General features: G+C 43.1%; 7 protein-coding genes across 7 annotated transcripts; 2 read left to right on the top strand and 5 right to left on the bottom strand.

The window, feature by feature from the left end:
* Positions 1–5,530: 5,530 nt before the first annotated feature.
* Positions 5,531–11,189, bottom strand: scpp9 (secretory calcium-binding phosphoprotein 9). The gene is made up of 9 exons (XM_084319169.1): positions 11,149–11,189; positions 10,955–11,007; positions 10,314–10,328; positions 9,979–10,176; positions 8,298–8,396; positions 7,983–8,042; positions 7,428–7,478; positions 6,883–6,942; positions 5,531–6,206 (listed from the first exon to the last, which is right to left on the bottom strand). Exons 2-9 carry the CDS (start codon positions 10,997–10,999, stop codon positions 6,147–6,149), a joined length of 588 nt encoding a protein of 195 aa, XP_084175295.1. The 5' UTR covers positions 11,000–11,007; positions 11,149–11,189; the 3' UTR covers positions 5,531–6,146.
* A 26,533-nt stretch (positions 11,190–37,722) lies between these two features.
* On the bottom strand, positions 37,723–72,990 carry sparcl1 (SPARC-like 1). The gene is given in 13 exon segments (XM_084318225.1): positions 37,723–38,361; positions 42,079–42,227; positions 42,831–42,979; positions 43,547–43,581; positions 43,584–43,679; positions 44,578–44,698; positions 45,319–45,440; positions 46,216–46,324; positions 48,294–49,024; positions 49,121–49,454; positions 49,999–50,064; positions 50,205–50,263; positions 72,907–72,990. Coding segments are annotated over 12 exon segments (1,998 nt in total). The 5' UTR covers positions 50,262–50,263; positions 72,907–72,990; the 3' UTR covers positions 37,723–38,332.
* LOC311232385 (uncharacterized protein) lies at positions 61,596–65,138 on the bottom strand (the record flags this gene model as incomplete). Its single annotated transcript, XM_084319168.1, has 4 exons — positions 61,596–62,327; positions 62,568–62,741; positions 63,880–63,996; positions 64,727–65,138. 4 exons carry the CDS (start codon positions 65,136–65,138, stop codon positions 61,756–61,758), a joined length of 1,275 nt encoding a protein of 424 aa, XP_084175294.1. The 3' UTR covers positions 61,596–61,755.
* On the top strand, positions 69,787–74,279 carry scpp1 (secretory calcium-binding phosphoprotein 1). The gene is made up of 9 exons (XM_084319167.1): positions 69,787–69,935; positions 70,212–70,267; positions 71,047–71,094; positions 71,443–71,499; positions 71,640–71,663; positions 71,797–71,841; positions 72,207–72,245; positions 72,979–73,038; positions 73,501–74,279. Exons 2-9 carry the CDS (start codon positions 70,214–70,216, stop codon positions 73,930–73,932), a joined length of 759 nt encoding a protein of 252 aa, XP_084175293.1. The 5' UTR covers positions 69,787–69,935; positions 70,212–70,213; the 3' UTR covers positions 73,933–74,279.
* A 12,280-nt stretch (positions 74,280–86,559) lies between these two features.
* Positions 86,560–91,183, bottom strand: aptx (aprataxin). The gene is made up of 7 exons (XM_084319162.1): positions 91,031–91,183; positions 90,826–90,872; positions 90,148–90,417; positions 89,017–89,076; positions 88,616–88,842; positions 87,172–87,275; positions 86,560–87,080 (listed from the first exon to the last, which is right to left on the bottom strand). The coding sequence occupies exons 1-7, from the start codon at positions 91,158–91,160 to the stop codon at positions 86,926–86,928; spliced, it is 993 nt and encodes a 330-aa protein (XP_084175288.1). The 5' UTR covers positions 91,161–91,183; the 3' UTR covers positions 86,560–86,925.
* A 6,611-nt stretch (positions 91,184–97,794) lies between these two features.
* dnaja1 (DnaJ heat shock protein family (Hsp40) member A1) lies at positions 97,795–116,003 on the top strand. The gene is made up of 9 exons (XM_084319160.1): positions 97,795–97,910; positions 105,368–105,522; positions 106,398–106,596; positions 107,046–107,150; positions 107,452–107,679; positions 109,231–109,345; positions 110,123–110,238; positions 112,349–112,449; positions 115,653–116,003. The coding sequence occupies exons 2-9, from the start codon at positions 105,391–105,393 to the stop codon at positions 115,884–115,886; spliced, it is 1,230 nt and encodes a 409-aa protein (XP_084175286.1). The 5' UTR covers positions 97,795–97,910; positions 105,368–105,390; the 3' UTR covers positions 115,887–116,003.
* Positions 116,004–121,471: 5,468 nt separating this feature from the next.
* On the bottom strand, positions 121,472–142,848 carry LOC311231596 (WD40 repeat-containing protein SMU1-like; the record flags this gene model as incomplete). The annotated part of the gene is made up of 12 exons (XM_084318224.1): positions 121,472–121,570; positions 124,485–124,637; positions 125,054–125,215; positions 125,364–125,490; positions 129,198–129,325; positions 131,394–131,510; positions 134,257–134,376; positions 139,156–139,278; positions 139,732–139,848; positions 140,024–140,176; positions 140,398–140,608; positions 142,823–142,848. 12 exons carry the CDS (start codon positions 142,846–142,848, stop codon positions 121,472–121,474), a joined length of 1,536 nt encoding a protein of 511 aa, XP_084174350.1.
* Positions 142,849–144,179: the final 1,331 nt, after the last annotated feature.

Genomic DNA, 144,179 nt, shown 5'->3' with positions numbered 1-144,179 from the left:
TTCATACTAACACAATTGGCAGTGTTAGGGGTGGGAAAGCCGGTGGGTGGGGATTGGACGTTGTGGACAGCGACTCCTACAGTTCGGTTGGTGCGCCTGTACAGCAGAATCAGGAAGTATCGGGGGCAGCATGAGCCTCCCACGCGTTACTCCTCGCCGCTGAGAGATCACGCTGTTCAGGTGAAAAGATGCGACAGCTGCCTCCTCGTGTACCGGAGGGGACACGTGATGCAAGGCTTGGTCCTCACTGCAGCCGACCAGTGGGAGGCATAGTCTAGCAACGTTCAAGACAGGGGAGGGGAGAATTGAAGGGAGAATTGGCGAGACGAAATTGGGATGGGAGAAAAATAGAAAAATAAGGAGAAAAAGTGGATAAAAAAAAAAGAAAACATGGCAAACATTGATGAAGATTATGTACTTTCACAGATGTAATCAGAGTCAGCATAACTGAACTACATACCACTTTAACATAACCTTTAGAGGTCAATGGATCGAGGGTTGAATGCATTTAATATCAAATACTTCTCTACTTTTACTTAAGTTGAATTTTGAGTGGAGGAATTTTACCAAAGTACTATTTGATCTAGGTATTTATACCTTTACCTTTACTTAAGTAAAGGGACTTTGTACTTCATCCACCACTGATGCCATATTGCTAATACCGGTGTACATGGTACTAAATGTGTACCAGTATAGAGAGTTTCAAGTTTCAAATTTGTTTATTAAATATCACAATAAAATACACATACTTTATGGTGAAATGCTTGGTTCTGTGTGCTTCATACAGTAAAAAAAAAGTAAGTAAGTAAGTAAGTAAAAAGTAAGTAAAAAACAAAAAAACAAAAAAAAAGTGGAATATACAATATACATACAATATACAATCTAAAGTAGTAAAAATGTGTAAACAGTGCAGAAAATGAGGTACAAATATTTGAGGTAAGGTGCTATTGCAAATGAGGTATGAATGTAGTACAAATATCTTTAATAATAGATAAATATAATGTAGTGTTAAAGTGTCTAAAGTGAGTGTTAATGTGAGTGTTTGTTTAAAAGTGAGTGTGTGCATGTGGATGTGTGTGCAATAAGATGAGATGCATAGTCTATGTTATTTGGGGTGCTGTCCCTGTGGACTATATGTGAAGTCCAGTTGGATTTTCACTGTGTGTGTCTGTCGCAGGGGGGCAATGGAACTGACTACCCAGGGCCCCAAGCTGGCGGCGGGCACTCAGAGGATCTGGACTAAAGGATTTTTAAAGGTTTTTACTCAAAGGTGTGAATGAATCGTGACTGGGAAGGGGAGGGGGGACCAGGGACGCATCATGTACACAGGGCAAGGAATTTCTTGCTCCGCCCCTGGTCTGTCATACTATCAAACTGTCATTTGTTGATTAATCTTTGTACCATTGTCACCTAGACAAATTCCTTTGACTTGACTCTTGTCAAGTTTGACATTTTTTAATTCAAATAAATATCCACCAGATGGCAGCAGAGATCAATTCTGGATACTTCTTTGGATTACATTTTTTATATATATATTTGTTTATTGGATTTTCAGCATAACCAACATTTACAAATTAGATGCACTTGAAAAGGTATACAATAGGAACACAGAACAGAATATCAAAGATAACAAACGTCAAAACAAGATGAAAAGCAAACACATTTATTTTTTTTTTAAAGAAAGAAAAAAAGTTAATACATTGATTCACAGGTCAACCAACTCTGGTATCGATTTAAGATGTCGTACTCATACCAGGTCTCTTACATTGGCAGGATGCATCGAGGAGAAAAAAGGGGAGGAAGAAGTAAAAAATTTACAACAGATATATGTAGATAAATATCATTCTGGGACTACGGGGAGATGAAGCCTCTCAACATAAGAAAAGAAGGGAGACCACATGGGTTTGCTGGGGACTGATTACATCGCAGACAATTAGGTTTCACATCCTTGTAAATTCTGGACAATTCTGGACAATCTCAAAACCGCTCTCAAAGAGCACCTACGGGAGGCTGCAATTCGAAACTGGACACCGTAAATGTCAATATCAATCAATAAGAATATTTATTGAATCAAGGCAGAATATAGTCCGATGGGCAAATAGAATGGTCATAATACAGTCCGAGGTCCAAAACACAAAACAGGCTCTCGTACAGTACAAAACTCCATAAACAAACAATCTCTCAACTCAACTCTATCTGTCCTAGTGTGCGTGTGGGAGATCTAATGGTGCACAGGTGTGTTCTATCAGTACTAATCAGCTGCCTAATTGCTTCCACTCCTCCCGTGGCAGTAGTATCGCCCGTCCTTCACATATCCATGAGACGGGGGTGATATCTACCACAATACATACATACAAGCACACATCATGTTAAATAATGAATTGCAAGGAGAAGGAAAATCTAAATTAAAGATAATAATAATCATTTACAGCTAAGAGAAGCATGAACAGTCCATACATGCATGTCTTCAATTAAGGACACAAGTTTGTCCAGTTTGACCTTTGTGGGGCATAACAACTAAAAGCACTTTCTCCTGCCTTGGTGTTCACTTGAGGAACGAGAGCTTCTGAATGAGTATGTTGTTCCATGACCCTATAAGTCACCCTATAAGCATGTAGAGAACATCCCCATAATCAAGGAACGAAAAAAACAGATGACTGTACAATAAGTTTTCTTCTAGCAGTGGAAAAACCTGATTTGTTTTTGAAGAGAAAACCAATCTGACCTCTCAACTTTGTGATGAGGTGCTCAACATGCATTCATAAGGATAGACTGCTATCCAGCCAAAAGCCCAGGTATTTATAGGAGTCAACCATTTCAATCCGCTTGTGGAGATGGCAGTAGCGGCTCCTACTATCGCAGCCTGGTGGGTCGCAGCCGGGGGTTCACGTTAGGTCGAGTTTAAAATGTAATGCTCTGAGATGCTCTGGAGCAATCTCTCTCTCTGTCTCTCGGATCAATCCAATAAAATAATTAACACATGTATATCATTTTAAACCACCATTCATTATGCATCAGCAGCAGCTAAATTAATGTTATAGTTCACAACACAGCAGCGTGTTTTGCATCGCTAGCCTATTATCGTCTCAGCAAGCACAGTCAATAATTTCCGTAGCAGCATTTCTTGGGGACAGCTGTGTAGCGAGAGCGAGAGAGAGAGAGCGAGAGAGACTTACTGTTTAGTTGAAACGTCCAGGGCAGGAGGGCTTGATAAAGTGTATAATCCACTGTTGATGTATATCCAGACCACTGTCAGGGGCGGACCTAGCCCATTTGGCGCCCTAGGCGAGATTCACCACTTTTTTTCTTTTTTTTGTAATTTTTTTTTTTTTTTTGCTTTTTTCTTCATAGTTCTCTAACGTTAGTCTTTCTTTCCTCAACGTTCAATTCTATAAACACTTGACCGATACCCATCAATGCACAGCGCTCTAGCATGTTCTGACTGTGAACACCTAAAGCTGAGGCTCAGACCGACCGACCGTTTTAGATTTTTGGCTCATTTTCCCTTATGTTAGAATTTTTTTATGTAAAAATAATGGTTGCAGATATAGAGGGGGGCGCCAAAACTGCACAAAAAAAATAAAAAAAATAAAAAAAAATAAAAAAAAATAAAAAAAATAAAAATATAAGATTTTTTTTTTTTTTTTTTTTTTGGCGCCCCCCTCTGGGTGGCGCTCTAGGCGACCGCCTATATCGCCTGTAGGAAGGTCCGCCCCTGACCACTGTCCACTGTCCAGACTGCATCCGCCATATAGCTTGTTAGCCAAGTGTTAGCTGTTAGTGTTAGCACCACACAACACAAGCACAAGTACTTGATTTCTTTGCCCATTTCTGCGTCTAACAGCCTGCAAACTACCTGGCGTTCTATCGCCCTGCTCTAAGACAATCTCTAACCTTAACCAACTTTGAAAGAGTGCCTAAGCTTAACCGTCGAAAGAACTTGCCGTCACGCCCTAAGACAAATAGCTGCATATCACAACAACACACAACTATCTACCACCAACCTAGAAATCTAGAATTGGAACATAGAAAGTGGCATGGGCCAATCAGAGAGCGTCTCCGCGAAATGCGGCTACGGGAAAAAAAACGGACGTCGGCCAATCAGAGAGCGTCTCCGCGAAATGCGGCTACGGAAATTCTTGACGCTGCTATGGATGTTTGCCTAGACCGCTTCAAATCGCGCCCGGTTTCCAACATAATACATCATATTTCAACGCACAGCGCGTTACGCACTGATTGGCTGCGACGGATACAGCGATGACGCACTCAGAGCGTTATTGCGTCTAGCCCGGGCGAGAAATACGGCTAGGAGCCGCTAGGAGAAATGCGGCTATGCTCACTTCCTGTTCAGGAAAACGATATATATTTTTTTATATATTAACGTTATATTGTGCATTGGAAACACAAACATACTTAAAATGAGTAAATATTATTCATTTTAAACATGTTTATATTATTTATAGGGCTATAAAACAAAAAACAAAAAAATAAAATGTCTTGTTCTTCTCTATTTTAACCAGGGTTCACCAGGGGGGTCGGCGCCCTAGCGCCCCTAGTGGCGAGCCGCCACTGGGAGATGGGCTGTAAGGAGCATAGTTGCCTGTAGATTATCGACAAGGAACCCTTTAGAGTGGAAAGAGGGGTAAGAAATTTAAAAAAAAATCAAATTGTGTTTCACCAGGAAGGGTGGGGAACCGGGCATCTAAGCTGCAGACATAACTCTGGAAAAACCTAAAAAATATTATTTCTGGAGAGACCGAACTTAACTGATAATTGTTCAAACGTAGCAACGGTACTATTAATATAGAGATCTTTAAATCTTCTAATACCAAGACTAGTCCATGTTGAGAAAACAGCATCAATCATAGATGGGGGGAAAAGCCGGATTTGAGGCCACTGGAGCAGCAAAAGAGGTTGTCTGAAAGCCAGAGTGGCATCTAAATTGGTTCCAGATCTTCATCGTTGATTTGACGTACATTTTTTGTAAAAGAGACAGAAGGGCCTAAAATAGAGGCGTGGGCAAGAGAGGATAGTGACGCCGCTATAGACGAGGCGGCCTCCATCTCCAGCCAAACTGGAGGTGAAGACATCTCTCCACACCGCAACCAGTACTGAACAGTAAGAAGCATTTTGTATAAAAGTATTCTGTACTTCTGTATGACAACTATTAAAGAAACTTGAAACTTGAACTTGAAACTTGAACAGTCCTAAAATGAGTAGAACCTGAAATCTGGTAGCGCGAGACCTCTGGGATTCCATTTTTAGACATTATGATTTATGAAGTACAATATGAAGAATTGAACAAAATGACAAATGCACCATTAAATAATTGATACCCACTCTAATGTAATGAGGTTTACTTGTCATGAAAGTAAACCTTTGATTACCAAAATGTAACATATCTTTGAAATATTGAGCTTGGAATATTAGGAAAAATGTGTTTTATCATTTTTAAATTAATGTCTTCATATGTTACTATAAACACAAACAGGAAATAAATAAAAATCAACAAACAACTCAAGAGTAGAATGCATGTATTTTTTATTGAAAGCCAAGGATCACTTCCACATAATGTAAGTAAGATCTAAACTACTGTATGAGGCTTCTATAGCTTTTACAACCATTTAATTGTTTTTACTTTAGGGATATTTCACTTTAGTAGTAAAGTCATCTACAAGTAAGCTAGCAACCAATTTGTTGTAGGTTTGGGTGTATCTTTGCCTTGCATGAAATTATCAGGGAGTGGTTACATACTGCCTCGGTGGAAGAAAGATTCTAAACACTTTTTGAGAAGTTGACAGATGGTCAAACTACACGTCCTCAAGTGAAAGGCAACATTAGCTCCAAAAACAGGTACCCTTGATTCGGATAAATATATCACACAGGATAATATTGCTAATATTAATAGTACGATATGTAGACTTTGGAAGTGAATGAGGAGCCAGACACCTGGGAGGAATGGTGTTGTTGACAGCGGAAGGCAGGGACAGCAGTGGTAGCTTACTGGTAGATGACTTTAGATAGAAGTAAGACTGCTCATTTTTGACAAGTTCTACAAAAGGTAATATCCTTAAATGTCACATCATTTCGGTAGCCATGGTGATATAGAGCAAAATGCTATCCAGATCAAATTAATTGAGGTCATTTCAAGGGGCACTCTTCTTACAGGGAGTCGTAGTAGATGGTGTCTCAGTTGGAACCGGAATCTGAAAGAGTGGAGAAGACAGAATGTTCATAGAGAAATCCATCCATCCATCCATCCATCCATCAGTTAATTTGCATGAACACGTTTCGAAATTATGCCACAATAATGTGGAACGCCCTACTCACAACCGTAAAATAATGTGAATCCCTACCCACCTTCAAAACCGCCCTCAAAGAGCACCTACGGGAGGCTGCAATTAGAAACTGGCCCCCGTAAATGTCCAAAGAAAAAACATCCCCGCCCACCCAACCCCCTCCTAATGTACAGTTTCTTCCCCCTCGAATGTATATATTTTCTTTTAGGATTTCTGTCTCTTAAACATTACTGTATATTTGTATATCTTGTATGTCATAAATGTCTGGATGTAACAGTACTGTATATCTGTATATCTTGTATGTCATAAATGTCTGGATGTAACAGTACTGTATATCTGTATATCTTGTATGTCATAAATGTCTGGATGTAACAGTACTGTATATATCTGTATGTTGTGTATGTCATAAATGTCATGAATTGAAAATGGGGGACCCTGATGTAAACAAGACAAAAATATTTCTCTGGTCTGCATCCCCTTAACAATTGTGTGTATTGAGCCATACTGTATTGTACCCATTCTGCAATCTGTTAATTCAAATTTAAATCAATCAATCAATCAATCAATGTTAGATATGACATACCTGAGTGTCGACGGCGGTCTGTACAGAGTTAGCTTGTCTTGAAGATGGTCTGGCATGACGCTAGGGGGAAAAAAGAACAATGATTAGTGTGGCAATTCCAGGTGTAGAGATTGCAGAATAAAACAACACACAGGCCAGTTGTGGTTCCAAAATCCAAAAAGAATAGTTTGCTTTATTTTAAAGCAAACACCAACACTCTACTTGCTGTCCTCATGTATCTAACTTACTTAAATTCTGTCTGCCGGGCGGCTTCTCCGCTTTACCGGTTTGTCTCCTCTCCCCTGATATGAGAGTGTGTCCCCTGCCCCCTATTTCCTCACTTTCCTCAAAACGTGCATCCCGTTATGATTGGCTAGCTGGTCTTGATGGCCTACTAGCTGCAGGTGCGCCTGGAAGTGGAAGCCCAAATATGGGTAGATCCATTGTGCCATCACATAACGGCCTTCAATCACCAAGCCCAGTGGTGGCTTGGGGTTGCCACATTAGCCAGTGTGGTTTTCACAAGCACATACATACTGTAATTTTTTTTCTTTACTGTAATGTACCTTGAATCGAAGAGGAGCAGGTTGCTGCTGCAGGGCCCCACTTAGAAGTCCCTGTTCAAGGAAATAAAAGTAATGGAGTGAGAATAATACGCTTAAAATCTGAGCCGGTTTCCATGTGGAAAGAGTGAATGCTGACATTGTGTTAGTAAGGGAGAATGACTCTCCAGAGTCAGACAAGAAGATGGATACCAATTTCCTCTCTGTGCCTTCAGTAGAAAGCTATCCAGGTGCAAGCTAATATAAAACTCTGCAAGAGGTGTTTTTGGCCAACAGCTAGGCTAAGCTAGGCTAGGCTAGCTTGCAGCCGAATAGCTTTCGACCGAACGCACATAGAGGACATTGGCGTCTATCTTCTTGTATGACTCTGGAGAAGACGGTGAGCGCATTTCCCGTAATGTTGGCGTGTTCCTTTAACACAAATCAAAAAGTGTTCCCATCACATTCCTGTTATTATCTCATTATTTTTTAAAGGAAGGATTAAACAAAACAAAGTATTTTCAAGCTCACCATCCTCCTTGTTAGATTTGATTTGAAAGATTTTAAAATGGACCGTACCATGACCTGCTGTTGGGCGGGGTTCACTCCGCCCATCTGAGGGATTCCCATGAAAGGAAACTGGTAATAAAAGAATTGTAAATAAAAATCCATTATAACATGCGCGTGTGTGTGTGTGTGTGTGTGTGTGTGTGTGTGTGTGTGTGTGTGTGTGTGTGTGTGTGTGTGTGTGTGTGTGTGTGTGTGTGTGTGTGTGTGTGTGTGTGTGTGTGTGTGTGTGTGTGTGTGTGTGTGTGTGTGTGTGTGTGTGTGCATGCGCGTGTGTGTGTGTGTGCGCGTGTGTGTGTGTTGTAAACATTTGGATGTCATACTAACCCCAGGGAATTGCTGTGGTGGCCCCATGTTAGGGACTCCAAAGGGCGCAGCAGGAAAGGCTTGGGGCTGCATAGCATACGCACCCATGCCGGGAACGACCTTAGCCAGGGAAGTAGAATACAGTGTGATTCTTTATATCATACCAAATGTCTCCAATGACAGCACTACCCGAAAATGTGAAACCTTGGACAACCCTGGGGCGACAGCGACTCGGGAGGTAGAGCGGAAGGTAATCGGAAGGTTCCCGGTTCGATTCCCGCTCCTCCTAGGCTACTTTCCACGAACGTGCATTGTTGCCATATGGCAACAATTGACCAATTTATCACGTTTAAGTAATAATTCATGCAATAGACGGTTAAAGGGAAAATCCACCCTAGAATATAATTCAGCCATGTCATGTCTATAATACTGTACAGCTCAAGATGAACGAGTCTCTCCTTAAGCTGAACATAACCGAGACACAAGACTCTAGTGATGATGTCATCAAGAGATAATCCTGGAGCTGCTCCGTAGACCGTGAATGGTGGAGCACCTCGCAGAACGACCTAGTCTCTCTGGCTCTGGCCAGGGTGTGAACGGTGGCTGTATAAGCCGGGGGCCGGCCAGGTTTGACCAGGTTCTAAATACAACGGACACAGCATGGCTAAACTCTGGCCAATGGAGACAAGGAAACAGATCACGGCGATTTTCCTGGGATACAGGTACATTTTCTGATTCAGAGCTGTAAGCCCTACATTTACTGTAAAGCTGCAGTAGGAAACTTTGGAGAAATTAGCGAGTGTGAGTTTACCTGCCCAGCAGAAATAGAGCAAGTGCTGCCTCTCTTTTCAAGCCCATGCACGCGCAACAAGGGTTTTACACAGACTCCCAGAGCCGCCAGCAGCTTTAAGCTAAATTTAAAAAGAAAATTATTCATCTTAAAGCTGCTGGCGCCTCTAGGAGTCTGTGGAAAACCTTTGTTGCACGTGCATGGGCTTGAAAAGAGATGCAGCGCTTGCTCTATTTCTGCTGGGCAGGTAAACTCACTCTTGCTCATTTCTCAAAGTTTGCCTACTGCAGCTTTAAATAAAAGTCCTTTGGATGTATTAGCTCAAACCAAAACTATAATGAGCCCACAAAGTCGATCACTAATGTCAATGGATAATTTCCACGTTGACTTAATTGTCCAATAATAATAATACACATGTCCATTCTGTTTTAGGGTGTATTTTCCCTTTAAATGCCGCAAAAACACTCATAGTAGTCATAGTAGTCTAAACGTTAGAGAAAGGGGCTTGTGTGTGTGTGTGTGTGTGTGCGTGTGCGTGTGCGTGTGCGTGTGTGTGTGTGTGTGTGTGTGTGTGTGTGTGTGTGTGTGTGTGTGCGTGCGCGTGTGTGTGTGCGTGCGCGTGTGTGTGTGTTGTAAACACACACAAGGGCTGAGGGAGGGTCTCTTTCCCTTCCCTCAACAACTACCAACGAGGTGCAATGATGGAACTATCTTAAACCCTGCCCTCTTTTCTTGATCCTCCAATCACAACAGTTGAAAAGATGGCAGGGTTTAAAATAGTTCCATTGCACCTTGTTGTTAGTTGTGATTGGAGGATAAAGAAAAGAGCGCAGGGCTTGAGATAGGATAGGTATTATGCCACATAATATAGATGACATGATGTAATTTTATTTCATGTTTTGATAGACTGACCTGAGCGAACTGGGGCTGTCCCATGAAGCCGCCGACCATGGGTGGGTTCATACCTCCAGCCATCATTCCTCCACCCATCATTCCTCCACCCATCATGCCAGGGTTCCCTCGGACCATCATACCTCCATTCATACCTGGCATTACACCTCCGTTCATACCTGGCATCATACCTCCGTTCATACCTGCCATTCTCAGTTTCTGTTTAGAAAGGAAGAGAGTCCTGTATTCACCATGGAGCAGTTTGATAAAAACTAATAAAAACTAATTTTGCTCTAAGAAGCCATGGTTTGATCATTTGGTATAAAAAAATATATTCAAGGATGAATGTTTCTTACCTTGGCCCCAGCGACCTAAATTCAAACAAGAATTGACAATAATGAGTTCCACTTCCAATAACAATTGAACCCTTGCACTGAAGAACCACATACGTCCATTTTGACATTTATTTGGACAGCCTGTGTATTTGCATTTTGCAGTTCATCATCAAAATGTGATATATCACCAGAAAGTACTCAGCCTCTACTGTCTTTAACTATGAATGAACACAACATTCTAACTAACCATCTTTAGATAATAAAGTTTGAAAACATTGTTCCTCTGGAAACATAAAACAGACGTATATGGTCCTTTGTCTGTGGTACTAAATTTAGTTTGTGTAAGCATTAACATTTGAGGTGTGTGTGTGTGTGTGTGTGTGTGTGTGTGTGTGTGTGTGTGTGTGTGTGTGTGTGTGTGTGTGTGTGTGTGTGTGTGTGTGTGTGTGTGTGTGTGTGTGTGTGTGTGTGTGTGTGTGTGTGTGTGTGTGTGTGTGTGTGTGTGTGTGTGTGTGTGTGTGTGTGTGTGTGTGTGTGTGTGTGTGTGTGTGTGTGTGTGTGTGTGTGTGTGTGTGTGTGTGTGTGTGTGTGTGTGTGTGTGTGTGTGTGTGTGTGTGTGTGTGTTTGTGTGTGTGTGTGTGTGTCTAAGCACCGATACTCACATAAAAGATGGTGGCCACAAAAGCTGAAAGGAGCAGGAGCTTCATCTTGCCGTCTGAAATGTAAAATTAAATAAAATCATGATTTTGACCAGTGGTCTATTTGATTTGCAGCAAAATGTCACTATTTACCAAATATCTGTCTTCCTTCATAAATCACAGTGGTGTGTTGTTTCTGTAAATTGTGAATCACATACCTTTGATATGATCGTGTTCTTTCTTTCTCCAAATGCTATTCGCCAAGTAGAACTAGTAGCTTTCTGAAATCAGAACACCTTTTATTGGCCCTAGAGATTATCAGGAGCCAATTAGAAAAGAGAACCCAAATATAAGTCCACACAAACATTCCATACATGCCACCTGTCTGTCATGGCGATGTTATATCTTCATTCCCGAAGAGGCTCAAATAATGAAAAGACTTTGTGCTCGCTGTCTTGAATGACTATATCCTTCATAGCATTATTCTTATTCCTGAGTGACCACAAACAATAACAAAAGATTTAGTGACTTGGGTTTTTCCAACCATACATGACTAAAATATGAGTGCGGCAAAGCCTAATTGCTGGGGTCTATAGTCTATCCATTGTGTTGGTCAGATGAGCAAACGAGTGACCATCTTGTAAAAATTATTATAAAATAAGTTAGAAAACATGAAAGGACAGGAGACCTTCTGATACAGTGTACAGAGTAGCATGTTGGCTATATTTTATCACTATAGACGGTTTCAACTTGACAACAAATACATACATAAACATACTAAATGGACTACATTTCGTTCAATATCAGCTATTGATATTAGCAAACAGGACTTCCTAAAATCGGCATTTCTGCCAACCCCTACCTTAATCCTGAATGAATGAATTTTGAATGAATGAATGAATGAATGAATGAATGAATGAATGAATGAATGAATGAATGAATGAATTAATGAAAACTTTATTTAACAGATTGCAGAATGGGTACAATACAGTACGGCTCAATACACACAATTGTTAAGGGTATGCAGACCAGAGAAAGACGTTTGTCTTGTTTACATCAGGGTCCCTAACCTTAAAGGAACATGCCAACATTATGGGAAATGCACTTAACATCCTCTCCAGAGTCAGACAATAAGATAGATACCAATTCCCTCTCTGTGCGTTCAGTAGAAAGCTATTCCGGCTGAATGCTAGCTAGCTTAGTACCAATGAATGGAAGTGGATACGGACCAGCTAGCCTAGCTGTTGGCCAAAAACACCTCTCCCGGAGTTTTAAGCTAGGCTAGTGGTCAGTATCCGCTTCCATTCATTTGTGCTAAGCTAAACCAACTTGCAGCCGGATAGCTTTCAGCACATAAGTGTGGGACATTTATATCAATATTTTTGTCTGACTCTGGAGAAGATGGTAAGCACAGTGTGTTCCTTTCAAGAGATTTGGATAAACACATTATACATGTTAGAAAATAGTTGCTGAAAACATGTAAAAAGACTGTGAACTACATTATTTTAATACTGAACTGTGAACGGTTTTGGACTGTGAACTACAGTACAGTATGTAGAGCACTGAACTATGAACTACAGTATATAGTACTGAACTATGAACTACAGTATGTAGTACTGAACTGTGAACTACAGTATGTAGTACTGAACTATGAACTACAGTATGTAGTACTGAACTATGAACTACAGTATGTAGTACTGAACTGTGAACAGTTTAGACTGTGAACTACAGTATGTAGTACTGAACTGTGAACAGTTTTAGACTGTGAACTACAGTATGTAGTACTGAACTGTGAACAGTTTTAGACTGTGAACTACAGTATGTAGTACTGAACTGTGAACAGTTTAGACTGTGAACTACAGTATGTAGTACTGAACTGTGAACAGTTTAGACTGTGAACGAAAGGTTATCCTATAACCTAGTTATATGAATACTGGCTGAGCGTCTCGCTCTTCGCCATATTGAGATATATCTTTATCTCCAGCACATACTGTGCTTCATTAACAAAACAATGCACCCATGCACCTGACCAGGCCCCGCCCCAGTGTCCTCCTATAAGACACCGGACATGGTCACACTCCCCCTTCCTCGGGAAAAAGTTTCCATCATAGAAAACCAACCAAGGGACCTCAGGGCGCTAAGAGCGAGACGCTCAGCCAGTATTCATATAACTAGGTTATAGGATAACCTTTCGTTATATAGCATTACTGGCATCGCGTCTCGCTCTTCGCCATATTGAGATATGGGGCAGAGCAGACGCGTGGCCCGACAAATGTACCCCCTGAGGACCCGCAAGCCCTACCACCAGGGGGGAGGGGAGTCCCGTCCACCCACCCTTCCTAGTGAAGAGGGGGCGGCAGTCAACTCCACCAAAGTGCGAAAAAGAGGGAACCAGAGACCCCTAAAAACGCATGGCACAGGCGGGACCACATGTGACACAGCACCCTGTGGCACACACCCACACACCCCTGCTAACCCACCGACAGGCGGGATGCAGGGGAGGTCCCAGACCTCAGAACCGCCTGGGAGACAGAACCCCCAGTCATGTCCATGAGGTAAAACCTAACGAAGGGACCCGGGGAGGACCAGGAGGCCGCAGCACAGATGTCCTCCACCGAGGCCCCCCCTAACAAGGCGACAGAGGCCGCCACACCACGAGTGGAGTGCACCCTGACACCCCTAGGGGGGGCCAGCCCAGCCAACGTGTAGCAAAGGGCAATGCCCTCGCACAACCAATGTGACAGGCGCTGCTTGGACAGTGCCTTACCAGCGCGAGGGCCACCGTAACAAACAAAGAGCTGATCGGTAGCCCTGAGGTCCCAAGTCCGACTGAGGTAAACCCCCAAATCCCGGACGGGACACGACAGGTGAAGGCTCGCCTCTAACCCACTAGCGTGAGGAGGCAAATGAAACGCCTGAATCACAATATCCCTGGAGCGAAAAGAGCTCCGGATATTCTTTGGCACGAAGACTGGATTAGGCCTCAGAGTCGCACCACTATCGGCACGAATAGACAAGCACTCAGGCCGCACCGAGAGAGCACACAGCACACCCACACGCTTAGTGGAGGTGATGGCCAATAAGAACGCAGTCTTGAAGACAGCTGCCCCAACGACGCCTGCTCAAGAGGCTCAAACGGGGCCTCAGACAACCGGCCGAGGACCAGTTGGAGGTCCCACTCGGAGACAGAGAACGTTCCACCGGCTTGAGATGCAGAGCGCCAAGCAGGAACGTCCCACGAGAGGGTGGCTGAACAACGTTCCACCCCCACACTCGACCATACCCCACTCCCCAGCGTAAGCCACGGTAGAGGACGGAGCGCAGGCGTACCGGATAGCGTCAACCACAGAATAGTCAAGACGCATCCCCACCAGATTCACACTGTCAGCAGCCAAGCCTAGATGCTGCCCCAGAACAGGAAGGCAGAACAGAGTTCCGCGTGCCTGAGAGCGGGCCCGCGGTGACCACGGAACAGGCCACGGCGGGGCCACACAGAGCTGAATCAGGGCCGGGGACCACACAGCTGAGCCCCGGCCCGGCACGACCAGGACCAAGTCCCGCGCTCCCGACGTACCCGCCCCAACAGCTGAGCTATCAGGTGTAAGGGGGGGGGGAAGCGTACAGAATCCCGGACGGCCACGGAATCGGTCCCAGACCTGCCCGACTATGTCTGGACGTAATCCCCACTCGTCAGGGTGAGGACCGCCCCGCGACATCACACCTGCACCCACATTCACCCTGCCGGGGATGTGGAGAGCCCTCAGGCTGCGCAGATGGAGAAACGCCCATAGCCAGAGCTCGACCGAGCGTACTCCTCCCTGTCTGTCGATATACGACGCTGACGTCGTGTTGACCGTCCTGATCAAAACATGCTTGCCCACCACAAGGTGGCCGAGCCGTTTGAGGACCAGAAGGACTGCCTTCAATTCCAACACATTGAATGTAGTGCAGACCGGGCAGCATGGTCTTGCCAGCTGCCCCCTACTGCGTTAGCCCGACACGTCCCCCCCCCCATCCCGTGAGGGAGGCATCGGTGAAGACCGTGATGTGTGACAGCCTGCTGCCCATGGGGACCCCGCTGGTGAGGGCCCTCCCCAGAGGGCGAGGTCCCCCAGTACTGACATGGGAACCTTCAGCCGCTTCCACTTGTCTCTCACCGGGTCCATTTCCATACTGGAAAACCACCTCTGTATCCTCCTCATGAAGAGGAGGCCAAGAGGGACCACAAAGTGAGCAGATGCCATCATACCGAGCAGGCGCATCACGGACAGCGCCGTAACCGTCCTAGGACGGAACTTCCAGAGCGTGCCGAGAACACCCACTCGCCGCCGCTCTGAGAAGGATGCCCATATAGACCTCGAGCTTAGAATAAGCCCAAGTACTCCACCCGTTGACTGGGAAGAGGAGTACTCTACTTCCAGTCTACAGCAAAACCCAGGCTGGTGAGGAATTCCACCACCTGCCTGTTATGAGACCTGGCGATCTACCCTGACCGGCCAAGGACCAGAACATCGTCCAGGGCAGAATACACTTCGTAACCCCCGACGACGCAGAGGCCCCAGTGCTGTCTACACGCACTTGGTGAAGATGCGGGGAGCCAGAGAATAGCCGAACGGCAGCCTCTGGTACACATACGCTAAGCCCTGCAAAGGAGGCGTAGGTAAGCCCTAGGATGGAAGATCGGGATGCGAATACGCATCCTACAGGTCTATGGAGGAGAACCAGGCCCCCACCTGACAGCATTCAACAGGTGGGAGACGGTCAAAATGCTGAACCTTCCATGGGACAGGTCCAGTATGGGTCTGACACCCCCCCCCCCCCCCCCCCCCCGATTTCTCAGGCACCAGAGAATACCAGGAGGAACACCACGCATCGCGTCCTCCTTTGGGACCACGACGATGGCTTGCTTCGCCGACAGAGATTGGATCTCGTCGGCCAGAGCTGTCACTGCTGGTGACCCTGACATTCCTGACAATAAGGTCTGTACCAAACCTGAAAACGGGTGGGGTTGTGTAAACACAAGACCCCGCCTCAGCGTTCTCTCCATTCACCTTGACATATGGCACTGCTGTAGCCTTATGTGATGATAATCCCAAGCACACCCCAGCCGCCACTTGGCGCTGGTCCGCCAGAAACCGTAGATAGGCGGCCCGGTCCCACCCGCTGTGCGTTGCCAACCCTGGACTCGCCAACCGCACAAGCAGGGCGTCTTGTGGAGCTGGGATATCGCACCCCGACACTACCAACGAGGCAATCGCACCCAAGGGGGGACCCCGACAGAAAGGGCCGGGGGAAGCTGACATCACACTGGGTGACAAAAGCTCCCCCACTGAACACCTCGCCAGCATGGATTGCTGAGGAACTGTTCTACAGCTGGACATGCAATGTGTGAGGCCCCCACACTGCCCGATAGGGTGGGTTCCTACACACCGTAGCCCTGCAGTGATATTACTACCACCCAAATCACGCGCGCCTGCCAGACCACTGCCGGTCTTCCGGGAGTGGGAGGCACTAACGTGATACCCGGCCTGGCGAAGGCGAGGTCGGGGGAACCTGCGCTGTTTGCCTCAAGAGGTCTCGAGCCCCCCTGCTGACAACCTTTGTAGTTGACAGACGTAACACCAGGCTCACCAAACACAGACGCAGAACGTGTGGCGTGGGAGCCGCTTGACAGCACAACAGCCTTCTGCTCTGCCGCACCCAGACTATGGAATGCTCTCCCCATCCACCTGAGAGCACCACAATCCGTCGTGGCTTTTAAAAGGGGCCTAAAAACATTTCTTTTTAACAAGGCTTTTGCCTGAATTTTTCTTTTACTTTTATTTGTTACTTCTATTTATTTTATTACTATTTTATTTTATTTTACTTTTATGTTCTTCCATTTCATTGGTTGTTTTATTCATTTTAATTGTTTTATTCATTTAACTTTTTGTCTATATCTCCTGTAGCACTCTGAGATTCTCGCGAATATAAAGTGCGGTACAAATTTAATCTATTATTATTATTATTAACATTCTCACAGACAGACCCAGGCCTACCCAGCAACTGGGTGTCAGCCCCTGTCCCCATGAGAAGCGAAACGTGGGGCCGCTTGCGCTTCATTGAAGGCACGCGGCCCGCAGCCAAAGGAAACAAATCAGAGCCCTTATCCCGCTGGTGTTGGGGGGAGGGAGTGACCGGAAAGCGAGCTAGACACAGCTAGACGGCGACGTTTTTTTTAGCGCATGCTCATCTAATGTAGCCGATCCCTCGGCCGTCAAGGCTGTCGGCCTTGCAGTCACCTGTTTTCGTTGTGTCCAGGGTACCTCAGGCGGGGGAAACATGGCCGCTGGTTGAGGGCCTCGCCACAGCCGCTGGCGAGGCCGCGCCCTCACCTCTGGCTGGGCGGTGTGAGGCGGTGTGGGGCCTAGGTCAAATACCGCCCGCGCTCCTGCGGAAAGAACAAAGTCCCTCTGCGGAGAGGGGAGCCCTGAGGAGGGAAAAAACTTCTTACCCCCTCAAGGGGAGACTGATCCAACCAAGATGTCTGTAAACAAGCGTTGACAGCATCCTAGCCCTCCCTCCGGTTATAGCTTGCGGCTAGGTCAAAGCTAATAACGTCAAAACCTTGCACGATGTTTCGACGTCGGCTGGCCTTCAAGGCCCCGCCACCCGACACCATTTTTGACAGAAAAAACAGCAATTCGAACAATGTTACTAGTCGCTGCTAATTCTATACCGTGGCGGTATAGGCTTAACAGCCCACCAGCCACCTGCCGGGCCGACTCACCTTATGGCGTCGGCCGGGCAGGACACCGTTCCAACATGTCAGAGGCAAAGGACTGATGCCACCTGCTTCACAAGCACGGAGCACCAGTGGTGGTTGCAACAAAAAACTACTACTAGTGAAGCACTGCCTCACTAGTAGGAATGCAGCAACCTCCACTGTGGTGTGCACCCATGAAGGGGTAAATTAATAAATGAACGAAAACTCCACCAACATACTGCAGAATGGGCTAGCCCATACACACAATGTTAAGGGGATGCAGACCAGAGAAACACCAGTCCCACACACAATTCATAGATTCACAAAAAGCACACCAGCCCTAGGCCTCAGCCCATCCACCCATGAAATGGTAAACAAGCCCCCGTCAAAACTCCCAACAGTAGACACCGATTGACCGTCAGCATGAATGGTTAAGAGGAGGGAAGACCTTTTTTAAAAAGACAGCCCTCGGCGGGGAACAAAGGAACAGTGACCCAGCATCGTAGCATTAGCATTAGCCGCACGCTCCAGGATAGCTGGGAAAACATCCAACTCAGAGTCATGACGACAACGTTTACCCAGATATCCTGCCCCTTGCGCCAATACACAACTCGGTTGTCTCACAACGAGCAGTATCACAAATGCCAGCATTGATGCCTGGTGGCGCAGGCCCTACCTGTGCGCGACCTAGCCCAACAGCTAGCCGCCGCGCGACGTCCCTCGATCCGCTGTCAGAAGACGAGGAAACCCCAGGACAGGCCCTATGCGCTGTTAGAATGCGCCGAGAAGATTCCAAGGGCTGGCAAATCTCCGGCGAAAACCCAACATTGTTCAATTTCCTTCTGCATTTCATAACTACTAGTTCATGGTGTGCACTGCAGCGTCCATGATGGAAACAAAAAAGAGGAAGGGGTAGTGTGACCATGTCCGGTGTCTTATAGGAGGACACTGGGGCGGGGCCTGGTCAGGTGCATGGGTGCATTGTTTTGTTAATGAAGCACAGTAGGTGCTGGAGATAAAGATATATCTCAATATGGCGAAGAGCGAGACACGATGCCAGTAATGCTATATAACTACAGTATGTAGTACTGAACTGTGAACAGTTTTAGACCATGAACTACAGTATGTAGTACTGAACTGTGAACAGTTTTAGACCATGAACTACAGTATGTATTACTGAACATCAAACAGTTTTAGACTGTGAACTAGTACTGAACTGTGAACCGTTTTTCACCATTTTTGCGTTCAGGATTTTTTGGGCAGGCCTGCAATCATAACTCTATGACACATAACTCTATGATACAGAGCGCTTCTGGTAGTTGATAGTAGCATACATCAGACGTCAATCACACTGAATTTCAATCGCCATGCCTCTATTCTGGTCACGCCAGGCCCCCGCCAAATGTCTGCGTGCGGGGCTGGTGTGGGGCTTCTCCCTGGGATATCACTGTCAAAATATCTTTGACTCCCATGAGCACGCCCATATTCCCGATCGGTGCAATAATATTCACAGCGGTATATATTGTCATTTGAAACAAGTTACCAATGCATTGTCCCGTGGGATTATGCCCCCCGCAGCGAAATTAATTAGTATCCCCCTCAATCTTTCTACCTCTCTCTCTGTCTGCCAGTCACAGACTGTGGGCAACTGTCACTCAAAGCACTTAACTTGGAATATTGAAGTCGAAATTTTTAGCTTTTGAGTAATTGATCAAAACTACATTTGAAAAAAAAATTACAGATATGTTCCATAGACTCACAGGAATTGTGTAAAGTTGCCCAAATAGTGAAAGGAATAGCAATGCATGTCCCCTTTAAATAAAAACACAGATTTTGTGGTCTAACCTAGTTTGCTAGTTAGTCAATTTGTTTAATAGATTTGGTAGTTTATAGCTAAACGTTTTAGTGATTAAATAGACAAATGAAATGGTACTTGCGCTGAAAGTTAGCTGTCAATCAAACATGATCTGACTGCAATCCTGAGAAAAGAGTGCCAGATGAGCTGTTTTTGTGAATAGTTATTAACGTTTTTAATCATTCATATTTGGCTGGGTGGTTAAAGTGGCAATCCTCATTTTAGTTTATTTTGGCAACCTTATTGGTGATAAGTGGATATTGCTGTTGTAGTTTTGCACTGTATTGACTGTACTTTCCATCTTGAAAATTCTACTACTGAGTTAATCTTCTATTCATTCCAAACAAACTGCTATATTGCTGCAGCTGATGTAAAACACATCACTTCCTGTGTTCTAGGTGATTTCCCCCCCAACAGCCAAGAACATCACATGTAAAAGCATTCATGAACTGGGTATAGGTATCACTATTGGGTTGTATCAGTTGGCGATAGAGAGTGGCAAAATAGATATTTATTTATATGAAAATGTTCGACATTATTACTTTAATTAATTTCTCCTTAACCACGCAGTACATGAGATGCCTGGTTTTTAGTGAATCCCATTAGCAAACATTACTTACGCATTACTTATAGACAGTCAATATGGATTTAGATCGAATCATTCAACGTCACTGGCACTAATGGACCTAGTAGAAGAACTGACAAGCATAATTGATAATAAGAAGTTTGCAATAGGGGTCTTCATAGATCTGAAGAAGGCGTTTTACACTATAAATCATGATATTCTGCTACTAAAATTGGAAAGGTATGGGATCAGAGGAGTAGGGCTCAAATGGTTAAAGAGTTACTTAGAACAAAGACAACAGTTTGTGCAGTTTGGGGAGTACAGGTCCACTCAGTCAAACATAATCTGTGGTGTGCCGCAAGGGTCAATTCTGGGCCCGAAACTATTCATACTGTATATAAATGATATAGGTAATGCGTCTAAAATATTGAAACATTACATTTTTGCTGATGATACAAATGTCTTCTGTGAGGGAGAGAACCTCCAAATGCTTTTAAAGAATGTCGCAGCTGAGCTATCTACAGTAAGCTGAAAGTGTGGTTTGATGCAAATAAATGATCATTAAATATTAAAAAAAAAAATCATGATATTTGGTAAACGTGATATACAATAAAACACACTGGTTGAACTAATGATTGATAGTATTAAACTGGAAAGGTTATTTGAGAATACATTTCTGGGTGTAATATACCACAAACTCAACTGGAAACCTCAAGTCAAATATGTCAGGACTAAATTGTGGAGTGTTGGTGTTTTATGTAATATAAGACACTTTCTAAACCAAAAAACACTGTATACACTGTACTGTACACTCTTCCTACCATTATGAACTACTGTGCGGAGGTGTGGGGTAATACCTACAAAAGCACTCTACAGCCAATATGCACCATGCAAAAAAAAGCAATAAGAATAATCAACAATGTAGGATATTATGAACACACCAATAACTTATTTATAAAGCTACAAACATTGAAATTTATGGACCTAGTTGATTTCAAAACTGCCCTCATTGTATACAAAGCCAGATACAAACTAATCCCAGGCAACATTCAAAAATGGTTCAGAGACAGGGAAGGAGAATATAACTTAAAGGGGAACTCCAACATTTTGGGAAATTAGCTTATTTAACATCTTCCCTGGAGTTAGACAAGAAGATACATACCTTTTTTGTCTCTGTGCGTGCATTTTAGCTTTGGGAATAGACGCTCCGTTAGCATAGCTTAGCTTCATCACTGGAAGTGAGGCAGGACAGTAGCCTTACAGTGCCTTACAGTGTATTGCAAGGTCTGACATTGACCAAATTTGATATGCATGACCTTGGTGGGCTCTAGGTCAACTCCTGAAAAGGGGGTCAATGTCAGACCTTGCAATCAAAAGTTAGGGGGCGCACTGAAATTATGGCAAGGGTTATTAGCCCCCTAACTTTTGATTGCAAAGTCTGACATTGACCCCCCTTTCAGGAGTTGACCTAGAGCCCACCAAGGTCATGCATATCAAGTTTGGTCAATGTCAGACCTTGCAATACACTGTAAGGCACTGTAAGGCTACTGTCCTGCCTCACTTCCAGTGATGAAGCTAAGCTATGCTAACGGAGCGTCTATTCCCAAAGCTAAAATGCACGCACAGAGACAAAAAAGGTATGTATCTTCTTGTCTAACTCCAGGGAAGATGTTAAATAAGCTAATTTCCCAAAATGTTGGAGTTCCCCTTTAAGAGGGAGAGGGAATCTTAAACAACCAATGGTACACACTACGCTGAAAAGCATGTGCATATCTGTGTGTGGAGTGAAGTTGTGGAATAATTTACCTGAATACATCAAACTGAGTAAACATATGGCACAATTTAAAAAGCAGCAAAAAAGAAATTGAGAAATACAGAAATGAGTAATGAGGATAAACAAAGTTATGTTATATTGTGTTATGTAGTGCTGTACTGTATTCACTGCTGTCAAGTGAATCAAGTTTTTTTTCTTTTCATACTATAAGTAAAAGTATATTCTATATTGTAATATACTAAATGATGTTATATCTAGTAAAATTAATGGAAGAACAAATGTAAATGTAAGGGGGTAGGGATCAATAAGCTTAGCTTCCCTCTACTCCTTTTTTGGACATGTCTGCTAACTAAATGCATTGCTCTTGACTTTTTGTTTATAATTCCTTTATTTTAATGTTTTTTTAATGTTTTTTAATTTAAGAAAAAAAAAATACATGTTCAAAAATAAACGTTTTCATTCATTCATTCATTCATTCATTCATTCATTCATTCAAACACTGCAACAGGAAATAAACGTGGGTCAAAGTGGTTCCAACTTGTTTCCCTAGCGATGCAATTCCACTGAAAACCATTTGTACAAGAACAAACCTGTGTGGTCCTCGTTCTGTATCCCACCAGCACATTATCTCTGAGCCATGACATCTTCCCGCTGTGGTCGGACGGGTGTTGTCATGTCATTGAGGTTGTCTGAGAGGCAGACCAGTGCCGCTGAAACAGCAGCCACAGAGGCCTCGGTAAACACCCTGCGGCAGCCTGGGTTTCTAGTGTTAATGATACACTGTCATGTGATTCACACACGGCTTGGAAAATGCAAAGCTGTCGTTCCTGTTTGCACTTTGATGTCGTGACAAAGGACTGACAGCATGTTCTAAATATAAAGTGTTTTGTATGTTTTCCGCCAAGATATTTGATTAGATTGCAGTGTTTTGTAGTTAATTAGGCATTGGTTATCAAACCACCTTAAAGCATATCAAGGACCCCCCAAATTAATATGTAACAAGCTGTGGAACCTGTTTGATATTTGTCCCCGGGACCCCTGTCTGAATAGGTGTTTTAGTTCAGACGTCCATAACGTCCATCAGAATAGTCACTCATTGTGTTAACCTCTATTCAATAGAATATTAGTAAAAATTTATCTACTCCCCATTCTGCTGGGGACCCCCTGGAACCCCTGAAGGACCCCTGGTGGTCCCGGGGCCCCACTTTGAGAACCAATGAATTAGGGAAACAGATAACATGCCATTTGGTGGATGCATTTTTCCATAAGTGCCTTATCCAAAGCCGGCTGAGTGACCCCCAGTGTGAATTAAACCCCTAACCCTGGCAGTATTAGTGTCATGCTCTACTCATTGAGATATAGGACCACAGATCAATATATTGCACTGTGTGTGTATGTGTGTGTGTGTGCGTGTGTGTGTGTGTGTGTGTGTGTGTGTGTGTGTGTGTGTGTGTGTGTGTGTGTGTGTGTGTGTGTGTGTGTGTGTGTGTGTGTGTGTGTGTGTGTGTGTGTGTGTGTGTGTGTGTGTGTGTGTGTGTGTGTGTGTGTGTGTGTGTCAGGACACGGGCTGGTGACCAGAAGGTCACTGGTTCAATTTGTGTGAATTAATAAATGTCTCTCCTCCCTGGACACCCACAGTTGAACTGCCCTTGAGCAAGGCACTTAACCCTCAACTACTCCATTGGTGGTGCTCAGAGGACCATGAATGTGTGTGGTTGTTACACATACAACTTTACTGTAACATGACCTTTAGAGGTCAATGGTTCAAGGGTTGAATGCCTCCCAAGCACTGGAATACACAAACGTCATGTAGAATGCATACTTTTACATTTGATACATTCAATATCAAATACTTCTCTACTTTTACTGACAGTAAGTACAATTTTGAATGGATGGCCTTTACTTTTATAAGTGTACTATTTTATCTGGGTATTTCTTCTTATAAGTAAAGAAACTGTGTACTTCTTCCTTCACTGATGGATGAATGGATGGATGGATGGATGGATGGATGGATGGATGGATGGATGGATGGATGGATGGATGGATGGATGGATGGATGGATGGATGGATGGATGGATGGATGGATGGATGGATGGATGGATGGATGGATGGATGGATGGATGGATGGATGGATGGATGGATGGATGGATGGATGGATGGATGGATGGATAGATGGATAGATAGATAGATCACACCATGGATCACATTATGGCATCTATCACCAGGCCACTCCTGACTTTAGTTTATCCACCAAAATCAGACGTGAAAATAAAGATTTGGCAACAATGGCTACTTTCAATCATTTATTGGTCATAATGTAAAACAATAACATTCTTTCAACCAGGAAAGATACAGCAGGATCAGGATTTATACTTGAATCATGTAATAAAAAAAAAACATTCTCACTCACAATATCTCTTTTAAACAAATAATTTGAGATAATTTTCACTGTGTACTATTCTTCTTCTTCTAATTTATACATTTCTTTCTATATGTTGGTGATGGTGGTGGTCGTCGTGTTGCGATTTTCCTCAATGTCTGTTGTTCGTAAAGGACAATTTTCTGTCCGTGCAAATGTGATCAACACAGACGTTTTCTGAATCTGGCTCGGAGATGTTCCAGTGACACGACATGTCTGCAGCTCTCGTGTGATTCAGTCGAGCTCCTCCTCGGTGTCGTCCTCGATCTCTGTGCCTGTGGATCCCTCCTCTTCTGGTGCTTCTGTGACCGGAAGCTGTGCTCTCCTCCCGCGGTACCTCACTACAGAACGCATCACTCTGGCCTTGCCCCTCACGATGCCTGCGATCCCACCGCCGGCTGCCGGCTGCTGCTGGTTGTTCAGTCCGTTCAGTGGGCTGACCTGCATTTGTCCAGGGATCATCAGGGGAGTCATTGGACCTCCCGCACCTCCCACGCCATTGCCTTGTGGCAACAAGATGTAGAATGGAGGCGACCTGCCATTTGCGAGCTGCAACAACTGCCCCGGTAGTGGTTGCGCCCCATTGGCTTGTCCTATGAGGAACGGCCCGCCCTGTTGGAAAGGTACAAAGGGGACTGGGTTACCAGGAGCCTGGCCGTTGAGAGCACCTGCCGGCTGGATTAATAAAGCCCCACCAGCTGCTAATTGTAGAATCTGTGCTAGTAAGGGTGAGCCGTTCAAATTCACAGCTCCGGGGTTGGCAACGTTACCAGCCATTCCTGCCATCATGTTCACTCCCCCATTGGCAGCGGCCCCCGCCTCCCCACTCCCTGACGACCCCCCCTCAGCCACGAGGGCCAAGGCCTGAAAGATAACACACAGCACGCAAAACATGATGCCACAGTTAGAAGTCGAAGGATGCAGGGCTGCTTCCATACGTGGCTTTTATAGTGAGCTTGCGCTTCCGTGGCCACCAGGGAAGATCCAATCAGAGGGCAGGACAACAACAACGGTCATCGCCTTGACCATGGAGAGAATTTGACGTGCAATTTTGGTTTTCTCACATCCCATAAAGGCCATTATCCAGGATCACCTGGTAAACCCAAACCAGGTATCAGTGGCTGGCTCTCATTAGCGAGCTATATTTGGTGCGGATGTCACCTTTTGGTGTAATGGGGACGCTAATAGTATCACCTTCAATTGGGTTACTCAGACGAAAAGCCAAAGCTCTGTTTCACGTTTTCAGATTAACTGTGTTTTCAAATGCTATTATTCTTGTTTGTATATGTATATGCTGTACATACTAAAGACAGAGGTTGAGTATGTTCAAATGATATATCACATTCATACTCCACCTGATCTGGATTGATTGCAAATACATGGGATGTCAAAAAGTCTAAGTGATATGGTTCTTCATCTGAAGGGTTAATTCATATCATTACATTTAGTCATTTAACTGACACTTTTATCACAAGTTCTGTACAACAAGTCAGCAGGAAGGGTACAACTCTGGCAGCTAAGGGTTTGATTGATTGATTGAAAAGTTTATTAACAGATTGCAGAATGGGTACAGTACAGTACATCTCAATACAATTGTTAAGGGGATGCAGACCAGAGAAAGACTTTCGTCTTGTTTACATCAGGGTCCCCCATTTTCAATTCATCATAACATATATGACATACATGACATACAGATAGACAGTACTGCTACATCTATACATTTATGACATATCAGATTTGCAAATACAGTACTGTTTGTGATACAAAAGTGTCCAGAAAAGGAGTGTATATACATTTGGCGTAGAAACTGTACATTGGAGGAGGTTGGTGGGGTGGGGTTGGGTGGGTTGGGTGAGGGCTGTACATTGGAGGTGGGGAGGGGGGGGGGGGGGGTTGGGTATGGGACACACACACATTTTACACTGTACATTGGAATATTGACAAAGCCTTACTTGGTCATTTACTGTACAACTAGGTTAGGACATTTGTAGGGGCCAGTTTCGAATTGCAGTCTCACGTAGGTGTTTTTTGAGAGTGTTTTTGAAGGTGGGTAGTGATTCACATTCCTTTACAGCTTTAGGCAGGGCGTTCCACATTGATGTGGCATAATTGCGAAACGTGTTTAGTCCCTTGTTTGAGCCGAATCTGGGTTTTACATGATTTGTGGAGCTCCCTCTGGTGTTGTGATCGTGGTATTCACTGACCTTTGGGAAGTATTTTGACATGTACATGGGTACCTTGGTCGCGTAGTGTATCTTGTAGACCAGGCCCATTGCAAGTTGCTGTACTCTGTCGTCTACTCTAAGCCATCCTAGGTTGTCAAAGTGGGCAGGGGTGAGGTGGGTTCTAGGAGTCAGGTCAAGTAGTAGTCTGACTAGCTTGTTTTGAGATGTTTGTAATTTGTTTTTTACTGCCTTTGAGGTGCTTTGGTACCATGAGGTGCAAGCATAGTCGTAGTACCCTTGAATGAGTGCTCCTGCTAGAGTCTTCAGGGTATTCTTGTTTACCAGAGAGGAGATCCGGTACAAGAATCGCGTTCGTTGGTTGACTTTTTTTATTACATTGGATGCCATTTTGTCACAGGAAAGATTAGCCTCTAGGATGGAACCCAGGTAGGTAATTTCATCTTTCCTTGTGATAATATTGTCACCCACTGTAACCGAGAAGCCGTCGGTCTTGCTGAGTTTGTTATTTGAACCGAAGAGAATGGACTCTGTTTTGCCCATGTGTAATGATAGTTTGTTGTCGGCGAGCCATATGCAGATTTTGCCTAGTTCCGAGCTGAGGGCTTTTTCAACCTGTAACTTGTTCTTGTCAGAGACCAGCAGGGCTGAGTCGTCCGCAAACAGGAACAAGTTGCAGTCACAAGCTGACGACATGTCATTTGCATAAATTAGGAATAGTAGCGGTCCTAGTATGCTTCCTTGTGGAACACCACAGCTCACTGTGAGGGGGGGGGATAGGGTACCGTTTACTTCCACCATCTGTTCCCTCCCCTCCAGGTAGGATTGTATCCAGCTCACTGATAAACTATCAAAACCAATTGCTTTTAGCTTGTCAATCAGAATGGTGTGATTGACAGTGTAGGTCTTAACACGTAGTTTAAATGTCCCATATTCTGAAATATAGTCTTGGTGTGGATTTGGCAGTGAGAAATGTTATTTAGGTGTGGGAGAATAGAATATTACTAAGGTGGTCTTTACTGTTTTGGCCAGTGTTGTTACAGTGGTATATACAGCATGTACAATAATGCTGTATATACCGTATACATATATATTTATTACCTACTCTTACTAGTTACGCTGCGTGCGTGCGTGTGCGTGCGTGTGTGCGTGTGTGCGTGTGTGCGTGCGTGCGTGCGTGCGTGCGTGCGTGCGTGCGTGTGTGTGTGTGTGTGTGTGTGTGTGTGTGTGTGTGTGTGTGTGTGTGCGTGCGTGCGTGCGTGCGTGTGTGTGTGTGTGTGTGTGTGTGTGTGTGTGTGTGTGTGTGTGTGTGTGTGTGTGTGTGTGTGTGTGTGTGTGTGTGTGTGTGTGTGTGCGTGTGTGTGTGTCAGGACACGGGCTGGTGACCAGAAGGTCACTGGTTCAATTTGTGTGAATTAATAAATGTCTCTCCTCCCTGGACACCCACAGTTGAACTGCCCTTGAGCAAGGCACTTAACCCTCAACTACTCCATTGGTGGTGCTCAGAGGACCATGAATGTGTGTGGTTGTTACACATACAACTTTACTGTAACATGACCTTTAGAGGTCAATGGTTCAAGGGTTGAATGCCTCCCAAGCACTGGAATACACAAACGTCATGTAGAATGCATACTTTTACATTTGATACATTCAATATCAAATACTTCTCTACTTTTACTGACAGTAAGTACAATTTTGAATGGATGGCCTTTACTTTTATCAGAGTACTATTTTATCTGGGTATCAAATCAAATAAAATTTATTTGTAAGGCCCGACAACACACGTTAATGTCCCCATGGGCCGTACACGTCTTCTTTAAACAAGTCAAGAAGAAACATAACAATAAGTCAAGAACAGAACAAGAACACCATAAGGTCCAACAAATTTAAAATAAATGTCTTCTTATAAGTAAAGAAACTGTGTACTTCTTCCTTCACTGATGGATGGATGGATGGATGGATGGATGGATGGATGGATGGATGGATGGATGGATGGATGGATGGATGGATGGATGGATGGATGGATGGATGGATGGATGGATGGATGGATGGATGGATGGATGGATGGATGGATGGATGGATGGATGGATAGATAGATAGATAGATAGATAGATAGATAGATAGATAGATAGATAGATAGATAGATAGATAGATAGATAGATAGATAGATAGATAGATCACACCATGGATCACATTATGGCATCTATCACCAGGCCACTCCTGACTTTAGTTTATCCACCAAAATCAGACGTGAAAATAAAGATTTGGCAACAATGGCTACTTTCAATCATTTATTGGTCATAATGTAAAACAATAACATTCTTTCAACCAGGAAAGATACAGCAGGATCAGGATTTATACTTGAATCATGTAATAAAAAAAAAACATTCTCACTCACAATATCTCTTTTAAACAAATAATTTGAGATAATTTGCACTGTGTACTATTCTTCTTCTTCTAATTTATACATTTCTTTCTATATGTTGGTGATGGTGGTGGTCGTCGTGTTGCGATTTTCCTCAATGTCTGTTGTTCGTAAAGGACAATTTTCTGTCCGTGCAAATGTGATGAACACAGACGTTTTCTGAATCTGGCTCGGAGATGTTCCAGTGACACGACATGTCTGCAGCTCTTGGTGTGATTCAGTCGAGCTCCTCCTCGGTGTCGTCCTCGATCTCTGTGCCTGTGGATCCCTCCTCTTCTGGTGCTTGTGTGACCGGAAGCTGTGCTCTCCTCCCGCGGTACCTCACTACAGAACGCATCACTCTGGCCTTGCCCCTCACGACGCCTGCGATCCCACCGCCGGCTGCCGGCTGCTGCTGGTTGTTCAGTCCGTTCAGTGGGCTGACCTGCATTTGTCCAGGGATCATCAGGGGAGTCATTGGACCTCCCACACCTCCCACGCCATTGCCTTGTGGCAACAAGATGTAGAATGGAGGCGACCCGCCATTTGCGAGCTGCAACAACTGCCCCGGTAGTGGTTGCGCCCCATTGGCTTGTCCTATGAGGAACGGCCCGCCCTGTTGGAAAGGTACAAAGGGGACTGGGTTACCAGGAGCCTGGCCGTTGAGAGCACTTGCCGGCTGGATTAATAAAGCCCCACCAGCTGCTAATTGTAGAATCTGTGCTAGTAAGGGTGAGCCGTTCAAATTCACAGCTCCGGGGTTGGCAACGTTACCAGCCATTCCTGCCATCATGTTCACTCCCCCATTGGCAGCGGCCCCCGCCTCCCCACTCCCTGACGACCCCCCCTCAGCCACGAGGGCCAAGGCCTGAAAGATAACACACAGCACGCAAAACATGATGCCACAGTTAGAAGTCGAAGGATGCAGGGCTGCTTCCATACGTGGCTTTTATAGTGAGCTTGCACTTCCGTGGCCACCAGGGAGGATCCAATCAGAGGGCAGGACAACAACAACGGTCATCGCCTTGACCATGGAGAGGATTTGACGTGCAATTTTGGTTTTCTCACATCCCATAAAGGCCATTATCCAGGATCACCTGGTAAACCCAAACCAGGTATCAGTGGCTGGCTCTCATTAGCGAGCTATATTGGGTGCGGATGTCACCTTTTGGTGTAATGGGGACGCTAATAGTATCACCTTCAATTGGGTTACTCAGACGAAAAGCCAAAGCTCTGTTTCACGTTTTCAGATTAACTGTGTTTTCAAATGCTATTATTCTTGTTTGTATATGTATATACTGTACATACTAAAGACAGAGGTTGAGTATGTTCAAATGATATATCACATTCATACTCCACCTGATCTGGATTGATTGCAAATACATGGGATGTCAAAAAGTCTAAGTGATATGGTTCTTCATCTGAAGGGTTAATTTCATATCATTACATTTAGTCATTTAACTGACACTTTTATCACAAGTTCTGTACAACAAGTCAGCAGGAAGGGTACAACTCTGGCAGCTAAGGGTTGTCCCATATTCTGAAATATAGTCTTGGTGTGGATTTGGCAGTGAGAAATGTTATTTAGGTGTGGGAGAATAGAATATTACTAAGGTGGTCTTTACTGTTTTGGCCAGTGTTGTTACAGTGGTATATACAGCATGTACAATAATGCTGTATATACCGTATACATATATATTTATTACCTACTCTTACTACTAGTTACGCTGCGTGCGTGCGTGCATGCGTGTGTGTGTGTGTGTGTGTGTGTGTGTGTGTGTGTGTGTGTGTGTGTGTGTGTGTGTGTGTGTGTGTGTGTGTGTGTGTGTGTGTGTGTGTGTGTGTGTGTGTGTGTGTGTGTGTGTGTGTGTGTGTGTGTGTGTGTGTGTGCATGCGCGTGTGTGTGTGTGTGTGTCAGGACACGGGCTGGTGACCAGAAGGTCACTGGTTCAATTTGTGTGAATTAATAAATGTCTCTCCTCCCTGGACACCCACAGTTGAACTGCCCTTGAGCAAGGCACTTAACCCTCAACTACTCCATTGGTGGTGCTCAGAGGACCATGAATGTGTGTGGTTGTTACACATACAACTTTACTGTAACATGACCTTTAGAGGTCAATGGTTCAAGGGTTGAATGCCTCCCAAGCACTGGAATACACAAACGTCATGTAGAATGCATACTTTTACATTTGATACATTCAATATCAAATACTTCTCTACTTTTACTGACAGTAAGTACAATTTTGAATGGATGGCCTTTACTTTTATAAGTGTACTATTTTATCTGGGTATTTCTTCTTATAAGTAAAGAAACTGTGTACTTATTCCTTCACTGATGGATGAATGGATGGATGGATGAATGGATGGATGGATGGATGGATGGATGGATGGATGGATGGATGGATGGATGGATGGATGGATGGATGGATGGATGGATGGATGGATGGATGGATGGATGGATGGATGGATGGATGGATGGATGGATGGATGGATGGATAGATAGATCACACCATGGATCACATTATGGCATCTATCACCAGGCCACTCCTGACTTTAGTTTATCCACCAAAATCAGACGTGAAAATAAAGATTTGGCAACAATGGCTACTTTCAATCATTTATTGGTCATAATGTAAAACAATAACATTCTTTCAACCAGGAAAGATACAGCAGGATCAGGATTTATACTTGAATCATGTAATAAAAAAAAAACATTCTCACTCACAATATCTCTTTTAAACAAATAATTAGAGATAATTTGCACTGTGTACTATTCTTCTTCTTCTAATTTATACATTTCTTTCTATATGTTGGTGATGGTGGTGGTCGTCGTGTTGCGATTTTCCTCAATGTCTGTTGTTCGTAAAGGACAATTTTCTGTCCGTGCAAATGTGATCAACACAGACGTTTTCTGAATCTGGCTCGGAGATGTTCCAGTGACACGACATGTCTGCAGCTCTCGTGTGATTCAGTCAAGCTCCTCCTCGGTGTCGTCCTCGATCTCTGTGCCTGTGGATCCCTCCTCTTCTGGTGCTTCTGTGACCGGAAGCTGTGCTCTCCTCCCGCGGTACCTCACTACAGAACGCATCACTCTGGCCTTGCCCCTCACGACGCCTGCGATCCCACCGCCGGCTGCCGGCTGCTGCTGGTTGTTCAGTCCGTTCAGTGGGCTGACCTGCATTTGTCCAGGGATCATCAGGGGAGTCATTGGACCTCCCACACCTCCCACGCCATTGCCTTGTGGCAACAAGATGTAGAATGGAGGCAACCCGCCATTTGCGAGCTGCAACAACTGCCCCGGTAGTGGTTGCGCCCCATTGGCTTGTCCTATGAGGAACGGCCCGCCCTGTTGGAAAGGTACAAAGGGGACTGGGTTACCAGGAGCCTGGCCGTTGAGAGCACCTGCCGGCTGGATTAATAAAGCCCCACCAGCTGCTAATTGTAGAATCTGTGCTAGTAAGGGTGAGCCGTTCAAATTCACAGCTCCGGGGTTGGCAACGTTACCAGCCATTCCTGCCATCATGTTCACTCCCCCATTGGCAGCGGCCCCCGCCTCCCCACTCCCTGACGACCCCCCCTCAGCCACGAGGGCCAAGGCCTGAAAGATAACACACAGCACGCAAAACATGATGCCACAGTTAGAAGTCGAAGGATGCAGGGCTGCTTCCATACGTGGCTTTTATAGTGAGCTTGCACTTCCGTGGCCACCAGGGAAGATCCAATCAGAGGGCAGGACAACAACAACGGTCATCGCCTTGACCATGGAGAGGATTTGACGTGCAATTTTGGTTTTCTCACATCCCATAAAGGCCATTATCCAGGATCACCTGGTAAACCCAAACCAGGTATCAGGCTCTCATTAGCGAGCTATATTGGGTGCGGATGTCACCTTTTGGTGTAATGGGGACGCTAATAGTATCACCTTCAATTGGGTTACTCAGACGAAAAGCCAAAGCTCTGTTTCACGTTTTCAGATTAACTGTGTTTTCAAATGCTATTATTCTTGTTTGTATATGTATATACTGTACATACTAAAGACAGAGGTTGAGTATGTTCAAATGATATATCACATTCATACTCCACCTGATCTGGATTGATTGCAAATACATGGGATGTCAAAAAGTCTAAGTGATATGGTTCTTCATCTGAAGGGTTAATTTCATATCATTACATTTAGTCATTTAACTGACGCTTTTATCACAAGTTCTGTACAACAAGTCAGCAGGAAGGGTACAACTCTGGCAGCTAAGGGTAGGTCTTAACACATAGTTTAAATGTCCCATATTCTGAAATATAGTCTTGGTGTGGATTTGGCAGTGAGAAATGTTATTTAGGTGTGGGAGAATAGAATATTACTAAGGTGGTCTTTACTGTTTTGGCCAGTGTTGTTACAGTGGTATATACAGCATGTACAATAATGCTGTATATACCGTATACATATATATTTATTACCTACTCTTACTAGTTACGCTGCGTGCGTGCGTGCGTGCGTGCGTGCGTGCGTGTGTGCGTGTGTGTGTGCGTGCGTGCGTGCGCGCGTGCGTGCGTGCGTGCGTGCGTGCGTGCGTGCGTGCGTGCGTGCGTGCGTGCGTGCGTGCGTGCGTGCGTGCGTGTGTGTGTGTGTGTGTGTGTGTGTGTGTGTGTGTGTGTGTGTGTGTGTGTGTGTGTGTGTGTGTGTGTGTGTGTGTGTGTGTGTGTGTGTGTGTGTGTGTGTGTGTGTGTGTGTGTGTGTGTGTGTGTGTGTGTGTGTGTGTGTGTGTGTGTGTGTGTGTGTGTGTGTGTGTGTGTGTGTGTGTGTGTGTGTGTGTGTGTGTGTGTGTGTGTGTGTGTGTGTGTGTGTGTGTGTGTGTGTGTGTGTGTGTGTGTCAGGACACGGGCTGGTGACCAGAAGGTCACTGGTTCAATTTGTGTGAATTAATAAATGTCTCTCCTCCCTGGACACCCACAGTTGAACTGCCCTTGAGCAAGGCACTTAACCCTCAACTACTCCATTGGTGGTGCTCAGAGGACCATGAATGTGTGTGGTTGTTACACATACAACTTTACTGTAACATGACCTTTAGAGGTCAATGGTTCAAGGGTTGAATGCCTCCCAAGCACTGGAATACACAAACGTCATGTAGAATGCATACTTTTACATTTGATACATTCAATATCAAATACTTCTCTACTTTTACTGACAGTAAGTAAAATTTTGAATGGATGGCCTTTACTTTTATCAGAGTACTATTTTATCTGGGTATCAAATCAAATCAAATCAAATTTATTTGTAAGGCCCGACAACACACGTTAATGTCCCCATGGGCCGTACACGTCTTCTTTAAACAAGTCAAGAAGAAACATAACAATAAGTCAAGAACAGAACAAGAACACCATAAGGTCCAACAAATTTAAAATAAATGTCTTCTTATAAGTAAAGTACTGTGTACTTCTTCCTTCACTGATGGATGAATGGATGGATGGATGGATGGATGGATGGATGGATGGATGGATGGATGGATGGATGGATGGATGGATGGATGGATGGATGGATGGATGGATGGATGGATGGATGGATGGATGGATGGATGGATGGATGGATGGATGGATGGATGGATAGATAGATCACACCATGGATCACATTATGGCATCTATCACCAGGCCACTCCTGACTTTAGTTTATCCACCAAAATCAGACGTGAAAATAAAGATTTGGCAACAATGGCTACTTTCAATCATTTATTGGTCATAATGTAAAACAATAACATTCTTTCAACCAGGAAAGATACAGCAGGATCAGGATTTATACTTGAATCATGTAATAAAAAAAAAACATTCTCACTCACAATATCTCTTTTAAACAAATAATTAGAGATAATTTGCACTGTGTACTATTCTTCTTCTTCTAATTTATACATTTCTTTCTATATGTTGGTGATGGTGGTGGTCGTCGTGTTGCGATGTTCCTCAATGTCTGTTGTTCGTAAAGGACAATTTTCTGTCCGTGCAAATGTGATGAACACAGACGTTTTCTGAATCTGGCTCGGAGATGTTCCAGTGACACGACATGTCTGCAGCTCTTGGTGTGATTCAGTCGAGCTCCTCCTCGGTGTCGTCCTCGATCTCTGTGCCTGTGGATCCCTCCTCTTCTGGTGCTTGTGTGACCGGAAGCTGTGCTCTCCTCCCGCGGTACCTCACTACAGAACGCATCACTCTGGCCTTGCCCCTCACGACGCCTGCGATCCCACCGCCGGCTGCCGGCTGCTGCTGGTTGTTCAGTCCGTTCAGTTGGCTGACCTGCATTTGTCCAGGGATCATCAGGGGAGTCATTGGACCTCCCGCACCTCCCACGCCATTGCCTTGTGGCAACAAGATGTAGAATGGAGGCGACCCGCCATTTGCGAGCTGCAACAACTGCCCCGGTAGTGGTTGCGCCCCATTGGCTTGTCCTATGAGGAACGGCCCGCCCTGTTGGAAAGGTACAAAGGGGACTGGGTTACCAGGAGCCTGGCCGCTGAGAGCACCTGCCGGCTGGATTAATAAAGCCCCACCAGCTGCTAATTGTAGAATCTGTGCTAGTAAGGGTGAGCCGTTCAAATTCACAGCTCCGGGGTTGGCAACGTTACCAGCCATTCCTGCCATCATGTTCACTCCCCCATTGGCAGCGGCCCCCGCCTCCCCACTCCCTGACGACCCCCCCTCAGCCACGAGGGCCAAGGCCTGAAAGATAACACACAGCACGCAAAACATGATGCCACAGTTAGAAGTCGAAGGATGCAGGGCTGCTTCCATACGTGGCTTTTATAGTGAGCTTGCGCTTCCGTGGCCACCAGGGAAGATCCAATCAGAGGGCAGGACAACAACAACGGTCATCGCCTTGACCATGGAGAGGATTTGACGTGCAATTTTGGTTTTCTCACATCCCATAAAGGCCATTATCCAGGATCACCTGGTAAACCCAAACCAGGTATCAGTGGCTGGCTCTCATTAGCGAGCTATATTTGGTGCGGATGTCACCTTTTGGTGTAATGGGGACGCTAATAGTATCACCTTCAATTGGGTTACTCAGACGAAAAGCCAAAGCTCTGTTTCACGTTTTCAGATTAACTGTGTTTTCAAATGCTATTATTCTTGTTTGTATATGTATATACTGTACATACTAAAGACAAAGGTTGAGTATGTTCAGGTGATATATCACATTCATACTCCACCTGATCTGGATTGATTGCAAATACATGGGATGTCAAAAAGTCTAAGTGATATGGTTCTTCATCTGAAGGGTTAATTTCATATCATTACATTTAGTCATTTAACTGACGCTTTTATCACAAGTTCTGTACAACAAGTCAGCAGGAAGGGTACAACTCTGGCAGCTAAGGGTAGGTGATATTGTTCATCAAACAGTGTTGAACTTGAGTGCTACAGTATTGAGTGCATAGTAGTATAGACATATCAGCATAGTAGGTAGTAATATAGGCAAGGTAAATTCCTTAGTAGCAAAGTGCATAATAGTAAAATACTTAAATGTTTTATTTAATTTATAAATAAAGGTCACCACAGTAGCCTGCCTGACATGGGTTTTTAAAGGGACATGAACTGAGGAAATGTGTCTCCCCATGGGACCCAGTCACATTACAACATGTTGGTACTCTAATCAAGTGTGGGGGGGGGGGGCACCAGAGACAAGAGCATTTTAGGTCTTAACACATAGTTTAAATGTCCCATATTCTGAAATATAGTCTTGGTGTGGATTTGGCAGTGAGAAATGTTATTTAGGTGTGGGAGAATAGAATATTACTAAGGTGGTCTTTACTGTTTTGGCCAGTGTTGTTACAGTGGTATATACAGCATGTACAATAATGCTGTATATACCGTATACATATATATTTATTACCTACTCTTACTAGTTACGCTGCTGGCCAGTATGACTACTACCATACTGTCTTATACCTATATCACTGTACATAATATTACAACTCTGTACATACATCTGATTAGCACTACACCCTGTAGTACTAATTTATATTATACCTAGTTTAATCACCTGTATATTACTATTGCACTTTACTGTTACATTTGCACTCTGGTTGGATGGCAAACATATTTTCGTTGTATTGTACTTGTGCTGTATAAGACAATACATTTGAATCTAATCTAATCTAATCTTACTTGAACAATTCTAAATTGTCCTGTTTAAAGGGAAGAAAAAACATGTTCCACAGATTCAAGGTAATTGTTTAAAAGATACAAAATATGGGACCTTAAAGGGGAACTATTTTACTATTTCTTTCACTATTTGGGCACTTTTACACAATTCCTGTGGGTCTATGGAACACCTCTGTAATATTTTTTATTTTTTTATTCATTGTTTTGTATTTCTAATCAAGTCCTCAAAAACAGCATTTTTCTACCTCAAGATCTCGAGCCGTTTTGAGCCTGGGCTCCAACCACTGTGTGCAGCTCATCATGTACCTCGCCATTATCATGCAGCGGTGTCTCTCTGACATCACAAATCATCACATTTTCAGATGACTCAGTTCAGTGAGGGTGAATATTGTGAGAGGAGAATTGGAAAAATGCGCCAATATGAGAATTAGAGACATAGATCATATTAATATAAGTTCACATAGCTAGGAAACAATGCTAAACACTCAAAAAGGCCATTTATAAGATAGTTCCCCTTTAAGAAACCCTCAGAAGACACTTATGTCAGACAAAGTCAAAAAGCTTTTATTAGAGCTGTTATTGAAGCAGAACATACAGGAGATTCAACACTTGGCAGATCGGTAAACATAACAATTCTACCAGGCTATGAATCTATTCAATCTATTTAAGCTTTACTTTGAAAGTAATTGAAAATGGCTTCACAGAAAAGCATTCATCCCCTAAATGATTATCATATTTCTATGCCACTCTTTTTACAATAGGTTTTCAAGAATGCCACTTTTTTTCTTTTTTTTTCATTCTACAAATATAATGAGTTTGTGTAAACGTTATCCCCTTTTGGAATGCATTCAGAAAACGGCTTCTGTATAAAACTGTTAATGGCTAAATCACAATGTTTTCTTGTCGTCCGACACAATTACTCTATGAAGCTCTTATCTAAACCACAGGAAATACAAAGATCCAAATGTTCAAGCTTGGTCTGACAACACAAATTACCCCCCTCTTTCTGTTACAAAATAACATGAAGCATAACATTTCTTTCTTTCTTTCTTTCTTTCTTTCTTTCTTTCTTTCTTTCTTTCTTTCTTTCTTTCTTTCTTTCTTTCTTTGATCTATACTTTTCAGGGTGCATTATTATGACACCGTTTGAATGCACATAACTATCTCTCCTTTTCAATCGTTTGTCTTTGTCTGTTCCACCCTTGTTTGGGCAGCAATCCCAGGGCGGCTGCTTGGTAGATGAGGCACACAGAGACGCATCAGTCCCAGTGTGGCTGCTTGGTAGATGAGGTACACAGAGACACACCAGGGCTCAGAATAGCAGGTTGATATCCATGTCCTCTGCCGGGAGAAAGAGAAATAGAGAAACATTTTAGCAGCGGTGGAAGAAGTACACAGTTCCTTTACTTGAGTAAAAGTAGAAATATCCAGATAAAATAGTGCTCAGGTAAAAGTCCTCCATATAAAATGTTTTACAATACAATACAAAAGTATTTTATGTTGAATGAACTTAAGTATCAAAAGTTAAAAGTATGCATTCTGCGTGAAATATCCCAGGGCTTGGAAACGTTCAACCCTCGAACCGTTGACCTCTAAAGTTAATGTAAAGTGGCATGTGGTCCAGTTATGCTGCTCTGATTATGTCCTCTTGAAGTTGGCAGGCTTCAAATGTGAAAATAATTGATAGATTTCTGCCATGTTTTCCATGTTAAATCTTTTTCTTCAAAGTAACTAGTAAACGATGGCTTCAGATAGATGTAATGAAGTAAAAAAGTGCAATATTTCCTTTGAAATGTAGTAGAGTAAAAGTACAAAGGTTCCCCCAAAAATGGAAATACTCAAGTACAAGTACCTTGGAATTGGACTTGGGTACAATACTTGAGTAGAAATACTTACTTTCCACCACTGCATTTTAATGGCAATAGTTGCCATAGTCATTCAAAATTACTAATGGACATTTACACTATTATAATACATGACCATGGTATTAGAGGTTAACTATAGGTTATATTGCAGAAGCCCCCAGCCTGCTATCATCTCAGCTAACAAAATCGAATCCCACGTTATAGCCGGACTGAACCAAGGTAGTCACTGTGTGAGTCACTGTATCGCAGAACAATATCAACAGACCCATTTTCTTATGGACACAAGAAACACATTGCAGAGTAGAATAGTGGATGGTATTTGTTCTTTTAATTTAAATGATCACATTTGATCAACATTAGAAAAAAGCATTGTGTAAATACTGTAGCATTTGGAGACTTTCAAATTGCATTTGCCTTCCTTTTTATTTTACATTATTTTGCCACAAGGTGGCACTGATATCTGGGCTCAGCCTCTGACCTGTTTACTGGCAACACGACAGGCCTTATGGTTGTGGAAGCAGAGAGTGTGCTAAGCCGCTAGTTAGCTACTGTCTGGCGGTTAGGTAACAGCTGTTGTGCACAGTGAATAGTTTCACTAGCCAGACGGACATTCTCATTTTACTACAGTGATGATCACATCACACAGACACAACCCAGTGGCGAATCCTTATGGAAGCCAACGGAAGCCATGCCTCCCTAATATTAAAATATGAATTAATATCAAATATGAAATATGAAAAAAAAAAATATATATATATAGTTTACATTCTTTTTCATCTGTGTTATAATTTTTTTTTTTTTTTTTTTAATGTCTCCCTCTTCTCCTTCTCACTCCCTCTAACACACTGTCAGCCTCACTATGCTCACTGCAGCAGGAGAGGAGGCAGATGGTAGGTCTCTTTCTCCAGGCTTCCAGCATTATAGAGTCCAAATCCGATCCTAGCCAATCAGATTCGAGCTGACTGCCACACCCTAAAAGTTTAAAACGGGGCTGAGAGGAAAACACTCAGCATATTTTCCCCTCTGCACTCTGAACATTGTATTAACCCGTAACTGTTCCCACGGGCCGAATATTGCCCCGATCCTCGCGAGATTAAATCCACGGGGACCTCTCGGCGTGCCGAAGCTTTTCCTAAATCACTTCCATCATCGAAAACGAGGGGAAAAGGTCGGCTCGCGACCCTGAAAATGTCGCGTGATTTTAAAAACGCTGTATTAAGTGAGCCTATTATGGGATCCACGCGAGCTTTCTATCGTGGAAACATCTGGGCGTCCCGCAACTTTTACTGATTCACATGTAGCCCCTAAAATGCTTAGAAAAGGAAAACAGAAAGCGTGGAATAAACTCGCCGTGATTCCGATCCGCGTGAAAATATTCACGGCCATAGAGGAGACCGTGGGACACCTTTTTGCAACCGAATATGTGTCTCGAATTTGCTCCCACGCGGCGCACAAAATCGCGCAAGGAAAAATCGGACCAAAAATTAACCAATGCTCCAGCAGTATTAATGACCCTGATGTAAACAAGACAAACGTCTTTCTCTGGTCTGCATCCCCTTATACAATTGTGTGTATTGAGCCGTACTGTATTGTACCCATTCTGCAATCTGTTAAATAAATAAAAAGAACGTTTGACTGGCCGCCGAGCCATACTGTAGTGTACATGGTGACTGCTTGACTTAAAAAACAAAAAAAAAACAAAAAACAAAAAAAAGATTATTAATAAAAATATTTAATAATTTTTTTTTTAATAATTTTTTTTTGGCTTCCCCTGTTATTTTACCCACGCGACGCCACTGACACAACCCTCTACATTCAAGCTCTATAAGTCTCTCTCTCTCTCTCTCTCTCTCTCTCTCTCTCTCTCTCTCTCTCTCTCTCTCTCTCTCTCTCTCTCTCTCTCTCTCTCTCTATATATTACTTTTGTTTTGTTTGTTTGATCTGTATCTCTTATATCTCTTATTTGTATTTTACATGTATTTATTTTGTTTTGTTTTGTTTTTCATGTCAGCATGATTGCCATTTAAAAAATAAATGTGTCTGAATGATCCTGTAAGGAGCAGCCATATGGCACGAAAATAAAGGCATTCTTTCATTCATTCATTCATCCATGAATTCATCCATGAACGGCTCCTTTCTGCGATATTATGTAAAGGACCAGACATGTTTAATATAGTGTTGTATAAAGCATACCAGGGCATTTGACCAATTACTCATGAAGCCATTTGTGAAATTGTGCATTGCAGCTTGTTATAATTAATAACACTGTTATAACATTTTTATTATATTTGGTCATGATGAGGAAGTTGTAAATGTAAAGAATATTGTCTCTCGGGTTAAAACATTTTCAAGTTCAAGGTCAAAAGTGGTATTTTCTTTGTTAAAATAAATGGTCTACAACTAGGGACTGGGAGACCCATGTTACTGACCAAATACTCTACATCAGTGATGGCCGTCGGAATGTAGAGATATTTAACACTTATTTTAACAAAGAAATACCACTTACAGCACCTTTAAGAAAAGGAAAGGGGACGGCTAGGTGGTGTAGGGGCAAGGCGCTCGCCACCAATGCAGGAGACGCTGGGTTCGAGCCCAGCTCTCGGCATTGCTATCAGCTTGGCTGGTCGTTCATACTAACACAATTGGCAGTATTAGAGGGTGGGAAAGCTGGTGGGTGGGTCCTGGTCGTTGTAAACAGCAACTCCTACAGTTCGGTCGGGGCGCCTGCTCAGCGAGGAAAGGATCTAAGGGGGGTAGTGTGATCCTTCCACACGTTACACCCTCTCAGTGAGAGTCCGCGGTGCCAGGTGAAAAGAAGCGGTTGATTGGCTACACGTGTGTTGGAGGAAGCACGTGGTAGCCTTCACTCTCCCAGACCGACTGTGGGGGGTAAGTGCGCAGCGACCAGGAAGGGGATTGGGAATTGGCATAACGACTAACATTGGGATGGGAGAAAAACGGAGGAAAAAGGAGGGGGAAAAAGATCAATAAAAAATAAAAAATAAAAGGAAAATGAATGAATAATAGTAATATCAATAATCATTTGCAGTCTCTGGCCATCTCTTCCAGCATCATCGCATGATTGGCAAATCAACGGCGGGCGTTCACCCAACCAATCTCTGACGTGTGGTGAAACCCTGCATGCCACACACATCCACACCAAACGTTTCACACACTGCCACTCCTACCGTACCTTGCTTGATGCCAAAGCATTGGGCCCACTCCCTAAAGGAGACCAGTTTGTCCTTGTCGGCGTCACACTCCTGGAAGAAACGGGAGGTGCAGTGCTCCATGGGCACCAGGGGGACTCTGAGTGGGGCCAGCTCTGAATGGGTCAGGAATCTGCAGTGGGACAAGGGGGACATCGGGGGAAATCAGGGAGTTTGACTCTGGAAGTCGAGTCAATAGATCTTATACACAAACAGAAGTTTCATTCCATTCTCGATATTGGATGCAATCCAAAATAGGTTTGATTCAATACAATTATATATATATATTATAACACTGCTCAACTGTGACATTTATTCCCGAAGAATTTAAGAGCATCGTTTGTGAGAGATATTTGAAAATCCCAATCCCTATTTTGAACCTCAGGACACGTGTACATTTTTCAGGTTTGAATGATTGTCAGGAGGAGCATGTTGAAATGGTGCCACTGTGGAAACCTAACACAGAATAACAGAAGAGTAGAGCCTTGAAGCAGCAAGTGTCTTCATCAGAGTCAAAATAATGTGTCCTTGCACCTTATCATCAAAAGACATAACATGATCACACATCTGTGTGTTCCAGTGCCTTCTTTGGGTTAAACATGCAGTTACCCAGACATGCAGTATACCCAGAGACTCTGCGTTACTGTTGTACTGCTGCTGTATAATGACAATACATTTTAATCTAGTCTAATCTAATCTCTAGAAGAATCCCAGAAGAATCTATAGTGAACTGTACCTGTCTGCAGGATGCTGGTCCATCTGGGCAAACTGCCAGTGTACAGGGTAGATGTACATATTGTAGTTCTTTTCGAAGTCCAGGGCGAGGAGCTCGATGGTGTGGTCCCCAGCATGGAGACGCCTCTCGCTCTCGAAGATCTTCCTCACCTGGGTTTCATGATGCCATGATGGAAACATGCGTGGGTGTTTGGCTTTGTTTACATGACATCTTAGGCTTTGCATAATAGTCGTTTATCAAACTATATGTTTCTTTAAATTATAATTGACACTGGTTATAGTGTAGTTACTGATCTTTACACCTGCACTGTATTATAAATTAGCAGACAATGCTCTAATCTGTGTACCCTTATAGCCCTACAATCATGACTTGCGGTTGTAGATATAGGCTATTAACATGGTGATTGGTGACTATACAAAACCATTTACGGTTTATTATTTTACCAATTTCATTTCAATGTTCTTTAACTCTGTTAATCAGTCATTATTGTTTGTCAGTCAATATTTACTATCTAATTATACCACTAACTTCCAGCAAGAAATGTCTCATTTAAGCCCGATCTTAATATGTAAATAAAGTACTTATCGACCACAGGAAAAAGATACATAAAAATAATTATAATATAAATAAAATAATGGATGTTTAAATAACATGTATGGAAGGCTTGTAAGCACAGTTGTATATCCTCCACCTTCACAGTGAGTCTGGTGTCTTACTCTGATGCGCTGCTTGGGAGTCAGGAAACCAGGGACATGGAGTCGTGTTCATACAGCTGCAGGAGGACATTCTTCAGCCAGTCCCTCATCCTGAGAGGAAACTGCACCAGCTCAGTGTCCTGACATGCTATAACTGAGAGAGGGAGAGGGGGGGGGGGGGGGGGGGGGGAGGGGGGGGGGGGGGGAAGGAGAGAGAGAGAGAGGGGGAGAGAAGAGAGAGAGAGAGAGAGAGAGAGAGAAGAGAGAGAAGAGAGAGAGAGAGGAGGGGGGGGGGGGGGGGAGAGAGAGAGGGGAGAGAGAGAGAGAGAGAGAGAGAGAGAGAGAGAGAGGAGAGAGAGAGAGAGAGACAGACAGACAGACGAGACAGACAGAAGAGACAGACAGACAGACAGACAGACAGACAGACAGACAGACAGACAGACAGACAGACAGACAGACAGACAGACAGACAGACAGACAGACAGAATGATAAAGGAGTAGAAAAGGCAGAACATGTTTTTATCCATTATGCATTTTTACTTCCTGTCATGTTAACTCTATGATTTAAATTATCGTCACCAACGCAAGAGACACCGGGTTCGACTCCGGCTGTCGGCGTTGCCTCCGGCTTGGGCCGGTCGTCATACTAGCTCAATTGGCAGAGTTAGCGGGTGGAAGTCGATGGGTGGTCATCTGGACGTTGTGGACAGCGACTCCTACAGGTCGGTTGGGGGACGCCTGCACAGCAGAGACAGGAAATGGCGGGGGCAGTGTGAGCCTCCCACACGTTACACCTTGCCAATGAGAGTCCGCGCTGGCAGGTGAAAAGATGTGACAGGCTGCCTCCTCGTGTATCGGAGGGGACACGTGATGCAAGGCTTCTATCCTCCCTACAACCGGCCAGTGGGGGGCATATGCGAGCAACGTTCAAGACAGGGGAGGGGAGAATTGGCACAGCGGGTAATTGGGATGGGAGAAAAAAATAGAAAAGAGGAGAAAAAGTGGATAAAAAATACCATAATATAACCAGTAACGTGGGATAACTATCTTACATTTGCAAGACCCAGTGTAGTCCAGGTGGAGTCTGTGACCTCTCTTGGTCCCCTCCAGGCTGCATTTGGTGGCAAAGAGTTCACATGACGTGTCGTACGTGTTATTGTCAGTCCCACAAACCTATAAAGATACATTGCAACAATCAAATACAACACAGTAAATGTATATTTATTATCAGGTCGTGGACATGGGGGAGTTATATCATCGGGGATCAGGGGTAACATATTACATGTAATGGGATTACTATCTGATTCTGCAATCGTGACAATTCCTGTAAAAAAAGAAAAGGTGATTATTTGAACCCTTGAAATTAAGGACCATGTATTTGCTGAATCAATTGAAGGGTGAATGTGATACACCGGAAAGTACTCAAGCTTTTGTGTCTTTGACTATGAATGCACATACACCTTTGAATAATAAGTTCTGAAAACTTTGTTTATATGAAAACCTTTTTTTGGCTCAAGGATTTGTTTACTTTTTTACTCACACTCAACAGTGTGTTTGAAGGGGAAATTACATTTAGATTGTGAGATACAGACAATACACACCACACCTTAACATAATCGTATACATTCAGTAATGTTTAATACTGTGTAGATGAGGAGTGAAAGTAACCAGGTTACATCTCCAAATATGATAAATTATGAAGATTCCGTTACAGATTACAATAATCCGTAATTTGAACACATTTTCAAAGTGGCTTTCCTGACCTGGGTAATTTTTAAGTTATTTATACTCACATGATCAAATTTGTTGACACTTGGAGGACATTCTGAGGGCTCTTGACACACACAGGCAGGCTTACTGTCTCCACTGAGTTTACAGGTCTTCCCACGTTTACACCGGAAGTTGTCACAAGCATCTGGACAAAAATAAGACAAGACAAGACATAAAATAAGATAAGATAAGATAAGACAAGACAAGACAAGACAAGACAAGACATAAAATAAGATAAGATAAGATATAAAATAAGATAAGATAAGACAAGACGAGACATAAGATAAGATAAGATAAGACAAGACAAGGCATAAAATAAGATAAGATAAGATAAGACAAGACAAAAAATAAGATAAGATCGGATAGGATAGGATAAGATAAGTTAAGATAAAATAAGATAAGATAGAACTACATTAATCCCTATGAGAAATTGCATAAATACCAACAGTACGACAAGCTATGACCCAAGACCCACAATACCTTTCACACAAGTCTTGAATCCAGCTCTATCTGTTAAGTCATTATATTAACACTTTCACATTATAAAGTTTCTTGCCTCTTTCGTGTCTTTTTCATTACGACTGACCTATATGTTCTGGTAAAAAGGGCATGAGCTTAAATCCACAGCTCCTCTGCCCCTGCATTCCAACACTGTTTGAGTTTATACAGTGCCTAAACTCAACATGATCTCTCTCATTGACTCCTTAAGCCGGCAGAGTTGTGTTTTGGTAGCGACCGCGAAGCGCAGTGACACTATGCATGTGAGAGTTTTAGCCAAAGGATCCCGTCAGCAGATTCCCCCCTGTGAGAATGTCGGGATAGGGTGGAGGTTTGTGATGGTGGTCATAGTGGTGGTGGTGGTGGTGGTGATGGTGATAATGGTGGGTGAAAGGTGGCGCAATTGCTGACTCGATACTAACCGACAGGGGCCTCCGGGCGATGGATGCTTCCCCCCAGAAGGGGCCTGGCACTGGGGTAAAGATCCACGGTGGCTCTGATTTGGACCGGGTTCATGCCTACTAAAGGAGCCTGAGACAGGCCCAGAAAGAGAACATGGAAACAGAAACAGAGTCAGACATCAGTGACATTATCATTAGCGCTTGAGAAAGTTAAAGCATTTTCACTAGGTGGGCTGGACTCAGTAAAAGGCCATTAGTCATACTGTAGGCCTAGGTCTTGTTTTGTTAAGCTTTTGTTTATTTTAGGAGTCAGACCAATCCACTAATCGACAAAATAAAGTCCTCAACATAGACCTTAATGACTATGAAGTGGCAGCCCTAATCTTAAAGGTCCTGTGTCTTATAAATGGCCTTTTCCAGTATTTAGCACTGTTTCCTAGCAATGGGGGTTTATATCAATGGGGTCTGTGTCTCTAATTCTCATTTTGGCTCATCAGTCTAGTCTCGAGTTCACGAGATCCTCCCTCACTCAACTAAGCCATTCTGATTTTACTGTTTTGCTGACGTGAGTAAGGCACTGGTTGTAGTCACCGCCCACAATCAACAATTCGCTCAACAACAGAGCGAGTGGAATTACTTCCTCAAATGGGTTGACGTGCGTGATGCCGACAGACAGCAGAGAACGAGCGAGAGAGAGAGAGAGAGAGAGAGAGAGAGAGAGAGAGAGAGAGAGAGAGAGAGAGAGAGAGAGAGAGAGAGAGAGAGAGAGGGGGACACAACCTCCCGACCGCTCGTGGGAGTGTGTGTAAATGTGTGTGCTCGCGGGGATGGAGCTTCTCCACTCGCATATCACTGTCAAAATATCGTTGCGCACGCTCCCACGTGCACGCCCATATTCCGATCCGTGCAATAATATTCACAGGGGTATATATTGTCATTTGAAACAAGTTACCAATGCATTGTCCCGTGGGATTATGCCCCCCGCTGCGAAATTAATTAGTATCCCCGTCATTTATCTCTCTATATCTCTCTCGGTCTGCCAGTGCAGACTGTGGTTGACTGTCACTCAAATCGCTTATGGGCGGAGCCCAGCCCAAAACAGCTTGAAATCTTGAAATGGAAACATTTTGCTTTAGAGTACTTGATTAAAAATATAAAACAATGCATTTTCTTCTTTTTTTTGTACTTCACAGATGTGTTCCATAGACTCACAGGAATTGTGTAAAGTTGCCCAAATAGTGAAAGGAATAGCAATGCATGTCCCCTTTAAGTATATGGGATCACAATAATATTCGGAAATATGCATTGGGGTTTAATAATAGGTTTAAAGAGGTTTCTCTGCATGATTCATCTGCAAAATAACAACAGTAATGGAAAACCAGTCTGATTTGTCAGTTAAACAGAGAGTTCAATAAATAATTCTTTAAGTTGAGGACTGCGTATGCTGCATAATTATGAATGCCTATTTTAGAATTGTCTATCAAAACGTAATGTTTACCTCTGAATGTACTTTATAATAGCCTGTGTATATTTGCTAAAGGATGTCCTTATCAAGCTCATCACTGTGTTATGTGAGATGCACTCACCTGCCCTTCCCTATACACTAAGAGACACTGCCACAGCTTCTCCATTAATAATCACCCCTGTTATCTGAAGCAGCTGTTAGAACCATATCGATCAATATACACTCTCAGACACTATGATCATCTTATGAAACACTATGAAACCAAAGGTTTCCTCAGAAATTGGAAAAAGGGCATTCATCTTTAAGGGCTCCTTTCCGACTGGAATAATTTACCATTTACCATTCACAATCTTTATTCTCATTTGGTTTATTTAAAGTAGCCGCTCATGCTTTGAATGATTATTTTCTTGTGATCTATTGTTTTTTATCATGTTATGTTTGTTATGTTCATTATTGTTGTTGTTGTTGTTGTTGTTGTTGCTGTTGTTACTGTATTGTGTTTGTATTGTGTTTTTATGTTGCTTGAAAAGGACAAGCTACATCTCGAGGGGCTTATTCAGCTAATCAAAATATTAATTTCAAATTATTATTTTTTATAATTGCCTCTCAAATAAATGTTCACTGTATACAATACCCATTTTCCAGCCCTTCTCCTCTTGGCCTTGAGGACAGTGTTGTCAACGGGACGTCCTTCTGGTCCCTGGGGGCCCAGTCCCAGTCCAGGCAGGGGCTCGTCCCTCTGTGGAGGGTGCTTCCTCACTCTCTGGTTCTTCTTCTGCTTCCTCGTCTTTCTCTTGGTGAGGCTGACGCTGTCGTTCTTCCCCTTCTCCTCTTCCTTGCCGCCCTCCATCCGGGCCATCAGTGGTCCCTGGAGCTCCTGGAGGTCGGCCCCTGCCTTGGCTTCTATCTCACCGTTACTCTTGCCTCGGCCCCGGGAGCCCTTACCCCGGCCCTTGTCCTCCTCCACGAGCTCGTCACGATCGCTCTCCTCGCTCTCGGCCGCCTCGGTGTTCTGAACGTCTTGTTCGTAGTCTTCCGTCTTGGTGGGTATCTCCTTCTCGCCGGTTAACTCTTCCATCTCTGTGACGTCGAAGTCCTCTCGGTCCTTTGAGAGGAGCAGCGGGGTGTCGTCGGCGTGGGGCTTCACCTCGGCCGACTCGTTCTGGAGAGGCTGCAAGACGTCACTGTCACCCGCATAGTCGAGGTCGACCGGGAGCTCTGCCTCCGTGCTGCCGTCCGCGTCCTCCCCGTCCTGCGCTCCTGTGCCACCTGTGACACTGGTAGAGTCCTCCTCCTTCTCCTCCCCCGCCTCGTCTTCCTTCTCCTTCTTCTCAGCCTCTACGTCAGCCTCCTCCTTCGCCTCCTCTACACCTGCCGTTTCTTTATCATTTTCCTCCTTCTCCAAGTCCTCCTCCCCCTCTCTCTTCACCTCCTCCTCCTCCTCCTCCTCATCTTCCTCACCATCATCGGTTATCTCCACAACCTCCTCCGCTTCCATCTCCCGCTCTTCCTTCTCCTCCTCCTCCTCTTCTCCCTCTTCCTCTTCCTCGTCTCCGGCCTCTTCCTCGTTTGACTCCTCCTTCAGGAGGTCTACCAGTTCCTCCTCGCTCAGTAGGACCGGGGTGCTCTTCTCGCCCCTCTCCGTCGCCTCGAACACCCCGTCCTCCTTGTTAGAGTCGACGTTGGTGTCGTCCTCAGAGCTCATGTCCTCGTCCTCCTGCTCCTGGCTGGTGGCCTCGAATGGCACAAAAGTGGGCAACACCTGTCCCTCGTCGGCCTCCTCCGGGGTGACATCCTTAATGTGGAAAACGAGAATGTAAATATTGGACACGTTTTCAATTATTCAGTGTTCTAAACTATGTGATACAAGTTGAGTTAAGTACAGGGAACCCATTCTACCTTTTCTTTATTCAGCGTTCTAAACTATGTGATACAAGTTAAGTATAGGGTTAAGTTTAAGGAACACGGCAACATTTTGGGAAATTAGCTTACCGTCTTCTCCAGAGAGAGAGACAAGAAGATAGATACCAGTTTCCTCTCTGTGCGTTCAGTAGAAAGCTGTCTGGCTGCATGTTAGCCTAGCTTAGCACAATGAATGGAAGCGGACATGACCGGTTAGCCTAGGCATTGTCCAACTAACGCCTCTCCCGAAGGCTAACCGGTCATGTCCGCTTCCATTCATTGTGCTAAGCTAGGCTAACATGCAGCCAGACAGCTTTCTACTGAACGCACAGAGAGGAAACTGGTATCTATCTTCTTGTCTCTCTCTCTGGAGAAGACGATAAGCTAATTTCCCAAAATGTTGGCATGTTCCTTTAAGTGTAGGGAACCCATTCTACCTTTTCTTTGGCCGTGTGTGAGGACTTAGACAAGGCCTGGTTCTTTCCATGGGGTTTACCGTTTACCTGGGGAAAATCAGGACAATTGATAACAAATGATTAATCGATACACTGCGGAACATGCATTGACAAAGGATATCGAATCTTGCTTCTGGCAAAGGGTAAAATTGTTTGGTCAATGATATATCAACATGATTGTTACTCACAGACAGAGTGCAGGCCGCTGTTACAAATAAGCAAAGGAGGACTACACTGGCCCTCATACCTGTAACGACATTAGGAATATTAAAATGGACGAAGATGAAAAGAAAATCAGGGTACATGGGCAAATGGGAGAATCAGATTAGGGTGAATCATTTTAAGAATTGACAATCACTGTGAGACTTGGTTTCATGATGGTAAAGATCGGTTATCACACAGATCAAACTAAGACCTAGTAACAAAGTGATAAATACTGTAGCTTAGAACTTGACCTCTAACTAAGCCATAAAGCTTCTCAAAGTGAAAGTAGTTTGGTGTATCTGTATGCTGCTGGTGCAGCCGTGACAAGGCTGCTGTGGTTGTCAAGGCCACAGGCCTCAGAGATGTGCCCCCTCTCTCTCTCAAAAGTCACATTCAGAGCCGCTGGGACTAAAGTAAACATCAGAAGCTACCAGACTGGAAAAAAGTTGACTAAGTCCACAAACTTTTTGTCTCTTTTGACGGAAACAAAGCAGACATTACAGGGCCTGTCCACGGGGAACAATGGCACCCTGGGTTAGACTCCAGTAGATCCCAGATGGTAATAGGCAAGAGGGCGGGGAACGGGGATTCCTTGCCAATAAAGTGATAAATCACTTAAAAACTGTTGGGTTTGACAACTCTATTTTTAATACAATGTTACAATACCGCATGGTCATAATTAATGATTAATGTTTTGCCCAGATCACAATAGCCTTCTAATAAATCTTTCTTATTCTTAAACTAAACTCAATTACTTTGACAACATTTGATTGATCTATTATTTACATAAAGTATGTTACGTTCATCCTTTGACAATAGTCAGGTCGATTCAGGGATATTTAATGTTTTGTAATAGTTAGCACATTATAGAAGAGGCTACGCTATGCAACTAATCAATGCACATAACCCACAATCAACGGAATTCACACTAATAACTCATAACAAGCACATTACACAAATAAATATTTGATTCTGACAGAATGATCTTTTCATGAACAATGAACCGAGATGTTACCTGAGGTTAGTAGTTGAAACAAGGACAAATGAGAATCCCACACAAACACGCGATCAACCCGGGAAGATGTCCTCTCTGATCCAAGACAGAGCACACACTGTCCACACACACTAGCATGCTGCACAAACACACACACACACTAGCATGCTGCACAAACACACACACACACACACACACACACACACACACAAACACTAGCATGCTGCACGCGCACACACACACACTAGCATGCTGCACAAACACACACACACACTAGCATGCTGCACACACACACTAGCATGCTGCACACACACACACACACACACACACACACACACACACACACACACACACACACACACACACACACACACACACACACACACACACACACACACACACACACACACACACACACACACACACACACACACACACACACATGCTTTTCTGGGTCTAGTGTGCCAACAGTTCTCTAGGGGAACTGAGGCAGGGCCTCCGTCCAATGGAGTAAAGGAGAGATGCACAGAATTATGTTGTCTATCTAACAACTATAGAAAAGGTAATACCTGCAGAATGCAAAACTATAGACGGAAAGTAACTAATTACATTTAGTGTAGTTACTGAAAGTAACTAATTACATTTCCTTTTCTTTTTTTTCCTTTTCTTTTTAGACAACTTTTCGAGTAGGCCTACTTTCCCAAAAAATATACTTTTACTTGAGTAGATTTTTTAGTATTTACTTTTACTAAATAATTTTTAGTTTTTTGTTCCATTCCAGTACAATGGAATTATCGTGATTATCATTTACAGCAAAATACAGTCTCTTTGGACCTAGATTTGTTGGCATTAAAATGGGATTATAATATGTTAAATTATAACATATTATGTAATAAAATATGTGCAAGTACCACATCAGAAGGCGGACTCAGTTACAGTAATGTGGGGGGACATTATTGGAGCATGCAACCAATAGTTATGATTTCTGTGAGAAATAAATAGTAATAATAATAATAATGCATTCTTTCAAGGCACTCAAGGACCGCCGTACAACAATTTAAAAACAGTTAAATTCATAATCACAGTACATTAAAATAAGAATATATATAAAATATATAAAATCAGACAGAAAATAAAATCAGACATACGCCTGCCTAAAAAGGTGGGTTTTGAGGTGGGTTTTAAAAGTGGTAGAGAGAAGGGGGGTGTAGTGTGTGCAGATAGATGTCTGGGAGTGATGCGATGTGTGTGTGTGTGTGTGTGTGTGTGTGTGTGTGTGTGTGTGTGTGTGTGTGTGTGTGTGTGTGTGTGTGTGTGTGTGTGTGTGTGTGTGTGTGTGTGTGTGTGTGTGTGTGTGTGTGTGTGTGTGTGTGTGTGTGTGTGTGTGTGTGTGTGTGTGTGTGTGTGTGTGTGTGTGTGTGTGCCTGTGTGTGTTAGAGAGAGAGAGAGAGAGAGAGAGAGAGAGAGAGAGAGAGAGAGAGAGAGAGAGAGAGAGAGAGAGAGAGAGAGAGAGAGAGAGAGAGAGAGAGAGAGAGACAGACAGACAGACAGACAGACAGACAGACAGACAGACAGACAGACAGACAGACAGACAGATAAGGAAGAGACAGACAGACAGACAGACAGACAGACAGACAGACAGACAGACAGACAGACAGACAGACAGACAGACAGACAGACAGACAGACAGACAGACAGACAGACAGACAGACAGACAGACAGACAGACAGACAGACAGACAGACAGACAGAATGATAAAGGGAGTAGATAGATACTGTTCTACTCCAATGTGTTCTACACGCTTGGCGTGCCTCCGCACAAGGTCGGAACACAAGTTTCCCAAACAATAGACAAACAACTCCTATCTGCCGAGGTCGCGCCCCCCCCCCCCTCCGAGGCTGGTGGAGAGGATATCAAAACTACCCAACTCTCAGCTGGCAGCACTGATAGCGAGGCAGATGGGGATGGAATCAGAACAACTGAAGAACACAACAATCTCCGGGAGGAGATTGCGACAGAGAGGTCCATCAATGACAATGATGTTGAGCTCCTGTGACTCTAATAAAGAGACCATTATTCTAGGAGATTTTAACATAAATTGGGACAATAAACGGATTAGAAAGAACCTCAAGCAAACCATGGATGCCCATAACCTATAGTACAATTAATTGAGCAACCGACCAGAGTAACCAAAACCTCCCAAACCAGGATAGACCTATTATTCACAAACAAAGCTGACAGAATTGCTAAAACCAAAAAAATTCTGACCGGCCTTTCTGATCATAATTAATTTTTTTTTCGCTAGGAAATTAAATACAAAACGGTTCCTTAATGCACCAAATAGAAACCCCTCTTCTAACTTCATCCCCAAAAACATGCAACAATGCTTTGGAGATGCTATTAAAAATATAAACTGGGATGAGATCCTTTCCTCTGCCCGCACAGAGACAAACTGTAGTCTGTTCACAGATAAAATCAAGGAAATAATGTCCTCTTTCTCCAGGAGGGGAAGCCAAAAGACCAGGAAGGAGCATCACCTCCCCTGGTGGGACCAAAGCTGCAGTTCACTACTACGGCTTAGGGACTCACTTAAACAAAGCCTGAAATCTGGGCTGTCGACAGACAGGCAGAAATGTACCCATAAGGTGACTCGGACCTTAAGAAAGGCCAAAGCCAACTTTTTTATCAGTGTAATTGAAGATGCAAAAGGAAACGGTAAAAAGGTATGGCATATCTTAAATAAATTACTAGGTAAACAGAACAAACAGGTAAATGACATCCTGGATTTTTAAGGGCCCTTTTCGGGCGGGGGGCCCCTTTTTATGCTTTTTGGGGGATTTTGGTGATCAAATATTGAATATTGAACTATAATAATCAGTGCAGGAGCTCACTTATCCTTGAAAGACACTTTTATCACTGACTTAAAAGGCCCATACATCTCCATAAATGTTCAGGGGGGAGGGAATACGTGCTTACCCTACAGACCCCAAGAAGTGCTGTATATTCTGTATTGTTTAATATAAATGCATTTTTTATTCCAATCCCGATTTGTATTTGAGATTCCCAAATCCCATCGGACTTGACTTCTTTGTGTCCCTGAATTAATGTAATACCAGCATTCAACTGTATGCGCCACAGCGGTTTCTATCATCATCATCATCACCACCCACGCTATGCATAAAATATATAGGTCCGCGATGAACCATTAATCATTCATTAATTCAGTCATTATTAATAATAGAAAGGTTTATTTCACCGTGGCCACAATGAAAGTTCAGTTTACAGTCAGAGACCACATGTTCACACAGTAGCTCTGGCCATAAAATGACCAAGAGCTCTGGTCAGACATACAATTAAATACATGAAATGACGTAGAAAAAACTAAATGGCTGGTTAGAGAAATTAATAATACGACTATGTTATGGCTATAGCCTGGAAGGAAAACAGCTTCGTCTAACAGTTCCCATAACCTTGGGTTATGGCTCTGAAGAAACACAATTCCGTGACCTATAGTCTGGGCTTTTAGAATACTCATTGTAACTGTCTATGTGGCTTATGGCCTATATGGCAGAACAAAGTTTAATACACAAGGACAGGGCCGGACTGGGGAAATAATTCAGGCCGGGAAATATAGTGCGAAATATAGCCCCAGTCAGGCCACTTTTTAAGCGGGGGGTCTGGGGTCCCCCACCAGGAAATGTTTTGTTACAAAGACTTAATGTCCTGCATTCTGGTGTACCCTTTAAATGCCAGTGTTTGTGATGGCATCACAAGTTCACAACTTATTATTACATTTATTTTATTTATTTTTTATTTTCAATATATCAAATGCAAAGTTTGGATATTTTCTGGGGGGGATTATTAAAGGCTAACATATGTCAATGATTAGCAACAACACTGATTTTGACGGAATGTCAGATTGAAAAAAATACTCACACTCTTACCATTAGGGGACTAAAGAACGCCATAAAAATATTATATGTTGAAATAATTTACCACTTTTTCTTTCATAAATCTTTGATTGAACTTCAGCCCTGATCATAACCACCACATATTCTATTCATTTTAGAATTGTAACCCTTTAAATGCCAGTGTGTGTGATGGCATCACAAATTATTGTAAAAAAAAATTAAATAAAAAAAAGTTAAATATTTTCAAAATGCAAAGTAGATTTTTCTGGGGGGGGTTATAGTTCTCCATAGTGTGAGTTTAGACTGTGTTACCCTCTATCGCAATGATCTCCTGGTTGTTCCCCACCTACTGTAGGTTATCTAACTATTGCGCCGCTGCAACTAGAAACACTGGCCTGGCCTCATGCTTCTAAGTTCAGTGGCCTGACTGCGGGCCAAAAAAAACTCAATTACAATTGTAACCCTCATTTCATCAGGAATCTGTTGTACTTGGCCTCTTCTTCCTATTCCCCTGTTTTGTCCCCCTCCCCTTCCTCCCCGCATCCTTGCCCCTCTTCCACAATGTGTCACGGTATTGTCGAAATGGTACAAACTATGTCCTGCTCGGTTCATAATGCTTGCCAATTGAGGGTTCATGAGATTCAGCTCTGAGTAATTGAGAAATTGTTCAATTTGGGAGACATTTTCCAGAAACTAATTATAAAGAAAAGTATAAGATTTGCTTGACAGATTTTGACAACTAGTTCAACATTTTTGTATGTAATGACTCAAGCAATGAAATGGGGACTATTAGTTTTATAAGGAATGCCTATTCAGCATTCACTAGTATAGTTCATTTTGACTGACATGACATAAGCAAATTATTTATATTGTTATAAAACAGCAGAGAATTGTATGAAAGCAATGCATGTGCAAAAGCATTTGCAATTTGTTGGAAGGAATGAGAAACTGCTACTATGATGTGCACAAATGACTAAATGTTGTGGAGGTTGAACTAACAGTTATGGTCATTTAAATTCTGATCAGAGAAATGCACCAAAGCAATTGAGAAAAACTGTAATAAAAGAGGCATATACTGTATAAATAGGAGACCCACATAATAAACATCTGAAATATATTATTTATATTGATGTGATATTGATAACAAAATCTTCATAACTAAACGGAAAACCAGATAAAGTAATAACAAACTAACCTGCTGCGTAAAGGCTCCAATGATATATCCTAATATATAGGTTCCAAACACAAGCACATGAATGATGTCAGATGTCAGTGGCTTCACCTTTATATTATATTAAAACAAAACAATTTCATGCATTAATCTCCACCCATCCAACCCTTCATTCATTCATTAATACAATAGCAGGTGTATTGACTCATCAATAAGAAAACAAGTATGACGCCTGAAAGGTGTGGTTGACATTCTTAATAAGTCACATTACATATGATTACCCTGTCCTCTAACTACCTGTAATTTCCTTGTATTCATGACCCTGAATCACGTACTCTGTAGGACTGGTTGTATGCATACCATGATGTACGCAATAACCCAGTCATCTCCAACTTACTGGGACAAAAATAGTGCTTGACCCACCTATTCAAAGTATTCTCTGTTCTGTGCTGTACAGTAATACCTGAAATATGACGTATTCATAAAGTTGTCAGACAGCGTACTTGATTTTATGATGCGTATTATGCAAGCAAGATTATAATACATTACTGTGTTGGAATAACCCAGTAGTATTACAATAGTAATGAAATATAATTGAAAAGTAACCTTCCCAATCCTGTCAAGCAACAACACAAATTACCATGTACTGATAAATGTACTGCTATGCCAAATCAACACGATATCATATGTATGGGGGTCATATGGTACCTTTCTTTTTTATAGTACATCATAGGCCTGCACGATTCTTGCTAAAATGTGAATCACGATTTTTCTCACTAAGAATTAAATTTTCACACGATTCTTATTTTTTTCAATAAAAACATTTATTGCAAGTAACAGCAAATCAAAATAATGACTTGATAACCGAAATAACAATAGAGGAACTACTGTACACGCCGCAATCTCTAGACTAAAAGCAAATAAAGCCCCGGGCACAGATGGATATACAGCCGAATGGTATAAAACATTTAAAGAACAATTGACCCCAACACTACTGAAGGCATTCAATTGGGTTTTGGAGAAGAAGGAAGTCCCCCTCCCCTCATGGAGAGAAGCAATAATTTCAGTCATCCCGAAGGAAGGGAAAGACAAACTAGAGTGCGGTAGTTACCGTCCAGTAAGTGTGCTAAACTTGAAATATAAATTGTTTACATCAATAATATCACAAAGAATAGATACGATCCTACCAGACCTCATACATCTGGATCAGACAGGCTTCATTAGACAGAGGCAGACACAAGACAGCATTAGAAGATCACTACACATTATTAGACATAAGACTAAATGTAAACATAAAGGGAGTGGGCATGGCAGACGGAGAACATAAACTCAGCCTTTTCGCGGATGATGTCATGGTGTACCTGACCCAACCCACACAGACAATTCCAAAACGAATGAACTTGCTAGAAGAAGAAGAATATCTCAGGCTATAAATTAAATATCCAGAAGACTAAAATACTTACGTTTAACTACAACCCCCCCAACAATATTAGAGAGAAATATAAATTTAAATGGGAAGTAAACTCATTAAATTAACTGGGGGTGAGCCTGCCAAGAGATGTCTCAGGGTTATTTGACCTCAACTACATTCCCTTGAATAACAGATTAAAGTCAGATATATTAAGATGGAGCCTGATCCCCTTCTTGAGTCTAACCTCCAGCAAGGATATGATGAAAGTCAACAGAAATGGCTCCCATCTACAGGAGTTAATAACAACAATGTTTTGGCTGGCCGGGGAGGACAGAGGATTATCGTGTGTGTCTCTTAAAGACAGAAAGAAAGAGACACACACACATTACGCTGATCTCAGTGTAACAGTCTGTAAAATGATAAAACAACACAGATCCATAATGACATGATAATATTCCACCACACTCCCCCTCCTGTACAGGAATTCATCTACAAAAAAAGAAACACTGGACTCTGCACCAGGTCAGACACCAGAGGTGACTGCATGTCATTGGTCCAACGTAGACTGACCACGTTTGGTCAAAACGTCCTGTCCATAAAAGGCAGTCAAACATGGAACAGTCTCCCCATTTCCATGAGGGAAAGCCCCACCATTGCTTCTTTTAGAGGGCAACTAAAAAAATGGCTGAAGACCAACCAGTCATGTGAACACATGTGACATGCTGTTATGTATTTGTACATTTTCTTACTGTTTTTATGTGTCCTGTTTTTATATATTTGTACATTTCTTACTGTTTCTATGAGTCCTGTTTTTATGTTTGGGGACAACGGATGGAAATTAGCCTTTTTTACACTCCACAGTGTTCATTATTTTTGCATTGTCCTGTCCAAATAAACGAATTAAATAAATAAAAATAGATACAGACAGACAGACAGACAGACAGACAGACAGACAGACAGACAGACAGACAGACAGACAGAATGATAAAGAATAGAGACACAGACAAACAGACAGAGAGATAAGTGTGTTGGTAAGTTGCTGTTGCTGTTACTGTGGTTGTTGTTGTTGTTGTTGTTGTTGTTGTTGTTGTTGTTGTGTTTTGCCTGAAGAGAGCGCCTCTTCCCTTCTCTTGCTTTCATATACACAGTGCAAGCTCCTCTCTCTCTCTATCTCTCTCTCGCTCTCACGTCTCACACACACAGATTCTAAAAACGTGTAGCATTTGATTTGCTTTTTGTGTAAATAGGATTAATATGCTATTGAAAAGGATGTGACAACCACAGTTATGGCTGGTGATCAAGGACATAGCAACAAACATATTATTATCAAATGTGTTTTGATGTTTTTTTCAAACAACTCTTATCAAATGAGTTTGAAACATCAATGAATGGTAATGGTAAATGTAGCATGGTACATGATAGCATGGTATGGCAACCTCAACTAGTCCAACTAAAATACACTTGACAGTCGGAGTGGCAAGTGAAACGATTGAGAGAAAGTCAGGCTCAGCTTACTAACATCAGCAGGTTCTCACGAAGGACAATGCCATGTTGGACTGTTCTGATCACACATAAGGTGCAGTATGCATGAGGTAGTGTTATAATCGGTCCATTTCCCACTTATTTGGTATTGGTCTATCGACAGCTTGTGCTATAACCAACAATGTTGCCTCTGTAATTGTGGACAAGTTGCTCTCCCTCTATATTAGACCACCATCTGAACATGAATTGAAGAGCATCATTCAAGGTGACAGTGACCGATGGGGTTTCCCACAATGTGGTGGGGCTATTGATGGGACCCATATTGGCATTTTAGCGCCACCAGACAACCCTGCAGAGTATTATAACCGTAAGGGGTTCTACTCCATCATTCTGCAAGGTGTGGTAGACCATCGACTGAGGTTCTGGGACATAAATGTGGGTTGGCCAGGCAGAGTGCATGACGCAAGAGTGTTTGGGAATTCCAGTGTTTATGACCGGGGTCAGAGTGGCACACTGTTCCCCAATCTCACAAAGAGGATTGAGGGTGTAGATGTGCCGGTGGTGATGCTAGGTGATGCTGCCTACCCACTCCTCACATGGTTGATGAAACCATATCCTGAAGGCAATGCGACTCCTGCACAGAAAACATTCAACTACCGGCTCAGCAAAGCACGCATGACCGTGGAGCGGGCATTTGGCCGTCTCAAAGGAAGATGGCGGTGTTTGATGAAGAGATACCATCACCACCATTATCTGAATAAAATAAAAAAAAAAAAAAAACGAACTAACCTTACTGTCATGCACTTGTCCTAATAAACTAACCTACACTGTAGCACTCAACACTTTGATGAACATTGTTGCTCAGCTGATAGAGTTGTGCCCTTCCTGATGGCTTGTCGTACAGAACATGTAAGTCGCTTTGGATAAAAGTGCCAGCTAAATGACTAAATGTAAATGTAAGATACGATTGCCACATTGAAAAGATCAACACCACCGTAACAGCTTGCTGCATACTTCACAATTTTTGTGAGGTACACAATGAGGATTATGTTGACGACTGTGACATTGGCACTGGCAGAGACAATGAAGTGGCTGAGCGGGATCCACGCCAGGCAAACACCACTGCCAACGCCACAAGAGATGCTTAAAGGCCCAGACACATCAAACCGCATTAAATGGGTGATATCATACAGTGACACTCTCAAAGGGGCTTTTTTCTAGAATATCACATGTTGTTTTTCAATTTTTTTCATTGTGGTATCTATTGTCAGTATTATGTTTTTTTCAATAAATGTATCCAATCCTAGATTCAGTGTGTGGACCTTATTGGTTTTTGGTTTCATCTTGACCCTAATGCAAGACAACACTTGACAGCCAAAATAACACCAGGTTTTCAAAAAATTATTTTATTGTGTCCCCTTCTGCTTAAGGCCTAATACAAAACGCCAGGGCAAATGGGTGGGTAAAATGATATATTCTGCTATGATACATTCATGATATATTCTATTCTGTATAATTTCTATTACATTATCTTCTTCATCACTTTGATTTGTGTCTGTTCACTTTCAGTTGAACTAGTGGTCAGGAAGCCCACTGGATCTTTATTGTCACTTTGATCAAGTCTCTGTTCAGTTGAACTAGTGTTAACACATGTCTGGAGTGGTAGACAATTAGTCATTCATTCCATTCACACACAAATCCAACAGATATCAAAATGGCAGCATATCTGCCTCTAGTCATTCATTCCATTCACACACAAATCAGCCACCAACTACAACAATTGTCTACCACTCCAGACATTATAATATGTGCTTGGTGGAATGACCGGCAGATATCAAAATGGCAGCATATCTGCCTCTAGTCATTAATTCTATTCACACACAAATCAGCGACCACTCCAGACATTATAATATGTGCTTGGTGGAACTAGTGTTAACACATGTTTGGAGTGGTAGACAATTAGTCATTCATTCATTCCATTCACACACAAATCCGCCAGATATCAAAATGGCAGCATATCTGCCTCTATAGTCATTAATTCCATTCACACACAAATCAGCCACCAACTACAACAATTGTCTACCACATTATAATGTGCTTGGTGGAATGACCGGCAGATATCAAAATGGCATTGAAATGAAAGCAAGACGTTTACAGTACGTTACTGGCTTAAGATGCATATATAAGCAGACACTGATTTTATAACTTATATTTCCCCTCTTTATGAAGACTACACTGAGGGCAGAGACCTTGTGGTATCTATTGTCAGTATTATAATGTTTTTTTCAATAAATGTATCCAATCCAAGATTCAGTGTGTGGGCCTTATTGGTTTCAAACAGAAACAAGACAAAATACTGGTTAATAACGGCAATGTTTTAATCAAACTTTAAAAAGACAACTGTTCACAAAAAAAATTAAATGAAAAGTAGGGTAAAGAAATACTGTGCAACTCCTGCACGCATGGCCGTGGAGAGGGCATTTGGCCCTCTCAAAAACAGTGTTAACACACCTCACATTAAAGTAGGGTAAAAAAAAAAGTGAAAACTCAATTTAGCCAACTGTACCTAAAAATCATTTGAGCCTGTGATAGGATGGTGGTGTGTAGATGATGGTGTGTCACTTGCAGGCTCTGCAGCTCTGAGCTGTTCTCCAAAGTTCTGTGGTGTCTCCTCATGGGCAGTGTGGTGGTAATAATTTGGAGGGGCACTGTGGTGGTGATAGTTGGCAGGAGGCGGCTGTGTGTGTGCCGTGCGCTGCCGAGACGATTCGAACATTCTGAGCATCATTTTCATGAAGTTCTCGTTCTGCTCGTACAGCTTTGCGTCCTTCGTTCGCTGCTCCTCTCGCTCCGCTCTGCGCTCCGCTCTGCGCTCCTCTCGCTCCGCTCTGCGCTCCGCTCTGCGCTCCTCTCGCTCCGCTCTGCGCTCCTCCTTCCAGTGGTCCTCTCGCTGCTGCGCCTCTCGCTCTGATCTCAAGTTCAAACTGGCATTGTCCCGCTGTGAACGCAGCTCCTCTTCTTGTGAGAAATACAGGTGCCGTTTATTGGTAAGGTCCATAAAGGCACCCACAATGTCTCTCTCATCAGCAGTCCTCTTTCGCCGGGTGTCTGGACGTGGGCCTGGGCCATCTGAAGTGCCTGTAGGTATGAAAGCAACAATATAAAAATTAATTGAAGTGGGCAGTTAGTGTATTTGTATTAAACCAACTACATAACATCTATGCAGTCTAATCACTGCCCTGTAGAACAGAATGAAATACAGTAACTTTTCATATGCAGAAACACAGGTCTTGGCCACGTAAAAACAGACTGACCAGGCAGACACTGAAAAGGCATGAGAATATAGATGAATATAATTGCTAAAAACGTTGTACTTACCGATTAGCAGGTTGGTCGATGGACTAACGTCTCTCTCTCCAGCAGTCGACTCTCTCTCCAGCAGTCGTCTCTCTCTCCAGCAGTCGACTCTCTCTCCAGCAGTCGACTCTCTCTCCAGCAGTCGACTTCTCTTGCGCAGGTTGTCTGGACTTTGGCCTGGGCCATCTGAAGCGCCTGTAGGTATGAAAGCAACAATATACAATTAATTGAAGGAAGGCTACCCCCAAAATAGCACTTTTTGTTGACTATGTGGGCAGTTAGTGTATTTGTATTAAGCAGCAACACCAGCATCAAGTTCGCTGACGACACCACCGTGGTGGGCTGCATCACAAACGGTGACGAGACGGCATATCGCGACGAAATAGAGCAGCTGTCAGTGTCAGCCCTGTGCAGGGATAACAACCTACAGCTGAACAAGCTAAAGACCCAGGAGATGATAGTGGACTACAGGAGGAAGAATACCGACATATAGCCCCTGTATATCGACGGGGGATGTGTGGATCAAGTTCCTGGGTGTCCACCTGGAGGATGACCTGACCTGGAGAATCAACACCACGGCGATAGTGAAAAAGGCACAGCAGAGACTCTACTTCCTGAGAGTACTGAGAAACTACCACCTCAGACAAGACCTACTTGTGTCTTTTTACCGCTGCTCCGTGGAAAGCATCCTCACCTACTGCATAAATGTGTGGTTTCTCAGCTGCACAGCCGCAGAGAGGAGGGCGCTCCAGAGGGTCGTCAACTCGACCCAGAAGATTATCGGCTGCCCCCTCCCCTCACTGGAGGGACTATACAACTCCCGCTGCCTCAAAAAAGCAGTAAAAATACTGAAGGACCCACACCACCCGGGCAACAAGCACCTTGTGCGGCTGCGCTCGGGCAGGCGTTTCAGCGTCATGCCCACCCGGACTAACAGACTGAAGTTTAGTTTTTACCCCAGGGCCATATGTGCACATTAGGGATAGTGCAATTATCTTTTTACCCCTGTTTATATTAATGTTATTTATGCCCCACCCCTGTTTTTATATTTAATACTGTGTTTAGGACTGTTTTTATATTTTTACTAGCACCTAGGGTTGCATTTTTAAATTTCGTTGTAACAACTGTAACAATGACAATAAAGATCTATTATATTAAACCAACTACATAACATCTATGCAGTCTAATCACTGCAGTGTAGAACAGAATGAAATACAGTAACTTTGCATATGCAGAAACACAGGTTTTGGCCACGTAAAAACAGACTGACCAGGCAGACCCTGAAAAGGCATGAGAATATAGATGAATATAATTGCTAAAACTTTGTACTTACCGATTAGCAGGTTGGTCGATGGACTAACGTCTCTCTCTCCAGCAGTCGACTCTCTCTCCAGGAGTCGACTTCTCTTGCGCAGGTTGTCTGGACTTTGGCCTGGGCCATCTGAAGCGCCTGTAGGTATGAAAGCAACAATATACAATTAATTGAAGGAAGGCTACACCCAAAATAGCACTTTTTGTTGACTATGTGGGCAGTTAGAAGACACTCTGATGTCACGAGACCGCCGCCATCTTGGTATGGGGGGGCCATACGGATTTCTACCATCAAATGCATGCGTTGAGGTCCGATAGGAGCTTATATTATCTAATCTTACGTGGTGGTACCACGTGTGCCACTACCCGATCAAACATCCACGTAAGATTAGATAAGCTCCTATCGGTTCGATATGATGTGATTAACGTTAGCTTAGCATGTAGCTACCACGACCACAACAGCAGAGCGAGTTAGCCGAACGTTAGCCACAGCCACTTTTTCCTCTGTGATGGTATAAAACTTGCGATTTGAATTTTTGTTTTTGTCATTAGTACAACGCGTAACACAGCAGCTATTTGGCATTGTGAAGAACTGAAGAAAATTCCGCTTGATTGCCGCTTTAACGATCAGTTTCTGCACTAAATGAACCGTACACAATGTACCAGGCTGGGCAGTTCCCCCCACGCTGCAGTTGCGTAGCAACAACAGGCCGGAAGTTGACTTCACTGCCCTGTAGAACATAATTAAATACAGTAACTTTGCATATGCAGAAACACAGGTTTTGGCCGCGTAAAAACAGACTGACCAGGCAGACACTGAAAAGGCATGAGAATATAGATGAATATAATTGCTAAAACTTTGTACTTACCGATTGGCAGGTTGATCGATGGACTAACATCGGGCTCCGGTCGCGTGTTCTCCACCTCCGCTATTGTTGGTTGTGAATCAACAACGGAGGAGTCACTGGTCGGTTTGTTGCCGATTATGTTGTCTACTGCCTCGTACCACGGAAATGTGTCCTTCTCATCAGACGAGCAGTCGGATTTGCGCACCACATCTCGTACTTTTAAGTACTGCAGCCTCAACTTCTTCACTTTCGCTCGACATTGCTCGATCGATCTGACGAACCCACGCACAGTCAGATGATCGGCAAATTGTCCATAAATATCCGCGTTTTTATGCGTCTTGTCCAGCTGTTGCTGAATGTTCTTGTCAGCCCAAAATGCCAGCAAACATTCGATTTCGGCAGACGACCACAGTGAACCTTTTCTACTAGTCATGTTCTTCTCGGTCGAATAGTTATGACGCTCAGACGCTGTGTGTGAGCAGCAAGCCGAAGCGAAGCCGCTTCCGTGTTTTGGTACAAGCTTGTACACCACGCCCCCCGCTCCCACTGGCGCGCACCTGAAACCACCTCCAGCGGTCCAGGTTTGGAGCGAATCAGCACCCCCGGGGGCGTGAATACTTTCCCCAAGGTGGTTGTCTTTCCGCATTCGGTTTGCGCGGCATGATTGGCCACTGACGCTTCTCTCAACGCCCAATCGCGTTTTGATTGATTGATTGATTGAAAACTTTATTAACAGATTGCAGAATGGGTACAATACAGTACAGCTCAGTCAAGAAAAGTGAGTATATACATTTGACGTAGAAACTGTACATTGGAGGAGGTTGGGTGGGGGGGGGTTGGGTACACTGGGATATTGACAACCATACTGGGTAATCTACATTGGAGGTGGTTGGGGGGCACACTGTATAAACAAGCAAAACTGTACATTGAGGGGGGGGGAGACACTGTACAATCAAACAAAATTGTACATTGGACTATTGACAAAACCATACTAGGTAAATGACTGTACATTGGAGGGGGTTGGGTTAGGATATTTACAGGGGCCAGTGTTGAATTGCAGTCTCCCGTAGGTGTCCCTTGAGAGAGGTTTTGAAAGTGGGTAGTGATCCACATTCCTTTACAGCTTTGGGTAGGGCGTTCCACATTGATGTGGCATAATTGCGAAACGTGTTTAGTCCCTTATTTGAGCCGAATCTGGGTTTAACATGATTTGTGGAGCTCCCTCTGGTGTTGTGATCGTGGTATTCACTGACCTTTGGGAAGTATTTTGACATGTACATGGGTACCTTGGTCGTGTAGTGTATCTTGTAGACCAGGCCCATTGCAAGTTGCTGTACTCTGTCGTCTACTCTAAGCCATCCTAGGTTGTCAAAGTGGGCAGGGGTGAGGTGGGTTCTAGGAGTAAGGTTAAGCAGTAGTCTGACCAGTTTGTTTTGAGATGTTTGTAATTTTGTTTTTAGCGCCTTTGAGGTGCTTTGGTACCATGAGGTGCAAGCATAGTCGTAGTACCCCTGAATGAGTGCTCCTGCCAGAGTCTTCAGGGTATTCTTGTTTACCAGAGAGGAGATCCGGTACAAGAATCAAGTTCGTTGGTTGACTTTTTTTATTACATTGGATGCCATTTTGTCACAGGAGAGATTAGCCTCTAGGATGGAACCCAGGTAGGTAATTTCATCTTTCCTTGTGACAATATTGTCACCCACTGTAACTGAGAAGCCGTCGGTCTTGCTGAGTTTGTTATTTGAACCGAAGAGAATGGACTCTGTTTTGCCCATGTGTAATGATAGTTTGTTATCAGCTAGCCATATGCAGATTCTGCCTAGTTCCGAGCTGAGGGTTTTTTCAACCTGTAACTTGTTCTTGTCAGAGACCAGCAGGGCTGAGTCGCCCGCAAACAGGAACAAGTTGCAGTCACAAGCTGACGACATGTCATTTGCATAAATTAGGAACTGACGCTTCTCTCAACGCCCAATCGCGTTACTCCTAATAACGCTCGCTCCTAACTTTCTGAACTTCTCTCAGTTCCACAAGTCCGTCACATCAGCTACCTACCTGCATCAATATACTACTAACTATCAACTAACTCGCTACCGCCGTGCATCAATATACTAACTAACTAGCACATCAATGCACTAACTACTACCACCTTGCATCAATATACTGCTACCACCGTGCATCAATATACTGCTACCGCCCTATACTAACTATTGATGTGATGTCGATTGATATGAATAGCGTGTTACGTTAATATAGAGAGATGAAAACAATACATTATTTATATTGATGTGATGTCGATTGATATGAATAGCGCGTTACATTAATATAGAGAGATGAAAACAATACGAGGAAATGGGCTACGTTAATATAGAGAGATGAAAACAATATGAGGAAATGGGCTACGTTAAAATAGAGAGATGAAAACAATACGAGGAAACAGGCTACGTTAATATAGAGAGATGAAAACAATACGAGGAAATGGGCTACATTAATATAGAGAGATGAAAACAATACGAGGAAATGGGCTGTGGAACTGAAGGACTTGGGCTGTGGAACTGAAAGCTAGACGCAACACGATTGGGCGCTGAGAGAAGCGTCAGTGGCCAATCAGGCCGCGCAAACCGAACGCGGAAGGACAACCACCTTGGGGAAAGTATTCACGCCCCCCGGGGGCGTCTATGCTTTAGGCAAGTGGCTTGTCCTTCCGCGTTCCCGTTTTGCGCTCTGATTGGCCATGCACGTTTCTGGTCATGTGACATGTGCGCCAATCGTGGGACGGCAAGTTCTGCGCCTATTTCCGGGTCTAACAGCCTGCAAACTACCTAACGCCTAGTTTATCACTGGTTAAGCTTAGGCAACTCTTTCGCAGTTGGTTAAGGTTAGAGTTTGGAATCAGGGCAGGCATTCTATCGCCATGCTCTAAGACAAACTCTAACCTTAACCAACGAAAGAACGCCTAAGCTTAACCGTCCAAAAACTTGCCGGCCCACGATTGGCGCACATGTCACATGACCAGAAACGCGCATGGCCAATCAGAGCGCAAAACGGGAACGCGGAAGGACAAGCCACTTGCCTAAAGTATAGAGGGCCCTCGGGGACAGGGGGGAGCGTTCTCACTCAGACGGACACACCCTTTTCTGGTGCGATCCGGCTCTGATTCGACCCCGAATGGTGAGTGAGAAAGGGCCCTTTAACTCTGTGGGCGGGGGAGGGACGTCCAGGTGAGGGGAGAGGAAATGAGGATACATGGGGAGGGTAAGGGGGGGGGGGGGGGGGGGGGAGGTGTGAACAAAAGTCCTTTAAAAGGAAACTTTACCACACTGGTAAACTAAGGCGGGGTAAACCGCTTTCCGTCTTTCGCAAAACCCCACCGGAAAAGCCAACACCATGCAGCCACAAACACCGCCTCGCTGGAAGGCGACACCCGACGTATTGCGCTACAGTAGTAACCTTAGGGGACAAGTGAAGACAATGCTGGGTGACTGTCTGCATGTTACATCAGTCATCTCCTCCTCTCTCCTCCCCCTGTTGCAACTGAGAGCCAGGGCCTTACAGAGACTGGAAGCCGCGGTTTCTGCAGCAGCTCCAGATTGGCGAACATTAGGTCTAATTACATGTTTAGATTGCATAGCTGAAATAGCTGATGTTAAAACACAGGTCAAACGAGGAATTACATAGACTTATTTTAGGCATTGACCAAATATGGGTGTGCAGGAAATGAGCTTCTAGACATCTAGGAAGGACTGTAAGAAGGAATAGAAGGAGTACTGTATACGGAGCCCACATGCAAAATGTGCATAATGAGACATATTTTGAAGATATTTGACAAGACAAGCTCTTTCCTCTCAATCAACAACTACTGACGCTATACCTGTGAGCAAGGCACTTAAAGGACAGTGCCTTTTTCTTTTTACCCAGGCCCAATTTAAACATCGTCTGTCATGATGTTGACTAGCACATCCTCTCACCAGGCTCCAATCCAATCCAATGGGACAAGTGGTCTAGCCTACAAAAACCACGATACATGATCCTTTTCTAAAACAGAAAGCTCACTGTATAATCAGATGTATCTTCATATGTTCCACTGAGGAAATAGCTGCAAACCATACAGTGCATTTGACATTATAATGAATTTCATAGGCCTTGTGTATCTAAGTTGCCCAGTTACATGCACAACAGGCTTATGTAACTCGTTATAACTTTTGACACGCTGTACAGTTGAATGACAACCATTTCCTCAGTATAACCCTATATGAAGACACACTGTTGTGAGTTTCCTGTTTTGGAAAAGGATCATGTATCGTGTTTTTTGAAGGCTGAAACACTTGCTCCATTGGATTGGATTGGATTGGCCTTGGTGAGAGGGCGCAGCAACGATAGGTCAGTTGTGTATAGAGACAGATTGTGTGATAAAACCATAAATAAACACACTGGCAGATGCATACTGGGTGTTTTGTTTTGTTGTATAGAAAACATTGCATGAATTGATGAAGATTATGTACTTTCACATTTGAAGCCTGCCGACATCAAGAAGACGCAATCAGAGACTTTAACATAACCTTTAGAGGTTCAATGGATCGAGGTTTGAATGGTCCCAAGCACTGAAATACACAAACATCATATAGAATGAGTACTTTTACTTTCAATACTTTAAGTACATTCCATATCAAATGCTTTTCTACTTTTACTTAAGTCGAATGTCGTATGGAGTACTATTTCATATGGGTATTTTTACTTAAGTGAAGGAACCGTCTACATCTTCTTGGACCCTCCTTTCCTCTTGGAGTGGGTGAGTTTGTTTTTACAACAGGCCACAAACCACACGGTTAAGGATCCCAAATTATATTTCAGTGAAGACGGTGAGGGGGCGGAGGAAACGCTGCAACTCTGTGAATCAACTCAGTGTGTTTGCGTGTCTGTGTTTCGTTGTTTGGTTTCCGGAAAACAAAAAATTAAAACAGAACACACCTTCACGCATCGACGGGGGACAGGCGGCCCGGGAGGAAGTGATGCAAGCCTCTTAATTGGAGGATGTAGTTATATAAGTCCTCCCTGCTTCCCTTCAACACATCCACAAATCCTGCTCTTATCGTCTCTCCAGGCTTCCATACTTAGGACCATTATAGGCACTTCAGTCTGATACCAGACACTGTGTACAAGGACAACAGCAGTAGCAACGTAGCAACGCTGGTTATATTCTATCTCTGACTCCGGTTCAAGTGCACCAAAAAAAAGGTAATCAATTATGTATTCACTAATTCTAGCATGATAATATTTTTGTGTTTCAATATTTAATATTTTCAATTATTTTACTTTTTACTCTCGTCAAATTATGTGGTATTTATGATTACATGCTAATATGGAACTGGAGTTAGTTCTCTCCACCCACTTGTTGTGAGTCTTCGTGTACGTCTTTATTTGAAGTGATTTATTTGAAATCCTTGTTTTCTTTTTTTTAAATGTACCATTTCACATGCCGTAACAGTGTCATCGTCTTGTGTCCATTGCAGAATGAAGGTTGCCGTGATGATATTCTGCCTGGTGGGAGCCGTTTTTGCAAACCCAGTAAGTTGGCCATCCTGAAACTAAACATGTTCACTCTAAACTATTAAAAGTTAACATTATTTACATTGATGCATTCTTGTTTAGATTCCTACTTGATGACAACGGATGCATCTTTGCATACTAACAAGCTATTTGTGCACCACGTAGAGGTGTGCTGCGTAAAGTGGGGCTCACTCGCATGCCAAATTTGGCCCTTCACAAAAACAAATGTGGCCCCCAGAGTATTAAATATTCTGAATTTGAATATTTTTAATGATTACATTTCATAACGTCTAAGAGGAGGTACAGGTATGGCAGGGTAATAGTAGAAAGACATATATATAGGCAATATTAGATCTGAATATAAAGAGACATGAGGGGAAAAAAGATGTGTAAACATATATAATTAACTCTGAATAACAGAGTGGTTAAAAGAGGTCTGGGAGACTTCTGTGCTGTTCTGAAAAGGATGTCAGACAGTTGATTGATTTGATTGATTGAAAACTTTATTAACAGATTGCAGAATGGGTACAATACAGTACAGCTCAATACACACAATTGTTAAGGGGATGCAGACCAGAGAAAGACTTTCGTCTTGTTTACATCAGGGTCCCCCAGTTTCTTCCACCACCTTCATACTGGCCCAGACCTCTAGGGGATGACAGGACCAAAACCACACAGAAAAAACACCACACATGATTACAGAACCCCCCCCCCCCCGCCTCCCCACCCCCAATTATGTCTATCCTGTATCCTGTGTTGATCCTTACTTGACCATATTCTGTTTTTCTTGTTTACAGATCTTATACAAAGTTGTTTTGGAACCAAGCGGGCTAGAAGCAAACGTGGTGAGTGCAGTCAGAAATGCAATCGTATACCGAGGGTTACGTTTTGATTGTGGGTTTGAAGGGTCTGGGCTTGAAAACAGTAAGCATACGCATATTTCACTGCAATTACACGGTTTTATTTTCCTGCGCCGTCTTACCATAGCAGAAACGCTGACAACAAGTGTTTTAACTCAGATTTGTCCAAAACCTCATGTTGATCAGGGATTTCATGACTGTTGTTTACCGTGCAATAGCTTGTCTGGGCAATGGTTGACAGCTGGATTTTGAACGAGCAAGATGACTGTGGATGTTTGAAATTACAGGCTCTCATTAAAAGGATTGTGTTTTTCTGCTGCCATTGTTTTTCAGACGCTAAGTTCCTCTGTTCCACAGTCATCATCTGAAAGTGACACTTCAGAGCTCCAGGTAAGTCCTTAATATGAAATAACGTCACATGTAAAAACACATGTTATTTACAGTACATATAATCTTTATCTACACTATTTCACAATTTTTGTGAACTTTGTGGATATCTATTTCAATGTGTGTGTGGCCTTCTTTTTTAGAGCTCTGAAAATACCTCAACTGAAGTAAGTTTGTTTCTTGAATCTCTCCTCAGCTCAGAAAACACACCAAAAAAAATCAAGAGATAGTTTCTGTCCTAAAAATGTGTCTGTGTCGTTCTGCTTTCTCATTGTCAAACACCAATGTTTTTGTTTTCAGAGTTCAGAGTCGGAATCTTCAGAATCCATATCAGAGGAGGACAAGGTGGGCAAAAACGTGGTTCTCAGACATGGTGTCCAGGGGAGGTTGAATGGATTCCATTGGGCCCACAAAACAATATGGGGAATAGTTTTTGATTGCATTTCATTCCCTAGAAGTCAGCCCAATGAGAGAACAGGCAATGACAAGAGTGACAATTCTGATCACAGGTTTCACTTTCTCCATTGTTAGGTCCTTGACTACAGTAGAGATGGTTAGAGGGAATTCTGGACTTAATCGTATCTAACAAAAATCTTATCAAAATGGGGAAACCACTGGGCTAAATTGGCATTCAGGCTGCAATTTCCATTGTGTTGGAACACAACCGTTGTATAATTTTCTAAAGCTGTCCGTCTTCTTCTGTCAAGCAGACATCAGAGGAGAGTGACAGCGAATCACTTGAGGACAGGGTAAGATATTCTGATATTCTGATATTCCATTGAGCATGAGCAAACAGAATTCAGACATAATATGCATGGAACCTTCTTCACTGATTGAATAACTTCAGATGAAGAACCGTATAGACTGTACCTCTGTTTCAAGTTTTCGGATGAGGGATGTTTCCAAACCTAATTGGCAAACTGTAGTGATGCATTCATTCATAGTTAAAGACAGTGGATGTTGTACTTTTGGGTGATGTTTTTGGTGATGTTGTATCACATTGACTCTGGTGTTGTATCACATTCACTCTGGTGATGTTGTATCACATTCACTCTGGTGATGTTGTATGACATTCACTCTGGTGATGTTGTATCACATTCACTCTGGTGATGTTGTATCACATTCACTCTGGTGATGTTGTATCACATTCACTCTGGTGATGTTGTATGACATTCACTCTGGTGATGTTGTATGACATTCACTCTGGTGATGTTGTATGACATTCACTCTGGTGATGTTGTATGACATTCACTCTGGTGATGTTGTATGACATTCACTCTGGTGTTGTATCACATTCACTCTGGTGATGTATCACTGACTTTACAGTAAAGCATCAAATACAGCTGCCCAAAATATTTCAAAACAGGACTTATATGGTTCTTCAGGCTTGATATTGTTCCTTCGACTTACCTTAGTTTGACGCTCCATGGTGTAGTTGTTGTTAATAGGTCAGTTATTGTGATTTTCTCTTCATTTCCACAGACTTCTTCTATGGAAGAAACCAGAGATAACAGCATGGCCAGTGAGGAGAATATGAGAAAGGTATCTGAAACATTCCTTCAGCTGTAAAAGATATACTGTATTTCAAAGGACTTACATTATGTTACATATTATTCATGTTCAGTAGCTGTGAGTGGCACTAGCAAATAAGCTACTGTCACTCTTATCCTTTCTTAATAAATAATAGCAAAACTGTAATTATGTTGTTTTAAGTATCCACTCCTACGTTTTACTTGAGTGTGTTTTATTTTGTGTCAAAAGTATAGTGAGCGCAATGCGATTTGCTTTACAGGTCGTATTCATTTCTGATGAATTGAGAATTTTCTTTTTGCCTGGTACTCTTACTTCTAAGTAAAAGTACAGCTACACAGTACAGTACCAATCCTCAACTTCAGTCAATTGTCACAGAACCAAATGTCCACTTCTAGATTTATATTCTGTAGTAGTAATATATATTCAGTCTTTCCACCTCTGATCGTACGTTCTTCCTATCCATTGCTCCAGAGTGTGTTCGTGAATGTCGTCCGGGTCCTGAGCGCCGAGGACAACAGCAGCAGCAGCACAGAGGCCACGGTGACGGGACACCCAGACCTGTCGGTGACGGACAGCCCGACCAGTTCTCAAAGCAATGAAACAAGTCAGGAGAGTCAGAGCAGTCAGACTCAGAGTACCAGCAGTGAGAGCAGCGAGAGCAGCGAGACCAGCGAGGTCAGCGACAGTCGAGACTCCAGCAGTGAGAGCAGCGAGAGCGATGCCAGTGACAGTGTGGAACAGGTCAAAGCTAAGTGTCAGCAGAGTGATTCGGAGTCGAACAGCGCTGATTGCGAGAGTGAAGAAGGCGTCTTTCAGGACATAGGGGATGACGCCTTATCCCCTATGGGTCACCTGGCGATGCCCGACAACGAGGAGCATCGGGAGTTCAGTTTAAGGAGATGATATGTCATCATCAGGCATTACAAAAATGTATCAATCTACTGGTGTTACATTTGTTTCTATGCACACATGCACTACACAGCTACTACTGTCTTTTTGCCACCGTGCACTTCCTGTGTTTTGGACGAGTCTGCCTGAAGACCGACTCAGATTGTCAAACTATTTGGTTTGTCTTTGAAAAACACGTACATTTTGCCTGCTCCCACCATTTTTGTAATGATGTGATTTTATTTTATAATGTTTGTCGTTTATTGTTATATTGTCGCTGCTGCTGTTTGTTGCCTAGCACGAGAAGCCTTTTTTGTAACTTTGTTTTGATATGATCAATAAAAATTACTATAATAACCTAATGTTTTCTTATCATTGTCAATATTGTTATTAATAATAAAATCACAAATCTTGAATGGATAGAAAGGGCCATTCTCAGTTTATCATGGCAGTTCCCTAGCCTACAAAGACGGCTTCCAAACCTATTTTATTTAGAACATAGAACAAACAAGCATTACAATTTGCAATATAAGATAAATACATAAAGAGGACATAAAAGCCAGAGGCTAAAAAAAAAAGGCTCAGTGAATTATGTTGGCCAGAAACCACTTTGTGATACATTTTTATTATTTCACTTTTTTTCTGTGCACAGACACAATAAATACAAACAGGTATACACCCCCCACACATAAACACACGCACAGTCACAGTCCTCTATCATTACACCTGGGTAAAACAGAGTCCATTCTCTTCGGTTCAAAAAACAAACTCAGCAAGACCGAAGGCTTCCATAGCTGAATTATGATGAATTGAAAATGGGGGACCCTGATGTAAACAAGACAAAAGTCTTTCTCTGGTCTGCATCCCCTTAACAATTGTATATATTGAGCTGTACTGTACTGTACCCATTCTGCAATCTGTTAATAAAGTTTTCAATCAATCAATCAGTCAACATTGGGATTTGAAAAAACGGGAGAGCTCAGCTGCTCTCTGCTGAGCTGCCTCGTCGCTGCCATCAGCTGGTCAAAACCTGTATGTACCCAAGGACTGGGTGAACTACTAATTGCTACATTAAATTAATCAGATACCTGGTTGAAAGTGAAATGCTGTGTACATCCCTGCATTAAATGAATGGAAGTGTCAGTGTTTCTGTAGAGGAGATGGAACGCCTGCTCTTGTCGGCACTGCGCAGCCGTGGAATCGCAAGGCCATAGATTTAGGCTACGTTTAGACTAGCGTTTTGTGAACAGAAACCGCAAAAGTCATCTTGCGGTTTCACTTTTAATTTTGCGTTTAGACGAGCGTTTTGGGGTGGAATTCTCTGTGCAGACGAGGCTGTAACGACGGAGAACCGCTGTCACACGATTGGCGCATATGTCACATGACGTGCTGTGAAGACCCGCCCTACTCTGCCTCTGATTCGCAGACTGTGGATGGGGAATGTGATTGGACCAAATCAGAGTCACTCACAGACAGTGGGTCCACTCACGCCACGGGACAGATTCTTGTGTATTTAACCCTTTCACTGCCACACGACAGCCGGTTGTGTGATAGTAAAGGGTTAACCTTCTGTTGTGTGGCAGTGAAAGGGTTAAAAGTACTGCCAATGTAGCCTTCAGGTGATCTCCGTTGATAATAGTCAGACATACTTGCTTTGTTTACGTCTCGGCTACTGGCGCATACCTGCTACCTGTGACGTAAGCAGTACGCGCGACCAGAGCCGTGACAACCCTTTCGTCATCGTTTTAACAGATTTATACGGTTTAACAGTTTAGACGAGAGCGCAAAGCTTTTGCGTTTCTAGGAATTCCACCCTGGAAGGTAGTCTCACTTTTTTGCGGTTTCACCCCGTAAAAACGCCGTTTCCGTATAAACGAAAGGCACATCCGTAAAAATATTTTTGCGGATTCACCTGCTAGCGTTTCCGTCTAAACGGGGCCTTAGAATAGATATAGAAAGGGCACATTGTGGTGTATCATAATTAATTTGTTGAATACAATAGGATTTTTATAATGTTGATACAAATTAAGGAATATTTACACTAAGTTCTCTTTTACCTCTTCTTTAATTCATTCATTAATTTAATTGTAGGTACTGTTTATATTGTACATAGTCCTGTGTGTTGTATATTGTGTCCTATGTTACTTTTGTGTTTATTGTCTCTTTCTATATACACCGTGGGAAGGGTGCAAGGAATTGAATTTTTCTGTATGTCTTGCACAAATTGGAAAATGACAAAGTTGACTTTGACTTTTAACTAGTGCTGTCAGGCGATTACAAAAATTAATCTAATTAATTACAGGATTTGTAATTCATTAATCTAATTAATCGCATTTTAATCGCATAATCATTTTATGCCTGATATTCTATATTCTATAATCATATTTCAAATTGCATGTGTCCGGATGGCAGAATTCAGTACTTGTAGGAGCCAAAGCTATATATTTAGGTTATTGTATTATATAATTGTCATAATAGAACATTCTAGAACATTTGTGATGGCACAGTATGATCATGGTCGAACATTCTAGAACATTTGTGATGATGTCATAGCCGAACATTGAACATTCTAGAACATTTGTGGTGATGTCATGACTGAACCTTCTAGAACATTTGTGTATCTATATATTCAGCAATTCTCTCAGCCAGGTCAGTGTGCATCTTGAAACTGTGCTGAGCGGTACTGAACAGATAGACTAAACAACATAGATTTTTGGCTTTCCAGTGTGGAGGAATTTTCATGTGTCGAGTCGGCTGTGATTTTGGAGACTGGGAAAATACAGTTTTTTTTACCTTGTAGTAGTGACGTGAATATTTAGGTAAATAGATTTAGGACCACTTCTGTAAAGAAAGACTTTGCTGTGGGAGAGAAATAAACCATTTGGATATCTTTGTTTTACATTGGAGCGGCTGTGGACATTATTTTTCTTTATCAACGAACGTACTACTCACGAGTAAGTAATTTTAACCAGTAGAGTGGAACGTTGGCCCTCATAGTACTGTATCTACAAAACCTTCTGTTTAATCATCTTCCATTGATTAATTTGCTTAGATTTTTCAGGTCTGGTCAATTTGAGCATGGTGTTATTCACAGTCAAAGATAAAAAAAATTGTATTGATATTCTCATTTGATTCATTACAATTTACTCAAGCCTAGTAACAGACACAGTATTTCGGACACTGGGAATACATTCCCTGAGATCCATAGATGTCCCTAGAATCAGATACCAAGAACATGCAAATGGACCATATAAAAAAAGTTTGTAAATGTGTATTCTATGTTCTTATGGAATGAATGAGATAAAAACATTTAATTTTTTTTATTAATTTTTAGTTAATTTTCATAACGCGCTAATTTGCTGTGTAATTAATTAATCTAATTAACGCGATAAACTGACAGCCCTACTTTTAACATGTGTCTATAGTGTCAGACACTAATTGTAATGTTAAAAACGGATACTGCTGTAATATAAAGTGAAATTCTACCATGCCTCAATGTATCAACTTTAAACATACACTAAATGTTAATGTTAGAAATGTTCATTTCCATTATTTCCACCATGTGCAACATTTCCTAAGAACAGCAATGTCCATTCTATCAACTCCAAATCTGTAAATTCTCCCGGTGCATGCAGTAGTAGAATTGCTGTCTTGTTTTGGATGAATGAGTAGAAATGAAAAATGGAAATCTTGTTTTATTAAAGTAGTTTTGACATGTGATATAGATCAGGGGTTCCCAAACTTTTCAGGCCGGGGCCCAGAAAATAAGGCGTCAGAGAGCCGCGGCCCAATGCACATCGTCTGGCTTTTTTTTTTTTTTTTTTGTCAGGCGACAAAATACTATTGTTGCTTCGGTTGTTTTCAGCGTTTTATGTGCATAATCTGTTATTTAGTTTGAAATGTTCGTTGAAATAAGTAGATTTTTCGTTTTTGTTTATTTATTAAGTTAATATAAAACCATATAGTCACATTTTAGAATACAATAGAATAGAATTTTAGAATACAACTAGAAACACTGTCCTGGCCTGCTTCTAAGTTCAGTGGCCCGAAAAAAAAAAAAAAAAAAAAAATGTTTTCTTTTTTTAAATCATCTCGCGGCCCATCCGTGGCTGCATGCGGCCCACCTTTGGGTCGCGACCCCGACTTTGGGAACCACTGATATAGATAAAGATATTGTTTCATTGTGTATTGATTAACTTTACATTTGCGCTTCATTACTTTACAAAAGTTATACTGGCACATGGGTCTAATACAGTGTTAGATTCTGATCAAATCGGCCAGTATCACGTCTTCTTGTGTTATCCTCTCCATCCACTCCTCTGCGTTGTGTACTTTTAATGGTCCTGACGTCTCATATACTGGCTGATACAATCCCTATCTCTCCCCGTTAGTGCGATCCGCAAACCATAATAATTCTCCACCTTCGTAAGAATTCGACACTTTGACACAGCGTAATACCTTTCTTGGAAGAGCGTTGTTTATTCAATAAACAGAACCTCATAATCAGATGTTATCAAATTGTATCATCCTTGCTATCGTCCTTCTGCTATTCAGTCCAATGGTGGTCAGGCCTGGTCGTTAGCCAAGACCATCCTCGTGGTAGCCGAAGCTAATAATGATGTGGCATCCTTCCCCCCCCCCCCCCCCCCCCTCTCCGTGATGAGAGGAGAGAGTCTCTAGTCAGATTGTAGTCTGCCCTTAGCCGCTCTTGGTCTGGCTTACACCCGGAACCACTGTCCGCTTTATAGGATCTTCGTCATAGCAACGATAGCCCGCCCCTCTTCTGGTTGTCATGCGACGTGCTGTCATGACAACCGCTAATAACCTTTCACACATTTTAAACGTTTCATTACTGTTCCATTACTGATGTCACCCCTCTCCCTCGCTCTGTGCCGCTATCAGCTTGTTGATGTGTTCCAGATCGGAATGTCAACATTCGGCCCTGCTCAGTGTGGTGCTCACAATCACCCTGCTCGCTCTGAACCACCGTCTCCTGCTTCCACCACCGTCAGCCTGCACATTTCGACCCTTTAGATGCTCTCATCTTCCCCCAATCTATACATCACGTACATTGAAAACACCCCAAAACACCCGTTTCCTTCAACAGCAATGGATTATGGGTAAATGCAACGTTAAAGCAGTGCCAATGTAAGACTGACTTTACATTAAACGAATGACAATAATATAGTATAAAGTAGGGTATTATTTGGACTAAAGAATGGTGTTGTCTCACCCTACTCGCATGTTGAGGGAGAGCACCATACATTATACACTGAGAAACCACGGCAGAGAGTCGGGAACAACCCCACTTTGCCCAACAGTTTTGTAGGCAATCGTCTTCCGGTCTGACTTCCTGTGCTAATGGTCTAATCTACACTGCAACCATTTTGTATAAATAAAAGAAACTGGAAAAATACGCGGGGGGGTTTACAGGTAGTATGACGGCTTCTCAGTTACAGTGGGTGACAATATATTGTCACAAGGAAATATGAAATTACATACCTAGGTTCCATACTAGAGGAAAATCTTTCCTGTGACAAAATGGCATCCAATGTAATAACAAAAAGTCAACCAATGAACTAGATTCTTGTACTGGATCTCCTCTCTGGTAAACAAGAATACCCTGAAGACTCTGGCAGGAGCACTCATTCAAGGGTACTATGACTATGCTTGCACCTCATGGTACCAAAGCACCTCAAAGGCGCTAAAAACAAAATTACAAACATCACAAAACAAACTGGTCAGACTACTGCTTGACCTTACTACTAGAACCCACCTCACCCCTGCCCACTTTGACAACCTAGGATAGCTTAGAGTAGACGACAGAGTACAGTAACTTGCAATGGGCCTGGTCTACAAGATACACTACACCACTAAGGTACCCATGTACATGTCAAAATACTTTCCAAAGGTCAGTGAATACCACGACCACAACACCAGAGGGAGCTCCACAAATCATGTTAAACCCAGATTCGGCTCAAACAAGGGACTAAACATGATTAGCAATTATGCCACATCAATGTGGAACGCCCTACCCACAGCTGTAAAGGAATGTGAATCACTACCCACCTTCAAAACCTCTCTAAAAGAGCACCTACACCACCGCCGACCCACCGACCCAACCTCCTCCAATGTACAATTTCTTCCCCCTCAAATGTATATACTCTCTTTTTAGACTATTTTTTTACTCACAAACTACTGTATATTTGTAGATCTGGTATGTCATAAATGTCTAGATGTAACAGTACTGTCGGTCATGTATATGTCATAATGTTATGATGAGTTGTACAGTGCCCCCCCCCACCCCTCCTACCCAACCCCCCCCCCCACCCACCCAACCACCTCCAATGTACAGTCCCCCCCCCCACCTACCCAATCCAATGTACAGTTTCTACGTCAAATGTATACTTTTTTTTTCTGGACTCTCTTTGTATCACAAACAGTACCGTATTTACAAATCTGGTATGTCATAAATATATAGATGTAGCAGTACTGTCTATCTGTATGTCATGTTACGATGAATTGAAAATGGGGGACCCTGATGTAAACAAGACGAAAGTCTTTCTCTGGTCTGCATCCCCTTAACAATTGTATGTATTGAGCTGTACTGTATTGTACCCATTCTGCAATCTAATAAAAATTTCAATCAATCAAAGTCACAATTCACAATTGTATTCATAACAAACCACTTTGTTAGCGCGTGTTACTACGTGTCCGACGAGGCTGTGACTACAAGTGGCCGCTTAGCTCAGTTGGTTAGAGCGTCGTGCTAATAACGCGAAGGTCGCGGGTTCGATACCCGTAGTGGCCATTGATTTTTACTTTTTGTTTAACGCATTCAATGATTCATACATTTTCACTCTAGTGTGCAGTGACAGCGGATGTTGAACGTGATGTTACACTGTTCCAAGTGGCCGCTTAGCTCAGTTGGTTAGAGCGTCGTGCTAATAACGCGAAGGTCGCGGGTTCGATACCCGTAGTGGCCATTGACTTTTACTTTTTTATTTTTTGTTTAACGCATTAAATGATTAATACATTTTCACTCTAGTGTGCAGTGACGCCGCATGTCAAACACGGCACGCGCAGGTAAAACCTTTATTCCGGCCAACAGTTTATGCAAAGGTTAAAATATATATCCACTTATATATCCACTAGATGGCGACAATGTACATACCATAATGAAGGCCATAGCCCATTTCTCAGTGTTTGTGCTGCTACTGCAGGGCTATTGAATTCTACAGAGATAAACTGTGATGAATACCGGCATGCATATTTATGAATGTGTGGAATGTTTCAACATCGTTATCACACCACACAAACTAAAACCCCTCCATACCTCCCTTTCCCAAACCGTTCCTACAACAGTTCCTACAACAATTTTTTTTTAATGTGTGGAGTCGTTCAATTACTTTGTAGTTACTTTATTAAATTGGGGACATTGATCTAAGACAAAAGTAAGTGTTATTAGGTACAATCATTATTGATATAGAATATTGAGTGTGAAGTATGACATATTGTAAGTTTGTTCAGGCCTTTCCTTAGTCCTCTGTCTTGGCCAGGGCACATGTGCATGTTTTGTTATCTCTGGGTCGACGACGTGTACATTTAGCTAGATGGGGTGAGGGAGAGACCTAAGTTTTGTGGGTAAATGCACAGATGCCATGTTTAGGATTGGCCAGCATGTGACTACACCTATGGACAGAGGTGAGTATAAAATTGAGGGCTAGGGGATTAGCTCGTTCTGCTTTTCTCTCTCTTATTGTTTTCTCTGCCTTTTCTCATCGCTTATTCTGCTCATATTCTCTCTTTTCTGGATACTCTCTTATTTCCTACTATTCTTCTCTCTCTCTCTACTTGCTACCATCTTTCATGCTGCCTTTGTCATTGATGTCTGTTGGGAATTGCTCCATGGACCACCTCACCTAAATAAAATATAATTATGACTTTGATCTTTCAATAAATACAAGACATACTGTATTGTTTGAACTTCCATTCTGTGTGTCTAATGTCTCACATTATTCTGTTTTAACCCGGAGTAAACGGACCAGCTGAGGTGTATCCAAAAAAATAATCACCCACAAATGTATTGTTTATTTTGTATTTGATCATTTAAATCACACTCTCTATAGTCTAGTAGTATTGCCTTAAATGAACACTGTGCAATAATAATAGGCACGTCACTAAAAAGCTGCACTATGTATCTGGTGCTCTGCTTTTGAGATGGAACCTCCTCCCGGCCACACTCTGGTCAGCTACAGCCTGGCCACCACTTCAGTTGTACTCGTAGATGCCACGTTTGTTTCTACATGATTGCTGTTGGCAAACTGGGTTCGGGAGCCTTGTAGGCTCGGTTGAAACGAGGCCTTCGGGACACAAGTAGCGCTCCTTCTTAAGAGAGATTGAATTTCCATCAGGAAGTTTATACTCAATGGCTTTGGAGACATGACAGCGGCTTCTCTTGATATCGTGCAATGTAGCATGCATCAGTATATGTCTATCACAGGCCCCTCTGCTTTCTCAAACGTTTTTTTGACAGAAACCGGTTTAGTCTTTATCCAGAGTAGTCGACCTGACAACAGTTCCACCCATCATTTGATTAATCATTGCTGATGGGAACGATATTTGAGGAAAAAGGAGTAGACTTACAAACATCTCAACAAATGGTTTTAGCAGGTTGGAGTTGTTGCCAAACACTGCTTCCAATGCTCCCATACATGTATTAAATAAACAATATGTCTCAACGGTCAACGTCTCAACTAGGATTGGGTACCGAACTCTACTTTTAAGGGTAGGTCCAATGCGTCGAACATGCTTTGCATCCTCGCCAATCCTTTATGCCCACATCGCGGTAAAACCCTTAATAACTAACGTTAGCTGCTAACGCTAACTAAGCTAAACTAACCCTACAAACACTCGCAGGCACAGCGAGAAATCAGTTTAGTTTTTGCAGAGTTCCAATAGAGAGGAAGGGGGGGGGGGGGGCTGAGCCCGCCTCTCTCTCTCTCTCTACGTTCAAATGATCTTAAGTAGCCAAACTATAAAAACTAACTGGATAGTTGATAATAAACATTACAAACAATTAACTTCATCAGCTGAAATATTCTAAAATCATTAAGTCTGCTATAAGCCATTCTCCCTTTTTGTGTGCCCGCGCATCCCATCTCTGGTCTTTGGGAAGACCAGATGAGGTCAGAGGAGTTTGATAGTATTTACTGAGGATGCGAATGAACTCAATACCTTCTGTGAGGTTTGAGGCTGTGAATAACAACACCAGCCTACAGACCACTGCAACAGAAGGAGGAGCCACCGTCGATGGAGACTCAGTGTTCAGGATAACAGATGAGGTGAGGAGGACCTTTAAGAAAGTGAATATCAGGAAGGCAGCAGGACCGGACGGCATCCCCGGCCACGTCCTAAAAGTCTGTGCCGACCAATTGGCCCCGGTATTCACTGACATATTCAACCTGTCTGAAGAAGTCCACCATTATCCCTGTACCCAAAAAATCCAAGCCCGATTGCCTCAACAACTATCGCCCTGTAGCTCTCACCTCCATAGCCATGAAGTGCTTTGAGAAGCTTGTGAAGGGCTACACCTGTTCCTCCCTCCCCATCAACCTGGACCCCCTGCAATTTGTATATCGCCCCAACAGGTCCACGGAGGACGCCATAGCCCATGTGCTGCACACAGCAGCATCACACCTGGACAAGAGGCAGGGGAACTATGTGAGAATGCTATTCATCGACTACAGCTCAGCATTCAATACCATAGTCCCCTCCAAACTCGTAGCCAAGCTCAGGGACCTGGGCTTGAACTATGACCTATGTCAGTGGGTCTTGGACTTCCTGACGGGAAGACCCCAGGTGGTGAGAGCAGGCAACTGCACCTCCTCATCCATTACCCTGGATGAGTTCTGAGTCCCCTCCTCTACTCGCTGTACACACGACAGTGTGGCACAGCGGAACAACAACACAATCATCAAATTTGCTGACAACACAGTAGTGGTGGGCCTGATCTCTGCAAACGATGAGAGGGCCTACCTGGAATAGGTAGAAGATCTGGCACGGTGGTGTCAGGAGAACTGCCTCTCCCTGAACGTCAGAAAAACAAAAGAGATGATTGTGGACTTTAGGAGGTCGGGGGCCAGGGACTACAGCCCCCTCAGCATCGACGGGGCACCAGTCGAGAGAGTGAAGTTTTAAGTACCTCAGAGTTCACATATCCGAGGATTTGACATGGACCACACACATTGACAGTGTAGTCAAGAAGGCACGGCAACGCCTCTACTTCCTTAGGCGCCTAAGGAAGTTCAAAGTGAGTCAGAAGATCCTTAAGAACTTCTACTCATGCACAATAGAGAGCATCCTGACTGGTAACATCACCTCCTGGTTTGGGAATAGCACCGCACAAGACCGTAGCAGACTACAGAGAGTGGCCCGTTCAGCCGAACGCACAATTGGAGGTGGGCTCCCATTTACAACAAGCGGTGCATGGGCAAGGTTAAGAGAATAATCAAAAGACTAGTCACCCAAACAACTGCCTATTTGAACTGCTGCGGTCAGGCAAGAAATACCGGAGTCTCATGGCCAGTACAGAGAGACTCAGAAGGAGCTTCTATCCCCAGGCCATCAGGATGCTCAACGACAATAACACTGTAACAAACCATCAAATACACTCACAGCACACACATGCACACTCACTTGTAAAAAAAATAAAAAAATAATAAAAAGAAAACTCACTGTAGCACCCACTTTAGACACTTTAACACACTTTATATTTATTGGTAAAGAGATTGTTGGACGTCCCGTGATGATGACCGGGAGGATGCGACCCTCTGCGCCGCCCCCTGTCTCCGGCTGTCTCGGAGTGATGACTGGAGTGTTGAACGTCCCGTGATTAAGACCGGGAGGACGCGACCCTCTTTGCGCCGCCCGTGCCTCAAATAGATCCGCTATCAGCTCTATCTTTAATCTTTCAAAATGTTCAGTTGCTATCGCTATCAGCTCTATCTTTAATTTTTCCAAATGTTCAGTTGCTATCGCTGCACTCATGTTTCACTACACACATGAGTGCATGCTTACAAACTGTTCGCCTGTTTTTACTGCAACACTACTATCACCGACATCTAAGAAGGGAGATCCCCCCTTGAATGGACCTTCTAAGGTTTCTCTCCTCCACATTGCCTGTGGTGCATTTTTTCCTATTGCTAGGTTTTAGTGAGTTTTTCCTTACCTTCGCGTGGGGTATGTCTGGGAGTGTTGCATTTATTTTAAAAAATGTTGACCTTATGTTTCTTCTTGACTTGTTTAAAGAAGACGTGTACGGCCCATGGGGACATTAACGTGTGTTGTCGGGCCTTACAAAAAAAAATTATTTGATTTGTACCTCATCCCATTTCTGCATTGTACTGTATACTGTATTGTAACTCAAGTTACTTTTTCTACTCTGTATTGTATATTGTATATATGTATATTGATGAACACTTTTGTTTACACTTTGTTTACGTACTTTTGACTTTCTATTTTATACTTACCTATTTTTATCTAGCACTCTCAGGAGCAAAACAGAAAAAAGCATTTCATATAAAAGTATTCTGTATTTTTGTATGACAACTAATAAAGAAACTTGAAACTTGAACTTGGATGGCCAGATAATGTTCATATTTAAACTTAAAAAAAGACATAATAAATGTATACATGCAACATAAGAAAATGGTTGTAGGAATGGTTGAGAGGGAGGTATGAAGGGGCTTTAGTTTGTGTGGTGTGATAACAATGTTGAAATTGAGAAGTTTAGACATTACAACTGAAATAAATGTTTTGTTATTACGGAGAGAGTAGGCTAAAGTACCGAAAAAAGGTACTACCGGTTCAAATGTGAACGGCACCCAACCCTAGTCTCAACACCAGGTTAAAACAGTTTGAACCTGATGAAGATCGAGTGTTGAAACCTTGTGTATTATAAGATCTCTCATCAGAAGCAGTGTGCTGCGTTTTCTCTTTTTGATCCAGGCGATACTTGAGGAGCCGTAGCCACTGTCCAAACCAAGCCAGTTGTTCTTCCATAAGAACACACTGAAAACACTGACTGTTTGTAACATGTATTGTAGGACTTCTGAGTCTCTAAAACATAAGTTCAGAGAATTTCCCTGCATTAGTGTTGGGGCTTAACGACTGATCTGACAGCAAGACTGAATGCTCCATTCAATGGCACTTTTGAGTTCCTTGTGAAAGATGTGGGTTAGTTTTACATTCAGCCAGATGTTTTTGAAGCTTCATTCCAATTCTCGTTTATCCGGATTAGTGTACTTTTACTGACCTCAGCTTTGAGTAATCTATGAAAAATGTCTATGAAATGGTCTATGAAGAATGTATGAGTCATTGTCACCCATTTTTTATATTCTCTACTCTGAAAAGCAAGAATTCTTGATTTAATCAACTAATACTCCCTGAAAGTTTAACATTACATACCACAATAAACTTAATTTAAAATGTTTTGTCAAAACAACATAATTCTATAATGACACATTGCTCCAACATTCCACACATGGTTTCATACATGATCCTATAATAAGTGGGAGGGATATCCACCCTGAATAATCAGGTCCAAACATGTTTCCCTTTTAACTTTACGCATTTTATTTATCAAATGCAGATAATTTTCCTACCAAAAAAAAAAAAACCTTCAGAGAAAGAAATCTATTCGGTGTGCTGCGAGTTTCAACTAAAAAGGACATTATTCAGTTCTAACAAAACAACATATTCAAACATGTTTCAAAATGTAGGAACTAAATCAGCATAATAAAAAAAAATCAACAGCAACATGTTAATCTTCCACCTCAATATAACAAAAAAATATGTTTTTAACTCCAGAACTGTGTGTCCCTCAAGATCAAATAAACAAACAGAAATGTTCCATGGACAGCAATGATCTCCAAGACTGCCAAGTGTCTGCCATTAGGCCTCCCTCACAAACACATGAGGCAGAGCATTTTGCTTGACATCACATTCTCACATGGGAACATGAGACTTCAGGTGTTCCTTCAGACCTGGTATAGTCGGGAGCTCCTTACGACACACGTGACAACGGAGAGGTAGTTTCAACAAGTCGCTGGTTCCTTCTTTCACCGTAACCGCTCCACTTGTTTCCAGCATCTCAATGACATCTGTGAACAAAACAATGAATGCAGTCTGTACAAAAAGCTGCGAAACAACCCAAAATAAAAATCCCAAGAAAGAAAATAGTTTCCCGCTCACCTTGAGAGTCAATGAAATAGTCTGTTGTGAATGAATTCCAGTGCTTCTTGTTTTTTAAGCAAGGGGAGTCAAAGTCCTGGCTGATGACGTGGAGGTGCACATGGCTATAATGAAGCGAGAATATAAAAGTACTTTAGCAGTTCAGTCACCACAGATCGGCAGCTTGCTTCTAAATATTATATCCATATATATATATATCTGTTTATACCTGCATAATATAGGCCTAATCATTTATATATACCCATTTATACACCTGCATATAAGCCATATAACTATGTATGAAAGCATGTACAATAATGTTGTATATATATATTTATACTTACCGTGTATATATTTATCCACATCTGTCTGAATATATACCTGCATAATCCTTTCTATATACCTGCATATAATCCTTTCTATATACCTGCATATAATCCTTTCTATATACCTATTAATACACCTGCATATAACCCATATAACTCTGTATGATAGCATGTTCAATAATGCTGTATATACCGTATATATATATATGTATCCACATCTGTCTATATATACGCCTCCATATAATCCGTTTTCCATATCTGTAGATCTGTACATATCCCTTAGCTACTCTTACTAGTTATACCGTTGGCCAGTATGACTTACTACCATAGTGTCTTTATACCTGTATCACTGTACATAATAATACTATAACACTGTACATACATCTGATTAGCACTATAATACTCAGTAGTACTCGTTTGTATATTTTACATCCAGTTTAATCACCTGTACATTGTATATTGCTATTGCCCTTTACTGTTATATTTGCACTCTGGTTGGATGCAAACGTCTTTTCGTTGTACTGTACTTGTATTATGACAATACATTTGAATTAGTGCTGTCAGGCGAATAAAAAAATGTATCTAATAAATTACAGGATTTGTAATTAATTAATCTAATTAATCGCATTTTAATCGCATAACCATTTTAGGCCTGATATGCTATATTCTATAATCATATTTCAAATGGCATGTGTCCGGATGGCAGAATTCAGTACTGTATCTACAAAACCTTCAGTTTAATCATCTTCCATTTATTCATTTGCTTAGATTTTTCAGGTCTGGTAAATTTTAGCATGGTGTTATTCACAGTCAAAGATAAAAAAAAATGTAATTGATATTCTCATTTGGTTCATTACAATTTACTCAAGCCTAGTAACAGACACATTCCCTGAGATCCATAGATGTCCCTAGAATCAGATACCAAGAACATGCAAATGGACCATATTAAAAACAAAGTCTGTAAATATGTATTCTACATTATTATGGAATGAATAAGATAAAAAAATTTGTAATTAATTTTCATAATGCGATAATTTGCTGTGTAATTAATTAATCTAATTAACGCGATAAACTGACAGCCCTAATTTGAATCTAATCTGAATCGGATATTCGTACCACTCAAAGCTACTAGCCGTTACCTCATACTGGGGATGGCGTGGTAGCCTGTTCGGAAGCGTAACGAGCTGCCGCCTGGACACTGTTGAACCATCTGGTCAGCGACGTGTTGCATGTGCTTCAGAAGATCACCGTGCTCCCTGCGCACGGCCTTGAGACTGGGGATGGACTCCCAAGGGAGGACGAGCCAGTGGTAGCGAGCTTTTGGGTATTTATCTTTGATCACCACTACTCTGTCGTCCTTGTAAACCTAAAAAAAAAAGGTTTAAAATAGTCACCGTTCAGCCTAATATTCAAAGTCAGACTTTACAAGGAAACCCTTCCATGGAAACATCTATCTTGTGATCCAGTAAGAACTCATGAATGGGCATCACACCAGTACTTGCTTTTTATTTTTAATATTTTTTTGTTGTTTTTTAAGTACCTGCATTTTGGGGTCTTCCATTGAAGTCTTCAGACCTTGACTCCAATGTCCGGTTGTTTCCTGCACGAAAATAAGGTTCAGGTGTTTGGAGTTGCCTCCATTCTTTTGAGCATTTTAAGTGGAACGCGACCCATTTTGAGAATTGTGCCATCAGGACAATTCAGTCAACATTTGTGAATTATGCACAATTTCTCCTAAAGCTGGAAAATCAGAAGAGAACCCTAAATTGTATGTCACCTCGATGTCAAACCCAACTGAGGATGTGTTGCAAACAGGTCTGAACCAGAACTTAAACCTCATACTGTATGGCAAAAGAAGAACTTGGGACAAATGCCCCATTCGTTCTATATGGAGCAGCTGCCAGATTTACATCCAGCTAACTGATTTATTTTAGATTTAAGAGAGTTGTTGCATGTTCACTAATATCGACTGACCTGCCCTTGGAAACAGGAACAATTACAAATAATGTGTGAATTCTTAAAATGGGTGGCATTCACTTTTAAGTGAGTTAGACGACCACATGCAAGTCCTTGGCAGAAACCACAGGACACACACAACAACAACACTCACACAAATGTTAAAATGTACTAAACACGTGGCGGTTAGGTGGCGTAGCGGAGATTGCATTTGTCACCAACGCTGGAGACGCTGGAATCCAGCTCCCGGCGTTGTCACCAGCTTGGCTGGCCGTTCACACTAATACAATTAGCAGTATTAGAGGGTGGGAAAGCTGGCGGGGTGGGTCCTGGTCGTTGTAAACAGTGACTCCTACAGTTCGGTCGGGGCGCCTGCTCAGCGCGGATAGGATCTAAGGGGGGTAGTGTGATCCTTCCACACATTACACCCTCTCAGTGAGAGTCCGCGCTGCCAGGTGAAAAGAAGCGGTTGATTGGCTAGTGTGTCGGAGGAAGCACGTGATAGCCTCCACTCTCCCAGACCGACTGTGGGGGGTAGGTGCGCAGCGACCAGGAAGGGGATTGGGAATTGGCATAGCGACTAACATTGGGATGGGAGAAAATCGGAGGGAAAAAAGGAGGGGGGGGAAAGATAAAAAAAAAAAAAAAAAAAATTACTAAACACATGCCGCCCCTCTTTCCTTGTACTTTGTATTGCATTTCTAGTTTTGCTTACTTTCGCTGAGGCGGATTCTCCCTGATTGACTGAAGAGGGGTCCTTTTCTGCCCTTCTAGGTACTTTAATACTTGAAGCTTCTCTGTGACACTCTGAGGCCGGTTCACGGGGTCTCTTGGCACATGCAGTGCTCCCGGTCAGGTCCTCCTTAAACTGTACAGTGTAGGTATACAGCTGGTTGACGATCTGGAGCCGCTGCCCAGGCCTCATCTTCACCACCTTGTCTTTCCCCACTACTGCCGAGTCCACGGCGGTGGGGTTGGACCCCAGCTTTAAAACAAGGATTGGAGATAAGATATGTTGTGTAGTGAATTAAATGATGGAAGTCCATCTCAACTTGGTCTAATAAACATAACATTTGCCTCATTAAATAAAAATTAAATATATGATCTATTTCTAGCTAGGTCGAATGAATATACACACTTGTATGAATGAATGAATGAATGAAAAATTTATTTAACAGATTGCATAATGGTTACTTATACAGTACGGCTCAATACCGACAATTGTTAAGGGGATGCAGACCAGAGAAAGACGTTTGTCTTGTTTACATCAGGGTTCCCTATTTTCAATTCATAGTGAAAATCATTGGCCACTACGGGTATCGAACCCGCGACCTTCGCGTTATTAGCACGACGCTCTAACCAACTGAGCTAAGCGGCCACTTGTTTTTCTTACCTGTTTAACGGTGACATAACCTTTGTTGCAATCTGCTTTCAACTCAACTGGTGGAGAAGAGATTATATTTGTTACATGTTAACGTTTTTATATAAATAATTTCCAGCATTTTAGCTTGAAAGTTGGATAGCTATGTTACGAGTCAACTACTCACTCATCAACTTATCTATCGTGCCAAGTAGACGTGTGGTTAACGTTACAATACCTTGCTCTCTAGAACATTTCTTGTCTTTAATAGTTGTTTCTGGACCGCGACCCAATACAACTGTTTGATGGTGAGGGAGTTTAATGGGTTTATGATTCCCTTCCTCGCTGATAATCCAACAAATAGTCATTTTACCATATCATTATTAGACAGACCAGACTATGGACGACTACTTGATCCACGTTGGTTTTGTTGATGTTGGGCGCACACATTTGACGTCATGAATGAATGAAAACTTTATTTAACAGATTGCAGAATGGGTACAATACAGTACGGCTCAATACACACAATTGTTAAGGGGCTGCAGAGAGAAAGACGTTTGTCTTGTTTACATCAGGGTCCCCCATTTTCAATTCATAGTGAAATTTATGACATACACAACATACATGACATTTATGGCATAGGGACATACATGACATACAGGTATTTAGTACTGTTACATTTGTGACATATACGATATGTGACCCCTATTAGTCGATTAGTCGACGAATCGGTCGAAAGGCGCCGTAGTCGACTGGCCAACCTCTTAGTCGAATATATATTAAAAAAAAATATATATATATATATATATATCTATTTTTTTCTTTTTATATATCATTCTTTCCAACAGAAAAGAGGCCTAGAAGCGTGGCTAACGCTTGATTGATTGATTGAATTGATTGATTGATTGATTGATTGATTGATTGATTGAAAAGTTTATTAACAGATTGCAGAATGGGTACAGTACAGCTCAATACATACAATTGTTAAGGGGATGCAGACCAGAGAAAGACTTTCGTCTTGTTTACATCAGGGTCCCCCATTTTCAATTCATCATAACATATATGACATTGATTGATTGATTGATTGATTGATTGATTAAATCAAATAATGGATTAGTCAGCAAAGTCCTATGACTATCAGTTGACTAATAATTTCTTTAGTCAAGGACATACAGTATCCTTTCTGTCCCTGTTGCCATTTTCAGCCATTTAATATAGTTCAGTTCACCTTTTCTTATCACATGTGGGAAACTTGACTTGCAGTCAGGGGCAAAAGATAAAGAAACAACACAAGTAAAAATGGTGCATTTATATATAGTGCTTTTATCCAAACCGCTTTACAATTTGTTCCTCACATTCGACCCATTCACTCACACATTCACACACCAATGGCAGAGGCAACCCTGTAAGGTGCCAACCTGCTCATCAGGAGCAATTAGGGGTTAAGTGTCTTGCTCAAGGACACTTCGACACACTGCCCGGGAGGAGTGGGAATCGAACAGGGAACCTCCGGATTATCAGACGACTGCTGATTGATTGAAAACTTTATTAACAGATTGCAGAATGGGTACAATACAGTACAGCTCAATACACACAATTGTTAAGGGGATGCAGACCAGAGAAAGACTTTCGTCTTGTTTACATCAGGGTCCCCCATTTTCAATTCATCAGGACATATATGACATACACAACATACAGATAGACAGTACTGCTACATCTATACATTTATGACATACCAGATTTGCAAATACAGTACTGTTTGTGATACAAAAAGTGTCCAGAAAAAGAGTGTATATACATTTGACGTAGAAACTGTACATTGGAGGAGGTTGGGTAGGTGGGGTGGGGGTGGGTGGGGGTTTGTACATTGGAGGTGGGGGGGGGGGGGGGGGGGGGTTGGGTATGGGGGGGGGGACACTGTACATTGGAATACTGACAAAGCCATACTTGGTCATTTACTGTACAACTGGGTTAGGACATTTGTAGGGGCCAGTTTCGAATTGCAGTCTCCCGTAGGTGTTTTTGAAGGTAAGTAAGTAAGTAAGTAAGTAAGTAAGTAAGTAAGTAAGTAAGTAAGTAAGTAAGTAAGTAAGTAAGTAAGTAAGTATTTATAAAGCACCTTTCATACATGTCATGTAGCTCAAAGTGCTGTACACAAACATAGGCATATATAACGATAAAAGCAATAAATTCACAGTGATCAGTTAAGATCAATGTTTAAAAAAAAATAATAATAATAATAATAATAATAATAATAATAATAATAATAATAATAATAATAATAATAATAATAATAATAATAATAATAATAATAATAATAATAATAATAATAATAATAATAATAATAATAATAATAATAATAATAATAATAATAATAATAATAATAATAATAATAATAATAATAATAATAATAATAATAATAATAACGTAAATTGCTCTCATAACGTGCACTAAACCAATGCACTTGTACTTGTTTAGCAGCAACCGGAAGTAGGAAGTGCACTAAACCAATGCACTTGTACAGTACGTAGCAGCGTTGGCTCTCATAACGTCAGTTAGCCAGCAGCTCCGGGTACAGCAGGTAGCAACGTTAGCTCTCATAACGTTAGCCAGTTAGCAGCTCCGGGTACTAAAAATAAAGCATCACATTAATAAGACAACAGTAATAAAAGTACGGCAATAGGCAAAGTACAGTAAAATAACATTTCAGTAAAAGATCAATACATAAAAAATATAAACATAATAATAAAAACATTTCAATAAGATACTCGCTTTCCCTAAGGCATGGTACACTATTTGTAAGCTAGACTGTATAGGTACGTTTTTAATTTTCCTTTAAAAATGTGTATGGAGCTGGCGTTTCTGATGTGTGTTGGTAGTGTGTTCCATAGTTTTGGGGCATAGTTGGCAAATGCCATACTTCCTATCCTCTTTTGGTTTCTGGGTGTGTCTAGTAAACCTGTAGTGGATGACCGTAGCGTTCTTGAGGGCAGATAACTAACTAGGGAATTTGCTATGTATTTTGGGCCTTGCTCATTTAGAGCTTTATATGTCAGGAAAAGGACCTTAAAATCAATTCTATGAGTTATTGGAAGCCAGTGCAGAGTGGCTAGGACTGGAGTGATATGTTCTCTTCTCTTTGTATGAGTTAGTAATCGAGCTGCAGAGTTTTGGATAAGCTGAAGCTTCTCAATGGTTGCTTTGGGAAGACCAGTGAACAGTGCATTACAATAGTCAAGCCGGCTTGAGACAAAAGCATGAATCAGTGTCTCTGCATCCTTTTTATTTACGAAAGGTCTTACTTTCGCTATGTTTCTTAGGTGGAAGAATGACGTTTTCATGGCCTTATTAATATGAGACTTAAAGGTCAGGTCTGAGTCCAAGATGACACCTAGGCTTGTAACCTCAGTTTTTACATAGGATGACAGACTCCCCAGGTTTTCACACAGCACTGAGGTCGCTAACTATTTTAGTAAGGGCAGTTTCAGTGCTGTGATTTGTTCTGAAACCTGATTGTAATTCCTCCATGATGTTATTATCTTTGAGAAAGGAGTTTATTTGTACTGAGGGTAGTGATTCACATTCCTTTACAGCTTTGGGTAGGGCGTTCCACATTGATGTGGCATAATTGCTAAACGTGTTTAGTCCCTTGTTTGAGCCGAATCTGGGTTTAACATGATTTGTGGAGCTCCCTCTGGTGTTGTGATCGTGGTATTCACTGACCTTTGGGAAGTATTTTGACATGTACATGGGTACCTTAGTCGTATAGTGTATCTTGTAGACCAGGCCCATTGCAAGTTGCTGTACTCTGTCGTCTACTCTAAGCCATCCTAGGTTGTCAAAGTGGGCAGGGGTGAATGAGTGCTCCTGCCAGAGTCTTCAGGGTATTCTTGTTTACCAGAGAGGAGATCCGGATCAGAAACGAGACTCCGCCAAACGTGCAAATAAATGATCGTTATCGCAAATAAATATATATTTTGTTTTAGTCTCTATTTAGGTAAAGCACTACGGCCGAAAGTGTGTATGGGGTAGAATTTCCGGTGTATGTACTTCCCCTGGAAGCTGCCTCCGAACTGACCAAACGTTTCCCGAATCCTGTCGGCAAACAAGCTAGAACGTCCCGGTCATGTAGTAAATTCTTCAGGCAAAGACGTTGCAGTGGCTTAAACGAGGAAATATTGTTTCTATAATTGTTTTGTCGAAACCGGAAAGCCTGTAGCCGGTACTTCCGTTTTCACACTTTACCAGCCTAACCTTTTAGGTGAAAGTGTCAGTCTGGCGTCACTGATTGGCCAAGTGCACCAGGGCCCCTGGGAGAAAAGTACAGATGCGGGTGCGTAGCGCGCAAGGTCGAAAGTCGCGTTCGATTATAACTCGGAGGTCGGAAATTCTGACTTCCTACTAGGGGAAATTTAATAAAACGGTGCGTCAACTCGGAGTTCCTAGTCTCAAACTCGGGCATTATCATTTCTCAACCCCCCAATTCAAGCCTCAGCGTCATTGACGTATTTCACCATGGCCACCCACATCATATAATACATCATATAATACAAACACACTGATGTTGGGAGCATGTCTATGTTCCCCGGGTCCTATGTTCCCCGGGTCCTATGTTCCCCGCTTGATTGATTGATTGATTGAAAATTTTAGACCACCAGCCCTGATTCCAAACTCTAACCTTAACCAACTTCGAAAGAGGGCCTAAGCTTAACCAGTTTGAAACAAGGCGGACATTAATAATTAATAAAATAATAAAAATTAATAAAATGTTCAATCAATCAATCAAGCAGGGAACATAGGACCCGGGGAACATAGGACCCGGGGAACATGGGACCCGGGGAACATAGGGATGATCCCCTGATGTTGTTGTTAGCTGTTTTAAAGAGTACATTTGTAACTATATTAGCTATAGACCACCGCAACACTTCCGGTATTTTAAGCTCACGGGAGAGAGTAGGGGAAGGGGGGGGAAGAGAGAGAACGCGAGGGGATAAAATAATCAACCTTCTTCATTCATTTTATCGCCTCGCGCTCTCGCTCCCCCCCTCTCTGTCCTATAGTAGCTGGTGTTCACAGGCGTCTGCCTGACCTCAGCAGCATGAACAGGCTGTTGTTGGGGTAGTGAGGGTCTTTCATTATTCTGCAGGCTCTGGATTTGCATCTCTTGTTGTATAGAACCTGCAGGGGTGGTAGTGCAATACCCGTGGTACGCTCGGCTGAGTAGGGCCTTCTTGTCCTGTGCCGTGCTGTTTCCATACCAGGCAGTGATGTTTCCAGTCAAGATGCTCTCTACAGCTCCGGAGTAGAAGGACTGGAGTATCTTCCCAGATACTCTGAACTTCCTTAACTGTCTCAGGTGGTAGAGGCGCTGCTTCGCCTTTTTTTACGACTGAGTCTATGTGTGTTGTCCATGTCAGATCCTCTGCGATGTGGACCCCCAGGTACTTAAAGCTGCTCACCCTGTCCACGGTAGCCCCGTTTATCCTCAGTGGTGTGTGTGTCTCCTGCTGTCCTCTCCTATAATCCACGATCAGCTCCTTGGTTTTACCAATGTTCAGGAGCAGGCTGTTGTCCTGGCACCAGCGGTCCAGTACCTCAACCTCCTCCCGGTAGGCCTTCTCGTCGTTGTCCGAGATCAGCCCCACCACCACTGTGTCGTCCGCAAACTTCACTATGGAGTTGGAGCTGAACTTGGCCACACAGTCATGTGTGTATAGTGAGTACAGCAGGGGGCTCAGAACACAGCCCTGGGGGGACCCGATGCTCAGGGTGATGGTGTTGGAGGTCTGACCCCCCACCCTGACCGCCTGGGGCCTTTCACTCAGAAAGTCCAGTATCCAGGCACTCAGAGCGGAGCTCAGCCTCAGACCCAGCTCGATTCTTGTACCGGATCTCCTCTCTGGTAAACAAGAATACCCTGAAGACTCTGGCAGGAGCACTCATTCAAGGGTACTACGACTATGCGTGCACCTCATGGTACCAAAGCACCTCAAAGGCGCTAAAAACAAAATTACAAACATCTCAAAACAAACTGGTCAGACAACTGCTTGACCTTACTCCTAGAACCCACCTCACCCCTGCCCACTTTGACAACCTAGGATGGCTTAGAGTAGACGACAGAGTACAGCTACTACAGCAACTTGCAACACGTTTCGCAATTATGCCACATCAATGTGGAACGCCCTACCCAAAGCTGTAAAGGAATGTGAATCACTACCCACTTTCAAAAACACTCTCAAAGAACACCTACGGGAGACTGCAATTCGAAACTGGCCCCTACAAATGTCCTAACCCAGTTGTACAGTAAATTACCAAGTATGGCTTTGTCAGTATTCCAATGTACAGTGTACAGTGTCGTCCCCCCCTACCCAACCCCCCCACCTCTTTCTCTGGTCTGCATCCCCTTAACAATTGTATTGAGCTGTACTGTACTGTACCCATTCTGCAATCTGATAAACTTTTCAATCAATCAATCAATCCACCAGTCTGGTGAGGACTATGGTGTTGAACGCTGAGCTGTAGTCAATGAACAACAGTCTCACATAGCCTCCCTTCTGACAGTCTAGGTGAGAGAGGGTGCTGTGCAGTACTTGGGACTGGAGACCGCATCGTCAGTGGACCTGTTTGGCCTGTATGCAAATGAGACCATATCACTGGGGAGGGAGGCACAAATGTGATCCTTGACCAGCCTCTCGAAACATTTCATGGCCACAGAGGTGAGTGCCACCGGTCTGTAGTCATTGAGACCTGTTCATGCTAGACACATTTTAAGAAAGAAAATAAAAAATTAAAATGCTGCTTGCGCATCCACGTTTTTCCGACTATTTACCCCGAACGTATGTTGGTGGGAATTTACGCGTTCACCACTTCCAACCTCCCACCCACGAGCTCCATGTAACGCGGAAGTGCAGTGGTCTATCATTCTATCGCCTCGCGCTCTCGCTCCCCCCCACGAGCTCCATGTAACGCGGAAGTGCAGCGTTCACCACTTCCCACCCCCCACCTCCGAGCAGAATCGAAACAGCAGAAGATTCTGGAAACACACTCCGCGGTGATTGGGCTGCAGAGTTACCTGTGAACTCATCTGAATCTGAACTACAACTGTTGTCATTGTATAGGTAGGTAACTACTGCTATTCTAATTTAGTTGTCATGTATGTATGTTTATATCATTTATAACATGTTTGTTATTAAGAACAATATAGCAACGTCTAATAACTGGTGGCTAGTATTTGGTAGCTTAGGTTAGCTAACTAGATGTTTGCCCCCATGCCGCCGCACGCATCACCGCTGGGCTAGCTAGGCTACCATGGCTGGAGTTATTAACGTAGCCAACATAGATGGTCCATTGATTTTAAAGTTAACGCTAGTGTTAAGGTTATATATCACATTGGTCATCCGATTAAAGGATACATTTTTACTCCTTGCGAATTGTTTTTTAGTAACATTAGGTAATGTAAAATACGTTATCGCGAGCAATTGGAAATGGTAAGAGACCAGCAGCATCTGGCAGGCCAGTTAGCTTAATAAAGGCACACGTTAGTCCACACTTTTTTAAATAAAAAGCCCATCTATTTTGTTATTAACGGGGAGTGTTTTCAGCCCACCAAACAAACACTGTTTTGATCTTTGAGATATTGGAACCAGAACGTTTTAAAAATGTGTTTACAATCTGCTAAGCATGCTAGTGGGAGTCATACACCTAGTGTTGTCGTCATGTTGTGGAAAACGGTTTCCCTATACCAGTGATTATGTACTTTGCATTGCATTTTGGGTGAGAGGTAAAGTGGCGTTTAGATGAGGATTGTGTTTGGCTAACTAGCTTATGTCTAAGAGCCACATTGCTAACTAACACAACAAGAGTGGAATGCAGTGAGGCAGGGGGAACTGGACTGAAATTTGTGCCACTATGATATGCACTTTTAGGGGATGTTGATATCAATTTTAGCATTTGTCCTTTTATACTGTCTGTGTTTTTACATATTTTTCCTGTACTGTCTCTACTCTGCTCCTGTATTGGATTAGTTGTAGACACACAGTGTTTGCTCTGTACCTGTATTCCAATGTGGATTCGTCCATACATGGCAAATAAAATCTTTGACTTTTGACTGCAGCGCTAAGCTAGTTTTGGCTTGTGAGTTTTCATCTTTTAATTGCCTCTTCCAAATTCAAATCGGAGAGAGTTTGATATTAGAATGCCAAGGTATAGAGCCTGTGCGAGCCACAGACTCGAGCTAGTTTAATAGACCATTTATTTTACCATGCCATTATAGGGGGGGGGGTGCCCTCCCTTGTTATGGTTGAACATTTAGACATAACATCAGAGGTCTATTGAGGGCATCAAGCATAGAACATGAAACATAGAACGAATGTAGAAGAATACATCATTGCTATTGAATGCTACTAGCATTTTCAGCATCCAGTATCTCAAAAAGAAAACACTGATATATAGGTGCTTTTTGGGTGGACTAAAAGCAGTTTGTGACAAATCAAATGAGGACTTTCGCTTTAGATTTTGAGATGCAAGCCATAACTTTGCAGTCGCTAACTATTCTTGTTACTTCAGTGATTATTCCAGGTCAGAGTCCAGGCTGACTAGGTTATTATTTACTATTGTATCTTGATTATGCTAGCTGTGTCACCTAGCCCCTTTCGTGACTGTGATGCACGCCAACAAGGTTTGGCCGAGTGTATCCACACACAGTCACTTGCTAGCCCATAGCCAACCAACCTAGATTTACCATGAAGGACTGGTTCTGCCCGAACCGTTCGTTATACAAGTATCACAGAGAAATTTCAAGGGTACTCGCAGTTGCATGAGGGTTTCGGACAGAGATACGTGATGGTTTGAAAGCTCGGCGTTGCTAATAAACATTTTAAATAATTTTCATAAACGTGTAAACATCACAGAGACGGCAGTACGGCTCTGCAGATATACCCGACTCCTCATTGCTGCGTTCGGGGGAGAGCAGCCATACGTTCTTCGCTGTTTACACTTTTATAAAAAATATTTTAAATGTTTATTAGCAACGCCAAGCTTTCAAACCATCACGTATCTCTGTCCGAAACCCTCATGTAACTGTGAGTACCTTTGAAATTTCTCTGTGATACTTGTATAACGAACGGTTCGGGCAGAACCAGTCCTTCATGGTAAATCTAGGTTGGTTGGCTATGGGCTAGCAAGTGACTGTGGATACACTCGGCCAAACCTTGTTGGCGTGCATCACAGTCACGAAAGGGGCTATGTGTCACTGACTGTATGGTACAGCTGTTTGCTACAGGGACGAGCCTAAACCGAGAACTGGATCACTCAAAAAACCATGACGACCCACCTGGAGGCACTTCATCTATTCCAATCTTCTGCAAAAACCCACCATGGACAGTCCAAACCCTCCTTTTGCCATAAATAGTTAAGTTTTTAGTCCACAATGAATTGTTTGTTAACCAGCTCAGCGCTTTTGTGACCATGCGCTTCTAATTGTATAATAACTCAACTTGGTGCACGTGCACTGCGACAAAATAATACACTATACCTGGCTGCCAACTATGACAAGATAATGCCCAACACCTGGGTAGTTTTTTCAGATTGTCAGGTGTAGTTGCATTATTTCGTCATAGTGTGCGTGCACGTAGTTGATCGGAAGCGTGTGGTCATGAAAATGTAGAGCTGGTGAACAAACACTTCATTGTGGACTAAACCTTTTTGGCAAAAGGAGGGTTTGGACAGTCCATGGTGAGTTTTTGGAGAAGATTGGAATAGATGAAGTGCTTCCTGGCGGGTCGTCATGGTTTTTCGAGTGAATCAGTTCTCTGTAAATCCCTGTAACACAGTCAACATGGCTAGGGAGAAACCTCAACCCTAGTATCCATTCCTTCCTCATGTTTTTTTACATACATTTTTTTTCTCAATGTAAATTCATGTCTGCGACATCCCCCACTTTCCGAGCCCTATGCAGAGTGTGTGCTTTGGAAACGGCTTTGTCAACTTCAAGGCAGGCCTGGGGGAAGTTAAACTATTCTAAGGGTGCGTTCACACCTACCCAGTTTGGTCCACTTTAAGTGGACCATGGTCCCTTTAGATCGATAGTCCGTTTGGTTTGTACAGGTATGAACGCAAACCGAACTATAATGAGGACCAAACAACCGAACCATGGTCCTCTTGAAAAGTTGGGACTCGGTTCGTTTCAAAGTGGACCATGGTTCGTTTGCTGTTGGTGTGAACGCGATCGAACCTTATATAGTATCTAATCTAGAGAAAATGAGTGACAGGTGCCTAGTGGCGGCGGTCGCGCGACCCAACTTGACAGCGCCAAGTGACAGCTTGCGCGCGACCCAACTCAAATTAATGACAGGCGCGCGGACGGTCTCTCTCTTCCTCTCTCTCTCTCTCTCTCTCTCTCTCTCTCTCTCTCTCTCTCTCTCTCTCTCTCTCTCTCTGCCTCTCTCTCTATCTATCTCTCTATATCTCTACTCTCTAGTCGACTTGCGCCACGCTCGTAATGACAGTATCTCTCTGCTTTATCACAAGAGACGCTGTCCGCAACTGTTTACGTTTGTGAGTGCTAGTCCAATAGATGAACGACTTGGCGACACCATGTCCTTTGTTTACAAATTAGATCTGCACCAAACAGGGTAGTGTGAACGCAGACAAAAATCAAACAATGTATAATTTTCACATTTGGTCCACCAGAAAGTCCGGACTATCCTCGGACTTTCAGTGTGAAGTGAACACGCCCTAACTGTCTCACACAGTGCATTTGCAAAGTTGAGTAGGTGGTGAAAAAAGTAAACATTACCCTTCTACATCATGGACTAAAACACTTTGAAGTCTTTTGGCTGTACATGCCGGTGAGTTTTTGGAGACAATTGGAAGAGGTTATGGCGTGTCTTGAAGTTGCCACATCCGTTTTTAACCAGCACACCACACACCCTCGACCATGTACAGTCCAACTGTGAGGCGTGTTGTTCACATCACACGGCTAGGTTGATGCTTGTTCGGAGCAGAGTGGTGTGCAAATGTCTTCATAAATGGGTGTATTTTCCAAAATGCTGGTGTGTTCCTTTTTTAAGGTTAGTTCTCAATCATAATGGTTTAGAACTGAGTGGCCGCTAGGCTATTTCTTTCCATAACTAATGGAGCCAGACACATGGTAGCCACAACAGCACCCATCTTCCTGATGTATCTGTGTAACGTCACAGTGACCAATTGCAGCCACTCTTATTGTCTGGGACCAAATACGGCCACGCCCCACTCCCAGCAAAAAGTGGGAATCTCTAGAATGGGTTTGGGGCGGCGCTGTATACGGAAGTAGCTCTCAAGGTGACGATTAGACAACACTTTTTTGTTGTCAGTAGATGGCAGCATTGGTTTAAAATTAAAGGCTGAAAATGTTGAGAACTACAACACTGCATTTCCCAAGAGCGTTAGCACAGGTCGCAGGTCACTGGGATGGGTCTATATTCTCCGACGTGATCTGAACAGCGTTAAACTATTACTGCAACCTCGGTATAGCGACCGCGAATGGCCAACTAATTATCTTAACAAAAGTGCGCTGGTAGCATTACATATGTTGTCTAAAGGGGGACATATGGTACAATTTAAGATTCTAATGATAATCGGCATATAAAGGACAAGATAAAGCATCGTTAATTTGTAAGAAACCTCAATGAAAACGGCGCAGGGTGCTATTGTTATGAAAATGTGATAGAATCCTATAAAAATGTGGACGCACTTGGCCTACGTTCCGTTAAGTAATCTGGGAATATTTTCAGGCGTGATAATTTTCAGTTGACTTTGTGCTTATGTGTTATATATATATACCTTATTTAATTGGGGACATTGATCTAAGTTAAAAGTTATTGTTAAATGTTATTGGGTACAATCATTATCGATATAGAATAATGAATGTGAATTATGACATGTTGTGAGTCTTCAGGCCTCTTCTTGGTCCAGTGGCATCTGTGTCAAGGCCAGGGCACATGTGCATTTTTGTTATCTCTGGGCTGAGCTAAATGGGGTATGGGAGAAGACTCATCAGCCAAAAACACATAGGCTATGTATTTGAACGTGGGAGTATTTTCAGGCTTGAGAATGTTCAGTTGACGTTGGGTTTTAATATATATCATACCATATATATATTTGGGGACATTGTTTAGGTGGGTTTTAAGTGGAACATTGAGTGGATTTTAGTTCAAGGTTGAAGAGACCCTGTGTCCTCCTGGCTGGTGGCATGGTTTGTCCAAGGCCAGACACCTGCGCATTTTCTTGTTATGTGTGTCTATATTAGAGCTGCCGCGATTACCGCATTACCGCGGTATCGCTGTTACATCACGGCCACCGCAGAGTAGGCTGAATACCGCGTCACCGCTGTTTTTTATAATAATAATAATAAATTACCTCCTCTCGTTGGGCTTGCGGCTCTGCAGATATACCCTACTCATCTATCGAGGTTCCAAGCGACCCTATTGGGTACCAGAAAAGTCACGTGAAACATTGCAGACCACTGATTGGTCAGAAGAGAGACGCGTCACACGTTGTAGCGTCATGCAGTGTGTTACCACCAATCGGCAAGCGCGTATTAGGTTTTTACTTCCTGAATGTCAGATCATCACAACACGGCTAATAACGTTAGCTTTAACTCTCCGCCGGAGTGGACTATCATCGCTCCTCAGGAGTACTAAACGAGACATAATGATTTTACTGTCTGCAACGAATGTTATAATAAAAGCCCTTCGTTCTATACACTTGTCTGATTGAAAACTTTATTAACAGACCGCAGAATGGGACAACTCGGCACGCTCTGAGCAAAGAAAGGAACTGAGATATGAATAGAGTATTGCTTGCCTTGCTATTGTCCGGTAAATACGCTGATGTTATTGAACGTATAACTATATAATGTTAATGCCACAAAACGAATGCCTTTATTATAAAGTAGTAACTTTATAGTAATAATAATAAGAAAGGGTCGGGGGGGTTAGGGGTAACCACCCCTGCCCGGGACACCGAGTGAACGGCGCACGACCAGAGTGGAAACTTCGAATCCGTGTTTCACTTTCAATAACTAATGCGTGCTTGCCGAATCCCAAACAATATTCATGCTGCAAAGTCATCCTCTAAAAATAGACATTTAGACTAGAGGCAGGCTATATGCTATAAAGAGTAGACTACTACTACTAAAAAAAAAAATGCATTCAAACTTTATTTTTTTATTTTTTGTGTGCATGCGGTAATAACCGCGGCGGTAGGAAATATTTTGCAAATTTGTGCGGTAAGGAAATAATCAATACCGCGGCAGCTCTAGTCTATATATCCTTGAGAACCCTGTTCACACTGGATCATATGGGAAAACGCACTGGATTGGTCCGCAAGCAAAGACAATGCTTATGGGCACTATTGAGGCTAGAGCCATGTGAGGCGACAAACATTGTTAATTTGTTAGCAGCATAACCTTCCGCTTAGAGGCTCACCCAAATTATTTTAAAGGGGACATTAGGGCTGTCTTAAATACTTCGAAGCTTCGTTCGATGGCACAAGCTTCGAACATAAAAAAAAATTAAAGTTAAAAAATGTAATACAAATAAAAAAAATTGCCTCAAATCTTGCGCCTCCATTCCAATTAAACGAAAGTAAGCGGCACCTTCCCGCCTCCATTCCAATTAAACGAAAGTGCCTCGACTCCACCTCTCTACAACAAGCACGTGGAGATTATCTGTGTTGAAAACAACAAGGACATGTGCAGCAGGCATGTCGACGAAGAAGCGAAGCAATGCCGTTTGTTATTTAAGACTATGTCGGACAGATTTGTGTTCATTGTGCTGCTTTTTTAAAGTGTCCTGACCCACTTTAATATGTCTTAATAAAACGTGCTTAATTAAGTTGAATTCTGCCTTTGTCTATCATACACATATAAATATTTATATAATTGTTTGCTTGATAGATGAAGGTTGCAACATAATTATGTAATGTCATGTCATTGGCTGTGAGAGCAGCACCACTGCACCCAGGCAGGGCAGCCGAGTGAAACCTTGGTAAATACTGAAAAAAGTCATTTATAATGCATGTCCCCTTTAACACAAAGGACCTCCACAGACCTCAGGTCAGGAATTGAATTGGGCCTATCCTCCTAATATCCATGATAATAGCCTAAATATGTCGGACCATAGTGCTCTGATGTCTTTAGCACCAAGAGGAGGAGCCAGGCATCTCCCTCTTGGTGGAAAAGGCCAGTTAGATTTCCGTCAGGAGGTACAAGTTGTCTTAATTCCAATGGAATCTTCAGTGGACTTTGAAATGCCATCTGCCTTCTGGAGATGTGTGATGGGTTTTTAATATTAATAAAAATATTTTATATAAATGTATTCAATCCAAGGCACTTCTACAGAATCTGAGGTTCCGTATAATAAAAACGGTTGATTACTGAAGACTGCAAGTAGGGTAGCTGCCGCCATTCCACTATAATGGGAATGGTCTGTTTTGGAAACTAATGTATGTTGAAAGCAGTTTTCTTACTGTTTTGGAATGCATTCTACCCAGGCTAATGTCTGTTAATTGAATTGCACTCTTTTATTCTCTTTAGGTAACATTAACGGTTTGGCAATCATGGTGAAGGAAACAGGCTTCTATGACATACTGGGTGTGAAGCCCAACGCCACGCCGGACGAGCTGAAGAAGGCTTACCGAAAGCTGGCCTTGAAATACCACCCTGACAAGAACCCTACAGAGGGAGAGAAAGTAAGTCGACTCCACACTATGAAATACCACCCTGACAAGAGCCCTACAGAGAGAAAGTAAGTCCACACTATGAAATACCACCCTGACAAGAGCCCTACAGAGGGAGAGAAAGTAAGTCCACACTATGAAATACCACCCTGACAAGAGCCCTACAGAGGGAGCGAAAGTAAGTCCACACTATGAAATACCACCCTGACAAGAGCCCTACAGAGGGAGCGAAAGTAAGTCCACACTATGAAATACCACCCTGACAAGAGCCCTACAGAGGGAGCGAAAGTAAGTCCACACTATGAAATACCACCCTGACAAGAGCCCTACAGAGGGAGCGAAAGTAAGTCCACACTATGAAATACCACCCTGACAAGAGCCCTACAGAGGGAGAGAAAGTAAGTCCACATCACTCAGCCAATGAAGCTGTTTTATAGGCCTAGCAAAGTAGGGGTTGAACGATATGACCTTAGATCTTCAGCGGTTGATATTTCTTCACAACATGCATTCACAGGGAGATTGTGATATATATTCTTGCACAATCCATGCTTAATTTCTGTTGCTAGCTTTCACGACAACATGCATTCACAGGGAGATTGCGATATATACATTCTTGCATAATCCATGCTTAATTTATGTTGCTAGCTTTCCCCACAGCCACTCTTGACTGTTTACATCTGGACAAAAACATGCCCCCTTTTTCAGTTGTCTTTTTTGTCAGATTTATTTATATCATAATGTTGTTGGAGCATATTTTGTTGGTAGCAGTGTTTAAGGAATTTGCCCAAAATTCGGAAAACGGATGAATCTAATTTCCAAAATGGAGCAGGGTGTGAATAGACCACATAAGTGTTGTTGTTTTTAATTTATGAACCCCCCCCCCATAGTTCAAGCAGATCTCTCAGGCATATGAGGTGCTGTCAGATGCCAAGAAGAGGGAGGTTTATGACCGTGGAGGCGAGAAGGCGATCAAGGAAGGAGGAAGCGGAGGAGGAGGAGGAGGTGGAGGAGGAGGGTTTGCGTCGCCCATGGACATCTTTGACATGTTCTTTGGAGGAGGTGGACGGATGCATCGGGAGAGAAGAGGTACAGTGGGGAAAAAACTAAATAAAAAGGATCAGCAGAATAATAATCACCTAGTCTAAATTATTGATGCATTGGAAAGTTACGTTATTTTTTTTGTGTGTGACGCAGTAAGTCATGTATTCAAAGTCTGTTTGTTTTGAATGAAAAACGGCAACGCCACTTGTTTTTCTTTTCTTCACAATTATCTTTGTTACAAGGAGAATGAGCTGACTAAGCCGTTTTATTCACATTGATGTATTATTTATTCAGTTTGGGAATATCCACACTAGCTAGCATCTTGGCCACGAAGTGGAACCCGGAAATTGATTTACAACGGCAAAAATGGACAGGACAAAATAAGATGAATAAAAAAGCTGTCCTTGTGTTTTACATTCTAGTAAACACACTTGAGTCTGCGATTGCTCTCAGAATTGACTTTAACAATTCTCCCATTGCTCTCTCTCTCCAAGGGAAGAATGTGATTCACCAGCTTGTCGTGTCTTTGGAAGATCTTTACAACGGAGCAACCAGAAAACTTTCTGTCCACAAAAATGTCATCTGCGAGAGATGTGAAGGTGAGTCCTGTCCTAGATATACTGTGGGTTGGTACCGACTGGAGCGTCCAAAGCCGTGAGAAGCTTCTTGAAAACATCAGTTCTGTGAATTGAGTGCCAACTTTTACTTGGCCAGTTAACTGTAAAAGTGTAAAGCCAATTGGCCAGCCCTCTCTTATTGACCACAACAGTTGTGATTGGAAGATCAAGAAAAGAGAGCAGGCTTGAGATAGGTCAATTCATCCCTCGGGAATCAGTAGAATCCAAGCTGCTGTGGACTTTGTTAAGTGGAGCAGCGCTGACGGTCAGCTTGTCTCTCCAGGTCGTGGGGGTCGGAAAGGAGCCGTGGAGGTGTGCACGTCATGCCACGGCACGGGGGTGCAGATCCGCTTGCACCAGCTAGCGCCAGGCATGGTCCAGCAGCTGTCCACGGTGTGCCACGGCTGCCAGGGGCAAGGACAGCGCATCAGCCACAAGGACCGCTGTAAAACCTGCACCGGCCGGAAGATCCTACGGCAGAAGAAGATCGTGGAGGTCCACATCGACAAAGGTTAGAGTGCGGAGGGAGTGGGTTTATATGAAGCTACGGTTGCTGGAAGATGAGAGTGAACGCCTGTAGACCTTGAGGGGTAAATAATTGTCTAATTCCACCAATATTTGGGCAAAAGACGAGCTGTAAAAAGTGGGGCAATCATCAGTCCAGTCTACAAGAGGAAGGCGACTCACTGTATTCATGATAACGGACTGCCTGTAGTGTAAATGGTGGGTTCTCATTTTGCATTTAGGGTGCGGATGTACCCGTTTATTTAAAACTATGAAACAGAACCACCATAATACAGAACCATATAATAATATAACTTTCAACATAGAAACTGGCATTCTATCTATATATATCCTAAACAAGTCTTGCCCAACAAGCCCCAGTAGTCTTACAAGTAACCCAAATACATTATTATGAAAAGTAGACCTACATGAGCCTTTGGCTCTCGACTATTACTAACTGAAAGGTTATTAAAAAAAAAAAAAAAAAAAAAAAAAATTGGTTTTTGACTAGACTTTTGCCAATGGCATGAGCCTTTCGCCAATGGCATGAGCCTTTCTTCTGTCCTCTTTTGTGTGTGTGTGTGTGTTAGGGCTGCACGATTTTGGGAAATAATGTAATTGCGATTTTTCTGACAGATATTGCGATTACATTTGCGATTATAATTATAATTTTTTTTAAGCAGCCACACAGAGGTTTATTGTAAAATGCGGCTTGCATCTGGCCTACGCGGTGGGTCTGTTCAGGCCACCGAGCCTGACATTTTTCTTTTTACCTGGGAATCGATACCGGTACCCAACGGTACCTTCTTTCTGTACTTTACTCTCCCTCTCTGAAGTCTAAACTTCACAACACACAATCTAAAACCCCTTACCTCCCTCTCCAAAACCGATCTTGTATCTCAATGGGACTTCCTGGTTAAATAAATATATTTATAAAAAAAAAATGCGTTTTTTTTGTTGCGATTTGCTAATTTCATCATTCCAAATTGCGATTTCGATTTAAAATCGATGAATCGTTCAGCCCTAGTGTGTGTGTGTGTACACAGGCTTCTTTGTGTCTTAACCATGTATGGGCATTTTTCTTACATTGTTGCTCTCGTATGAAGTACATTATGTTGCATGCTTTAGTATAAAATGTGCTATAAAAATAAAGATTGATTGATTGAAACGACTTGGCGTGACCAGGGTAACACTGGAGAAACTTGAAGTACAAATCTGGCTCCAAGCGAGTCACCTGGACGCGGAGCTACAAAATGTTCCCAAAATGGTGCAGCTTGGGGTTGCAATGCCTAAGGTGAATTGGCCCACCACCATCAATAACAGTGTTAGATTGCAGAGGTTTTACAGAAGCACACCCATAATCCACTAATCACTAACGTCAGCCATCATCGAATGGCAATTAAGGTAATAAAATAGCTCTGGGCACTCTGCTCTGGACCTACATACCCGGAAATATATATTTGTATTGTCATGAGGTCAAGTGGATTTGGTCTTTTTTGGGCGGTGTGTGGCTTTTGAAGTAGAGAAACCCTGTAATCTGTTGATTTCATTGGGTCAGGAATGAAGGATGGCCAGAAGATTGTTTTCAATGGAGAAGGAGACCAGGAACCAGGACTTGAACCAGGGGATATCATCATAGTTCTGGACCAGAGAGAACATCCACGTTTCACCAGGTAACGGATTCACTTGTCACTAAGCGTCTTCTGTCATCTGTCATCCATCTTAATCAAAATTATGATTCCTTTCCACTGAAAGCAATGCAATGTTTGCAGGCAAACCTTGTTTGTTCGAGGAAAACAACCGATGCAATTGGAGGATCAAGAAAAGCGGGTGGGGCTTGAAATGGATTGATTTTTGCTTGTGTTGCAGTGCACATTGCTTGCTGTTTTGAAGTCGAGCGTGGTTTAAAAGGAATGTTTCTTTATTGATTATTCAACCTCTGAGGACTCAAGTTTGATGAAACAAAAATAATTCCTTGTTTGTCCAAGGAGCTGTCTTTCCAGGTTAGAGTGGGAATCTTTATTTTAAAACAATGCTCACTTAAATCTTGGTAAGGACATGTATGTTAGTAGAAGAGTTTTTTTTGTTTATACTGAAGTATCTAGTACAGCGGGGGTCGTCAAGCGCAGAGAGGCATTTCATCGGCGACCCCAATGCATGCGTGTCGCCCATTTTACATGTGTGTGTGTTTGCTGCATGACAAATAAAGAGACTTTAATTTTGTAAAAAAAAAAAGGGGGCAGGCAGGCAGGCAGGCACGGAAAGACAAACACTGTCATGTGTGAAATTTCTCAAGAAATCTATAAGTCGGAGAAACCGAGCAGCCCCGAGAACATTCTTGAGAGCAGTCTTCCCCCCCTCTGCTGAGAGATTACCTTTTACCAACATGAACTTATTTCTTATTCATGAACTCTTGTCTTATTTTGCACTCTTGCCTCTCGTGTCACCAGGCAAGGAGAGAACCTGACCATGACCATGGTGCTCCAGCTCGTGGAGTCTTTGTGTGGTTTCCAGAAGCCCGTTCCGACGCTGGACAACAGAACCCTCCTCATCACCTCCCATCCAGGCAAGTAACCACATGGTCTCTGGAGAGCTTCACCCGACAGCCAAGTGTTTCACTAGACGGCAGGGTTCGAAATTAACAGAGGCTTGGGGCATAATGCCCTTGAAAATGGACAAAATGCCCTCGAAAATCAGTTAAGGGGGGCACAAAATGCCCCCGACAGTTGACTAATTATATATATATATTTATCCGGTAATGGAGCGTCTGTGTATCGTACGGTTCAGATGACGCGCAAATAAAAAAATTCATTTGGCGGAGCCGGGAGAGGTGAGCACTGGCTGCTGCACTGCAGCCATGGGTGCTAGTCAGTTTGTGTACAAATGGCACGCACAATCTAAATCAATCTTCATTACGACTTTAAAAACATAGCCATTAACATTACATAGGCATACACACATCTTGCCATAGCGTTAGCAGTTTGTACAATACAACGCACGTTTTAACTATGGTAGCACTAGCCCCAGCTAATACAGTCAATGAAATGTCACCGTAGCTACTAGCTACTGTAGCAGAGGAGGGAATGAGAGTCTGAGAGGCGGGGTGTTTAAAGACAATGATAGGCGTTTATTCAATATCCAAGAAGGCTAACATACAACTGTGTTTTACTAACTCCAACCGGGACTATTGCCGCATTCGTGCTGCTTGTTGATGTTATGATGATCTCCTCCTAACGTTACCGGAGCTGAAGGTGCCACACGCTAAAATGTCCGTGGGGACCCGGCGCCAACCCATAGATAGTTCCAACTCAACGAATTATGTAATCCACCACAGTTGCACTCAATATGTTAGTCTAAATAAATGTAGAGATACATACGGTAATAATTTCAAGCAGAAAACGAATCTTTCCATTAAGAACTGACAATCAGGGAATTTATGGTTGACATTGTTTTTTTGTGTTTATATTATAGAAAGGAAAGTCTAGTGCTGGCTGAGCATATTGTTTGTTTGCACTAAGTTAATACTTTGACAAATGTAGCCTATATTTTTCAGTCAGTTCGGTCTTTGTGTGCCAAACATTATTTAAGGCTGTAAACACTGTAACACTGTAAACCTTTTTATATATATATATATATGAGAAGCATGTTTAGATTTGAGTGTTATTTTTTTTAAATAAAAATTTACGTATATCGAACCGAACCGAAAACCGTGACCCCCAAAACCGTGAACCGAACCGTCCATTTTGTGAACCGTCCCACACCTACCGTTTATCATAAAAATTCAGTGCCCCCGAAATACAAAAAAAAGCCCCCGAAAATCAATTAAGGGGGGGCAAAAAAAGCCCTTGAATAAAAATGTTAATTTCTAACCCTGCTAGACGGACTGATGTTTTCTATAATAATATTCTGGCCATCTTAAACGGCATATAATTGCACTCTTAAAAGTGACTATTTAAAAGAAAAAATGAATGATCAGTGTCAATTAGAAACTGTAAATGCCCATGGCCACATTTTCCCAGCTTTTGATGTACCATAAGTCCATAACATTCTTAGAAGTCTAGAGAGGAATTCCTTTTTAAAGCCTAAAGGTAAAAGTAGACGTAGAAAGATGAAAGAGGAAGCTTCAAGGGGGAAAACACTCAAAACATACTCAAAAGACATCCACCAAGCTTATGTGTGTGTCACTTTACACCACTGGGGGGCGCAGTGATATCACAAGCCTGTTCTAACTGGAACTCTTTGTTATGTAGGAGCACTCTTTGACTAAAACAGAGAGGGCATTTTTTTCTTCTTCATGTAACATTATTTGGCAGCAATGAAGTCAATACAGAGCGAGAGAAATAGTCTCAGCCTGTACCATTCACCTAACATCAACCCCAGTGAAAGTGAACCCGCACAGAGGACTGCTCAGCTGTGAACTGCTGTAACTGTTTTGGACCAGCTTAGTAACATTACATTAACGTTGGATAGTTAAAAAAAAAAGACGAATGTACCTTGACTTGGGCAAACATGGATGGATGGTGATCTTGAAGACGCATAGATACGTTGGATCCTGGCAGTCACTTTCATTGGCATGTTTTGCAAATTGTATATCCATGGTCAATAACCCCCTGGTAATTAATCCAAAATATGGTGAATGTCTGTTCATTTTAGTGCTCCTAATCTGTTTACCACAGGTGAATTAATCAGGCCTGGAGACAGGAAGAGTGTCCTGAGTGAAGGGATGCCCATGCACCGCGGGCCGTTCCAGAAGGGCAGCCTCATCATCCACTTTTCAGTACGAGATCCTCCTCTTCACACACTTCACTGACACGCTGTCCTACTGACACACTGTCCACACACTGTCCTACTGACACAGTATCCTACTGACACACTGTCCTACTGACACACTGTCCTACTGACACACTGTGCTACTGACACACTGTCCTACTGACACAGTATCCTACTGACACACTGTCCTACTGACACACTGTCCTACTGACACACTGTGCTACTGACACACTGTCCTACTGACACACTGTCCACACACTGTCCTACTGACACACTGTCCTACTGACACACTGTCCACACACTGTCCTACTGACACACTGTCCTACTGACACACTGTCCTCACTGACACACTGTCCACACACTGTCCTACTGACACACTATCCTACTGACACACTGTCCACACACTGTCCTACTGACACACTGTCCTCACTGACATAGTGTCCTACTGACACAGTATCCTACTGACACACTGTCTACTGACACACTGTCCTCACTGACATAGTATCCTCACTGACACACTGTCTACTGACACACTGTCTACTGACACACTGTCCTCACTGACATAGTATCCTCACTGACACACTGTCTACTGACACACTGTCCTCACTGACATAGTATCCTCACTGACACAGTATCCTACTGACACACTGTCCTACTGACACTGACCTACTGACATGGTATCCTACTGACGCACTGTCCCACTGACACACTGTTCTCACTGACAGTGTCCTACTGACACACTGTCCTCACTGACATAGTGTCCTACTGACACACTGTCCTCACTGACATGGTGTCCTCACTGACATAGTGTCCTACTGACACACTGTCCTCACTGACACAGTATCCTACTGACACACTGTCCTACTGACACTGACCTACTGACATGGTATCCTACTGACGCACTGTCCCACTGACACACTGTTCTCACTGACAGTGTCCTACTGACACACTGTTCTCACTGACATAGTGTCTTCACTGACAGTGTCCTACTGACACACTGTCCTCACTGACATGGTGTCCTCACTGACATAGTGTCCTACTGACATAGTGTCCTACTGACATAGTGTCCTACTGACATAGTGTCCTACTGACAGTGTCCTCACTGACATAGTGTCCTACTGACACACTGTTCTCACTGACATAGTGTCCTCACTGACAGTGTCCTACTGACACACTGTTCTCACTGACATAGTGTCCTACTGACATAGTGTCCTACTGACATAGTGTCCTCACTGACACAGTGTCCTACTGACATAGTGTCCTACTGACATAGTGTCCTCACTGACATAGTGTCCTACTGACATAGTGTCCTACTGACATAGTGTCCTACTGACAGTGTCCTCACTGACATAGTGTCCTACTGACATAGTGTCCCACTGACAGTGTCCTCACTGACATGGTGTCCTCACTGACATAGTGTCCTACTGACATAGTGTCCCACTGACAGTGTCCTCACTGACACACTGTCCTCACTGACATAGTGTCCTACTGACAGTGTCCTCACTGACATAGTGTCCTACTGACAGTGTCCTCACTGACATAGTGTCCTACTGACAGTGTCCTCACTGACATAGTGTCCTACTCAGGGTTTCCGTTAGAATATTTTTTTGCAGGTCTGAGTGTCCGGTAGATTTCAATCTACCGGACAAATGGGATAAATTCCGGTCAGAGTTTATTGAGCTTAAAAACAATTGATAGGCCTATATAAAGAATGACATCATCAAGGCATTTATAATATTTTAACTTAAAACTAGACTACTTTTGCGTATATACAGTCATTAATATATTCCAAATAAAATAAGTCCCTCGAGACTGCGTGCTGCTGCCGACTTGAGGTGTCGGTGGGCAGTCTGCCCACCTTAATAAACAGCAGTCTGTTATAATCACATTTTTATGAGCTAACGAATTCCGTTATATTGGACATTTGTATTAATTATATCAAGCGAAGAACTGAGAAATTTGGCAGAGAGACGGCAACATTATCGTGGGTTTGCGCCGTGATGTATATCTCCACCTCCCAACGACTTGGTGCTGCTGCTCATAATGTCCGGTGAAAATAATTCCCTCTAAGCACAATTTGATTATTTGAATTGTATTAAAATAGGCTAAAATTAAATAGCCTATGCGATGAACGAAACAATCATTACATTTGTCGTTGCTTCACCAAGCAGCCGGTCAATGACATCCTGTGTCAGCGAGCTGGCAGCTGATATATTTACGTGAAGCATGGAGCAGAGCAGACAGAGCAGAGCAGCGGTGTCAGCAGCGCCCCCACCCAACAGCTGAATTGCCAATGGCTGAATTGGAGTACTGCACCCTGCCAAGCCATGCTTCACGTAAATATATCAGCTGCCAGCTCGCTGACACAGGATGTCATTGACCGGCTGCTTGGTGAAGCAACGACAAATGTAATGATTGTTTCGTTCATCGCATAGGCTATTTAATTTTAGCCTATTTTAATACAATTCAAATAATCTAATTGTGTTTAGAGGGAATTATTTTCACCAGACATTATGACCGGAGAGATTAGATATGTCGGACTTCACCAGATTTTGCCGGTCAAATACCGGTAATTACCGGCTAACGGAAACGCTGGTCCTACTGACATACTGTCCTCACTGACAGTGTCTTCACTGACATAGTGTCCTACTGACAGTGTCCTACTGACATAGTGTCCTCACTGACATAGTGTCCTACTGACAGTGTCTTCACTGACATAGTGTCCTACTGACAGTGTCCTACTGACATAGTGTCCTCACTGACATAGTGTCCTACTGACAGTGTCTTCACTGACATAGTGTCCTACTGACAGTGTCCTACTGACATAGTGTCCTCACTGACATAGTGTCCTACTGACATTGTGTCCTCACTGACATAGTGTCCTCACTGACATAGTGTCCTACTGACATAGTGTCCTCACTGACATAGTGTCCTACTGACATAGTGTCTTCACTGACATAGACAGTGTCCTACTGACATAGTGTCCTCACTGACATAGTGTCCTCACTGACATAGACAGTGTCCTACTGACATAGTGTCCTCACTGACATAGTGTCCTCACTGACATAGTGTCCTCACTGACATAGTGTCCTACTGACAGTGTCTTCACTGACAGTGTGTCTTCACTGACATAGTGTCCTACTGACATAGTGTCTTCACTGACATGGTGTCCTCACTGACGCCGCTACCTTGTGTCTTCCCTCACCTCAGGTGGTGTTCCCACAAGCCAACTTCCTCCCCACACAGCAGCTGAAGGCGCTGGAGGAGTACCTGCCAGGCAAGCTGGAGGCGGAGCAGCCGGAGAGCATGGACGACGACCTCTACATCTACGCCGACCTGGAGGACTGTGACTTCGAGAACAGGAAAAGACGCAGCCATTACCCCCACTACATGGAGGAGGATGACTACACCACTGCTTCGGGGGTCCAGTGCCAGACAACCTAAAAACAGCCACTCCCCGGCCCCTTTTCAGTCCTCCTCCACCCCCCCCTACCCGACCCCTCATCTCTAAGCACCTTTTCGGAAATGTGTGCACTTTGTTTTTAAAATGCTCCTTTTTCTCCCCCCCCCCCCCCCCCCCCCCCCCCCCCCCCCCCCCCTCTCGCTGGCTCGTCGATGTTGTGTTGGAAGTGGTCTTATCTGGATCTGTGCTCCAAGGTTGTCCTGTTTATAGTACTGTCATTGTCCCCTTCGGTGGAGTGAATGGGTCCCGTTTAATTTCCAGGATTTGGAATCCGGACACATCATGGGACTCGTTGTCGTCTCTGGGACGTTATCCCCCCCACCCAAGTTCAAGTTCCTTTTATTGCCACCATCGTGAATCAGCTGATTCAAGTACTCTGATTTCAAGGGCTGTTGATGTTCTGGCACTCCGAGACGAGACTTTTTTCTTAATCGAAGACCACCCGCTTTCACCAGTTACACTAAAACTGATGCCAATTTATTTTGTTTCCACTAATGTCGCCCAACCAGTTGTTTGTTGTTGTGAACCATCTGTTTAATGGTCGATAAGGACTCTGGGTTCGGTTAGTTTATAAAGACTGCGCGCTCCGCTGGAGGTAGTATTTATGTGCCGTGAAACTGAAGTGACGATACTGCCTTTCTAAAGGACTATTGCGACAGATGGATAAGAAAACATCGGTAAGATAGCTAACGATTGATGCAGTATTAGAGTTCAAGCTACTTCAATGTGGAATACTTGCTTTAAAGTGAGATTTCACTTCAATGGAACTTTTCCACCTTCTGTCTGAGGTGCTCACTTGCTTATATTTAAAAGAGAACTACAAAATGGCGCACTTCTCTTAATGTGCATATGAACCACATGTCAGGCAATAAAACATTTCTAAACGTAATTTAGCATTTTTTCAATTATCAATGAGTAGGTGAATTAACGTTTTTTTACCCTTTTTTCTTTTCTTTTTACACTCGTTATTCCTGTGCCCCAGGGCCATTGTGAGCATGCACAACTTGCTCCTAAAGCTGGTAAGTCACATTGATTTAAAATCTGGGGCTGCTCTATAGACAATGAACAATGTGAAATCTTAAAATGACGATGTGGTGGCAATCCCCTTAACTGCTGGAGTGAGATGTCGGGTATGCATGTAGAATGGAAATGTTCTGCCAATGTGAAATGTCACTTAAAAGGTTTCAAATATCTCAAAAACTTTTACGGAACTACATAATTATGGAATTTACATTTTTCTAGGTAGATTTCTACCAGCGTAGAGCCAAACAAACGGTGTAAATGACTCCCAGTGATCTTGAATTGGAAATGTCTAGTCCTTATCTGTAAATGCCAAACAAAGTGGTGGAGAACTTTATATTCACACACCTGTTACCTCACTGGAGTGTCTGCCTGTTGGGAAAGCCTTACTCATAACCATGACTACCATGAGAACTACTCTTTATCATACGGTTGTTTCACTTTGGCCACGTGTACACTGCAGCTAAATGCGGTTGTCGTTCCGCATTCTTCGAGCGCTTCATCCCGTCGTGTTGATAATAACGGTTTGCTTAAGGAAGGAGAGCGACGGCCGCATTCTACAACCGAAGTGACGACCAGTCGGAGGAGGGTGGTGACTCCCGAAGTTCAGTCTTTTGGTCCGTGGCGTGACGTAGCAACACTGGACTGAACAGCTGGTGGTTAACCTGCACAGTGACGCACGGCACGGTGCCCAGGGGCTTCTGTTTGGAAGGATGGTGGAGAGAGGCCTCCAGGCATCTTAATCATATAATTCTGTCGAGTGATGTGGTTTTATAATGTTAATTGGCCAATGGTAAAATTCTAAAACATGAATATATTTATGAATCTGTATAATATTGTAGTGATAAAATCTATACATGTAAAAGTCCAGTAATTCGTCGTGGACGTATTAAAACTAAAATGATCGCTGATCGTTACTAAATTTGTTTACAGCTATTGTGACCAGTGGGGTGACCGGCATCGCTCGTACATAACACCTTCACTCACTCTGCTCTAGTGTGTGTACCATGATGAATACATGCGTTCACTCTCCCTCCTAACTTCGGTCGTCACTACCCAAAACTGACAGTGTGGTTGTGGCCTTTGATCATGTCACTTTGGATATGATTAAATTGAACCATTAGTCTACGGTTATTGTAAGTAAGTAAGTAAGCAGTTGTAAATGTGTTACTAATGATAATGTTGATATTTTAACAGGAAAAAAACACTCAAGTATATATTGTAAAGAGTTAATTTGTCTGTATGCATACTTGGACCAATCATTAATACTGTTTATGGCCATAATTTATAATTAAAGCCAGAATGCTTTGAATGACATTTTGTTATTTATTCATCTGATATTTTTGACTGGGCAAGAGGAATTGGATTTTGTGAAAGCATCATGTGAATTCTGAGATGCAATTATGTATCTGTGTTCCATCTGTATGGTAGGACTGTTCTTGATTCATGTCACGTCGTCTGCTATCTTGAATGCGATGATGGCACACACTATCACATAGGTTGGCTATCACAGTCTAAAGGTCACTATCCACCTCTGTCAGCGAACTTTGTAATATGTCATGCCATTTCACCAGGTGACTGTGCCTAATATGGGTTGCTTTCACTTGCGCAAGTTAATCTTATCTAATCCATACACAATATTTAATGATCTAATATAGGCTCAGTCACTTATCACATGAACACCAAAGTTACCCCTCATTGTACCAACAAACAAAACCAAATCAAGCAGGCTGTACTATTAACATGTGTTGATGGTTATTCCTATATTGATACCTTGCAGAACAGAAATGTGTGCCCATGAAGAAAACAAGCGTGTTAAGTCAGTCAGACTCTAAAAGCAAATGATTCAAACATGGTAAACTTTGCTTCTGAGCTTGTCCGTGCCACTCCTCACCAGTGTCTGTGTGGTTACTCCAAAAAAGCAACAATTACACATTTACTTGTTACTTCTCTCAAAAAGTAACGCATTTCGCTACACGCCACTCCCTGGGGGAAGTAGTTTGTTTCACCTAAACCGCCTGCGGTGCTTCTCGCCACAGAGACTGGCTGTGTCTCCGTCTGTGGGCCAGGAATGCAGAGACTTGTTGCGTCAGGCTTGATGAGACGAGACACTGGCATTCAGCTGTGTCCTATAACCGTGGTCTCCTCTCCTTGTGCAGCCAGTACTTCAGATGGAGGGAAACTAGAGGAATGTTTGGATTTGCTATTTTTAACTGTGACCAGCAGCTCCGTAGCTCGCTCTGTCGTCGGTAGACAAAGGTTTCCCCACCCTCTAAGCAGACGGTTTTTGCCCTAGGATGCCGAGACTTGGCATGGAGGTCAAGTGTGTGTGTGTGTGTGTGTGTGTTCATGCCAATTGACAAAAAGGGGAATGAATGAAAACCTTATTTAACAGATTGCAGAATTGGTACAATACAGTACGGCTCAATACACACAATTGTTAAGGGGATGCAGACCAGAGAAAGACGTTTGTCTTGTTTACATCAGGGTCCCACATTTTCATTTCATAGTGAGCCCGAGGGCATGGCCGTTTTCTTTTTCTTTCATTCAACCTTTATCTGATCTAATCTTATCCGTTTATTTTAATCCACAACACAGCAAACTGAGATAGAGAGGCAAGGGGAGGAGAAGAAATGGTAAGCTAAGGTCATTTTTGATGGTTTATAAGGTTATGCCAATAAGGGTATAACTGCAGTATCTGTTTGATCACAAATAGAAGAGGTAATGTATCTATAGGCTATAATATATATTTCTTTGTGTGCACTTAAACAAGTTGTAAACCAGGGGGTAATGTATCTCTACCCCCCACACACACACACACTCTCCAATGTATCCTCTCTTACCCAGGGTGTATTTCTTTAGAGGATCTAATCAATATTTATTTGATAGTTCTCGGGCTTGGTTCCCTGCTAAATGTATCTCCCTGTAAACTAGACTTGAATTACTTCGAAGCAATGAGGAGAATATATTGAAGGCACCTTACAGGGGGGGGATCATTTAACACCAATGGACACTATATCACATTTAATTTGATATATAACAGAATCCCTGTGGTTTATGGTGTTGTAAAGGCTGGTTTGTGGGTTCAGTTGTGATCTAGGTACCAAGGCTTTTTATAACTGTTGGACCAACAACAGGTGGACCAATGAGGCATTTTCCAAAAAAATTGCACATCCCAAAGGATTTAGTCCTTGAACCTCTGATGAAGGGTTTGAGCCCCGGTGAACAGTGAGCATCTGAATAAATAGGTGAAATGTGAGTATTTTGTCATTTTTTACCGAAAATGTTTATCAAACCTTTTTTTTGGCTCAGCACAGAATTCCATTGTTGAAGCGCAATCCCTTCCTCTACAGTGCAACAGCATATCGTAGTATCCAGTGTTGTAGTACTCGAGTCTGAGTCCTGGACTGATTTTCAGGACTCGTGACTCGACATGGACTTGAGTACTGATGACTCGGACTCGGACTTGGACTTCGAGCATTGACTGCATTCGGACTCGGAAGGTGCAGACGAGGACTCGGACTTGTTATTTGATAAACAGTTATTTTTTTACAATATTTTTTTTGTAATATGCCCTAATCATTTGGCATTTGTTTAGCTTTTGTGTCCCAAAGTAAATAAACTCCCTTTGAAATGGTGACCACTGTGTCATGTAGACCTTTTTTATTTGTATGTCAGCTCAGACTCAACCTTGATGACTTGGACTCCGACTAGGGTAATGGGGACTCGACCATGGCTCTTCTTTGGTGACTCAAGACTTGAACTCGGACTCGAACACTGGGGACTCGAGACTCGACTCCGACTCGAGATTTAGTGACTCGACTACAACACTGGTAGTATCACTGTAAAAGCTTTTGAATTTTATTGTAACCATTTTGACATTGGCCAGCAAATTCAGTTATGTACAAGATATACAAGTCATGATACAGTGCAATGAACACAGATACACAATTTTACAACAATGAGGTTAACCACCCGCTAGTACAAAGATTACATATTAGTAAAAGACATTTTGTTGCAGGCATACTAGTTATACACCAGTTACACAACAAACCTGACATTTATGTGGTGACTACGTGAACTGCATACACTTATAAAGCTGCTGAGTCGCATACAGAAAGTGTCACCGACGTTCCACTTAGAGGTTTCTACAAGTCAGCATGCATATCTGCAAGGAATATTCAAACTACTGCAAATATTCTAGTGTACGGATATTTCACAGTGTACTGAGGTAGCATGCAGGAGACACATATGGGACAAAACTATGGAATTACATCTGTATCACTGAATCAGTATTACGGTTAAAAAAAAAAAATTAAAAAAACCTATTACAAATCAACATACTATTGAATATACCTGATATTGTTTGCTTTATGCCCAAACATGTGGCAGTTTTTATTACAAACTGTTCACTGTCGTGCACCGTCACGTAGACAGAAGGGAGAGTAAAACAGGAAATCAAACCATACTGGTTGAATTGGCTCCATGAGTGATTGTATGTTTATACACCATATGTGCTGCACAAGTACACTCTGTGGGCGCTAACCTATGGTTTCCATAGCCTCAGGAGGCCGTCCTCGCTGTATGTGGCGACCAGGTTCTGATGTGGGTGGTGGACGACGCCAATGACATCTTTCTCATGGACCTGTGGGCACAAAGTACATTCTCTGTGAGGATTCGCCTGTTCCCTGAGCTTTTCCCTGTCTACTCTCTTCACCAGCCCCCACCCTTGTGAGAACTTTTGCCTGCCTCCTACTCTTCACCAGCCCCCACCCTTGGACATTCTGTTCCTCTACCCTCACGCACCTGTTGGGAGTTTGCAATCTGCTGGAGAGTACTTAGGTTGCAGACTCCCCTCCAGTCCTTGTCGGGTCGTTCTGTGTTCTGGACTCTGTGTTCGTTTTGTATCTGTATCTGTGTACACTCTGTGTTCATGGAGTTCTGTACGTTACCATCCTGTACGTTACCATCACCTGCCGCGTCTCCGGCGTGAGACGACGTGGCAGCCATCACCACCTGTCGCCGTTTGCCTGGAGTGGGACACCGTCTTCGCTCTCTAATTCTCTACGGGAGGTTTTCCAGTGTTCCCACTCCAGACGTCAGGCGGCACGCCATCGCTCCCGATTCCACGGGAGGAAGGCGTCTCTTCGTGATCCTTGTTCCTGGGGTGAGGCTCGTCGTCGCTCCCTAGTATTCCACGGGAGGACGGCGTGTTCCCATCCCGGTCCCCTGGGACCCCCTTTGTTCTGCGCTGCCCGTCTGCAGCATCCGAGGAGGATCTCCGTGCCCAGGCCCCGCTGTCGGGCCCCTGTCCCCGTGCCAGGCCTCCGCCGTCGGGCCCCTGTCCCCATGCCAGGCCCCCGCCGTCGGGCCCCTGTCCCCGTGCCAGGCCTCCACCGTCGGGCCCCTGTTCCCGTGCCAGGCCTCCGCCGTCGGGCCCCTGTTCCCGTGCCAGGCCTCCGCCGTCGGGCCCCTGTCCCCGTGCCAGGCCTCCGCCGTCGGAACCCTGTCCTCATCCCTGTAAGCAGCTCTGGCCCTCACCCTGTCCAAGGCCTTAACCCTGTTCTCTGTCCCTGTCTCCAGCCCGCCTCTCCGGGCCTCTGTCCCTGTCCCCCTCTCCAGTGCCCCTGTTCCTAGCCCTGGCCCTTAGCCTTAGTCCCTTAGCCTGTTCGCCTCTTAAAGGCACAGTGCCGCATTTTCCAGATTTCCTTAACTCTAGTGTTTTTGTGTTTTCCCTTAAAGGGACTGTGCCGCTTTTTGTTCTATAATAAATATTTGCCCTGTTTTGGCTTACTCTCATACCTGTCTTGTGTTGTGCGATTGGGGTCGGTTACAAACCATAACATTCTCTGCGTAATTAGCCCTTACCTCCTACTGGATTCATCTCTCCTTGTTAGCCTTCACTACAATTAGTCTTGAAAATGTCTTTCTTGTTCAGTGAGTATAAAAAGGAGGATACAAAAAAAGAAACTACACTGTGGTCAGGCTCTTTTTAAATGAACATTTCACACAAGTCTATATATACTTGCGAATGGTTTCAGAGCTATTGGTCCGAGAGACATCAGTGTGTGAAAACAGCAAATGCCCAGTCTGAGTTCTTGCCCATTACAAAAGACGTACCGCAGGAATCAATCCCGGGGCCAGTCCTATTCACTATTTACAATATATTAATTATGTTGTCTCTTCGTTGAGGGATTGTCAGGCTCATCTCTATGCAGATGACACTATTGTTTATGGTGTTGCGAACACTGTACAACTAGCCATTGAAAACATACAACTGGTACTCAATGCAAATAAAACAAGGTCCATGTTGTTCTCTAGAGCCAAAGGTACGGGTTGTGATGATTTGCCTATATCCAATGTGAATATACAAAAAAAGATATTTACATGTATATTCTTAAACTTTTTCAATAACATACATGTATGTTGTTGAAAAAGTTAAAGAATATACATGTAAATATCTTGGCATCTGGCTTGATGAGAAATTTACATTTAAATGGCATGTAGATAATTTTGCAAGTAAACCGTAGGTAACAGAAGGTAAAAATAAATTACATTAGTATCCATTGGTCAGTTTAAATCTGTAATAGCAAACCACTTCACCACAGTCTGCAGTTGTTTTAAATTATTTAAAATTGTTTAATTGATTTACTTTTCTGTTTCTGTATTGTCTTTGTATTCATTGTGTGCTGTATTTCCCGACGTCATTGTGAATGAGAGCTTGCTCTCAGTGGTCTTTCAAGATTAAATAAAGATTTAATTGAATTGAAAAATGTCTTCCTGTCAGGCTGCGATAGTGAGACTAGATGAGTGTCCTGCTTCCTGTCAGGCTGCGATAGTGAGACTAGATGAGTATCCTGCTTCCTGTCAGGCTGCGATAGTGAGACTAGATTAGTGTCCTGCTTCCTGTCAGGCTGCAGGTGAGACTAGATGAGTGTCCTGCTTCCTGTCAGGCTGCGATAGTGAGACCAGATGAGTTTCCTGCTTCCTGTCAGGCTGCAGGTGAGACTAGATGAGTGTCCTGCTTCCTGTCAGGCTGCGATAGTGAGACTAGATGAGTTTCCTGCTTCCTGTCAGGCTGCGATAGTGAGACCAGATGAGTTTCCTGCTTCCTGTCAGGCTGCGATAGTGAGACCAGATGAGTATCCTGCTTCCTGTCAGGCTGCGATAGTGAGACCAGATGAGTGTCCTGCTTCCTGTCAGGCTGCGATAGTGAGACCAGATGAGTTTCCTGCTTCCTGTCAGGCTGCGATAGTGAGACTAGATGAGTTTCCTGCTTCCTGTCAGGCTGCGATAGTGAGACTAGATGAGTGTCCTGCTTCCTGTCAGGCTGCGATAGTGAGACTAGATGAGTGTCCTGCTTCCTGTCAGGCTGCGATAGTGAGACTAGATGAGTGTCCTGCTTCCTGTCAGGCTGCGATAGTGAGACTAGATGAGTATCCTGCTTCCTGTCAGGCTGCGATAGTGAGACTAGATGAGTATCCTGCTTCCTGTCAGGCTGCGATAGTGAGACTAGATGAGTATCCTGCTTCCTGTCAGGCTGCGATAGTGAGACTTACAGTCAGTGTTCTCTCCAGATTTCCCGTTGTGACGCTGAAACAGTAGAGGACGAAGTCGTCTCCCACACAGTAGATGAATTCCCCACGAGGTGAGATGGTGCAACACACAAAGTCCCCTCCTTCCCTTATTCCTGAATCAAAGGTCTTCACAATCTGAGCAGGAGAAAGATAACAATTCATTACCTAACGTTTTACAAGGAAATTCTCTCAACAGAAATTGCGAGATGGAATGAACCTCAATAGTCCTTAAAGCTTGAGATTCTCCCCTCTGTTGCAGAGTTTAAAACTTTGGTCTCCAACAATTGTCAATAAAGTTGTACGTGTTTTTATTATTATAATTTTCTTTTTCTGTGCTTATTTCGACGTGACTATAAATGAGGGAAACCTCAGTTGCCTTTAGAGTTTAAATAAAGGTTTGAAATTAAATTAAATGAAATCCTATGAATGGGTTCTACCACTGAGTGTTCTGGTATAAATGAATGTGCAGCCCACACCCTACAATGAACACCTCCCTTATTTCCCATACAGCTGGTGTTCACAGGTTTTGGATATGAATCAAGAGTTCTCACCTGACCCTGCATGTTCATGATGACCACCGTGTTGGTGTGGTTGCACACCACAAACTGATGGGGGTTTTGGGGGAGAGGGATCACATTGTTGACGGGGATGTCCGCGGTGTCCGACAGACATTTGATGGTGTGGATGCATTCTGAGGTCTTTGCGTTCCAGATCTGAAAATGTGCACACGGAATCGAGGTTGTCACGCTAAGTCGTGTAACATTCAAAATTGCAATTTGTTGGAGCAACTTCCCAGGCACATGATTAGTAATCCAACGGAGGGACTAAACGGAACAATGCAGCTACAACGTCATCAGGTACCTTAACCGTGCCGTCAGACGAAGCACTGATGATGCAAAGGTCATCTTGGGCGAAAGACGCATCGTTCACAAAAGAAGAATGACCGCTTAACTCCTTCATTGTCTTGCCCGACCGCAGCTCATGGACTCTGCAGAAGACAAGGGTTGGCAGACTGATGCTTGGTTTTGGACATCAGAAAAGCTATTATGATGCCAAAACTACAGAAATAGCAGCTCCAATACACTAAGAAAAACGCTTTATTTTTAATTAAAGGTGCTATAGATAAAATCGTTATGTAGAGTAATCTTTTTATTTTTAAGAATACATCTACAAAGCTTTTAGAAAGGTGCAGAATAAAAATATTTAGTTAGTTAATATAAATTAATGCAAAAAAGACCAAGTACACGACCTTCTCTCGCTCTCGAGCTAATACAGCTGTCCCTCCGATTCTGACACTGGAAGGGACATGCCTTGACAAAGTAACATCCTACAAATATCTGGGCATATGGATTGATGACAAGATGGCCTTTGATGTTCATATTGGGAACCTACTGAGAAAACTTAGACCTAAACTGGGCTTTTTCTTCCGTCTAAAGAAATGTTTCCCGTCTGAAGCCAGGAAGACAATTCCTTTCCTTCCTTTCTGTCTGTATTAGACTTTGTGTGAGGTTTTGTCCGCTGCCCACCCACTCGCTCTGTTCCTTTAAGGTATTTCGGTTAATTAATTGCATTCTCCTCTCCACACGCTTCTTCCTGTAGATGCCGTTTGATTGGTGCTCTCCCAACCACACGCTTCTGGGGCAATGATCAATTTCATCCCGCAGCTGTCACAGCTTGTCATTAAGCGCCCCGTGGCTTTAAATACCCTGATCTCCCTAATATTGATGTTGGATCGTTCTGAAACATTCCCTGCATTTGCCTGTTCCTTCCCGTCGCTGCTTTCCCTGTTATTTCGCCTCCCAGGACTCTCGAGAAAGATTCCGTTTGGAGAACCTGCTTCCCCGTTACGAAGCGGTCGCCTTGTTTGATCTGCCCGCTTTACGCGCTGCGCTCTGGTGAGTTTTTGTAAACAGTCTTTTGGATCTATCGTTTTTTGTGTGTTTGTAAAGCACTGAAGAGATCCTGTTTTTGTTCAGACTGTTCTCACCTTTTTGTCTGTTGGATTTTCACTTTTGGATTACCTAATTGTTTTCACTCTGGACACTGCTCACTGTGTGTTTCACACCGAAGATCTGTCACTTGGATTATTTGTTTGGACAATTCACCTCACCAGTCACCTGTCAGTTTTCAATTGTGCGCTGAGCTAACTCGGACTCTCTCTCTCCCTCTCCGCCTCCATCCGGAGTATATGCTGGGAGGATCTGCAGAGCGGCTCAGACGTCACGGACAAATTCCACAACGTAACCTTCTGGGGGAAGCTGCAGAGCAGCAAACATTCCTCACATGCCTGTTTCCCAGTTTGTTCTGTTCACCACCAAATTCATTCTTGTTACTCAGTAAATAAACACGCCCTTGATTTTGGCTAACTCTGAAACAACTCTCTCTGTGCCGTTTGCGTTTGGGGTCGGTGTCAAACCATAACACTTTGGGCGATGTGATCTATATGCATGCTCCTTCCTCCCTGCTTAAAAAGCTGGATTCTGTGTACCATACTGCCATACGTTTTGTAACGGTGCAGGCTCTCGCACCCACCACTGCACTCTGTATCAGTCCTTAGGATGGTCCTCTCTGCACCAAAGAAGACAATCACACATGTTGATTTTTATCCTTAAGTCATTGCTAGGTAAGCTGCCCTTATATATCGCCAGACTTCTGTCCTTTTATACTTGCTTTTTTAATACCAGACGAGCAGCAAATGGGATGCTTTTAAATGTTCCTTTGATGCAGTCAGAGCTTGGTAAAGCTGCATTCTCTCACTATGCTCCCTTTTTATGGAATACGCTGCAAGTAAAACTTTGTCTAGAGGCACTTCCTACTGTAAATGCTTTTAAAGGTATGCTACGATTAGCCCTTCACGAAACATGTAACTGTTTTACCTGATGCTATTGTTGATGTGATTATGCTCCTTGCCACTGCACAAATGACCTTCTGTATTTATATTTGAATTATATGTTTTTTGTTTAATGCCCTGTTTTATGTTGAAACTTGTTGTGTGCCGTGTTGGACTCCCTGGAATAAATAAAGTATAAATAAAAAAAAATAATAATAAAAATTCATAAAAGCAGAATTATTAGACATGCCAATCCAACGAAAGATGAGCTGGATGCACTGAAGAAAAGCCGCAATTAATCCTTCAACACCACCAAGTCGAGCTTTGCTCTCGTGGCTGCAGGTGCATCAGAGCCGTGGCAACATTCATGACATTCCACCGCTCCTCGTGTATTATTGCTTAATTAATTGTGCTATGGTGTATAAGCACCATAGCTGGCTGTTAGCTATTTTTAGCTCCCGTCCTTGACTGGGTGCAGATTAGCCCAAAGCGTGACAAAACGGTTAATGTGGTTCCATTCACTTCCTCCCTGGCATAATGGTGATGATGATGCAGCATTCAGTCTCACTTCAGACCAGCGTCTCGTGGAATTGAAAGAGGAGCCACACGTTGCAGCTTTGTAACCGAGCACATGCCAGCTCACTTATTCCCACATGACACATGTGCTTCACACATGCCTACAGGATGCAGGAAGAGATATTCAAGGCTGCTCCACTCAGAAAGCAGGATGCAGTGTGATTTGTTTGTATTTGTGGAAGAGAGAGAGGGGTAGAGTCAGAGAGGGAGAGAGAGAGAGAGTCAGAGAGGGAGAGAGATAAATGGAGAGAGAGAGTCAGAGAGGGGGAGAGAGAGGGGGGAGAAGGAGAGAGTCAAAGAGGGAGAGGGAGAAAGGGAGGGAGAGTCCGAGAGGGAGAGAGAGAGAAAGGGAGAGAGCGTGTCACTCAGAGAGGGGGAGAGGGAAGGGGATAGAGAGAGAGTCAGAGAGGGGGAGTCAGAGAGAGAGAATCAGAGAGGGGGAGAGAGGGGGAGAGAGAGAGAGAGAGAGAGAGAGAGAGAGAGAGAGAGAGAGAGAGAGAGAGAGAGAGAGAGAGAGAGAGAGAGAGAGAGAGAGAGAGAGAGAGAGAGAAATGGAGAGAGAGTCAGAGAGGGGGGAGAGAGATGGGGGGTCAGAGAGGGGGATAGAGAGAGAAAGAGAAAGAGAAAGGGAGAGCGAGTCATAAAGGGAGATAGAGTCAGAGAGGGAGAGAGAGGGAGAGAGAGAGTCAGAGAGGGAGAGAGGGGGAGAGGGGGAGAGAGAGTCAAAGAAAGAGATAGTCATAGAAGGAGAGAGTCAGAGAGGGAGATAGAGGGGGAGAGATAGAGAGGGGGAGATACTTGATTTCCCTCCTGTGTATATATGCGAGCACAGCACAAAATGTGTACAACACGTGATAATCTGACAAAGGGCCTACGGCATAACAACCAAGCCTCCTACCATCATCTGCCATCGTTCAGAAAGGGGAAGCGGCAGAGTGCACGTGGGCATCATGTGCCACACTTGGTGCCTCAGAAGGTTATGGTGGTTAAGCTCTGTAGGCTACAGAACGATGAATTAGCATGTTTAGCATCACAAGTCATCCAAGCATTTTGCAATGCCATGATATTACTCTATTGATAGTGTGCCCAAAAACCAGCGACGTTAAAATGTTTTACTAATATTTGTTATTATTAATATTTGATATCATCTTCAGCCAAGCGGGTAGAACCATCCATCTACTGCCACCTATACTGTAAAAGCTTGCAGGCATGTGTTGAAGATACGTACATACTACATAGCTTTGTACTTTACTGCGTTTTCACTGTAGACAGACAGCGTTCCATCCTACCTGATGGTCTGGTCAAAGGAAGCGCTGAGAATCTGACTGCTGTCCTTGGAGAAGCTGAGGCAGGTGACTCCTTTGCTGTGGGCGCGTTCAAGCCTGCGCAGACACAGTCCACTCTGGATCTTCCACACCTGGACAGAGACATATACAGTACAGATCACACACACAGTACAGATCACACACACACACACACACAGTACAGATCACACACACACATATACAGTACAGATCACACACATACAGTACAGATCACACACATATACAGTACAGATCACACATACATACAGTACAGATCACACACACACACACACATACAGTACAGATCACACACACACACACAGTACAGATCACACACACATATACAGTACAGATCACACACATATACAGTACAGATCACACATACATACAGTACAGATCACACACAGTACAGATCACACACATACAGTACAGATCACACACATATACCGTACAGATCACACACAGTACAGATCACACACACATACAGTACAGATCACATACAGTACAGATCACATACAGTACAGATCACACACACACACACACAGTACAGATCACACACACATATACAGTACAGATCACACACATATACAGTACAGATCACACACACATACAGTACAGATCACACACAGTACAGATCACACACAGTACAGATCACACACACACACACAGTACAGATCACACACACACATACAGTACAGATCACACACATATACCGTACAGATCACACACAGTACAGATCACACACACATACAGTACAGATCACATACAGTACAGATCACACACACATACAGTACAGATCACACACACATACAGTACAGATCACACACATATACCGTACAGATCACACACAGTACAGATCACACACACATACAGTACAGATCACATACAGTACAGATCACACACACATACAGTACAGATCACACACACATACAGTACAGATCACACACACATACAGTACAGATCACATACAGTACAGATCACACACATACAGTACAGATCACATACAGTACAGATCACACACACATACAGTACAGATCACACACAGTACAGATCACACACACATACAGTACAGATCACATACAGTACAGATCACATACAGTACAGATCACACACACATACAGTACAGATCACACACACATACAGTACATGGATGTTTCTGCAACTACGGTCACTTTTGACTCTCCCAAATGAAAAAGAATCAACCTCTATCATTTTTTATTTCAAGCATCAGAGTCTGTAATACATATATAAGTTACACATACATACATTGAATTATACACATACATACATACACATATATTGTAATTGAATTAGCAAATTTTACGTATCTCAACATTGAGACCCCAGATTATTGTGTCAGGATGTGTAACTAATAACACTATGTATATATTTATCAAGAAACATTATGACAAATCTTTACATAAATCCCAAATGTACGGGACTTACGGGAAACACCAACATTCTGTATAACGAACATACCAACATTATGGGAAATGTGCTCACCATCCTCTCTCTGCAGAGTCAGACAAGAAAATGGATACCAATTTCCTCTCTGTGCCTTCAATAGAAAGCGATCTGGCTGCAAGCTTAGCTTAGCACAAATTAATGGAAGCAGATACGGACCACTAGCTTAGCTTAAAACTCCAGGAGAGGCGTTTTTGGCCAACAGCTAGGCTAGCTGGTCCGTATCCACTTCCATTCACTTGTGCTAAACTAGGTTAGCTTGCAGCCAGATACTTGTTGATTTTTGTGCACATTTGTGCCACTGCCATGTATCGCATAAATAACTATCACGTATCATAATTCATCATATACATACAGTAACAGTACAGTACAAGTATTCTGTACTTCTGTATGACAACTAATAAAGAAACTTGAAACTTTTAAGGCACTCAACGTCGCCGTACAACCATTTAAAAACAGTTAATTTATTACAATCAAATATACAATCAAATCAGACACACGCCTGCCTAAACAGGTGGGTTTTGAGGTGGGTTTTAAATGTGTTAATGGTGTAATCAGGACAGAAAGGACAGATTTAACACATTCATAGACCAAAATAGACCAAGAGGCACTATGATTAATATATCAACATATACTGTACATACTGTAGGTCAACAGGAAGAGAATGGAACAAGTATTATTGTATTTGGAGGAGAAAAGATGTACAGAAGGAAACACCTTTATTTTTCCATTCTGAGCACCGGTGGCTAGCAGTTCTGTGTCCCGACTGAAGCTCAGACACAGCACTGCAGCGTCCATCAGCATGAAGCGGGCCTGGGCCTGGTACTGTAAGTCCTGGTTCATACACGCATACAGAGAGAGAGAGAGACACACACACACACACACACACACACAGACAGACAGACAGACAGACAGACAGACAGACAGACAGACAGACAGACAGACAGACAGACAGACAGACAGACAGACAGACAGACAGACAGACAGACAGACAGACAGACAGACAGACAGACAGACAGACAGACAGACAGACAGACAGACAGACAGACAGACAGACAGACAGACAGACAGACAGACAGACAGACAGACAGACAGACAGACAGACAGACAGACAGACAGACAGACAGACAGACAGACAGACAGACAGACAGACAGACAGACAGACAGACAGACAGACAGACAGACAGACAGACAGACAGACAGACAGACAGACAGACAGACAGACAGACAGACAGACAGACAGACAGACAGACAGACAGACAGACAGACAGACAGACAGACAGACAGACAGACAGACAGACAGACAGACAGACAGACAGACAGACAGACAGACAGACAGACAGACAGACAGACAGACAGACAGACAGACAGACAGACAGACAGACAGACAGACAGACAGACAGACAGACAGACAGACAGACAGACAGACAGACAGACAGACAGACAGACAGACAGACAGACAGACAGACAGACAGACAGACAGACAGACAGACAGACAGACAGACAGACAGACAGACAGACAGACAGACAGACAGACAGACAGACAGACAGACAGACAGACAGACAGACAGACAGACAGACAGACAGACAGACAGACAGACAGACAGACAGACAGACAGACAGACAGACAGACAGACAGACAGACAGACAGACAGACAGACAGACAGACAGACAGACAGACAGACAGACAGACAGACAGACAGACAGACAGACAGACAGACAGACAGACAGACAGACAGACAGACAGACAGACAGACAGACAGACAGACAGACAGACAGACAGACAGACAGACAGACAGACAGACACACACACACACACACACACACACACACACACACACACACACACACACACACACACACACACACACACACACACACACACACACACACACACACACACACACACACACACACACACACACACACACACACACACACACACACACACACACACACACACACACACACACACACACACACACACACACACACACACACACACACACACACACACACCAGAAAGACATGGTTAAATATGAGTTCAACGTAAAGTACACATCTATGTGGGATAAGGTTTCCGACTTGTCTTCCTTCAGAGGTAAATACTGTAGTGCTGTAGCAGTAGGTGGTAGAAAACTGCACCCTGAGCTTTAGAGCAGGATATGAGATTACATAATAATCCCATCTGACATTAACCTGAATTTATGAGTCGTTTTTTGCTTTAAGTTAGTTGTAGTAGTGGTGTAACAATGTCAATACAGAATCAAAATGAAAACACATGGATTTTTAAATGAAAAACAGTAGGTCTGATGATTCTCATTGTCTCATTCTCTTCCTTAGCCCCCCCCCCCCCCCTCCACAGTTTAACTGTTGGTATGGTATTTTCTACTGATATTAGCATAATGTTAATATGCTAAAGAAAAAATATATCAACCGCCTTGAACTCGTCCAGAATGCAGCCGCCAGGCTCGTGTTGGGCACCAAGATGAGGGAACACATCTCCCCAGTCCTTGCATCCCTACACTGGCTCCCGGTCAAACAAAGAATACATTATTTTCAAGATCCTCATGTTCGCTTACAAAGCCCTAAATGGTCTCGCCCCAGCTTACATAAAGGAACTCCTGGTCCAATCAGCCAGCTCCAGATCCCTCAGATCCAACAGTCAAATCTGCCTTAACATTCCAAAATCAAGACTGGTGACGAAGAGCTTTCGCAGTTGCAGGGCCGAAAGCAAGCTCTCACTAAACATCAAATCTGCAAGCACTCTACAGACTTTTAAGGCCATGCTCAAAACCCACCTTTTCGCCATAAAAAAATCATTGAGCTAGTTTTGTGTTGTAGTAGGCAGGTCTATTATGTCCGTCTGTTCTCTGTCTGCTTGGTTGGCCTGTATGTCTTTTTTCTTCTGTTTTCTTATTGTTTCCTGTCTTTATGTTTTTTTCCCGGGATGCGCCCCGGGCCGAACTATTGGTTGAGGGGCGCAATATAAATAAATGTATCATAACATATCAGAACAATGTTGAGGCTCATTATTATTGTTTAAAACTTTTTAATAAAATGTGTATTTTTCTGAGCCAAACCAAGCTGTGTGGTGTGTATCATCATTACACCCCCAAACCTTTTTTGGGGTTAATAATGGTACTAAATAGGGATGTCCGATATTATCGGCCTACCGATATTATCTGCCGATATTGGCATTAAAATGTGATATCGGAAAATATCGGTATCGGTTTAAAAAATACAAATAAAAATATATATATATATTTTTTTTAGTTTTCTATGACCTTTATTTACCCAGGCAAGCAAGTAAGAACAAATTCTGATTTTATTTATTGTCAAAAGTATGCATAATGTTATGTTAATTCCACAACAAGACTTATGTAATGTTAATTACCTGAAATTATTCAGTTTTTTGTGGGGGGGAAACCAATTGAAACCCTGCATATATCGGTATCGGTTGATATCGGTTGATATCGGTATCGGAAATTAAGAGTTGGACAATATCGGTATATCGGTATCTGTAAAAAAGCAAATATCGAGCATCCCTAGTACTAAATAAATAAATGAAAAGTATTACCTTGCTAATCTTTCCGGTGGAGAAGTTCCAGAGCTCGATGAAGCCGTCCACTGATCCTGTGATTAAATACCTTCCATCAGGAGAAAAACTGGCACACTCCACATGCGACCGCTGTCCAAACTACGGAAGTAAAATTGCATTAAATATATTAATCAAGACTATTCCTCCTACATACATATACATACCCTCCTCTCGCACCTTGTTGCCCATATGCACATGTCCAGAGTTAAAGGTCCCCTGTCTTATGAATTGCCTTTTCCAGTGTTTATCTTTTTTTCTAGCAATGGGGGTTTGTATCAAGGGGTCTGTGTCTCTAATTCTCATTTTGGCTCATCAGTCTAGTCTCGAGTTCACGAGATCCTCCCTCACTCAACTAAGCGATTCTGATTTGACTGTTTTGCTGACGTGAGCAAGGCACTGGTTGTAGTCACCGCCCACAATCAACAATTCGCTCAACAACAGAGCGAGTGGAATTACTTCCTCAAACGGGTTGATGTGTGCGGGTGCCGACAGAGACAGCAGAGAACGAGCGAGCGAGAGAGAGAGAGGGAGAGAGAGAGAGAGAGAGAGAGAGAGAGAGAGAGAGAGAGAGAGAGAGAGAGAGAGAGAGAGAGAGAGAGAGAGAGAGAGAGAGAGAGAGAGAGAGATTGATTGATTGATTGAAAACTTTATTAACAGATTGCAGAATGGGTACAATACAGTACAGCTCAATACACACAATTGTTAAGGGGATGCAGACCAGAGAAAGACTTTCGTCTTGTTTACATCAGGGTCCCCCATTTTCAATTCATCAAACGGGTTGATGTGTGCGGGTGCCGACAGAGACAGCAGAACGAGCGAGCGAGAGAGAGGGAGAGAGAGAGAGAGATAGAGAGAGATAGAGAGAGAGAGAGAGAGGGAGGGAGAGAGAGAGATAGAGAGGGGGACACAGAGCATTTACACACAACCTCCCGACCGCGCATGGGGCAGGAGCTTCTCTCTCTCGGGGAAACACACACGTATTTACACACAACCTCCCGACCGCTCGCAGGGCAGGAGCTTCTCCACTTGCATTCCGTATTCCGATCCGTGCAATAATATTCACAGGGGTATATATTGTCATTTGAAACAAGTTACCAATGCATTGTCCCGTGGGATTATGCCCCCCGCGGCGAAATTAATTAGTATCCCCCTCAATCTCTCTATATCTCTCTCTGTTTGCCAGTGCAGACTGTGGGTGACTGTCACTCAAAGCGCTTATGGGCGGAGCCCAGCCCAAAACAGCTTGAAATCTTAAAGTTGAAAAATGCTGCTTTAGAGTACTCGATTAGAAATACAAAACAATGATTTTTTTTTTTGAAAAAAAACTTTACAGATGTGTTCCATAGACTCACAGGAATTGTGTAAAGTTGGCCAAATAGTGACAGGAATAGCAAGACATGTCCCCTTTAAGTATATTGATTTGTTATATTGTTTACACTGCTTTTTTACTACCTGTACCCCCCCCCTCCCCATGCTGCTATGATGCCTGCATTTTCCCAAGGGGATCAATAAAAGGAAAATCTTATCTTATCTTATTCCCTGGAGAGAGAAGGAAAAAAATATGTATTTCTGAATAGCAGATAAAGCACTGAATAATAAAAGACGATAATTTCATGTGAAAGGTTGGACAAACTTATTGAAGAGCATAAAAGTTTTGGGTGCCAGATGGCTGCATGGTGCAGAGCAGGGGGCGGGAGTGATTTAAGCAGGTCCATCTGGAGGTGCAAGTGAGAAACTGCCAGCGACCTTCAGGATGTGCCTTCAGGTCAGTGAAGCAATTACCTGTATCAGTATCTACTGTGTGTGTGTGTGTGTGTGTGTGTGTGTGTGTGTGTGTGTGTGTGTGTGTGTGTGTGTGTGTGTGTTTGTGTGTGTGTGTGTGTGTGTGTGTGTGTGTACGTGCGTGCGTGCGTGCGTGTACGTGTAAATGGCCTGCATTTATATAGCGCTTTTATCCAAAGCGATTTACAACTTATGTCTCACATTCACCCATTCACTCATACATTCACACACCGACGGCGGAGGATGCAAGGTGCCAACCTGCTCATCGGGAGCAATTAGGGGTTCAGTGTCTTACTCAAGGACACTTTGACACGCTGCCGGGAGGAGCTTGAATCTAACCGGGATCCAATTACCAGACGACTGCTCTACCTCCTGAGCCACTGTCGCCACTGTGTGTGTGTGTGTGTTTGTGTGTGTGCATGTAGAGAGATATGTACAGGATATGTAACAAGGAGAGTAAATGTTTGCAGACTAAAGTTGGAGATGACTTGGTCCATGGAGCCAAAGTCAAACTATTTAAATATGCCTGCAACAAACTGTCCTCGCTCCCTAGCTCCCTATTAACACTTTGGCTGCCATGGGTTAAATTCATTATCAACCGTAGGTTGCCGGCTCTATTTGTCTATAGAGAAAGTCCCCTTCTTTGCAGGGCTATAACTTTTTAAATTCTATTGCTACATTGCCATTATTAGGGCCCATTCAAAGTCCTATATGTATTGTTCATTGTGTAGCAACGTTAAACTTTTTCATTCACATATTCATAGTAAAGTATGGTCTAAGTATGTTTTCATCTCTTTCTGCAGCTTTCTCCAGAACGTGATCTATAGCCCCAAATACATTATATTGATGATGCAATACAGTTTTATGGCAATCAGCGCGATATAAAAAATTCCAACTAGACGTACTTCTAGATGTTACTACACGTCATCTGATGTTGACCGGATGGGCTAGGGGGCGTTTATAATTCCGTGGGCAGCGTTATACCAATCATCAAATGTGGGTAAAATGTTGATAATAGCAGTTAGTATCGAAGACGGTAATTCTCCGCGCGCCGTTGGGCGATCATCGTAGAGTAGAAATTTTACCATTATGGGATGTCGATTTACCCGGTCCATCTCCAGCTTGTATAATGGTATATACGTCCAAATCATGTTGTTTATCGAGTTATTGGCAATCGATCGCTATGTAGTGTGTCGAGATCGAGTCCCGGGACCTATAGCGAGTGCCCGGAAGTAATACGGCCGACCAGCACAACCTCTACGGCACTTCCTGTTAAGCGATTGCGCCGATCGGCCACCAGATGGCGCTCCTGAACCGCCAGAGAGCTCAGTGGGTCCTCCTGGTGGATCTCAGGCCAGCGGAGGAGAAATATGAATCCGATCCCAGATTTTTGAAATATTGATATTAAAGACGCTGTAAAGCGTCTTCGGCAACTTGAGCATGGCCGGGAATGACGTGTTTAAGCGTTTTCCGGCACCCAAAGTGTTAAGGTTACACTGTTTCCTCTCATATTTGTACTCCTTCCTCTGGGTGTTGTGACTGTAGAGTGTAGCGATGTTATACAACCAAAGTTACTTCATCAAGTTTCTTGGACCCACCTCCCGTCCATCTAATTGTGGACCCACCTCCAGTCCATCTAATTGTGGACCCACCTCACGTCCATCTAACGTGGTTAAGAGCGGTTAAGCGGTTAAGAGCGGGCGGAACGCATGAGTCACGGCACTTTGCGAGCGTTTAGCGGCTCGGGCTGCATTTTTCACAGAACATTACCGTTCGAAAGGTCTATTTGTTGCCGTTCGAACGCCACCTCACTCAACCGAATCCGTGCCTCGGTTCTCGAGTTACATGACGATATGTCAGGCGAGCATCTTTTTACGTGCCGCACGTCAGATGACCACCCCGGACTCCCGACGTTCCAGAACTGCCAATCATCCGCTGATGGCGAAAATGATTGGTCAGCATTGTAGCCAATGAGTGTACCTTTCCAATGATACCCCACGTGGGGGGGGGGGGGGTGCGCATAAGAGATCTAAGTGAAAGTTGATGAGCGAAAAACCAGAAGTGAATCACACTTCAGAATGAATGGCCATGGATGAGGAAATGGATTTTGGATACCTTTTTTTTTGGCGCATGGTTTACCCGGATCTCTCTCAAAGACCCATTTCTGAACGGATTTTTATCAAATTTGGACCTGTACTACATAAGACTTCAGGCTATGGAGGTGTTTTCCCGCTTATACCTATTTTATTTTATATATATATTTTTTTTTATTGCAACCACTACAGAAGAAATTTGAGTACACAAGTTCAAGTTCAACTCAGGTTCGGACCTCTGTTACTCTATTTCATTAGCACTAAAAGTGATTTTCCTTTGTTGCATTAGTAACTTCAGAATGTTATCTTTCAAAAGAGACCAGGCTCATGCATGTGCTATAAGTATAAAGTATAGAGATAAGCTTTGCAAAAAAGGTATGCAGTTCTCAAGTTCAAGTAAAATAAAGAATATTGGTATCTGTTTATCTATAAGGTTATTTGTCTGAAAGCTATCACCTTATATTGCAATGATGCTAGATTGTAATATTGGACCCTATCTAACTCGCTCAAGTGACTGCTTATGTTTAAGGTTGAACTTGGAAAGTCAGCCTTTTGTTTTAATGCTTCTTGGAATGATCTTCAACACACGCTAAAAATCTATTATTTTACTAACTTATGGACAATTTGAAATTGTGATGACAAACCCCCCTTCCTCAATTTGTAGCCGTTTTATTTGCAAATGTTTATTTCTATGTTATTTATCGTCTGCCTAATGTCATCTTTGTGTTATTTATCGTCTGCCTAATGTCATCTTTGTGTTATTTATCGTCTGCCTAATGTCATCTTTGTGTTATTTATCGTCTGCCTAATGTCATCTTTGTGTTATTTATCGTCTGCCTAATGTCATCTTTGTGTTATTTATCGTCTGCCTAATGTCATCACTGCATCATTGAAAACGAGGGCTCCTCTCAATCTATTCCTGATTCAAATTAAATAAAGGTCATCAATGAATCAATCAATCAATGAATCAAACACACTGTGTTAATGTGTGTGGCTCTCCTACCTTGATGTGGCGGTAGAGCTGAGTTGGATAACTTTCGTCTTCTTCCTCTCTCTCTGATGCCTTGCTCCCACACAGGTCAAGGGTCATCTCTGATGGGGACAGCTGACCCTGCTGTTGCTGCTGCTTCCAGGACAGAGGAGTAGGGGGAGTTAGGGTGAAACGGTGTAATATTATACATACCAGTAGTGAATGAGAGAGAGGGGGGGGGGGGGGGGGGGGTCATTTATTCACTCTCATTTATTCACGCAATGCACATCAAGAAATGATAGGTCTTTATAATCTAAACAGTGATATTAAGTGTTGCACCTTCAATCAATAGGTGCTTTGGAGTAGGGTGGAAACCACCATCTAGGTCTACTCTTGCTCATATGCCTTATAGTCAGAGTTAATTATATTGTTTATACTGTCTATGTTTACTTTTCTACTGTACTATAATTTTATTGCCTGTATTTGTGTATTTCTACTATTACCCTGTCCATACCTGTACCCCCCTCCCCCATGCTGCTATGATGCCTGAATTTCCCCAAGGGGATCAATAAAGGCACATCTTATCTTATCGTATCTCATCTTACTCACGTTGACTTGTCCCAGCAGGCCCACCAGGCGCGAGGGGGGCACCACGCTGACCTCCTTCACCATGGCCTGGGCTATGGCCCTCCGGCGCTTGGCCTTGCTGCCGCCCTTTGGGTACGCCTGCCATGAGGAAGACGGAGGAGGGGAGGCGGTTATTGAATGACGACTTCAGTAGAATCAAGAGTCAGAAAAAACACTTTATTCGCAAAGTAAAAAAGAAAATGGCAGTCGAGTCAAATGACAACTCAAATCAACAGTGTTCAGAAACACATCGAGTGGCTGCAGGTTCTCTTGCCTCGTGTGGGTCGAAGTAGGAGCACGTTAGCAGGTTCTCCAGGTGCAAGTATCTCTCGGGCTGGGTCTGCTTCAGCATGATCAAGGGGTCGGTCTGTCTGAGGAGGGAGCGAGCCGCCCCCACCTCCCTCATCTCAATAAGCTCCAGGACCACCTGTCGTTGGGAGACATTCAGCGAGATCACCCTATTGGCCCAGACTGGGTGCAGACACTCAGCGAGATCACCCTATTGGCCCAGACTGGGTGCAGACATTCAGCGAGATCACCCTATTGGCCCAGACTGGGTGCAGACATTCAGCAAGATCACACTATTGGCCCAAACTGGGTGATTCAAGTGGTACCGGTTTACGTTCAGAGGCGTTTCACCAATCTCACCTGCTCGTATAGGTCGATGAGCGTGTTGTCGGGCAGCTTGAGGGACGCGATGGCCAATAGGACGGAGTCCCAGTGGCCTCTGGTGATGTCTGCGACGAAGCTGTCGATGCTGTCCACCGTGTTTAGAGACACAGTGGTCTCCTCCTGCAAGGTGCTCAGGGTTCGGTGGAGGTTGTTCTCCTTTAGATACTGCATGATCAGACGGATCACGCTGCAAAGACAGAGTGGGATGACCGTTAGAACAGCTGACAGGTGAGTCCACCTGCAGAACAAAGCCTGTTAAAAGTAAGTTACAGGCGGCCGGGTGGCGCAGCGGTCTAAGCGTCTGCCCACCACCACAGAGACAGTGGGATCGAATCCAGCTGTGGTGCTTCCGGATTGGCCGACCGTCCATACTAACACAATTGGCAGTGTTAGAGGGTGGGAAAAACCCGGCGAGGGTGGGTCCTGGTCATTGTAAAACAGCGACTCCTACAGATCGGTCGGGGCGCCTGCACAGCGAGGTCGGATCCTGGGGGAGGTAGTGTCCTCCACACGTTACACTCCCCCAGTGAGAGTCCGAGCTGCCAGGTGAAAAGAAGTGGGGATTGGCTACACATGTGTCGGAGGAAGCATGTGATAGTCTCCGCCCTCCCAGACCAACGGTAGGGGGTAGAGCACGCAGCGACCAGGTAGGGGATTGGGAATTGGCATAACGACTAACATTGGGATGGGAGAAAAATGGAAAAAGAAAGGGGGGAAAAGAGATAGTAAAAAATATTATAATAATAAAATAAAGTAAGTTACACCTATTGAGCCTGTGAGTGAACGGTCCAAGTAAAACAGTGCGGTTCTCAACCTTTTTCAGGTCAAGGAAGGGCCCCCAAACTGATATACATATAGGCTGTGGAACATTTTATCAAAGGGACCCCATCTGAGAGGATTTTGGTTATTAGATATGATTTAGTCCAGAATCCCATGAACTTTTAGTGTAGTTAAGGAGTGAAACTCTAATAGTCATCGCTATACACTGACTTCTAGTCAATTAAACAATAGCTAAATCAAACTGTTAACAATTATTCCTGGGGACCACCTGGAATCTCCTCAAGAGATAGACCCCACGTTGAGAACCACTAAAGGTAAGCTAAGTCAAGTTGTACCTTTTATTAATCCACTTGGGGCAATTCGTCCTCTGAATTTCAACCCATATTTCAGGAGCAGTGGGGCAGCACAGTGTGGTGGCTGGGGAACAACTCCAGTTGTGATGCTATTGCCACCTTGGTCAAGGGCAGGATATACTTAGTTTGCATGTCTTTTCTTGTAGTAAAGTAGTAGTCCTAAAGGAAACATCAGCTAAGAAATTGTTCCTCAATGATGGTGACTGTAATCAAATGTTTGTTTGTTTTCCCTGGGGGTGATTTTCATTTGTTAAGAGCAAGACGAATGTTTATATCCCTACTAGCAGAAGTGTCCTCATTGATCCTTTGGGTCATCTTTGTAAACTGTCTCAAGAGACGTTCCATAATCTCCCATTAACTCTTAATTGAGGATGTGTGTCATTGCTGTCGAGATCATGGCATATCTAGTGTGTCTACACATTATTACCATGCTATTGATGTAGGTGGTGGTGAACAAGTTGAACCCACTGGAACAATTTGTGACAATCCAACACACAATCCAACCTGTGTCTCCCCCTCGGGACATAATATCAGCCGTCCCATGGCAGAAAAGCCTCCCTGGTTAACCACGTCATGTCTACACTGTTAAATCAGACCAATTGGCACATTTTGTTCACGCAGACATATAGTATCACAGTGCTTTTTAAAGGGAGCTTGGACCCACTGAATACCAGACAGTAAAAATGGCTCGCGAATAATGTATAATAAAGAAACTATCAGTTGTACTAGCATGCAGGACATGTACATTGTATAGGCTATACACATAGCTACACATGAGAGGACAGCTCTGACTCCAGGCGGCGAGCTCCATCTTTAAGGCAGATCCCGCTATTCATGAAAAACAATTGCCACGTGCGTACAGTACATGGCACTGCAACATGTATGCAACGGAATAACAGTTATCTGGCTGTTGACAGTTGACACTTAACTGTGTTCACCTCTATGTGAAAAATATACACAAGGAAGCAGCATAGATTAAGCCATTCACCCTTCCAGTGATTGTATTATTTTGCCTTTACGCAGTAGCAACTGGAATGGCAAAAAGGTGTTGATCACAATGACCTGGATGAATGAATGAATGAATGGATGGATGAATGAATGAATGAATGAATGAATGAATGAATGAATGAATGAATGAATGAATGAATGAATGAATGAATGAATCATGAATGCATATGAATCATCTGCAACAATGAGCTAAAACTATCACCTGTGACCGGCTGTAGGCTATCCGGTATAGACATATTATAAATGAACCAAGCACTTACTCTGCAGATTCCATATCCAAAGCCATGATGATCGTATCTTGCAGCTGCAGCGCTGGACCCACGCGCTCTGCCTCGCCGCGGCTCAGTGCTGCTAGAGCCACGTGAAAGCGATTTATCTGAGGACCACCCACCACCACACACGTGCGTTTGTTTCGCATTTTGCAGGGGGATCGTCCCAAACCGTGCATGTCTGCCCCCCCCCCCACACACACACACACACACACATATATATAAAGACACACAAAGTCGTACAATGATATAATAGCATTAGCAACCTGCTCATATAGAAACATGTGTGAGCACGGTGGCTGCAGCAGCACGGGCTACTACGACACTGCAGCTCGCGAAAAGACACAATCAGCACCATGGACAGCTCCCGTCCCGTGCTGTGCGTCAGCGGGAATCATTAAACCCATACCACCAGACAGTGCTGCCTGCAATCATACTTTGTGAACATATGTAATCATATGTTGCCTTGATTTTCACACATTAAATTCACAAATACTCGTACATCCTGTTATCAGTCATTCGTTGGTCTACCAGACTACCACACGACGAGTATAGTCTGCGGGGGAGGGGCTGATGTAAACAAGACGAAAGTCTTTCTCTGGTCTGCATCCCCTTAACAATTGTGTGTATTGAGCCGTACTGTATTGTACCCATTCTGCAATCTGTTAATACAATTTTCAATCAATCAATCAATCTGTTTCCTGCACAATGGTGTTTCTCACCACAGAGTAGCCTACCTGTAGGCCTACGTCTAGTCTACTGCATTTCTTATGAACGCTCTTCATGATTGCTACGCACTGTTGCGTCCTATAGGGGCCAGGTGTCATGCTGCAGCAGGGCAGGCTATACAAGTGTATTTCTACATATCTTCTTGGTCCTATAGCCCTATCCGTTTAGTTTACCTAACGGTCAGATGATGTATATTACTCTGTGGTCCTAACAGAGGCATGGGGCTGCACACACAGCATACATTACATAGTAACATGAAAACTGGAATCCAACAGATGCAAGTAAAAAGACAAATACATAGTTGGTAGTTAGTTGCAGGTGTCAGTATGACGAGGGCTCCATCCTCCACACCATGAGACCCATGAGTAATGGAAAAGTAATATGTAGCAAACATTGAACTTGCAATAATGATAAATAATTATTCACATTTGTATTTATTTATTTTATAATATGCAATAAATGTTTTCATTTACTAAAGATAGCAAGAGATTTGGTCTTTGTGAAGAAGGCCTGATTATATGGCCTGATCTTGGTTACATGGCTGGTCTCGTTTCTGGTGGCATTGGCTTTAGCCAGTCTGGTCTTGACCATCTGCCCTGATGACACAGTCTGGTTCCAC

The sequence above is a fragment of the Notolepis coatsorum genome (assembly GCF_963971535.1).
Source record: "Notolepis coatsorum genome assembly, chromosome: 7".
NCBI lineage: Eukaryota > Metazoa > Chordata > Actinopteri > Aulopiformes > Paralepididae > Notolepis > Notolepis coatsorum.
The sequence above is the reverse complement of the archived record's forward strand: the minus strand, read 5'-3'. Positions and strand labels throughout refer to the sequence as shown.

What these genes read in the sequence shown, in the direction of transcription:
- dnaja1 (XM_084319160.1), top strand. Translation starts at nt 105,391, where the DNA reads ATGGTGAAGGAAACAGGCTTCTATGACATACTGGGTGTGAAGCCCAAC. An exon ending in ACCCTACAGAGGGAGAGAAA is followed by an intron (nt 105,523 to 106,397) that starts GTAAGTCGACTC and finishes CCCCCCCCATAG; the next exon opens with TTCAAGCAGATCTCTCAGGC. An exon ending in GCCTCATCATCCACTTTTCA is followed by an intron (nt 112,450 to 115,652) that starts GTACGAGATCCT and finishes CCCTCACCTCAG; the next exon opens with GTGGTGTTCCCACAAGCCAA.
- aptx (XM_084319162.1), bottom strand. Translation starts at nt 91,160, where the DNA reads ATGACTATTTGTTGGATTATCAGCGAGGAAGGGAATCATAAACCCATT. An exon ending in GAGAATCCGCCTCAGCGAAA is followed by an intron (nt 89,077 to 90,147) that starts GTAAGCAAAACT and finishes ATTTTCGTGCAG; the next exon opens with GAAACAACCGGACATTGGAG. An exon ending in TGGAAGACCCCAAAATGCAG is followed by an intron (nt 88,843 to 89,016) that starts GTACTTAAAAAA and finishes TTTTTTTTTTAG; the next exon opens with GTTTACAAGGACGACAGAGT.
- scpp1 (XM_084319167.1), top strand. Translation starts at nt 70,214, where the DNA reads ATGAAGGTTGCCGTGATGATATTCTGCCTGGTGGGAGCCGTTTTTGCA. An exon ending in GTGACACTTCAGAGCTCCAG is followed by an intron (nt 71,500 to 71,639) that starts GTAAGTCCTTAA and finishes CTTCTTTTTTAG; the next exon opens with AGCTCTGAAAATACCTCAAC. An exon ending in GCGAATCACTTGAGGACAGG is followed by an intron (nt 72,246 to 72,978) that starts GTAAGATATTCT and finishes TCATTTCCACAG; the next exon opens with ACTTCTTCTATGGAAGAAAC.
- scpp9 (XM_084319169.1), bottom strand. Translation starts at nt 10,999, where the DNA reads ATGAAGCTCCTGCTCCTTTCAGCTTTTGTGGCCACCATCTTTTAT. An exon ending in CACCACAGCAATTCCCTGGG is followed by an intron (nt 8,043 to 8,297) that starts GTTAGTATGACA and finishes TTTTATTACCAG; the next exon opens with TTTCCTTTCATGGGAATCCC. An exon ending in AGACCGCCGTCGACACTCAG is followed by an intron (nt 6,207 to 6,882) that starts GTATGTCATATC and finishes CCACTCTTTCAG; the next exon opens with ATTCCGGTTCCAACTGAGAC.